Below are 144179 nucleotides of genomic sequence, written 5' to 3'. Positions count from 1 at the left end.
AGAGCATGGAAACCCACTCCAGTATTCTTGCCTGGAGAATCCCATGGACAGAGGAGATTGGCAGGCTACATTTCACAGGGTCGCAAAGACATAGACACAACGAAAGTGACTTAGAACACGTGCATGCACATTTCCTTTCTCTCATGGTGGGCGATATGAAATCAGCAAGGGAAATGGCATGTTACAGCAAAGAACACAAACAGATAGTTCTTAGACCAGAAGAAGAAAAAAACTAGAGCTTAAACACTATAAAAAATCTTCACATGCATTGATTTGGACAATAAACAATATAGAAATACTTCTTCTCTACCCATTATTCTAAATGCTCATTGAGAAGTAACTATGCCTCATGTTGGATTTTGCATTACATTTTTAATCAAACAATAAAACTCTTTATCTTGACAGAGCCCTACACCAATTAAATATACTTTCCTATGACCTTCTCTATCCTAGGAGAGGCCCTGATGAAACCATTGCTATAAGGTTTATACTAGCCTCCAGAGAGAACCAGAAATTCCCTGAACAGTAAAATTCTTCTGTATAGTAAGGTCAGATACAAGGATAATCTGCTTGGCCAGTGCCCTGCTGGCACTGAACACAGCCAGAAATGAGATAAGGCTGTTGAGAAGGCAGATTAGGTTTAATTAGGGACAGAGAAAGCTCTGAATCTACAATGTCTTATCTTCTTGATAATTGAGTCCAAATATCCCTTCATATTGTGCCTTTAGTACATATGTATTTGGGTAAAGTACAGAAGCAAGCAGAACGCTTTTCTTAGCACAATGGAGGTCCTCACAGAAGACTTCCATCAAATTTCAAACTTCCAAGGAGGCTTTACAGTGAAAGTCTAGGTATGTTGAACTTCTAAAAAGGTAGGTCAAATACTAAGGAATTTTAAAATATTGGTGTATATTTTCTTTCCTGTTGTTTGTTTACTTCTATAGTAAAGTCATGTGGATTAATTTCCCAGGGAAGAGTATAGTATATGTCCCTTAGAACGAAGCATAGGGACAGAGTGGTTACTAGATGCTGCTGCTGCTAAGTTGCTTCAGTCATGTCCAACTCTGTGCAACCCCACAGACGGCAGCCCACCAGGCTCCTCCATCCATGGGATTTTCCAGGCAAGAGTACTGGAGTGGGGTGCCATTGCCTTTTCCAGTGGTTACTGGATAGGGAAATGTTTATCAGATACAAAAAAAATAAATAAATAAAATAAAAGCCCTTCCTGCAAGCAGTGATGGTGTGAAGTTTAGTAAGAAATGAAATATGGAAGAAGGTGAAGCCCAGCGCTCTCCTCTTATCTAGTCTTCATTCATGGAGTTGGTGAACATGCTGATAACACCTAAAATATGCAAAGGGAGGCACTAAATATAAATGGTTCAGTTTCAAATAAGAAATTTGAAATAAAATTGATTTGCAGGCAGCATTGTGTTGACCCAGAGCATTGCCTTAGACTATAAGTGGCATGTGGTATGTCTAGCTACAGTATCTGGAAAGGCATCTGCTGAATTTCCAACTTCCATAAGCTGTCCATGTGAAGCAGGGACCCTTATGTGTCTCACTGAAGGTGGTTGAAAAGAGCTGTGAGTACTGCTCTAAACTTGTTAGGTGAGTGCCAAGATGAGAAGAATGGTCTTAAAATCAAGTTCTATTAGCAGTATAATTAATACTGGCCCTTCATTGAAATCATTAGCAAGTCAGTAAAGCTATAAAACCAAGGCAATGAGTGGATTGATGACACTAATGTTTTTGGTGTGTTTTTATACTTAGACAAAAGATACAAGCTACAGAAAATTCAGCAGTGGGTACATTTCAGGATCCAAGAAAGTATAAGCTGTCATGACACTGCTTTATGTTGATTTTTCCTTTCAGTCTAGTGAAATTTTTAGAAGGAAAATGTTTCAATATAAGGATTCAATTTTGAGTTGATTCAGGATACTCATACAAGAATGTTTAAGTTTAACACAGGCTTTCTTTAACTCAAAAGACATGATCTACCCTTAAGCGGGAGATTATGTCCATGGGATTTGCCAGGCAAGAATACATGTAGAAAGCATGGATTAACTTTTACTATCAATACTAATAAAAGTTCTGAACATAAAAGTTACTTATAAAATCAGTACACTGTGTTGGAATATAGTTTTATAACTGTTAGAAACTCCTTTCTTTTCATGATATAAACCCAGAAGTTCTAATTTTAAAAAATACTAAAGATATATGAAAATTCATGTTTGGCTCAAGGCAACACAGATAATATGTTAATTTGAAAGATGTAATTCTCAGATGTAATATATTGCCAACATGTCCATCACATGATGGATTGACTGTCAAAGTATATAAAGTTATTTTTCAAATCAAAATCAACTTAATATGTAAACTGAATAAGAATGGGACTTCTCTGGCAGTCGAGTGGTTATGACTCTGCACTTCCACTACAGGGGGTGTGGGTTCAATCCCCGGTCTGGGAACGAAGATCCCGCAGGCTCCACATCATGGGAAAAAACAAAACATGGGTAATAAAATTAAACACACTGGGTTTAATATAAACAAGGTTGGCTCTTCACCTTCCCCTTTCTCTTTTGTTTCCCTTTCCTTCCCTTCCTTTTATTTCTCATCCTGAATGATTATGTCCTATAATTGTTGGTTGAAGCACAGATGTAGACATCTTCACTGTGTATGGGGTGGGGAGTGGGTATGGCTAATGTGCCTAAAGAGGGTGCTTGGTCCTGACAGTTGTAAGGAGGGTGGTTTGTGAGGGATAGACCAGCATGGGATGTCAGAGCAAGAGAGAATGATAATGATGTTCAGATGCGAGTGGAAGGGAGGGTATCAGCCCAGCAGGAAGTTGGATTCTAAATGTAGTCCAAGTGATGAGCACCAGAGCCTGAGAAAAGTGGGAAGGGTATATACCTGTGAGAGGTGACCCAAAATGAAATGTGGACCTGTGTGAGCTAAGAAGGATGTTCTCACATTGGGACATGTCAGTCTGACACGAAGTGCTGGAACCCAAGTTGGGTGAGGAGTCCTCTGTGTGATAGGGGGAGCCGTACACAGGATGTCAGAGCCCATCTTAAGTGAGGAGGAAATCTGTACTGGAGAAAGTACAGCATTACCAAATATAACTCTCCACTATATACAGTAGTTCAGACTCAGTATTCCACTGTCTGTATTTAATTTGACATGCAGAATACAGTTATAACTATTTTAATATCCATGTCTGCTATTGCTAGTAGTGTGCATGCATGCATGCCCGGTTGCTAAGTCATGTCTGACTCTTTGTGACCCCATGAATTGCAGCCTTCCAGGCTCCTCTGCCCAATGGGATGTTCCAGCCAAGAATACTGGACTGGGGTGCCATTTCCTTCTCCACTTGCTAATAGTATATATCTTTGCATATGTTTAAATGAGATGCAGAGTATGTTGGGGAAGCTTACAATTAGAGTTGACTCATTGGAAAAGACTCTGATGCTGGGAGGGATTGGGGGCAGGAGGAAAAGGGGACGACAGAGGATGAGATGGCTGGATGGCATCACCGACACAATGGACATAAGTTTGAGAGAACTCCAGGAGATGGTGATGAACAGGGACGCCTGGCGTGCTGCGATTCATGGGGTCGCAGAGAGTCGGACACGACTGAGCGACTGACTTGAACTGAACTGAACTGAAGAGAGTCTCACATCTGAGTGCTGTGAGATGCAGTGTGCTGAATGACTGTGTGTGGATAGTGTCTGTGGTATGATTGACGTCCTACTCTCTTATGAACCATGGCTTTCTTCTTCTCTTTTGTAAACATGAGTGACTCTGACACTTCATGTAGTCTTTAAAAATTATATAAAACTTAAACTTCTAAGTCCCTAAGATGTCAACTTCTCTACTAGGGTTCTCTTTATGATAGACTCAGTCCCTGTCTGAAAACATACACTTTGTAGAACACTCTTTACTAAGCATACTAAGAGAGAATGTAGTAGAATGTAGAAGACATCATTGCTAAGAATACACGAATGGGTGACTGACTGTAGGCTGGATGACTGACTGTATAAGTATAGGTCTTGATACATCAATGGATGGAAATGTATACATTGTGATTCATCTTGGGTCTGCTCTTCAAAGATATATTTACATCTATAAAATATAATTTTGTTTGTTTACATCTACATGATTTTAAAACAGCACTATAGTACCAATTTTTCCTGAGGACAAAAACAGAATATTGTTTTATCCCAATCCACCCTGTCTCTCATTTTTTCCAGAAGGAATCCTTCATTAATTTTTTAAAAATTTTGTTTCTGATATTTGGCAAAACTAATACAATTATGTAAAGTTTAAAATAAATAAAATTAAAAAAAATCTCATCTTAAAAACAAAAGAATTAAAAAAAAATTTGTTTCTGGTGTTTTATTTTTGGCTACACTTTTAAATAATATGATTTTATTAAAGAGTGTGTATTGATTTCATATTTTTCCAGATAAGGTCAGTCATATTAGCTCCCTTACATTCTCTCCCATACCCAAATATAATTACCTCGCTATTTTGCTTCTGCTTCCAAATTTAAACAAAACACTTAAATATAACTGCATTTAAGCAATCATATAATCTGTTTCTACTTATTTTTGGAGGATAAACACATAAATATTAATACCATTTCCTCCAGTTATGCCATGTTTAAGATATTTATTGAAATGTGGATATTTATTATTTCCTAATATATGAGGAGGGCATGGCAACCCACTCTATTATTCTTGCCTAGAGAACCCCTACAGACAGAGGAGCCTGGCAGGCTATGGTCCACAGGGTCGCAGAGTCAGACATGACTGAACAACTAAGCACATATGCACAATATATTATATATGTGTTTTAAAATAGAGATATTTCAGGTTTTATTCAAGAAATTATTTTTTAATATCTGATACTATTCTATCACCAATTTAAAAGTAATGACAATACTCATTTTGATGAGTTTATCACTCTCTCATATTTTGAAAAATCAACATATCATTTTAAAAGAACATGTCAAACAACCTAGAAATTAATTGTAAAAATGAACAGTATCACTTGAGGTATCTATTTAAATAGCTTGAGGTTTATGTGGTTTATTGAAATATCTTATGCTTTATTTCTGCAGGTATAATTCAGGAAAAATGTCCAGGTTTCAAGATGCTTGAATATCTTTTTCTGTGTGTGTGGCCATGCTGCATGGCATGTGGGATCCTAATTCTCCCACCAGAGATTACATATGCACCCCTTGCAGTGGACGCATAGAATCTTAACCACTGGACCTCCGGGGGAGTCCTCAGATGCCTGAATATTAATAGGTGTGACATAGATGTGGGGAAAGGGCAGAAACTTCTTTCAGAGTCATCTTAGCCAAAGTAAATATATTCAACATAAGGAGATATATTAAGAAACAGAATCCAAGAATGAAATTTTTCTAAGCATTGGGATAAATATAGAAAATAATATTCTTAATTTTCTTTGCCACTTAATCAATGACTGAAGCTTTCTATACTGAAATAATTCTAGTAGATCTTGCATTTTAATAGTAGTTATTCATTGTCCTAACTCTGAGTAGTTATTCAGATAGAGTTGGAAACATTCTAAGGATCCATTCCTTGATATAAAGATGGCTAGAATTAATGCTACCCCACAAGAGTTAGATGCATTACATTCTATCTTAAAAATCTGTGTTATTCTCCCAGTAGAAACATTTAGAAACTGATTTGGGCTGTGTCCCCAAAAAATATCTTTATGGAGCTTATAAACAGTAGCTGGTTCCAGCCACCCACTCTCCTTTTAACAGGCATCCCTGGACTGGAAACTGTGCAAATATGGATTTATATTCCACTGTGTATCATGTACCTAATTGCCCTCTTAGGAAACAGCACTATCCTCTTCATTATCAAAACCACCTCCAGCCTTCACGAACCTCAGTACATCTTCCTGTCTATGCTGGCAGCCACAGATGTGGGTCTGTCTTTATCAACTCTGCCTACAGTACTCAGCATCTTCCTCCTGAATCACAGAGAGATTGAGTTCCACTCCTGCCTAACGCAGATGTTCTTTATCCACACCTTCTCCTCCATGGAGTCAGCCATCCTGCTGGCCATGGCCTTTGATAGATTTGTTGCTATTTGTAACCCACTGCACTACACAGTAGTCTTAACCCATTCTTGGATTATGGGGATGGGGCTTGCAGCCATGATTAGGGGAGTGGTGTTGATGGTACCTTTGCCAATTCTGCTCAAGCGATTGCCCTTCTGCAAGAATATCATTCTATCACATTGTTATTGCTACCACCCTGATGTTATGAAGCTGGCTTGTGGCCCTATCACAGTCAACATCATTTATGGGTTGTCCTTTGTGCTGTGCTCCTTTGGAGTTGACTCTATGTTCATTGTCATTTCATACAGCCTAATTTTGAAAACAGTGCTGGGTATTGCCTCCAAAGATGGTCAGCTCAGGGCACTTAATACTTGTGTTTCCCACATTTTCACTGCCTGCATCTTTTACGTGCCACTCATTGTGCTGGCTCTAATTCATAGTTTGGTACATTCACATCTCCTCTTCTTCGTGTCACCATGGCCAACCTCTTCCTCTTTCTGACTCCTGTTCTTAAACCCTTGGTTTATAGTCTAAAAACAAAACAAATAAGGTTCTCAGTGCACAAGATATTCAAGAGCAGGAAAAACTTGCTCATGTAATGAAATATGAGTTATATAAAAAAGCTAAACTGATAAAAACAGAGAGTAGAATGGTACTTGGCAGGGACTAGGGAGATGAGGAAATAGGAAAACTTTGGTCAGAGTGCACAAATTTCTAGTTATGAAATGAGTAAATTCTGGTTATCTAATGTATAACATGGTCACTATAGTTAACAATAATGCATTATATACTTGAAAATTGCTTAGAATACATTTTAAGGATTCCCACCACAAAAAAGAAGTGATAATTATGTAACTGTGTAGATCACAGCAAATTGTAGAAAATTCTTCAAGAGATAGGAATACCAGACTACCTGACCTGCCTCCTGAGAAATCTGTATGCAGGTCAAGAAGCAACAGTTAGAAGAGGACATGGAACAAAAGACAGGTTCCAGATTGAGAAAGGAGTACATCAAGGATGTATATTGTCACCCTGCTTATTTAACTTATATGCAGAGTACATCATGGGAAATTCTGGGCTGGATGAAGCACAAGCTGGAATGAAGATCACCGGGAGAAATATCAATGGCCTCAGATATGCAGATGACACCACGCTTATGGCAGAAAGCAAAGAAGAACTAAAGAGCCTCTTGATGAAAGTGAAAGAGGAGAGAGAAAAAGTTGGCTTAAAACTCAACATTCAGAAAACTAAGATCATGGCATCTGATCCCATCACTTCATGGAAAATAGATGGGGAAACAGTGACAGACTTCATTGTTGGGGGCTCCAAAATCACTGCAGAAGGTGGCTGTAGCCATGAAATTAAAAGACACTTGCTCCTTGGAAGAAAAGTTATGACCAACCTAGACAGCATATTAAAAAGGAGAGACATCACTTTGCCAACAAAGGTCCATCTAGTCAAAGCTTTGGTTTATTCAGTAGTCATGTATGGATGGAGAGTTGGACTATAAAGAAAGCTGAGAGCCGAAGAATTTATGCTTTTTGGACTATGGTGTTGGAGAAGACTCTTGAGAGTCCCTTGGACTACAGGGAGACCCAACCAGTCCATCCTAAAGGAAATCAGTCCTGAATATTCATTTGAAGGACTGATGCTGAAACTGAGACTCCAATACTTTGGCCACTTGATGTGAAGAACTGACTCATTTGAAAAGATTCTGATGCTGGGAAAGATTAAAGGCAGAAGGAGAAGAGGACAACAGAGGATGAGATGGTTGGATGGCATCACCGACTCAATGGACACAAGTTTGAGTCAACTCCAGGAGTTGGTGATGGATGGGGAGGCCTGGTATGCTGCAGTCCATGGGGTCACAAAAAGTCGAGCACTACTGGGTGACTGAACTGAACTGACTGAATTATATGACACAATGGCGGTGTTAACTAACTCTACTATGTAATAATTTTGAAATATATATGTGTATCAAATACATACATTATATGCCTTATACTTGCAGAATGTTATATGTCAATTATAGTTCAATAAGACCAGGGAAATTTGTTTTGTGATTTTCAAAAAGAAGAAAAAAATAAGAAGCCTAAATAGAATCAAGGGCACAATTGGCAGACAGCAACAGAGTCATAATAAAGTTCATGCTTCTTCAACCACAAAAATGGATATATTCAAATACAAATTGTATATAAAATAAATTATAAAATACAGATAAAGTCAATGTCCAAATATGAGGCAGACAAAAATATGTCATATTGTTGGAGTGCAAGATAAAGAGATGATTTCACCTGCACTTTAAAAACTTTCCTTCAAATTGCACAGTAATTGTGATATAAGATCCTCATAGGAGATAACTAATCCCTAGATAAATCTGATTTAGCTCTATCTAAAAGTAATAATGATATAAATGTAGAAGTAATCTAGATATTAAAATGGAGCAAAATTCATGATAAAATAGATTAGAATTGACAGATACTGTGAGGTAAGAGCCTTGGAGAAATTCTTGATGAAATAATAATTGTTTGCTAGGCAAGCAAATATGCCTAATTAAGTGCATGCCAAGTCTCTCAGTTGCAATCCTCTGGACTGTAGCCTGCCAGGCTCGTCTGTCCATGGAATTCTCCAGGCAAGAATACTGGAGTGGGTTGCCATGCCCATCTCCAGGGGATCTTCCCAACCCAGGGATTGAACTCCTGTCTCCTGCACTGCAGGCAGATTCTTTACCATAAGCCACCAGGAAAGACCCTAGTTAAGTGATACTTATACTATTCTAAGAAACAACTGGATGTCTTATTGTTTCATGTCAAGAATACTACTCTCTCCACTCCAGTCAGTCATTTACAGGCCAAAAAAAGAAGTAAATGATAATTAAAATATTAAAATGTGAGGCTTTATAAAGATATGCTCAGATTATTACTAAATTCCATTTATTATTATGAGAAGATAAATGCTTCAACACCATGCACACAACCCTGGCCAAATACTGAGATTAGAAGCTTGGTTTTTGTCTTCTGTCTTTAAAAACATTTTTTTTTTTTTTTGTATATGTATGTTGTATTAGTTCTCTTAGATAAAAGTTTTAATTTTAATTGTGCTTACATTTTTCCATTTGAGAAAATGAGAGGCCATGTAATACATATTTTCTCTTGTTTGGTTGGTTTTTTGGGTTTGTGATGATCCAAATATTTCCTCTGTACTTTTTTAATGGAATTTATGAAGAGAATTTTATCTCTTCTCATTCTCCAAATTGCTTTAGCACACAAGAATTGGACCTCCAACTGGAATTTAAGGAGTTATAACTCAAGTCTTTGGTAATATATTGTTTTGTTTATATCTCATTTATGGGGAAAGCAAGATCTTTTGTCCCTTCAAAGCAGACATAAAAACCTATCAACTCCTATCTTCATTTGCTGTTGCAGTAAGGGGTCTGTATTTAAGGGTTACCTCAAATGTTCACTTAGCTTTTTGAAGATATTGAAAACCATGAATTGTAGGCTTTAAAATGACAGTATGGAATATGAATTACATATTTACTCTTTAATTAATATTTATAAATTTTTGAAGAATGCTTAAAACTGTATATGATTGAAACTATAATAAACTAATCTACAAAAGGATCGAGGATGATGCCAAGTGTGATAATAAGTGTGTTAGGAATGTGGAGATTGTAAGTGATTCATACACTTTTAAATGTTCTAGACTTTTAACAAACCTGTTATGTTTGTTCATATTTGCCCATCTAAAATTTTAGTTATGTTATTTATAATAATTTAAATTTTCCATACATTTGCATTTAAAATCTTAAGTTAAAAGTCTGTGAGCAGCCTACAGTGGTGGGAAGAGGTGGGAGGTGCGAGCAGGTTTAAGAGGACAGGGACATATGTGTACCTCTGGCTGACTCATGTATGGCAGAGGCCAATACAATATTCTAAAGCAAGTATCCTTCAATTAAAAATAAATTTACTTTAAAAGTCTGTGAGCCTAGTTTATAAAGATTCTAATAATATCACATAGTAAAAAATGTCACAAGTAACACCTTTATAGTCTTTAACCTATGTCAGGAAATTTTTATTTTTTTGTGTGTGTGTAATAAAGTTTTATTAAAGTATAAAGGAGACAGAGAAAGCTTCTGACATAGGCATTAGAAGGGGGCAGAAAGAGTACCCCCCTGGCTAGTCTTCAACTGGATATATAGTCACTGCTGCTGCTAAGTCGCTTCAGTCGTGTCCAACTCTGTGTGACCCCATAGACGGCAGCCCACCAGGCTCCCCCATCCCTGGGATTCTCCAAGCAAGAACACTGGAGTGGGTTGCCATTTCCTTCTCCAAGGACATTTTTAAATATGAAACAAACTCTGTACTTATTTTAAAGGATTATTGCAAAGGGAGGAAAATTGATCAGTGGAGACAAAATAGCTCAGCTAATCATTTATGAGATATAAAAAAAAAAGGGAATTTAAATGGTGTGTGTATGGCCTTGTCATAGATAAGGAAGAGGGCATCACTAAAGCTCATCTGTGTCATACGGGGAAGGGTGGTTCCTTGCAGTGAGCTGCTTCCTAGACTAAAAAAGTTAGAGAACTCTTAAACCTTGCTGTGTGCAAATTAATCATGGGAAACCTCACAAAAATGCAGTTGGAAAGCCAAAAGGGGCAGCTCTCATGCTTGATGTCAGTACAATCCTGACGTGAAGATAGGCTTTGTGTATCCGGCAGGAAGTAATTTACTATTAGCAGGAGGAAGAAATATTTTCTCCTTGCCTGGCAATCGCACAGTCAATGAAGACTGTTACCACTTAGCCAATAAAAAGCTGCTATACTACAAATTCCATTTCCTCCAATTATTTTTGTTTTTAATACTCCCCAGCCCTGCCCCCAACTTCCCCTTCTCTGTAAAAGTTTCCTCTCTTATGCTTTATGGGGATTGTATGTTGTTTGCCATAATTTCAAGTGTGTGTGTGTGCTCAGTCGTGTGTGTGTCCAGCTCTTTGCAACTCCATGGACTGTAGCCCTCCAGGCTTCTCTGTCCATTGAAATTTCCAGGCAACAGTAAGGGAGCAGGGTGCCATTTCCTACTCCAGGGGATCATCCCAACCCAGGGATCAAACCCATGTTCTTCTGTGTCTATTACATTGGCAGGAGGATTCTTTACCACTGAACCACCTGGGAAGCCCTTAATTCCATGTAACCAAATTGCAATTCTTTGTTGCTTCTGAATACACCTGCTTAGCAGGTAAAACAACTGGTTACTTTATCATTTTAGATTAACAGCTGTATTTCATGGTCAGTGGGCTCAGATAACATGCATGCATGCTCATTCTTATCTGATTTTTTGTGACCCATGGACTACAGCTCACCAGGCTCCTCTGTCTGTGGAACTTTCCAGGCAAGAATACTGGAGTGGATTGTCATTTGCCAAATATACTATACCCTTTATATATAGTAATGCATTACTACTCATAAATATCCATTTTATAGATAAGCAAACAAAGGCACATTTCATTAAAATAATTTGTTAAAGGACACCAAAGTGCCCAAGTTTAATGGAGCTTTGACCCCAGGCAGTTCGGCTACAAAATCTTGGCTTTTATTATTGAACTCAGTGACTCTGTAAACTCAGTTTAAAAACTTGGACTTATATTTTTAAATATACAACAAATAGATTTCATGAGCATGGACACTTTTTTTTTTTTACATTTAGCAAGTTCACAATTTTGTGAGTTTTTATGTTCTTGCTCAGTTGCTCAGTCATGTCTGACTTTTTGCAACCGGATGGATTGCAGCATGCAAGGCTTCCCTGTCCTTCACCATCACCTGGAGCTTACTCAAAACTCACGTCCATTAAGTCGGTGATGCCATCCAACTATCTTATTTTCTTTCATCCACTTCTCCTCCGCATTCAATCTGTCCCCAGATCAGGGGCTTTTCTAACGAATCAGTTCTTATCATCAGGTGGCCAAAAACTGGAGCATTAGCTTCAGCATAAGTCGTTCCAATGTATATTCATGGTTGATTTCCTTTAGGATTGATTGGTGTGTTCTCCTTGCAGTCCAACGGACTCTCAAGAGTCTTCTCCAACACTGAAGTTCAAAAGCATCAATCCATTGTCGATCAGCTTTCTTTATGGTCCAACTCTCACATTCATACATGACTTCTGGAAAAATCAAAGCTTTGACTACATGGACCTTTATTAGCAAAGTAATGTCTGCTTTTTAATATGCTATCTAGGTTGGTCATAGCTTTTTTTCCAAGGAGCAAGTGTCTTTTTATTTTATGGCTGCAATCAACATCTGCAGTGATTTTGGAGCCCCCAAAAATAAAGTCTGTCACTGTTTCGACTGTTTTCCCATCTATTTGCCATGAAGTGATGGGATCAGGTGCCATGATGTTCGTTTTATGAATGTTGAGTTTTAAGCCAGCTTTTTTACTATCCTCTTTTCACTTCCATCAAGAGACTTTTTAGTTTTTCTTCACTTTCTGCCATAAGGGTGGTGTCATCTGCATATCTGAGGTTATTGATATTTCTTCCAGCAATCTTGATTGCAGCTTGTGCTTCATCCAGCCTGGCATTTCACATGATGTACTCTACATATAAGTTAAATAAGCAGGGTGACAATATACATCCTTGACATACTCCTTTTCCAATTTGAAACCAGTCTATTGTTCCATGTCTGGTTGTAACTGTAGCTGTTTGACCTGCATACAGATTTCTTAGGAGGCAAGTAAAGTGGTCTGGTATTCCCATCTCTTGAAGCATTTTCCACAGTTTGTTGTGATCCACACAGTCAAAGGCTGTAGCATAGTCAATGAAGTAGGTATTTTTCTGGAATTCTCTTGCTTTTTCTACGATCCAATGGATGTTGGCAATATGATCTCTGGTTCCTCTGCCTTTTTTAAAGCCAGCTTCAACATCTGGGATTTCTTGGTTCACAAACTGTTGAAGCCTAGCTTGGAGAATTTTGAGCATTACTTTGCTAGTGTGTTCAGTTCAGTTCTGTTCAGTAGCTCAGTCGTGTCCAACTCTTTGCCACCCCATGAATCACAGCACGCCAGGCCTCCCTGTCCATCACCAACTCCAGGAGTTCACTCAGACTCAAGTCCATCCGGTCAGTGATGCCATCCAGCCATCTCATCCTCTGTCATCCCCTTCTCCTCCTGCCCCCAATCCCTCCCAGCATCAGAGTCTTTTCCAATGAGTCAACTCTTCGCATGAGGTGGCCAAAGTCCTGGAGTTTCAGCTTCAGCATCAGTCCTTCCAATGAACAACCAGGACTCATCTCCTTCAGAATGGACTGGTTGGATCTCCTTGCACTCCAAGGGACTTTCAAGAGTCTTCTCCAACACCACAGTTCAAAAGCATCAATTCTTCAGTGCTCAGCTTTCTTCACAGTCCAACTCTCACATCCATACATGGCCACTGGAAAAACCATAGCCTTGACTAGACAGACCTTGGCTAGTGTGTGAGATGAGTGCAATTGTGCAGTAGTTTGAACATCCTTTGGCATTGCCTTTCCTTAGGATTAGAATAAAAACTGACCTTTTCCAGTCCTGTGGCCATCGCTGAGTTTTCCAAATTTTATGGTATGTTGTGTGTAGCACTTTAATAACATCATCTTTTAGAATCTGAAATAGCTCAGCTGGAATCCATCACCTCACTACCTTTGTTCATAGTGATGCTTCCTAATGTTCACTTGACTTCACACTCAAGGATGTCTGACTCTAGGTGAGTGATCACACTACTGTGGTTATCTGGGTAATTAAGATCTGTTTTTGTATAGTTTCTGTGTATTCTTGCCACCTCTTCTTAGTATCTTCGGCTTCTGTTAGGTCCATACCATTTCTGTCCTTTGCATATCTTTGCATAAAATATTCCTTTGGAATCTCTCAGTTTAGTTCAGTCGCTCAGTCGTGTCTGACTCTTTGCGACCCCATGAATCACAGCAAGCCAGGCCTCCCTGTCCATCACCAACTCCTGGAGTTCACTCAGACTCACGTCCATCGAGTCAGTGATGCCATCCAGTCATCTCATCATGTCATCCCCTTCTCTTCCTGCCCCCAATCCCTCCCATCCTCAGAGTCTTTTCCAATGAGTCAACTCTTCGCATGAGGTGGCCAAAGTACTGGAGTTTCAGCTTTAGCATCATTCCTTCCAAAGAAATCCCAGGGCTGATCTCCTTCAGAATGGACTGGTTGGTATCTCTAGTATTCTTGAAGAGAGTTCTAGTCCTTGCCATTCTATTGTTTTCCTCTATGTCTTTGCCTTGTTCATTTTACATTGAAATATAGTTGATTAACAATGTTATGATAGCTTTAGATGTACGGCAAAGTGATTCAGTTATATGTATACATGTATTCATTCTTTTAAAAATTCTTTTCCAATTTGGTTGTTACATAATATCGAGCAGAGTTCCTTGTACTATACTATAGGTCCTTGTTGTTTACCCATTTTAAATATAGCAATGTGTACATGTTGATCCCAAACTCTGTAACTGTCCCTTTGCCCTCCTTCCTAACCCGCATGATCATAAATTCATTCTCTAGTCTGTAAGTCAGTTTCTGTTTTGTGAATAAGTTCATGTGTATCATTTCTTTCTAGATTCTGCACATAAGAATATTATGATATTTCACTTTGATTTACTTCAGTCAGTTTGACAATCTCTATTTCATTCATTTTAATGGCAGAGTAATATTCCACTTTATATATGTACCATATATTTATCCATTCCTCAGGGACTCACATCTATAAATGAGAAATCTATGATAATCTTCCATTCATTTTTGTTCTAACAGTCTATGTGTGTATGGCTCTAAAGGAAAACTCATCAGTAACTGAATTGGTATATTTTTTGTCTGTTTTGGGGGATCTTCTTTCAACAATCTTAAATTCTTTAATCTATCCAAAAGAAAACTAACTAGCATGCTTTAAATTTTTCTGTCAAAACTGATCTGGCTCAACTTGCATTGTCTCAAATGTGTGACAGTGTTTTTCACATTGAGTATAATTGAGATTGATGTTTTTAAAGAAGGTTCTTGAAAAACATATTTTTAACTAAAAATAATAAGTCCTAATCTTTTGATACTATTCCATTCACACAGGCATACACTCTCAGACACATGCACACACTCAGACACAGCACTAAATCTTATTGTGATCTAGCTACTTCCATTATCTCTTCACAGAAACGTTTAGACACTGAAACTGTTTTCTCTGTATAAAGAAAATGAAAGAATATTTTTTTCTGGCCTGATTTCTTTTCACTTTTAGTGCGCCAACCTTATTCTCTGAGGAATTCTGTGATCTCCTAAGACATTGTAGGACCTGGCCATCCTCAAGGGATTTGAAAGGCCAGATGGCTTTTTAACTAAACTTTTCCACCTGGAACATGCCCCAACAGTGCGAAAACACTACGGCATGTGAATAACTGCTCCAACCATTGTCCACAGTTCAGCTACCCTGCCGTAGGTGCTGTGGCCCCAAATGTGACCTAAGACTTTTCTTACTAAACTTTAAGTGTGAAGACCTGAAAGCAGTAATTTATTATAACTCAGAGGAAGTTCACAGGAAAAGGTTGGTTAAAGCTGAAAAGAAAAGTGTTCTCAAAGTGGCTGAATTTAAGGTCTGCTGCTGCTAAGTCGCTTCAGTCGTGTCTGACCCCATAGACAGCAGCCCACCAGGCTTCCCCATCCCTGGGATTCTTCAGGCAAGAACACTGGAGTGGGTTGCCATTTCCTTCTCCAGAATTTAAGGTCAATTAACCATTACATTAATATTGCTTGGGCCCTTAGAGTGCTTCCTCTCATGATTATCATGCTAGACTTTATTTTTCATGTCTTCCCACATCCTGAAGTACTGTTTTGAAGCTGATACCCTTCCTATTTTTTGAATATCTCCATTTCCACAAGCTCCCATTATTCACTTTTTCCTTTTCTCAAATATTTTTATCTTTCCCAGCATTAATTCTCTAGCATGGAAGGAACAGATACAAAGTTATCTAAATGTTAAATGTAACATAAATGATTTATGATGGTACTATCTACCCTCTAGTATGAAAGGGAGGCAGATTCTCACATTCTTTATTTTGTAGGGCTGTTTGAGGATAACATAAAGGGTGAGAGCTACTAGGTAGTTTAGTCTTATTGCTCCTTGTACTGGGTCTATGCAGGCATTTTGCCACTTCCAATAGCAAGTAAAGTCCTTCCTGTCTTCCCGCCCCAGGGCTAGTTCAGAGAGACCAATGCTCCACAGGTCTAAGATGACCTAGAAAAAATACGATTCTATACCTAAGCAGCTTCTTTGTTTCAGGTTCCCCAGGGGAAATTATATGATACACCGTATGTTTTCTGAAAGCATACTTTAGGAGAAAAAGCAAGCCCTCCTGTGTGTGTATCGTGCAGCATGACAAATGACAGAGTTGTGAACTTGAACAGCACAGTCGTTCTTTTGTATTCTACAGTGGAAGGACTTGACAAAACTAGGGCTTTGAAAAGAAGATGTCCTTGCTTTCCAACCCCCCTCTTTCCTGCTAAGCCCTATCCAACCTTCCTTCCTTCTTACAGCTCTCAGCTTCCAACAGTGCACTCTCTGCTTATCTGCTTAGTTTAAAGCCTTACTTTAGTGGCAGTATGATAGGATCCCTGTGGTTCATTTTACAGGGAACAAAATGGTTAAGCTGCTAACCAAGATCACAAATCTAATATATTATAGGGGCGGTGGGAGCAGGAGTCTCAATTGGGGATTTCTGATTCCAGAGCTTAAGCTCTTAAGCCCTATTTCAAATTGTCTTTTTTATTCCTGCTATCTTGCAAAACTGACTCATTGGAAAAGATCCTGATGCTGGGAAAGATTGAAGGCAGGAGGAGAAGGGGATGACAGGGGATGAGATGTTTGGATGGACATGAGTTTGAGCAAGCTCTGGGAATTGGTGATGGACAGGGAAGGCTTCCATGCTGCACTACGTGGGGCTGCAAAGAGTCAGACACGACAGGGTGACTGAACTGAACTGATGTTGCAAAAAGCTAGTACTGTTTTTGCTGTAACTTATATAGTTTACATTTTCCACCTCCAGTTTTGCACTACCCATTCACTTCTAGACACCGCCTCTCATACTTGATTCCTGGTGCTCTAGTCTAAAACCACTTTTACCCACAATCTTTCTAACCATCAGCTACAATACAGGGGATTTTTTTTTTTTTTTTTAAACTTTACAGTATTGTGTTAGTTTTGCCAAATATTGAAATGAATCCACCACAGGTATACATGTGTTCCCCATCCTGAACCCTCCTCCCTCCTCCCTCCCCATACCAGCCCTCTGGGTCGTCCCAGTGCACCAGCCCCAAGCATCCAGTATCGTGCATCAAACCTGGACTGGCGATTCATTTCATATATGATATTATACATGTTTCAATGCCATTCTCCCAAATCATCCCACCCTCTCCCTCTCCCACAGAGTCCATAAGACTGTTCTATACATCAGTTTCTCTTTTGCTGTCTCGTACACAGGGTTATTGTTACCATCTTTCTAAATTCCATATATATGCATTAGTATACTGTATTGGTGTTTTTCTTTCTTGCTTACTTCACTCTGTATAATAGGCTCCAGTTTCATCCACCTCATTAGAACTGATTCAAATGCATTCTTTTTAATGGCTGAGTAATACTCCATTGTGTATATGTACCACAGCTTTCTTTTCCATTCATCTGCTGATGGACATCTAGGTTGCTTCCATGTCCTGGTTATTATAAACAGTGCTGCAATGAACATCAGGGTACACGTGTCTCTTTCCCTTCTGGTTTCCTCGGTGTGTATGCCCAGCAGTGGGATTGTTGGATCATAAGGTAGTTTTATTTCCAGTTTTTTAAGGAATCTCCACACTGTTCTCCACAGTGGCTGTACTAGTTTGCATTCCCACCAACAGTGTAAGAGGGTTCCCTTTTCTCCACACCCTCTCCAGCATTTATTACTTGTAGACTTTTGGATCGCAGCCATTCTGACTGGCGTGAAATAGTTGATTACTATTGCTCTTTTTCCTTCTCCAAATTCCTGAAAACTACATCTACTAACCATTTTTAGACCTAATTCTCTTGACTAGCCTTTCCATTATAGACATCATTTATTCCTAATTTTAGTGCTAGCTCTCAGGGCAGGCCTCCCCAAAATATGGCACAATGGCATATTGATTATTTTGAATTAAAGTTACTTAAGAAACAGCCAGTGTAAGAAAACCTTTCTCTCTGTCCCCGAAAGCAGGAAAGTCTCTCATGTGAAAGGCACCCTTCCCTTACCAAGAGAGATATTCTATCACCAGAGATTGGGATTCAGGGTGAGAAGCCTATGTTAATAAAACTTTCCACTTCCTTTTTAATTTACTATCCCAAACCCAAACTCTGTTTAGATTCTTCACTAATTAAGCAGTCAAGGCTAAATTTCTTTGCCCTGTCAATTCTTCATAGGTATTGTTCCTTTGTTTAAAAAGTATGAAAGCTGCCACCGTGGCCACTTCTTATGCCCCATATCTATTAGACCTGTATGCATACTAAATTAATTTTTTCTTGTTAATCTGACTTGTCAACATTTAATTATTAGAATGGCAAAAAGAACCCAGGAATCAAGGAGGGGGGAAATTTCCACTCCTTGACAATAGCTATGACTTCTGCATGAGCGATGTCCCTTTTTCCATAAACAAGCTCTACCTCTGCCCAGTCCAGTCCTTCTAACTCTCAATAAGGCACTAGAGATAATGCTAGAAAAAAATGATTGATACAATGTTTTTAAAATGGACTTTTTAAATCAAACCCTCTCTCTGAGAAAGTTTAGTTCTTGTTCATGAACTGCCTAAAATGTCTTTTAATGTCATTCTCTAAGCCCAGAAACCAGGCTCAAAATTTTGGTGTAAAATGAGAGACAAGGAACTTCTTCCCCTTTATATTGTCAACTGAATCCTGTTTGTTTTTGTTGCTTGTTTTGTTTTTTCCTCCACTTTTTCCTGTATGTGTCTCTCTCTGCTGGATCAAATACAATTGTGTAGGTTCTTACCACTTGACCTCTTAGTGGGTATAAAAGTAGCCAAGAAGTTTGCAGTAAATCCAAGCTGTCTTGAGCACTGATGATTTTGCATTCTGATACTCAGTAAACCCCTAATTATACCACATCCTCTTTACCCCAACCTATGGCTTCTAACAAGACTCTATACCATCTATTCTATCTTATTATCATTTCTTTTTCAACTCTTCATATCATTCAGAAGCATACTCCTTGTGCCCTGCCCTAATAAGTCTTATTCTGATGTCCATACTTTTGCTATATTTGCTTGTTCATTTTTGCTTTTGTTTATATCTTTGCTCTTATAAGTCAGTGAGCCTGGAATTAGTCAACCTGGAACAAGTGATTTCACTTGTTCTAATTAAAATTTTTCATCACCCAAATACAAGCTCATATTTGATTCTCTCCTTGAATTCTGCTATGACTCTACAACTCCTCATTTAGTACCCTTTCACTGTATACCTACTATTTGTATTTATTTTTTATAACTTAACAAGGGTGTTATTGAAAAAACAGAGTAGTAGGACAGAAAATTTAGGTTATAATACTGACTGACTCAAAGTCACATGGCCTTGGGAATTTGTTTATCCCCTAAGTCCGTTATGGAGAAGGAAATGGCAACTCACTCCAGTATTTTTGCCTGGAGAATCCCATGGACAGAGGAGCCTAGTGGACTACTGTTCATGGGATCACAAAGAGTTGGACACAACTGAATGACTAAGCACACACAAGTCTGTGAAGATTTTAGCTTTTGTTTTCCTTTGTTTTCATTTTTAATTTGGCTTTGAAACAATAAACCCGGCTTCCTCTTTGTTGGAGTGAAGTCATTATCAAATAAAATAATGATTGAGGAAAAACTACTGATTAAAGTTCTTTAAATAACACAGTGAGAGATCATTTTATAATGTCTTTCTTTGTTCCTAGTTTTGAATTGATTCATCTTTTCCCCAGTGTGTAATACTCTGCAAGAGACTTTAGAGAAGGGATCATAAGTTGTATATCATTTGTATCACCTAGAGATCCTGTCAAATAAGTGCTCAACAAATATTTGGTAACTCTGTGTTACTCAGGCTTCTATTGTTCTGTCTCTAATTGTACTTATTTGAAAGGGTTTTGGTCACAAACAGTTGCTAATTTATTTCTCTTTTATCAATTTTGTCTATTCCAATCTTTCTTTATTGTTTCTTTTGTTTATACAATTTGTTTCTCTCTCTTTTCAAGCAAGAACTTTCATATCCCAAGAAGTAGTCATGAGTATTTGTATGATTGGAGACTATTCAATTCAAGTACAGAAAAGACAGTGGAGTAGATAAAAGCTATGATCTGTATTAAGCATACAAATTGAATACATTTGTATTTTTGAGATTTAGGTAGAATGTATGTTATTTGTTAAGTGCTATTATGCAGAACAAATAAGTAATTGATAAGACATAGGCAACATTAATAAGTTATAGTAAATATAGATAGTGGCTAAGTTGTAGGTCATGTTAAGACATGCTAAATACAGAATATATGAAATATATGATAGAACAAACATGCTATTTCTAGATAGAAAATGAGTAGAAAAAAATCAGAAGTATGATAATAGCATGCCTAGAATGACAGTTATTTTATACATAACTAAATCAGTCACCCATTAATAACATCGATTGTGGTTTTGCTCTGGTCGCCATGTTCTCAGCCCAATAAATATGGGAAGAATTTATGCATGTTGGGCAGCCTGATTAGTGAAAAATTAAAGCTGTAGCCATACATACATGCTATGTTGTGCCTGATAGAGTGAGCATGAGTGCTGGCTCCAAGGACTTTTCACTTGTGGGGTTACCTTGCTTAAACCTCACCTTGTCTTTCTAACACCATCAGCAGAGAGACAGGACATATGAATATTGCATAAGCCAGCATTCAGGTACTGCAGGCTTTGCTTCCCATTTGTACACTGTTTTAAACGTGTTAATAAATCCCATCTTTACCCTCATTTCCAATGCATTGTTTTGTTTTATTTTATAAAAGAAATTTTTTGGTGCATACTATTTTTAAAGTCTTTATTGAATTTATTACAATATTACTTCTGTTTGTTTTTGTTTTGTTTTGATTTTTGCCACAAGGCATGTGGGATCCCAGCACCTCAACCAGGGACTGAACCTTCACCCCCTGAGTTAGAAGGCAAAGTCTTAACCACTGAACTGCCAAGAAAGTCCCCCACTGCATGTTTTAAAATGACTAAATTAATCATGTCATTTGTGAATCTTCCATTTGTTCTGTGAGATCTTTCTGTTTAAAATCCTTTGGTATAGTTTACCTGGTAGGGTTTGGATGCTACCAATGCATCAACAAATATACTCACAAAACAGTTACGAATGACCTAAAAATACTACATAGGCTTTTTGAATTAAACTAAATTCAACCCTATTCTTCTCTTCATACAACAGAATTTACCTTCCTCTGTCTCTAAATTCTCTCTTCAACTACGGAATGAAACTGAGTTAACTTTACTGCTTGACTTTCTACACATACTCTCTTTTTTTTAGGTTTCACCATCATGTCCATGCTCAACAGTACCCACCATCAAACACCCTTCTTCCTTCTGTCAGGAATCCCAGGGCTGCAGGCATCTTATTACCAGATCTCCATCCCATTGAGCATCATGTATGTGATTGTCATCCTGGGGAACAGCATCATCATTCACATAGTACATAAGACTCCTAGCCTTCATGAGCCTCAATATGTATTCTTGTCCTTGTTAGCCACCACTGACATAGACATGTCTACACTGCCCATTTGTTCTTAAAGTCTTTATTTTCAACCATCGAGAGATTGAGTTCCATGGTTGCCTGGCTCAGATGTTCTTCATCCACACCTTCTCTTTCATGCAGTCAGCCATGTTGCTGACTATGGCCTTTGACCATTTTGTAGCCATATGCAACCCACTACACTACACCATAGTCCTGACTCCCTCCCGCATTACTCAGATGGGCCTGGCTGCTGTGGCTCGAGGGACAGAACTAATGATCCCCTTGGCCATTCTGCTCCAACAGCTTCCCTTCTGTAGGAATATTGTTCTATCCTACTCATTCTGCTTCTACCCTGGTGTGATGAAGCTGGCATGTGGGTCTATTCATGTGAACATTATCTATGGGCTGGCCTTGGTATTCTGCTCCTTTGGGGTTGATTCTGTCTTTATTGTTCTGTCTTATGCTCTAATCTTGAAGACAGTTCTGGGAAAAGCTTCCAGGGAAGGATGCCTTAACGTGCTCAAAACTTGTGTCTCCCACTTTCTCACTGTCTTCATTTTCTATGTCCCACTTAATGCCATAGCCTTGATCCACAGAATAGGCAGGTACCACTCCATTATCATGTCCAATATTTTCCTTTTTCTCACACCTGTCCTTAACCCATTGGTTTCTAGTGTGAAAACAAAACAGATTAGAAGTGCACTAGGTAGACTGTTCAAATTTAAGACAAGATAGAACAGAGTAGAAGTATTTTGAGTAAACGATCAAAAGGTCAGGGATATTGTAAAAAGAAACAGGATAGACATTTATTTCTTGTGCGTTGAAGTCCGCCCTTTGGTATGTTTCTGTGTGATTTTGCTTCCTAGGTGACTCAAAATGGTAAAGACTCTGCCTGCAAAGCAGGAGACCCAGGTTCAATCCCTGGGCCAGGAAAATCCCTTGGAGAAGGGCATGGCAACCCACTCCAATATCCTTGCATGGAGAATTCCATGGACAGAGGAGCCTGGAAGGCTCCAGTCCATGGGGTCACACATAGTCAGACACAACTGAGGGACTATCACTTTCACTTTGTGTAATTTTACTACAATCTTTTTGGAAGTAGGAGATTCCCTTTTAGTTTTAAATATTACATCAAGGAATATATTTCTAAAGATTCCTTCACCTTCACCTTATGTTTCTCTAAAGTTTATGTATCCCTAAAGTTCACTCACTTATCTAGAAGCCCCATGTCAATCCAAACAGTTTGACAAATATTTTCTGTATGAGAATCCCTTATATATAGTTATATGGCTCAAATTTGGTTAAAAGTAAGATATTTATATTATTATACAGAGAGGTATTATCTTTGGTGGGTTTGAGATATTATAAAGGGAAATAGTTCCATGGGAAAAAAGAGGTTTTATTTTTATATTTTGTGTTGAAATCTATTTTATGATTTTTCCTGAAACCACATTAATCTAAACTTCATCTGATACAAAAATACAATGAGATTAAAGCAAAAATATAACAAAGCTTCTGTACCTAAAATTTGCCATCTATGTAATCATACTTAAATTTCTCAGGTTGTATTAAATTGGATTTCACATTAATTTGAGGATAAGTATGTATCAATTAAAGTAAAATCAGGACTCTGTAATTTATCTGCTATGTATCCCCAGAACATGGTGAATGACCATTAATGTGCCTCAATGGAAAAAGAGTTGATACTGGTATCTATTTTCTAAGAACATTGCAAGAAGAAATGTGCTATGCTACACATAACTTATTGAGTATGCTTACCACAATGTCTGGTATATAATAAAAGTTCAATAAATATTAACTATTATATTACAAGCTAAAAATATGATAAGGACAAGGGTCAATCCAGGATTTAAAGATAAATATAAAAGAATATAGTTTTTATTGCTCAGATGGTGATATCAAAGATGACCAGCAAATAATACAGTTGCTCTAAAGTTCAAAGATATATTTAGAGGTTCATTTTAATATATGTTTCATATGTTGAAATATAAAATGTATGCATTTATAAATGTTTAAAAGAATTCAGACTAGGTTGCCTGTTTTATAACTGTGTATATCATATATTTATCTGCTCAGAATTGTCACCTCAAAGACAAGCATTAAGTTATTTATTTATGCTAATGATGCCTGAAAATTAACTATCACAGAGTAGAGCCAGCTATTATTATTCCATTCACTTTTAATTAATTATGTGGATATTAATTTATGAATCTATGGATTCAATAGTCATGTATAATTGTTTTTACTTATCACCTTCTGTCCTTTGTTTCTTACACTTTCTCATGTTCCCCTTTATTTTGTATCTTTACATAACTATTCTTGTCATCCACTATATGCCACACATTAGGGGACAAATGAATCAGACAAAATGCTCTCATTTAGATTATTAGTACATAGTGAGTGAGACAACACAGGAATAAAAATGTCATACTTTAAGGCAACAACACACCATTAAGACAGAGCATACCATTAATTGCTTAATTATTTAACTTATACATAAAGCAATTCATAAGTAAACTAAAATACCAGAATGGGGCACAGATTAAATTAAAGGATCTTAGGGACCAAGCTTTAGCACTCAATGTCATTATGTCCCTTTTTCTTTCTGAAGCAATCCCTCATATCTGCTTTTATCTTGTTTTACACTCATTTTTTTTTTCCTAATGTAGATAATCACATAACTGGGGAAGATGTTCTGTAAATGGTTTTGTGTCCCTTCACTGTTCAGTAGAAACAGTAATCTTAAGCTCTTTACAGCATACTATGTAAAGGGGGAGAATTTTTTCTTCAGTTTTTAATCTCTGCAGTTGAAAGATCAGGAGAGGGATTTATTAAAATATTGTTATTATTGGTCTCACTCAAGCTATACAGAGAGGTAAGGAGTTCCATCAAAGGAAACTTATCTGCAGTCTTCAAAAAATGGAACAATGCTGAGAAATGATCCCTATTTCCCTATCATCATACTTAAGACTGTCAGAGTTAAAACGCTTTTGAGTGGAAAGACTCAATAAAGAAAAATATACAATCAGATTTTAAAACTTGTAGAAGCATACTAAGAATCAGAATTTCATTTTATGTTTTGAGGGTACTCATGGTATATCTCAAATGACCTCTTAGTAAGATCAAAGATTATACATTTAAATATATTTTACTCCCTCTATTCTGTTAATATATAACAGATTTCAAGTAGATGAATGCTTTTGAAATTGAGATAGATATTAAGCTTCCATGGTCTTTCTTTTCATGATCTTTTTAGTATTTCAGGCAGAAATTTCTAATAAACCTAGTCTTCACTGGCTTACTTTACTCCTAATTTACATAATTTAAACCGAGTCTCCAATTCATTAATTATATTTAGGTGCATGGTCTGCTGCTGTTCCATGATTTTCATTAATAGAATGGAAGCTATATGAATATTATAGTTTTGCCTTCTGTATGACTCTGATGCCTTACTAAATATGCTAGACAAATATGAAAAATATTTTGATTACTTTAGAGATCATTTTGAAATTTACTTAGAACTTCCATAAATTAGTTTGAAATTCTTGCTAAAGCTATTGTATGTTTATTCATTTCCATTAACAAGTAAGTCTTTTATTTGTTTTCTAAGCTAATTCAGCAAGACAAGTCTTCATTTGCTTATGACTAACCTCAAGAGTTGACCCCAAGAGAATAATTCATTTTTCCTCTTGGAAAGTTAGAGAAAGGAGTTAAATCCTTGTTTCAGAAGCCAAAATGCAGCCCTATATATTCTCAGTATGGAGTGGGAAACCAAACAAAATCCAAATAAAGTATGAATTCTGAATGAAGTAGGACGATGAGTAAGAATAACCATTTCTCACATTCTTATATATTATTTATTTTCATACAGCTCCTTTATTTTTGGTTAAAAACCATCAGATTGAGATATCAACTAGTACTCCAACCCTAAGAAATGGTCAAAACTATTAAGCATAGAGTCATAAATTTATCACCAATTTAAACTTTTATAATGCTTCAACTTAAACAACATGTGCAATTAAGAATCAGGTGAAATCTTGTTTTCTCAGTAAGATCAGCCCCTCTTTGGTCTTTGAAAATCCAGCATCATACACTTAAATTTAGCAGTTGTGAATACATGATTTCATGCAACTCATACACCAAAAACACTGAACTTGAGTTTCTGTTGCCATCTCCCCTTAGCACTACCAAACAGTCATCACTCATGATCAGTTAAGATCATTTATTTAAGCCCTCTGCTTCTCTTTCCCTCCATAGTTAGATTAGCTTGAGGGAAATGCCTGAGTCTTTTTATTTTTGAATTCATGGTGCCTAACATACTATTTGGCACATAGCAGATCCTGAACAGCACTTTTTAAATTGGTTGTCTCTTCTGATATAGAGAAAAATGCCATTCTCCAGCAATAACACGTTGAACCCAAAATCGCTTGCGCAGAGCAGCCTGGATCTGCCTGGATTTGAGACTGTAGACAAGAGGGTTGAGCAGTGGTGTCATGAGGAGGTAGGCATTACTCATGCTGGTGAACAGAACTGGGGAAGTGTTCTGGGTGTAGCGATGCAGCACTGCCAAGCTGATGAGGGGCAGGTAAAACACGAATACTGTGCATAGGTGACAGGCACAGGTATGCAGTGATTTCCAGTTTCTGTCTTGATTCCCCAGCTTTATAACAGTGGCCAAGATCTTCACGTATGAAACTAAGATGAAGACAACGTCTACTGCAAATGTGAAGAGTACAAACACCAATCCATAGACACCGTTAAAAGTGACGTCCCCACAGGCCAAGTTCAGCATATCAGGGTAGTAGCAATAAGAGTGTGAGAGGATATTGGCCCCACAAAAAGGAAAGATCCTGAGGAGGAAAGGCAGAGGGGCCAGCAGGCTGGCACCGCGTATGACAGCAGCTCCACTAAGGCGGGCGACGGTAGAGTGCGTCAGGAGCCGGTGTAGTTCAGTGGAGCGCAGACAGCTACCAAGAGGCCAAAAGCCATGGCTACCAGGACACCTGATTCTACTGAGGAGAGGGTGTGGATGAAGAACATCTGGGTTAAGCAGGCATCCAGGCCGATGTAGTGGACATTGAACCAGAAGATAGCCAAGACACTAGGCATTGTAGACAATGAAAGGCCTAGGTCAGTAAGGGCCAGCACAGCCAAAAAACAGAACTGAGGTTCATGAGGATTATGTTCCGCTTTAACCAGGATAAGCAGAAGAACATTTCCCATAAGGGCTAGGAGGTACAGGAGACAGAAGGGAGTGGAAATCCATACTTGGGCAGCCTCCAGACCAGGCATACCAGTGAAGGAGAAGGTGGGCCAATTAGAAGCAGTGTGATTAAAAGACCACATGGAAAGGTGTAGGTCAGACTGAAGTCCAAGATGCTTCTCACCCTATAAAAGAGACATTCTGTGTCAGGAAATCTGATTAAAAGCAAACTGATTGCCTATACATAGAGTTACAAAATTAAGACATGAAGAACTCAAAATTGAGTTTATAACGTCATAATTATTCCTCTTGATGTTACGAATGGCAACTAAGCACATGAAAAAATGTTCAACAGCTTTATGTATTTAGAAAATGTAAATGAGAAGTACAATAAGATACCATTAGAATGGCTAGAATTAAAAATACCTGAAAATACTGTGTTGGTGAGCATATGGAACAACTGAAATTCTGATGGGATACAAACGGTACAGAGCCTCTTTGGATATCAGCTTGGCAGTTTCACATAAGTCACATGCACGCTTATCAAACATTTAACAGTACCCAGCAATTTCACTTCTAAGAATTTTCCCAAGAGAAATAAAAACACATATCCATACAAAGACTTATACATAATCAAATAAGCTTTATTCATGATAGCAAAAAAAAAAAAAAAAAAGGAAAGAAGCCAAACATACACCCAGTGTTGAATGGATGCACATATTGCAAAGGTCCATAAGCTTTAATTTGAAAAGGAAATAATTCCTGATAGAGGCAATAGCTTGAATGGGTCATTTGTGCTCTGTGAAAGAAGGCAAATATGAAACCCCACATACTGTATGATCTCATTTGTATGAAATTTTAGAAAAGCCAAAATCAGTGATAGCTGATCAGTGATCTTAGAGATGAAAAGGGAGTATAAAGAGACTGAGTACAAATAGGCAGGAAATGACATTTTGGAAGATCAAAATGTTCCATATCATGGCTGATGTACTAATCACATGATTTTACATGTTATTTAAAACTTATCGAATTGTAGTTCATTAAAATGTATCTCTTTAGGGATATCTTCCCTACTTCTTTCCTTTCAGTCAATTCAAAAAGGAAATGTCACCATAGTTTGTGAAATAATTTGATCTCCATTACTAGAAATTGATTAATATCTGGGATGGGTATCAGGCTATTTTGTTTTATACATTCACCTATTTGATTCCCTCTAAGTGGTCCACATACTACATAGAAAAACAAATTAACTCTATCCATTTTTGTGAGCAGTGACTTTCATTTTTTCTCCATTTCAAAGGACTCTAAATCTCTATATTTATTTTCTTCCTTAGAAACTTAGAGTATAAGCCAGAAATAAAAAATACCAATACAGTATAGTAGCACATATATATGGAATTTAGAAAGATGGTAACAATAACCCTGTATATGAGACAGCAAAAGAGACACAGATGTATAGAACAGTCTCTTGGACCCTGTGGGAGAGGGAGAGGGTGGGATGATTTGGGAGAATGGCATTGAAACATGTATAATATCATATATGAAATGAGTTGCCAGTCCAGGTTCGATGTACAATACTGGATGCTTGGGGCTGGTGCACTGGGAAGACCCAGAGGGATGGTATGGGGAGGGAGGAGAGAGGAAGGTTCAGGATGGGGAACACATGTATACCTGTGGCGGATTCATTTTGATATATGGCAAAACCAATACAATATTGTAAAGTTAAAAAATTAAATTAACAACAACAAAAAAAGAAACAGAGTACTTCTGTTACTCTTCGGCTTACATTTATGCGTTTTCTCTTATGTTATGGTTCATGTAAAATTTTTGAGCAATTTGAATATTCTAAAGTCTCCAATTAACTTTCAAATTTTCATACTCAATCCAGATACCTTTTCTTAACATGTGTTCAATTGATACAAAGACATATCTAGCCAGTTGCTTCACAGGAAATTCAAATATATACCCTAAGCATAAGAGTTAATTTAACCCTTTCCAACCCATACAAATTTTTCATGTATTTTATTCAAAAATATTATTGATGGACTATGTGCTCAGTCATGTCTGACATTTTTGTGACCTCATGGACTGTAGCTTGTCAGGCTCTTCTATCCATGGAATTTTCCAGGCAAGAATACTGGAGTGAGTTGCCATTTCCTTCTCCAGGGGATCTTCTTAACGGAGGGACAAACCCGCCTCTCTTGTGACTCCTGTATTACAGGTGGATTCTTTACCACTGTGCCACCTGGGAAGCCCTAGTATTGATGAGACTATCGTAAATGTAATGCCAGTTTATTTTACTGTCGGTAATGTAGCTGTGAAAAGCAAAGTCCGGAGCCAGACTGTTGAGTTCAATAGATGGCTCCATTCTAATCAGTCATTTGTCTTTGGCTATTATCTTTCTGTGCTTCCTTCCCTCTTTGTGTAATGAGGATATCAGTATCTACTGTCTGTAAGGTTCTAATGGGAAATGACTAAAAAAAGTGCCTCACTATGTAAAAGAAGCCACTTGCAATGTAGGACACCCAAGTTCCATCCCTGGGTCAGGAAGATCCCCTGGAGGGGGGAAATGGCAACCTACTTCAGTATTCTTGCCTGGAAAATTCCACAGACAGAGGAGCCTGGCAAGCTCCACTCCATGGGGTCACAAAGAGTTGGACATGACTGAGTGAGTAACACTTTCAGTTTTTTCACTTCATATATATAGATCTACATACATATATATGTATACATATAGATATATCTATACATAGGCTTCCCAGGTGGCACAAATGGTAAAGAACCTGCTTAAAAATGCAGGAGACTCAAGAGAGCTGGTTCAATCCCTGGGTCAGGAAGATCCCCTGGATAAGGGCAGGGCAACCAACTCCAGTATTCTTGCCTGAAGAATCTGCTGGACAAGGGAGCCTGGTGGGCTACAATCCATGAGGTCACAGAGAGTCGGACATGACTGAGCATGCACAAGACAGATATAAATGCTGTTTAAAAAGTGAAAGTGAAGTCGCTTAGTCGTGTCTGACTTTTTGTGACCCCACGGACTGCAGCCTGCCAGGCTCCTCCATCCATGGGATTTTCCAGGCAAGAGTATTGGAGTGGGTTGCCATTTCCTTCTCCAGGGGATCTTCCCAACCCAGGTCTCAACTTAAGGCTACTGTTATTAACTCTTAACATTGCTCTTTACCTTAAACAAACTAGTCATTTCTTATCTGAAATCTCTACCCCTAGTATTTCTCCTTTAATACATTGTTCCTACACTTTTCATAGTAAGTTTCTAAAATGTCAACAAGACTACATTGTACCCTTTTAAATATTTTCTCATAAGCAACAAAATAAACTTAATTTCCTTTGCTTCTTTATTATGAGGCACAATAAGTTTACAAAACAGACGTGCATGGTTCTCTAAGTTCATCACTAATATAAATGACATCCCTATGCTCTGTATTTTGTTGCAATAATTCTGCAGGTGCTGGGAGCCCTGCTGCTGCTGCTGCTGCTAAGTCACTTCAGTCGTGTCTGACTCTGTGCGACTCCATAGACTGCAGCCCACCAGGCTCCCCCATCCCTGGGATTCTCCAGGCAAGAACACTGCAGTAGGTTGCCATTTCCTTCTCCAATGTTGGGAGCCCTAGCCTTATACATTATCATTCTGTGTCTTTACACTTTTGCTCAAGACAAGCCCTCTGGCTGGATCACTTGCTCCTCCCTCTCTCTTACATACCCAGGGATTTCTATTTAGACCTGAAAAATTAATCTCAGATACTGTGTCTTCTAGAAAGTATTTCTTATATTTCTGCCCTATTAATTAATCTGCAAGTATTTGAGATCACATGCCTCTTTCTCTAGTGAGATTTTTTTCTGAAAATATTTTATGTATTATGATAAATGTTTTTTAATAAATGAGTGACTTAGCAAAATGACTGATGCAACTTGATTTCAATAATTCCCAGCTTTCTTTGTAATAAATTTGTAATAGAGATGCTATATTAAATGTTGCTATGAGGATTAATTATATAAGACAGAGCAAAAGCACACTGCATATTGCCTAAAAGTAAGTCAGCATTTGTTTTTGAGCTTTTATAGTATTCAGTTCAAAACAAATATATGCGTAAGTAAATTGTAGACATTATAAAATAAAATCCCATGCTGATTTGACAAGAAAATACTAATTGGTAAGACATTGTAGTTTATCAAGCCAATGTTCCAGCTCAATACATAGCAGCTTAAACATGTGTTGGATAAAGTAGAAAAGCAGCAGAAGCAGCAAGAATGGCAGAATAAGACAGTGATACAGGTGGGAAGCAAAACAGAAGAAAAGAATGGAGAGAGGGTGGGAGGAAGGAAAGGAGGTGGGAGGATGAAAGGAGGGAAATTTTTAGAAAAAAATAATTAAGGAACATCTGATGCTCACTGCAGTGCTGAAACCAGAACATATTTCCTAGATCCTAGGACTTGAATTTCTATAAGCAAACAAAGTACTTAATATATATAAAAGAGTGTACATCAAAATACTATATGAATGTTGAGTGTTTTATGTGTGTGTGTTCATTTTTCTCTTCAAAGCCCAACTAGAAGCCAGGTTCTTACACAAAGTTTTAAAAAGTGCCACTTTGATTTTAAACATTCTACCTTATGCAAGTAAAAATGACTAATGCCCAGGTAGAAGCAGGTTAAAATCACATAATGCATCTTGTTATAAAAATATCCTACATTTACACATAAACATATACATAAACACACTCATTCACATACATATGTCATGCATATATCTTTGTTATTAGCATAAAATCTTCTTGCTTTATCATAACCTGAGCTTCAAACAGCTAATAGAATATAATCCTTTTGATTTCAGCTGTTAGTCATGTTTTGTCTTTTTTTTTTTTTTTTTAATTTGTTCTTCATTTATTTTGGTCAAAGAAAAAACTTGGTTCTAAACCCATCTTTATAACAGCTTCTGAAAGGAAAATTCTATTTTGCCTGCTTTCCATTTATATCTTGTTATGTCATGTTGTTATGTTATGTTATACCTCCTTATACCAATCATGCAGTTTTTAATGAGAAGCCCTGCTTGTATCAGGTACTATTCTAAACATTAGAGAGTCAAACATGTGTGAGAAATAAAGCAGTATTATGGAAGAAACTTAACCATTATGATTTAAAAATTGGCTTTATCATTTTTTCCTCATGTGATCCCGAGAGTAATTCAATCTTTCTGAGAACTAATATTACTTGTCAAAATATGTGCAATTATACCTATTTTAATGGGTACTTAGAAAGATTGAACATAAAACAGAAAAGAGCTTATAATAATACCAACACAATTGGAAAACAAAGTTTACATAAAAGTTATTATAATATGTCAAGGTCTGATTTAGTTACACACCAAGTTCACATCTATATCTAGATCACTGTATATATTTTAACTTGGGAATCTAGAGGAAGGCTTTTCTGATAAGTTGTCATATAGGAAGTCTGAAGAAGCATCAGTTGGGATAAAACCAGATATATTGTCTATGTGAAAGAATGACATCATTAAAATTACAGAGATTTTAAAGAAAACTTGGATAAAAAATATTGTGGCTGTAAAATTTTATTACTGTTTCAAAATACTAGCAGAACAGTTCTTCACCTGGGTCAATTCTTTATTTTTTTTAATCTGGAAAATTAAGTTTGATTTTGAATGACTATTTTTTTAAAGCACAAATTCTCATTCAAATATCTTGGACCTTGCTAAAAAAAAGATGACAAATACTTCTAGTGAGCACAAGCTCAATTTAGAGTGGAAAACAAAACAAAACAAAACAAAACTGTTTTGTTTAATGGGGTCAGGTGGAGAGGACAAAGAAAAACCTGCAAAATTTGCAAAAGCATTTATGTTCTTATGGTTCAGCATCTAAAAACAAAACATGCTGATTTAGTTAAATCTAATGCATGTCTGCAAATTATATTTATGAGACTTTGGTCTCAGGACTCAGGGAAAGCTATCAAAACAAGAAACAGTTCTTAAAATTTGGAAATCTAAAAATGTAGCTTATGTAAACACATATGCACACATAGCATTAACAAATATTCTTTAAATTGGTCAGGACTATAGTAATTATTAATTAGGTGAAAACAAAAATAAAATTAAACCAATTATTTAACTTTAAAATATACTGATTATCAAACAAAGGATTCTCCAAACAATTTAATCCTAACTCATCAACACACATCCACACAACTCACTCACACATCCTAACTCATCAACACTAGCCATTCCTGTTGGTCCCTTTATCCTGGAAAGCTGGGTATTATTGTACTAATTTACTTGAATGGACACCCTCAAGTTTATAATTGTAGCTGATATTATTTATGTCTGAAGTACTTTACTTACTGTGAAATGAATGACTTTTTCACTTTTGGATGTACCTGGTGGCAGGACTCCTGGTAAGGCACAGAACCCCAGAGGATGTTCTGTATGAAGAAGGAGAGCCTTCCGTCTAGTACTGGGTTGTTAAACGGCACTTTACAGACCAAGACAGGGTCTCCTAGGTGTCTAAACTGATAAAATTTAAAAAGCCATGGGAGTTCCCAACTTTCTGAGCCAGGGGCTTAAATTTATTTTCACCCCAAGGGATCTTTGAGAAACAAGAGAGCATGTCTTAAATATTATACATCATAGAGCACCTTCTGTACTGGAGAAACCAAAAGCTCTCATTTTATTGGAACCCATTGGGTCTGAGCCATTTCTTTCTATATTGTATAAAAAACAAATTGGAATGACAGCATACAAATAGAACTATATAGTACTGACTGTTTCTGAAACAGTAAGCTCTTTAGTAAATAAAATAATAAATGCCTAAAGAATATGCAATGAGAAAAAGGCAGTCTCTTCAGCAAGTGGTGTTGGGGAAGTTGCACAGCTGCATACAAAGCAATGAAATTAGAACACATTGCCGTATCATACACAAAAATAAATTCAAAATGGATTAGAGACTTAAATATAAGACATGACACCATAAAGCTCCTAGAAAAGAACATAGGCAAAGCATTCTGTGCTGTAAATTGTCCCAATGTTTTCTTAGGACAGTTTCCCATGGCAATAGATATACAAGTAAAAATAAACAAACAGAACCTAATCAAACTTGCAAGTTTTTGTACAGCAAGGAAACCATAGACAAAGTGAAAAGACAACCTATGTACTCGGAGAAAATAGTTGCAAATGATGTGACAAACAAGGGCTTAAATCCCAAAATATAGAAATGGCTCATACAATTCAATAACAAAAAAACAAACAACCCAATAAAAAAATGAGCATAAGATCTAAACAGACATCTGTCCAAAGAAGACATACAGGTGGTCAGTAGGCACATGAAAATATGCTCATCAAATAATTTGTTAAAGTGCAAATCAAAACTAAAATGAAGTACCACCGCACCCCAGTCAGAATGGCCAACATTAAAAAGTCTACAAATAATAAATGCAGGAGAGGATAAAGGGAACCCTCTTACACTGTGGATGAGAATGTAAATTGGTGCAGTCATTATGGAAAACAATATGGAGGTTCCTCAAAAAACTGAAAATAGAGTTGCCATAAATCTAGCAATTCTACTCTTGAGTATATACCCAGACAAAACTATAATTTGAAAAGAAACATGTACCCCTATGTTTATAGCGTCACTATTTACCTAAATGTACATTGATGAATGGATAAAGATGTGATACCCACCCACACACAGAATATTACTCAACTTTAAGAAAGAATAAAATAATGCCATTTGCAGCAACATGGATAGACCTAAAGATTATCATACTAAGCAAAGTAAGTCCGAAAGAGAAATACAAACACCACATGATATCACTTACATATGGAATCTAAAACATGACACAAATAAATATATCTAAGAAACGGAAACAGACTCACAGACACAGAGAACAGACCCGTGGTTGCCAGTGGGGTGGGGTGGAGGAAAAGGATGGGGAGTTTGGGATTCAAAGATGGAAATTATTATATATAGGATGGATATATATATATATATATATATATATATAATAGGATAAACAATAATATCCTACTGTAAAGCACAAGGAGCTATAATCATTATCCTGTGGTAAATCATAATGGAAACAATATTAGTGTATATGTATATATATACATATTTAACTAAATCATTTGACTGTTCAGCAGAAATTAACACAACATTGTAAATCAACTATACTTCAATAATATAAAAAATAATAACTGTCTAAAAGTATTCTGTACAAATATGCACTTGCACATTGTCAAAATTTAAAATATGCAGAGTTGCTTCATGTAAGTTTCGGGCAAAAATACCAATTATTTTCCCCAGAAGTAACAAAACAAAACTCTCTAAATTTATTTTCCTGAGTAGATAATAAAATATATTAAAGTAATTTAGTACAGGACATCAGTTTGTATTCTACTAAACCTTGTTTTTTTCTTCTCTCAAGAACTTATTATAGATGTATTTCCTGACTATAAAAAAGTCCCTGTGAGTTTTAAAAAGATACTAAATATTGAATAACAAGAAAGTAATATAATCCATTAACTATTTTCCTGAATTTTAAATTGTTTCTAGTTCACCAATATGAATAATTATGCCATCTTGGTACATATGATTTGTGTGCACTTTTCGTATGTTTCTATGGGATAAAATGTTCAAATTAAATTGCTGGGCCAAAGTATACGTATTTTATAAATTCAATTCTTGTCAACTTTCCTTTCAAAAATGTTAGCTAATTTTAAAAATGTTAAAATATAGTATGTACAGAAGTATAAATATTTGTCTACTTTCTTTCATATTTGTCAAACCTTTAAATTCTCTATCATGAAAAAACTACAGTGTTATTCCCTTAATTTATATTGTTATATTGATTATTAGTGAAGGTAGGGATGTTTTGTATATATTGCTGGACATTTGTGCATTTTCTTTTGTAAATTGTCTGACCAGGCATTTCAAAAGTTTAAAATGGATGCTTCACCTTAACTCAGGTATACTTTTTAAAATAATTAATTAATTAATTTTTGGCTGTGCTGGGCCTTCGTGGCTGCTTGCAGATTTTCTGTAGCTGCAGCGAGCAGTGGTTACCCTCTTCACTGTGGTGTGTGAGCGTCACATTGAGATGCCTTCTCTTGTTGCAGAGCATGGGCTCCAAGCACACGGCCTTCAGTAGTCGCAGCATGAGAGCTTCAGTAATTGCAGGTCACGGGCTCTCTAGATGGTGGTGGTATACTGGCTTAGATGCTCTGAGGCATACGGAGTCTTCCCAGAACAAGGATTGAACCTGTGTCCCTGCATTGGCAGAGATTCCTCTCCACTGTACCACCAGGGAAGTCTAGGTCTTCTTTTATATTACAAAATAGGGGCATATCAATTATTTTGCAAAAAATGAGTCCATGTACTTATTTGATTAGGAAGCATGCTTAAATCCAGACTTCAAAACCAGGACCCCCTTCATAATATCCCTCACAATCATTTTATATCTTCATATCCTTGTCTTGATTCTGCCTCAGTGGTAACAAAATATTTGCATTTATGACTATCTGGGGAAAACTGTATCTTGATTCTGCCTCAATGGTAACAAAATATTTGCATTTATGACTATCTGGGGAAAACTGTATGATACAACTCATAGTTATTATCTCTTTTAAGAACAGTTTATTGAGATATAAATGTAGTAAATCTCAGTATTTGTAGGTGCACAATTCTGACTCTTAACAAATATGTACACTTTCACATAAACATCATTAAGTTCAAATACATATTTTAATCACACCAAAAATGCCCCATGTGCTGCTTTAAGGAACCCATTCCCCCACAGACTCTTGGCTTTGGAAACTACTTCTTTCATTTCTGTCTCTACAGCTTTAGTGTTTTCAGAATATCATACAATGGAATTCTACAGTATATAGCTATTCTATTTTTATTTCTTCACTTAGCATTATGCTCTTAAAATTCATCCATGTTGTTGCACGTTTAAGAAATTCACTGATTTTTTTTTCCTACCCAATGACATTACAGTATTAGCTACAAAATGATTTGTTTATTCATTTACCATTTGATAGATATTTGTGTTGCTTTGAGTTGGGGCAATTATGAATATTTGAGTAATAGGCGTTTCAATGAATATGATTTGATTTGCTTTGGTTAAATACCAGTGAGTAAGGATACTATTTCTGACATACCATTTTGCATTCTTATCATAGATATGTAAGTGTGAGAGGTGCTCCAAGTTCTTTTGAGATTTTACTTATAAAGTAAATCTGAGCACTGCAAAGAGGTAGTAGTTTTAATTTGTATCTCCTTAATGACTAACAATATTGAGTATCTTTTCATATTTTATTTTCTCTTGGTAACTTTGCTACTGAGCAAAGGGCTAATAGAAGTCAATACTACAGCACCATCTGTTGAGGAAAGAAAATACTTTATTGAGTGGTCAACCCCAAAGGAGACATGAGACAAGACTCCATCAGAAGTCAAACTTTCATGATTTAGGGGAGGAGGATTGGTATGCAGAAGTATTGGCTGAGCAAGTTCTGATTAAGGGCTCTGGGACCTTGCATTTATGGTAAGGGGTGGTAAAGGGACTCTTGCCCAGAATCTTCCTGGACAATGGACCCTTTGCTGCTGGAAGGGTTTCAGTGTTCATATTCAGGCCATGTCGCAGTTCTTTGACTCCTTGCAGAAGAAACTATGGTTCCAGGTGTTTGAGGTCAAAATTTTCTCCTCTTGCTCATCCTATGGCTGCATGACTTAAGGTTTTACTCTGTTGAGTCAGAAAAACAAGTCATCATCTTGTTAGAAACAGGATACGGCCAGCTTGGGGCTTGTTCTGTAGTTACACCTTTTCTTTGGTAAAGTTTTGTTTTTTTGTTTGTTTGTTTTTCCCATTTTATGGTATTTATTTTCTAATTCTTGATTTGTGACATTTTATTACATTGGATTGATCAAAAAGTGCCTTCAGATTTTAAGTAAAAAGACACATTTTTCATTTTCACCAAGAACTTTATTGAACAACGTATTTACTATTTTGTTCTACTACCTTCTGCCATTTTTCAGGCAACTTGATAATTCTATGTTCCCAAAACGTTTTATCTTTTTGAGTAGAGATCTGTTCCAGGTGCCTTTTCTAGTTTCCTGGGATTTGAAATTATTATTATTTTTTTCCACAATGAGAATTTTGTAAAGACCAAAATAAATGGAAATCCAAAGTTGCAATATCTGGTGAATACGAATGAATCAGAACTACCATTGTTTGGTTTTCTGGAAGGAGCTTATAATAGAGGACTCTCTTCCAATTCTGCCATATACACAATTTTACCTTCTTTGTATGAAGACTGGCCTTTGATGTGGTAGATGGTGGTTCATTTTGCTTGTTCCACGATATCTTCTCTTCTACATTATTGTACGTGAACGTGAACGTGAACGTGAAGTCACTCAGTCATGTCTGACTCTTTGCGACCCCATGGACTGTAGCCTACCAGGCTCCTCTGTCCATGGGATTTTCCAGGCAATAGTACTGGAGTGGATTGCCATTTCTTTCTCCAAGGGATCATCCCAACCCAGGGATCGAACCCGGGTCTCCCGCATCGTAGACAGATGCTTTACCATTGTACAATATCTGCCTTTCATCACCCATCACAATTTGTTTTAAAAATGGAACTTTTTTATGTTTAAGTAGAGAATTATATGCAGAAATATGGGCAAGAAGGTTTTCTCCACCTATATGGAACCTAAACATCAAAGTGATGAACAAAACCAAGCTAGAGCAAACAATTTTCTTTTTTCTTTTTTAAAATATTAATTTATTTATTTGGCTGTGTTGGGTCTTAGTTGTAACATATGGAATCTTCCTTGTGTTGCATGGACTCCCTAGTTGTGCTGTGTGGGCTCCAGAGTGAGTGGGTTCAGTGGTTGTGGCTCTTGGGTTTAGTTGCTCTGCAATATGTGGGGTCTTACTTCTCCGGCTAGCGATCAAATCCAGGTTTCCTGCATTGCAAGGTGGATTCTTAACCACTGGACCACCAGGGAAGTCCCCATTTTCTGTATTCTTAATAAAGCAACTTTGCAACAATGGAAAGCATTCTAATTCATTTAAGTATTAAAAGTTTACTTAAAAACAAATGTTCCTCATTTATAATAAAACAAATAATCTCATTATCCAGGAACTAAATGCAAAGAAACTGGACCTGGCACACATGAGATTTAACCTACTATTATATCACGGAGATACCTAAACAAGTGACTCGAGAGTTATGGCTCTTGAACCAGAGTAGGAAGGCAAATATAAATTAGATCCATAATTTGGTAACTGCACTAAGAGGGAACACTTCAAAAAAAACTTATTTATTTTTAATTGAAGGATAATTGCTCTACAGTATTGTGTTGGTTTCTACCAAACATCAATATGTATCAGCCTTAGGTTAACCCATGTCCCCTCCCACCTAAATATCCCTCCCCCTCCCTCCTCATTACACCCCTCTAGCTGGTTACTGAGCCCCAGTTTCAGTAAGGGAACACTTTTTTTAACACAGTTTCATGAGTGTTTTAGAAGAAGGTGGTTCAGATATTTGTAGGGTTTGGAAATCTGGGCTCAAGATCTGAGATATTCCTTTTAATGTGGGAACTAAAAGGCAGTGGATAAAGTTTATGGCATAACAGCTTAGACTTGGTGAATAGGATGTGCTCTGGAAGGTAAAGGTCATCTTGATAAATTAATTAGCTGTTGTCTAAGTGATCTAAGCTGTTTTTCTTTTCTTTTTTTTAAAGCTGTTCTTCTATGTGAGAAATCTATTATTCTCAACTAATTTTCACTTGTCCAGAAAAGCATATTAAGTATTTGAATAATTTTATATTCAGGAATTCAATGAAATGAATGATGATGTTATTTATTGTTTTACATCTTTATCTTTTTGGGCAAGAATTTTCTTGAACAAATAAGAAAGTTGACACAAGTATTCCAAGTTCATAATCTGGATACAATCTATGTGGGTGTGGGTGTACTCAGTTCTGTTTATCATTTCACTGATAGGAACAGAAGTTTTACATTTAGTAGAGATGGAGTTGGATGGTATATGGTGTCTAGTCCAATTCCAAGATTTTGTATATTTTTAGTTATTCTCAACAGTTCCCAAGAGGTTAAATTTATTGATGAATTCTGTAATGCTAATTCATACAGTCACTGTTCACTGCAATGTCTCAAATACAGTCATATCATTAATACACTAAGACACACAAGTGTTCAATACATATTGTGAACAATATATTCCTGAATTTGTAAGTATCAATATAAAATTTAATATCTTCTCTGTGCTAGGCCTTGATATATCTGATAAATGGGCAAATTAATAAAATATAGGAATAAGAAATATTTCTTTTTTTGGAGGTGATCAAACTCTATAAATTTGAACATCTCATCAAGGAATTTGTCCTCGCATTTTAGGAAGAACTTATATGGAAAATCTCTGCCTTGTACCCAGTTTTTTTCTTTAACTTACACTTTTTCCAAAGGTCATGGGTCTTTAACAATTTTGAGTAGAAAGGAAATTACTTATTTATATTACTCTAAGACATGAAGAAAATTTAATGAGTTAAGAGTTTATGAATATAATGCATATTTCAATATGGCTACTTTAATTAGACAAACAGCAACAAAAGTACCTTTAAAAATGGCAAGCTGTTTCTTCTTTTTGGATGATACACATTTCTTAGTGGTTTCGATACTTTATTTTACATACATTGCTGCTGCTGCTGCTGCTGCTAAGTTGCTTCAGTCGTGTCCGACTCTGTGCGACCCCATAGACGGCAGCCCACCAGGCTCCTCTGTCCATGGGATTCTCCAGGCAAGAACACTAGAGTGGGTTGCCATTTCCTCCTCCAATGCATGAAAGTGAAAAGTCAAAGTGAAGTCACTAGTCGTGTCTGACTCTTAGTGACCCCATGGACTGCAGCCTACCAGGCTCCTCCGTCCATGGGATTTTCCAGGCAAGAGTACTGGAGTGGGATGCCATTGCCTTTTCTTTACATACGTTAGTGGCTTCAATTCCACAGTGTTCGTATGGCCATAAAAAGCCTCAGCTTGAGAAGAACCAATGGAGACAACTAATCAGCCTACATTTTCACTGACTTCCTTATAATTATTTCACCTCCACAAAAGAGAAAAATAAATACTCTGCAATCAGGGAGGAAATACTTTACGAATAACATTCAGACCTACACCAATGATAACATCAATGTTATTTTAAAGTGTATTTTGATAGAAGGGAAAAAATGCTCTGGATCATAAATGACCTTTGAAACACAGACTGCCTACATATTTACTGTCTGATATGAGGTAAATAAATTAATTTATTTTAATTTTTGTTTCTTCAAATATAGCAATAATTTGTTTGGTTGATGTGAGGAGAAAGGGTGAATTTATATGTGAAAAAGTAGATGATAAAAAACACATGAAAATAGCTTTTAAATCCTTCGTGTGACTCATCATAAGGAGGGTCTACTGCTATAGTTACAATATTCTTAGCTGAATCCATGAAAATTTAAACACCACTGTCACTGAACTGTGGGTTTTGCTAGCCTAACAGGTTATTTTTATTTTAAACAACATAACAAAACTCCCTTAACATTCAGTTGTGTGTTTGTGCTTGTGAAAAATGAGTTGTGTGTATATGAATAGGGTGTGGAATAATGACAGGAAAGTATATATAGTTTATAATTTCATAAGTCTAAGGCAATTTCTATATATATTCAATTTGGTTTCATATCTTAAAACATAATATGAATTCAAAAATATATGGTGTGCTTAGACTGTAGCCCACCAGGCTCCTCTGTCCATGGGATTTTTCAGGCAAGAATACTGGAGTGGGTTGCCATTTTTCTCCTCTAGGGAATCTTCCTGACTCAGAGATAGAAACTGCATTTCCTGTGTCTCCTGAATTGCAGGGCAATTCTTTACTTGCTATGTTATTGGGGAAAGGAGAGTTCAAATGCCTGTAATTCAGTTACCTTTTGAGAAATCTCAAAATATATGATAGAAAATATTAATAACTCCAAAAAATAGATATTACAATTAAAAAACAACTTTCAGGTAAACTGAGATGACACCAAAACTTAATGAATGATTTTCAATTTACTTGATTTTAAAAACAACCCAGTACTGGGTCCATTTGTGGAACATTCCCTGCTAGCAATGAAAGGTAGACTTTAAATCAAGAAGGGGACTTCCCAGGAGATTACCATCCTCAGGGGATAGCTGCATCGATAATAAAGAAGTTCAAACTGGGTCACAGGGATTCTTGATTTGAATTTGGAAGCGAAAGCTGCCCCTATTGGACAATAGCAAACACCCTGCCTTGAGATGCCAGGTAAGATAGAAAACATTATTTACTTGGATTTGGGGGAAAAAAAAAAAAACAAACCTAAGATTAAAGATATTTTGAATAAATTAGTGAGTAGAGAAAAATCCAGCCTGCTATACAAGGAATTACAAAGGCCTAGAGGTGTTTCTTTCTGTGAAAATATCCCTAAATTATTTCCTTCAAGAACATGAGGTATTAGGACAATAATATTGAACCAAATAAAAGGAAGCAGGTTTAGAGTAGTCCTGAATAGGGGAAGTGCAGAATTATCCAGATCCGTGTCATCAGTGAACCTGGTATTCGGCCTTATCCGGAACACCAACACCCTTCTACTGGAACATCGATCCAAAAAGTGCTTAAAGATTCATGGATAAGAAAAGGCATTGAAAAGACATCTGGCACCAGATCTTTAACACTGGAAAGCACAGTGAGTGATCTGAGCAGAATGTGCTCTTATCTAACAAAGGGTGAGCTTCCTAGAGCCTCTCTCACCTTTTCCACTTATTGCAACAAGTCAAGATTAAAAAAAAAAAAGCTAATAAAGATTTTGAGGTTAATTCTAATTGTCTTATTTTCTAAAGATAAATGTGTAGAATTTTAGTGGATACCTTATTATTTCTGAAAGTCTCATTCAAATTGACTCAGATTGACATTTTTGAAAAAATGACCAGCCTATCAGGTAAGGCAGGGACAGGTAGACAGGACCCTTATGTTTCTTGTCCCCAATATTAGAACAAGCAGTGAGACTTAAACAAACAAACAAAAAAAAGATTTTGTTTTGTTTTATTGTTTTTCCTAAAGATCTTACCCTCACCAAAGATTAGACTTGTGGGGAAATTTCAATAGGAACAGCTGGAAAATACTCAGGTCACCACAGTGAAAGACTGTAAGCTCCATGCTGGGAATAAAGATTTCAAATTGTTTATCCCTACAAAGACTCAGGAGTAATATGAAGAATGACATTAGTGAGGAGAATAGGTGAGACTTGGGACAGTTTGTACACGCAAAATTTGTAAGGTTTATTATTTAATTTCATAAACACAGAATGTGGTGAGGGATGGTCTCAGAAAAATGCATGTACTTTGCTGTCTGTGGGAAGGGCATTCAGTGTGCCCACAGTAGATTTTATCTGGATAAATAAGTTTGGGTAAAATAGACCGTGAAAAAGGTCTCATCTCTGACATATGGCATATTACATTTGAATGTTAAACAGATTTCTTGCTTAATCAATAAACATTACTAATTGTGCTTTATTGTATCTTTGCTATAATCTCAAATAAAGTAGAAAGCCAAGCATGTAGAGAAAAAATCATTACTGAATTTTGGGTAAATAACCATACTCATGTTGAATTGGATCAACAAAATATGCATTCTACACATTCTATAAAATGTATTGGTACTAAAAATGAGCTATTTGCTAACACAAGTATACAATAGCCGTGCAAAATGTCCCTGATGATGTTTAGTCACTATGCCATATTCAACTCTTTGTGACCCCATGGACTGTAGACCACCACGCTCCTAAGTCCATGGAATTTTCCAGTCAAGAATACTGGAGTAGGTTGCCATATCCTTCTCCAGGGTATCTTCCCAACCCAGGGACTGAACTCGAGTCTCATGCATTGCAGGCAGAAGTCCCTAGATCTTATTAATTAAAAGAAAGTTTTTATATCTCTAAAAAGAAGATGAAAATGATTTAAAAAATAATCTGCTAGAGATTTTACCTTCTTTAAACAAACAATTGTTATTCAATATATTAAATTATAATTTTTATGATCAATTGACAAAATGTTTATATTTAACAATAAATTATCATAAAACGGTGATTCATAAACTATGTAAAGAAGGATCATTTTTAAAACTTTTGATTAATCACAAAATAATTTTTAAAATATAACTAAAATATTTAAGAAAAATGAAATAAAAACACACCCAAATATGATAATATTAGTATTATACACTAATAATACTGTACATAATAATAACAACTGTTATTATTGTATACTAAAATAATGTTATTATTAAATTCAAGAAGCAAATTTTGTCAGATTAATGTAAAAGTTTCCAAATGTTCAGCTTAAATCTCAACACTGTTCTCATTGCAGAAGAAATAGGATATAAAATGCATCCATGAACTTCAATTTGACTTGCTGTTGCTTAGTTGCTAACTCCTGTCCAACTCTTTGCAATCCCATGAACTCTAGCCCACCAGGCTTCTCTGGCCATGGGATTTGCCAGGCAAGAATACTGGAGTGGGTTTTCATTTCCTCCTTCAAGAGATCTTCCCAACCCAGGGATTGAACCCACGTGTCCTCCATTGGCAGGTGGATTATTTATCAGTTAGCCACGAGGGAAGCCCCCTGAGTTTGAGTAGCACTATCTAATATGTTGGAGAAGGAAATGGCAGCCCATTCCAGTATTCTTTCCTAGGGAGTCCTGTGGACAGAGGAGTCTGGTGGGCCGCTGTCTATGGGGTCGCACAGAGTCGGACACGACTGAAGCAACTTAGTATGCATGCATGCATTGGAGAAGGAAATGGCAACCCACTCCAGTATTCTTGCCTGGAGAATCCCAGGGACGGAGGAGCCTGGTGGGCTGCCATCTATTAGGTCGCACAGAGTCAGACATGACTGAAGTGACTTAGCAGCAGCAGCAGCATCGAATATGTATCATGGCTGATGAAGGCAGTAAGAAATATCCTAGAATGATATACTACTGTAATTAAAATTACAGGTATGAATTTACATAAAATAAAAGAAATTTATTTAAAGGACATTCTTTTTGACATATCACTTTAAAATGCCATTATATCAATTAAATGGTTTAGGTACATTAAGTATCAAGTGTATTTTTCTCATTTTTATACAATAAATTACAATATCTGTGGAAATTTAATCAAAACAAAGTCTCACTTTCTAGTCCAAAGCCTCAAATGCTCTATCTTGGGAAACATTATTTACTTTCATATTAGACACATATCAGGGCCAGCTTAAAAGAAGCAGTATTATAAATAGTCAAATGCTCAAGTAAAATTTTAACATCTGTGGAGGCAATGCATTTCATTTTAGGAAAGACATGCAGTTCTGGCATCAACCGCACCAGCTCCATATTCTCCACCTTCCTGGTGACAGGCATACCTGGGCTGGAAGCTGTTCACATCTGGATCTCCAAACCTTTCTGTGCCGTGTTCTTGGTAATCCTGGTGGGCAATGTGACCATCATGACAGTTATCTGGAAGGAACATGCCCTCCAAGTGCCTATGTACCGCTTCCTAGTCATGCTAGCTGCCTCCGATCTAGGTCTGTCCCTCTTCACCTTTCACACAATGCTGAGGATCTTCTGGCTGGATGCTAGAGAACTCACCTTATCTGCTTGCTTCACCCAAACGTTTTTTATTCACACTTTGCAGGATTTTGAGTCAGTTAGCATACTGGCAATGGCCTTTGACCACTATGTGGCCATTTCTCATCCATTGCACTATTCTTCCATTCTCACCAGCAGTGTAATTGCCAGGATAGGTTTGGCCATTGAAGGGCGAGCCATGATGCCCAAGTGCCCCTTCCTATCCTCTTGAGCAGGCTGTGCTTCTGTCATTTTAATGTACTTTCTCATTCCTACTGCCTGTATCCTGATATCCTAAAGCTTTCTTGCTCCAGCACTAGGATCAATAACATTGTTGGACTCTTTATGGTGCTTTCCAAAATGGGCATTGATTTTCTCCTTTCTTACATGTTGATTCTGAAAACCACCGAGTATTTTATCCTATGATTGCCACCTCAAAACTCTCAACACCTGTATTTCCCACCTCTCTGCTGTAGCCCTCTTCTTCACACTATGATCTGCTTGTCTATACTTTACCAGTTTGGCCCAAGACTTTCTCAAACATCTTTGTACTCATGGCCAACATGCATTTTCTTATTCCTCCTGTGATGAACCAATTAATTAGGTGAAAATCAAGCAGATCCAAGATAAAATATTAAAACTCTTCATCAAAAAAAGGCCTGAAGAATCCTGAGCAAAATTTATAATATGAATTTTGGAAAAGATATACGAGTAAATAATCATTACCCCAACTCTTCCAGCTGAAGTGACTTTTCTTCATTGCTATATACATAAGGAGGCAAGTAAAAGGCCTGAATGTGTTTTATTTTCACAACTTACACTGGCCATGATTCTCCCTTTCAGCACCAGCCTTTGGTTTAATTTATCATGATAATTTTCTGTGCCCAATTACTTTATGAATTGATGATTACTTTCACTTCAAATTTTGGAAGTTGTTTACAGTTTTTTGTGTGTGTTTTTCTTCAGTTCTATAAAAGACACATTTTTTTCCATTATCCCTTGTCCCATGCTTCTATATCATTATAAGAACAGTTCCATTAAATACTTCAGTCCTTCAGATTTTCTACACATGTAAAATTCTCTCTTTCTTGAATTTTCACTATTCATGATAATTAAGTTTGAGACATTTCATAAAGCAACACTGATTGATTAGATCAGGTAAGTAGAAGCTTAGGATGTAGTGTAGTTATATGAAGTGAAATTGGGATGTTAACTCTGGTGGGGACAAAATGGCAAGGTAAAATTAACACAAGAACTCAAATACCAGAAAATTGTTTCAAAATGATAATAAAGTCAATTACACAAAAATTGTAGTCTCTTTCTTTTTGATCAAAAACAAAAAAAAAATATTCTTGATTGTACAGTAAGATTTGTCGCATTTGATGTGGCCTGATTATTTCCATAGTTGCATCGAGTGTTAATTTATTATATGTATCTTTTAAAACTGCTTTAATGGAAGTTATCAGAAGTAATTTTAGTTTGGACTTTTGAAATCCTCTTTATCTGCTATACTGATGCTAGGAAACCAAGATAAGAATTTGTCATCAGGTTCTACCTACAGTATAAGTAAAATTAGGAAAATTACTCTTTTCTTGCAATACCCCAAATACCCTAAGATTTCAATGTTTGAGAGACAGTAAAATTCCTTAACTCACAGGTTAGGCTAGAAACTCTGTATGTTGAGACACCTGCCAACTAATTTAAGATACCTTAGCAAGCATTGGCTACCTAATGTTATCCTTAGTTTCTTAAAAGCTTCTTTTCATATCTGATTAAATGAGAATCATTTCAAATATGATATTTTAGCAAGGGGGTGATTTCATTACCAATATTTCCAATTCAGTTCAGTTCAGTTCAGTTGCTCAGCCATGTCCGACTCTTTGTGACCCATGAATCACAGCACGCCAGGCCTCCCTGTCCATCACCAACTCCCGGAATCCACCCAAACTCATGTCCACTGAGTCGGTAATACCATCCAACCATTTCATCCTCTGTCACCCCCTTCTCCTTCTGCCCTTAATCTTATATCATAGTAAATAAAAAAGAAGAAGCTAATGGAGGTGATGGAATTCCAGCTGAGCTATTTCAAATTCTAAAAGATGATGTTGTTAAAGTGCTATACTCTATATCTTAGCAGATTTGGAAAACTCAGCAGTGGGTACAGGACTGGAAAAGGTCAGTTTTCATTCCAATTCTAAAGAAAGGCAATACCAAAGAATTTTCAAACTCATTTCTCATGCTAGCAAGGTCATTTTCAAAATTCTCAAGCTAGGCTTCAACAGGACATGAACCGAGAACTTCCAGAAATACAAGCTGGATTTAGAAAAGGCAGAGGAACTAGAGATCAAATTGCTAACATCTGTTGGATCATAGGGGAAAAAAAAAGGAATTACAGAAAAAAAAAAATCTATTATTGTTTCATTGGCTACACAAAAGTCTTGACGGTGTTCAGTTCTGTTCAGTCGCTCAGTCGTGTCCGGCTCTTTGCAACCCCATAAATCGCAGCACACCAGGCCTCCCTGTCCCTCACCAACTCCCAGAGTCCACCCAAACCCATGTCCATTGAGTCGGTGATGCCATCCAGCCGTCTCATCTTCTGTCACCCCCTTCTCCTCCTACCTTCAATCTTTCCCAGCATCAGGGTCTTTTCCTGTGAGTCAGCTCTTCACATGAGGTGGCCAAAGTACTGGAGTTTCAGCTTCAACATCAGTCCTACCAATGAACAACCAGGACTGATCTCCTTTAGGATGGACTGGTTGGATCTCCTTGCAGTCCAAGGGACTCTCAAGAGTCTTCTCCAACACCACAGTTTAAAAGCATCAATTCTTTGGCACTCAGCTTTTTTTATAATCCAACTCTCACATCCATATGTGACCACTGGAAAAACCATACTTTTGACTAGACAGACCTTGTTGACAAAGTAATGTCTCTGCTTTTTAATTTTTTTTATTTTTTAACTTTACAATATTGTATTGGTTTTGCCATATATCAAAATGAATCCGCCACAGGTATACATGTGTTCCCCATCCTGAACCCTCCTCCCTCCTCCCTCCCCATGCCATCCCTCTGGGTCATCCCAGTGCAGCAGCCCCAAGCATCCAGTATCGTGCATCGAACCTGGACTGGCGACTCGTTTCATATATGATATTATACATATTTCAATGCCATTCTCCCAAATCATCCCACCCTCTCCCTCTCCCACAGAGTCCAAAAGACTGTTCTATACATAAGTGTCTCTTTTGCTGTCTCATATACAGGGTTATTGTTACCATCTTTCTAAATTCCATATATATGCATTAGTATACTGTATTGGTGTTTTTCTTTCTGGCTTACTTCACTCTGTATAATAGGCTCCAGTTTCATCCACCTCATTAGAACTGATTCAAATGTATTCTTTTTAATGGCTGAGTAATACTCCATTGTATATATGTACCACAGCTTTCTTTTCCATTCATCTGCTGATGGGCATCTAGGTTGCTTCCATGTCCTGGCTATTATAAACAGTGCTGTGATGAACATTGGGGTACATGTGTCTCTTTCCCTTCTGGTTTTCTCAGTGTGTATGCCCAGCAGTGGGATTGCTGGATCATAAGGCAGTTCTATTTCCAGTTTTTTAAGGAATCTCCAGACTGTTCTCCATAGTGGCTGTCTCTGCTTTTTAATATGCTATCTAGGTTGGTCATAACTTTCCTTCCAAGGAGTAAGCATCTTTTAATTCCATGGCTGCAGTCACCATCTGCAGTGACTTGGAGCCCCCCAAAATAAAGTCTGACACTGGTTTCCACTGTTTCCCCATCTATTTGCCATGAAGTGATGGGACCAGATGCCATGATCTTTGTTTTCTGAATGTTGAGCTTTAAGCCAACTTTTTCACTCTCCTCTTTCACTTTCATCATGAGGCTTTTGAGTTCCTCTTCACTTTCTGCCATAAGGGTGGCATCATCTGCATGTCTGAGGTTATTGATATTTCTCCCAGCAATCTTGATTCCAGCTTGTGCTTCATCCAGCCCAGCATTTCTCATGATGTACTCTGCACATAAGTTAAATAAGCAGGGTGACACTTTACAGCTTTGACGTATTCCTTTTCCTATTTGGAATCAGTCTGTTGTTCCATGTCCAGTTCTAACTGTTGCTTCCTAACCTGCATATAGGTTTCTCAAGAGGCAGGTCAGGTGGTCTGGTATTCCCATCTCTTTAAGAATTTTCCACAGTTTATTGTGATCCACACAAAGGCTTTGGCATAGTCAATAAAGCAGAAATAGATGTTTTTCTGGAACTCTCTTGCTTTTTCGATGATCCAGTGGATGTTGGCAATTTGATCTCTTGTTCCTCTGCTTTTTCTAAAATCAGCTTGAACATCTGAAAGTTCACGGTTCACATTTTGCTGCAGCCTGGTTGGAGAATTTTAAGCATTACATTACTAGCATGTGAGATCACAACAAACTGGAAAATTCTTCAAGAGGTGGGAATTCCAGACTATCCTATCTGTCCCCTGAGAAACCTATATACAGGATAAGAAACAACAGTTAGAACTGGACCCAGAGGGATGGTATGGGGAGGGAGGAGGGAGGAGGGTTCAGGATGGGGAACACATGTATACCTGTGGTGGATTCATTTCTATATTTGGCAAAACCAATACAATATTGTAAAGTTTAAAAATAAAATAAAATTATAAAAAAAATAAAAAGAACTGGACATGGAACAACAGATTGGTTCCAAATTGGAAAAGGAGTACATCAAAGCTATATATTGTCACCCTGATTATTTAATTTCTATGCAGAGTACATCATATGAAATGCTGGGCTGGATGAAGCACAGGCTAGAATCAAGATTGCCGGCAAAGACATCAATAAATCAGACAGGCAGATGACACCACTTTAATGGCAGAAAGTGAAGAGGAACTAAAGAGCCTCTTGTTGAGGGTGAAAGAGGACAGTGAAAAAGCTTGTTCAAAACTTAAAAAAACAGAGGTCAGGGCATCTGGTCCCTTCACGTCATGGCAAACAGATGGGGAAAAAGTGGAAACAGTGATAGATTTTACTTTCTTGGGCTCCAAAATCACTGCAAACTGTGACTACAGCCATGAAATTAAAAAACACTTGCTTTGTGGAAGAAAAGCTATGACAAACCTAGACAGCATATTAAAAAGCAGAGACATCACTTCGCAGACAAAGGTGCATATAGTCAAAGCTATGGTTTTTCCAGTAGTCATGTACAGATGTGAGAGGACTATAAAGAAGGCTGAGCACCAACGAATTGATACTTTTGAACTGTGGTGCTGGAGAAAACTCTTGAAAGTCCCTTGGACTGCAAGGAGATCAAACCAGTCAATCCTAAGGAAATCAGCCATGAATATTCATTGGAAGGACTGATGCTAAAGCTGAGGCTCCAATACTTTAGCCACCTGGTACAAAGAGCTGACTCATTGAAAAAGACCTTGAGGCTGAAACATATTGAGGGCAGGAAGAGAAGGGGGTGACAGAGGATGAGATGGTTGGATGGCATCACCGACTCAAGGACAGGAGTTTGAGCAACTCTGGGAGACAGTGAAGGACAAAGAAGCCTGGTGTGCTGCAGTCCATGGGGTCACAAAGAGTCAGACATGACTTAGCAACTGAACAACAACACAAAGAAGACAGACACCTACCGAACCTGCACAAATAATCACGGCCCTGAAAATAAGATATTCACTGGTCAATATTTGACAAGATTGACTGTTGACTTGTTCTTAGATATCTGTGCTTTCTCAGCAACTCCAACACCTCTCTGTGCTGGTTATTCTCTGGTTTCTCTGGATAAATCTACTTACTGCATTTTCTGGTCAGTCTCCAGATACAAATGTTGCCTTTTTCAATTCCAAGCACCTCTCTCTACTAGGCTACACACAAATTGACACCTGACTTCGGGATAATTATATGTGTCTGCTATGCAGAAATCTTAAATTCCACAAGCCCAAGATAGAATTTATTCTCTGCTGCTCCATCCTCAACTGCTACTTCCTCCTGCTCCAACTTTAGAGTCCTCCATTTAGGTGAATGGCATGTCTCTTCTCTTCTTCACTCCAGTCAAACTATATGAACTATTGGCCCTAGATGATCCTCATTTTCCCATAATTTCCAATCACTTACTAATATTTTAGATTTACTTTCTTAATATTTTTCCATAAATCTTCACTTCTACATTTCCATTGCTCATGCCTCAATTTTGATAGGGAACAGTTGCCTCAATTTAGATATTGAACCATTCCACTGGTTGGTTTCCTTGTCTGCATACTCAAACCACTCCAAACAGAACTGAAAAATCTAAGTATGATTATGCTGCACATGTATTTAAGCTATTCCATCATTCCTCTTCCCTTGCAGGGTTCTCTTTGCTCACAACTACCAGTATTATTCATTGATAATTTTCTAGCTCAAAATGTTCATTTCTGATTATATATTCTATGTTCTGAAATAAATAACCTTCCTATTTACCCTTCTCATGATCTCTAGCAAGTTACTATAATTGTTCCTGCTATACTCTCTTCTTTAAATATGTTCCTTATTATTTAGGGGTCCACAGGGGAGCCTGGTGGGCTGCCATCTATGGGGTCACACAGAGTTGGACACGACTGAAGCAACTTAGCAGTAGCAGCAGCAGCAATAGATAGCATATTCAAAAGCAGGGACATTACTTTGCCAACAAAGGTCCATCTAGTCAAAGCTATGGTTTTTCCAGTGGTCATGTATGGATGTGAGAGTTGGACTGTGAAGAAAGCTGAGTGCCAAACAATTGATACTTTTGAACTGCCGTGTTGGAGAAGACTCTTGAGAGTCCCTTGGACTGCAAGGAGATCCAACTAGTCCATTCTGAAGGAGATCAGCCCTGGGATTTCTTTGGAAGGAATGATGCTAAAGCTGAAACTCCAGGACTTTGGCCACCTCATGCGAAGAGTTGACTCATTGGAAAAGACTCTGATGCTGGGACGGATTAGGGGCAGGAGGAGAAGGGGACGACAGAGGATGAGATGGCTGGTTGGCATCACTGACTCGATGGACGTGAGTCTGAGTGAACTCCGGGAGTTGGTGATGGACAGGGAGGCCTGGTGTGCTGTGATTCATGGGGTCACAAAGAGTCGGACACAACTGAGCGACTGAACTGAACTGAACTGAATAGTATCCATCTAGCTTTGAATTGATGTCATGTTAATTCATAGTCCTTGACCAAACTCGGAGAACTAATCCTCTGAAATGTTCATATAGTTATTGAGTAATACATCATTATCTATGCCCAAAGTAGTAACCCAGGATGCACCAGATTGGCAGCATGTTTAAGATAACATAGAATTTATTATGTGCACTTGTTGCTTAGTGGGGTCATATAACCAGAAACTTGTAAGATATCTCTCACTCCAGGCTTATCTGGATAGAGACATTTCTCATATGTCTCTGAGATTTGCTGCTAGACTGATCCTTCAAAAAACAGGAACACTGAGAAGACTCTTAGGTGACCTCTCTAGGCTTCCCTGGTGGTAGTAGTGATCAAGAAACCACCTTCCAATGCAGGATACATAAGAGATGCAGGTTCAGTCCCTGGGTCAAGAAGATCCCGTGGAGGAGAGCATGGCAATCCACTCCAGTATTCTTGCCTGGAGAATCCCATGGACAGGGTAGCCTGGGAGGCTACAATCCATAGGGTTGCAAAGAGTCAGACAGGACTGAAGCAACTGAGCACTCATGCATGGGACCTTTCTAGCCTTCATCAAAGTATATCTTTTTCCCGCTGTCCTACAGAGTGTCCCTTGCTACATTAAATCTCAGCCACAAGACCAGCTTTATGGTGAGTTACACAAGTGCTTTCAGTGAATCACTGAACTAGGGAGTGGGTGTGGGACTCTTGAGATGGCCCCTTCATATCATGTCCAGTTTGGTCCGTACATTACTTACCAAACCACTTCTATGTAGCTCCACACATTCTGTGATCAGGATCTGTATCTTATATCTCTCTCCTTTAAAACAAAACCCAGACCCCATTTCAAATGCTCCTGGTGAATCCTTTTAATCTCTTCCACCCTCATAATCATTTCTTGGGAAAAATAAAGGACTCACTTTTAGGAAGGAGGGAAGAGGATAGGGAACTCTCAATGGAAAAGTAAACTGTATATTATTGTATCAAAGATCAAGCAGTATTAAATGAATTTATCTTGGAGGATATCTGTTAAGATTACCACTTAAGGAAGTAATGGTCTAGATATTCAACTCTCACCCTTCTGGATATTTATAACTTAAGAAAAGTTATTATCTGGGTTTGGAGGAGGATGGTTGGAGGATATAAAGGATTGTATGTACTACAGATCTAAAATGTATATGCTAAGTCGCTTCAGGAGCATCCAATTCTTGCCCGGACTGTAGCCTGTCAGTCTCCTCTGTCCATGTGATTCTCCAGGCATGAATCCTGGAGGGAGTGGGTTGCCATACCCTCCTCCTCAAGGGGATCTTCCTGACCCATGTATCAAACCCACATTGCTTATATCTCCTGTATTGGCAGGTAGGATCTTTACCACTTGTACCACCTGGATCTAAATATGATGTCAGATATTTCTGGGTCCAGAAATCTACGATCTGTATAATGACTTTCATCTGTATGGAGTTAAGAAAGTAAGCCTGAAGCAGAGCTGGCTGTGTGTTCTAATTTTATACCATACATCCTTTGGAGAGCTGGCAAAGATTCACAAAAATTAGCAATGGACAGTTCCGTCTGCCACATGCACGAGTGATGCTTCTCTGAGAACCTATGCCACAGGGACTGAATGTAAGCCTCCAGAGACAGCCAGAATCAGTGCTTTATAAACCTGCTCACTTGAAACTATGCTCAAGGCAGGAGCCATACAAGGTCCCAGCTGCACTTGATTTGCAGAAGTTGTGTCCCTGCACTGGGGTCAGGTGAGTGATCAATAACTTTGAGCTGCTGCTGCTGCTAAGTCGCTTCAGTTGTGTCTGACTCTGCGTGACCCCATAGATGGCGGCCCACCAGGCTCCCCTGTCCCTGGGATTCTCCAGGCAAGAACACTGGAGTGGGTTGCCATTTCCTTCTCCAAGGCATGAAAGTGAAAAGTGAAAGTAAAGTTGCTCAGTTGTGTCCGACTCTAGCTACCCCATGGACTGTAGCCTACCAGGCTTCTCTGTCCATGGGGTTTTCCAGGCTAGCTTAGCTCAAATCACAGTGTATGCATATTGGGAATGGCAGTCAAGAGAAGTCATGGGCTATCCTAAATATGGTTGCAAACTCGATTGTGAAGATTTCTGAGGCAGGACGGACACTTGTTGGAGGTATAAAACATCTCTTTTTCTCATATATGATACATTCTATATCTTTGGGAAACCATTCCTGGCCCCTCTTTCCTCACTCAATTCTTGACATTTAGTTTAAGATCAACTGCAAGTCCATAATTAATGTAAGGAAAAAGTAATACCTAAAAGAAAAGAAAAGGAAGGCAAGGAGGCAGGGAGGGGGGCTTTCCAGGTCGCTCAGTGAGTAAAGAATCTGCCTGTGATACAGGAGACGCAGAAGATGTAGGTCTGATCCTGAATTGGGAAGATCCCCTGGCAGAGGGCATGGCAACCCATTCCAGTATTTTGCCTGGAGAATCCTCATGGACAGAGGAGCCTGGTGGGCTACAGTCCACAGGGTCCAAAAAGTCAGACATGACTGAAGCTACTGAGCATGCGTGAGGAAGAAGGAAGGAGGCAAAGAAGAAAAACTGGAAATATGTTTTGTAATTCTCACACTACATTGTAATAGAGGCGACACAAAGTATTTATCAATGAAGCCCTCATGATGAAGAGCAATGAAGAGGTCTTCTCTTAAAAGAAATAGTTTAAAGAACTGATAATATTAAATCTATACTATAAGATTTTTTAAAAGCACAATAGCTCTGCATTTATGCTTTGAAGAACTGATATAATTTAGTTTATGTAGCATTTCTCAGGGCAGTGCAAGAAACTCCAGGACTCTGTGCAGCTTTAGTGCTCTGAAGCAGCACTAACACTTTTAAAGATCTGTATAGGCAGAAAGCCACTTCACATATTGGCAATGTAGCAACATTTTTCAAAAAGTTGTACATTCAAAAATAAAAAAAAGACTTTTGAAATTTAACTTACACTATTTTCTGTAACTATTAGACACAGATCAATAAAATGTCATAACCCTTTGGTTTATAATGATGAGATACTTAAAGAAGAAACTATGGGTTATCCAGAGAGAAGCATGCATTGGTTTGTATTTCAAGCTCTGATCTTTGTCCAGATGTGCTCTGTCTTCCATTGCCTGGTAACTCCTATCATTTTAGCATTTCTTTGTGAGAAAGTCCACACATTTTTAGTGTATCTCTCTTCTCCACATGTAAATGAATTCTGAAACGGTATGACTGTTCCTTGTGTGTGTGTGTGTGTGTGTGTGTGTGTGTGTGTGTGTGTATGTGCTCAGTTGCTCGGTTGTGTCTGACTCTTTGGGGCCCCATGGACTATAGACCGCCAGGCTCCTCTGTCCATGAATTTCTCCAGACAAGAATATTGGAATGGGTAGACTATCCCTCCTCCAGTGGATCTTCCCAACCCAGGAATTGAACTGGGGTCTCCTGTGTTGCAGGCAGATTCTTCTCCAGCTGAGCTACCAGGGAAGCCCTTGTATAACTATACTTCCTCAGAATTTGGCTTCATATATAGCACTACCTCTCTGCAAAGCCGAGCTATACAGCAGACCCATAATAATTACTGAATTATGCTGGAAAAAATAGTTCATACCACTAACCAAATGCAGTACCCACTGCTGTTTTCCTTTTATACATTCCCTTCTCTGGTAATTCTCTGCATTCCTAGTGTATCTGTGATTTTAAACACACTGTGATTAAAAGCGTGTGTAGCACAGGGAATTCTACTCAATGCACTGTGGTGTCCTCAATGGGAAGCAAATCCAAAAGGCAGGGAGATATTCGTATATTTATATGTATGGCTTTTTCATTTTGCTATACAGTAGAAGCTAACACAACATTGTAAAGTAACTATAATGAAATAAAATTTAATTAATAATAAAATAAGTAAAATTTGTCAAAGCAGGTGGATGGATACTAAGTCCACTCATTGCCCATCTCTCCCTCTGTAACCACAACTCAGAAAAATTTTATTAGGACAATATAGATAAATCATAGCACTTACCCACCCTCAGATTTAAGTAGTTGACCCATTAAAAAAAAGATTAAAAAAAAAAACAGCTTTCCTTTTCTATTACAGATCCTTTCTCAAATATAATAGCACAACACCTGCCATCTTTGCTTTTCTTACAGGTGTTTCTCCTTCTTCTTCTCTTTCTTTTTCTTCCTCTTCATCCACTACTTGTCCTACCATCAGTGCCAATATGTTTTTACTATTCAATTGCCATGCCTTGTTTTGGTTTTGACAACATTGCTCAGCTTTCACACAATATCTTTTCTGGATTTTCCTTAGACTAAGAGTTAACATGTAAAATGGGGACTGCAGGTATTCTTCATGGCTTTATAGAGCAGCATTATAGTTGGTTTATGAAAAAGAATTAGACTATAATGGAGATTAACTGTTCATAATTGCCACATACATAAGACTGCTCAAGGAAATGTTGACAAAGAGAAGCATCATTCAATGTGAACAAAGTCTCATTTGAACTCCATAAATTGAGATTCCACACTTTATTCTGTTCTTTAATAATTGTCTGTGAGGGAATCAGGATCATTAAAAAGGTGAGTCATGGAGAGCAGGATGCAGATAGAAAGTTGGAATCTTTTATGTGTCTTATAGTAAGTGCCCTCATAAATTAGTTTATGGATGTGTTCTCTGTTGACCCATGGGTTAGAGGACCCTCAAAAACATAAGCTATACATCATCTGTCAGTATATTATTTAAACTGAGTACGTAGCAGGAACTCAGTAATTGTGCATGGCATTGAGATTATACTGTATTTCTAATGACAAATATTATTTAGTTTTGACCTTCCTTCTCCCCCAGATCTGTACCAGATATTCAAATATTTTTCAGAGATCTGTAACTAGGATTAATTAGGGACATAAATCCAGGGAAAATACAGATAAAACTCAAACTCTTCTTGGTATTTGTCAAAGGTATTAGTTCTGATGTCCTGTCAGAGCAAAAGATAGATCTGGTTATATAAGGAGTTCAGAGTTACTGTTAACATCCTTATACACTTTATTTTCTAACTACCAAGAAGTCATTAAATACAATTATCCAAATCTAGGTTTCTCTAGAACCATATTGCTGCTGCTGCTGTTAAGTTGCTTCAGTCGTGTCCGACTCTGTGCAACCCCATAGACGGCAGCCCACCAGGCTCCCCCGTCCCTGGGATTCTCCAGGCAAGAACACTGGAGTGGGTTGCCATTTCCTTCTCCAATGCATGAAAGTGAGAAGTGAAAGTGAAGTCACTCAGTCGTGTCCAACTCTTAGTGACTCCACGGACTGCAGCCTACCAGGCTCCTCCATCCATGGGATTTTCCACGCAAAAGTACTGGAGTGGGGTGCCATTGCTTTCTCCATAGAACCCTATTATTATGGCACAAAAACTTATTTAGATTATGTACAAGGGCACTGTACTCTCAATACAGAGTTTCGCTTTGCCTTTTTTATCCATTAAAATATCTGCATATGAGAAAGAAATTTTCTATAAACAAAAGGCCTAATTTGTTTTTGTAAACTAGTCTCTTTTGACAAACTAGTCTCAAACTCTGTTTTCACAAACCACCCAAAAGAGAGTGTAGCATTATACCCTAGGGTAATGTCTAAAGGAACAGGATTCAGTATTGTGAGGAGAAAAGAAGAGCAATATTTATATGAAGCCATGGGCCAGGGGTGCCATATGGGATGAGATGATAGAGAATGCTATAAAAGAGTAACTTTTTGCTGTCTCCATAACTTCTAAAGGGCAAAAATCTCCCAGAGATATGGCAGTTCCTATCAACAATAGTGCCAGAAGTTTCTTCTTCATACTGATGGATTTCCCAGGACTGGAGATGGCTCATTGCTGGACAGCTATTCCTGTCTGCTTTATCTATGTTCTCTCTCTGCTGGGCAACACTACCATACTGTACATTGTCAAGTCTGTTCCCAGCCTCCACACTCCTATGTACCTCTTCCTCTCCATGCTCTCAGTGGCTGACCTGGGGCTCGCAGTTTCCACACTGCCTTCCATGGCAGCTGTTTTTCTCCTGGACCAGAGGAAGGTGGGAGCTGCAACCTGCTTTGTGCAACTCTTCTTTGTCCACACATGCTCAGTAATTGAGTCAGCTGTGCTGTTGGCCATGGCTTTTGACCGCTGTGTGGCTATCCGAGAGCCCTTACACTATGCCACCATTCTGACAACCAAGTTCATTGGGGCCATTGGGCTGGCCAGTGTGACCCGTAGTGCTGCCCTCCACCTGCCCCTGCCTGTACTCCTTGGAAGACTTCAATTCCCACCTGTGAATGCACTGTCACATTCCTACTGTGTTCACCCTGATGTTCTGAGGCTGGCCAGTTCCAGCACAGTTGTGAACAGTGGCCTTGGGCTCTTTGTGATGCTCTCCACACTGGGGCTGGATGCGGTCCTCATTCTCCTCTCCTACGTGATGATTTTGAAGACAGTATTGAGCATTGCTTCCAATGCTGGATGACTGAAAGCCCTCAATACTTGCATTTCCCACATTTGTGTTGTATTATTATTTTATACCCCACAGGTCAGCCTGTCCATGATCCATCGCTTTGGGAAAAAGAAGCTGCCAGCTCAGATATATATGCTTGTCTCCTATTTGCACTTTCTTGTACCTCCAATGCTCAACCCAATTGTCTAAATTGTCAAAGCCAAAGAGATTCGAGTATGCATTCTGAAGATGTTTCAACACAGAAAGTTTTGAGCCTCAGGGATAAAACACTGGTTATGACAGCCAGCATGCTGACTGAAGATTTCTAAGAGAGGAGGCAGAGAATTCCTTCCATCTGGCCTATCAATTAATTTTTTGAAAAACACTGACTGAAATACATTGTACTGTTTTTCTAGCCATCAAAACAGTGCCTGCTTAATGAAAAAAAAAAATATGCTTCTTGTTTGAGAAAGTCATTACCGGTCTGTTAAAAAACTCCAAAGATTGTTATAGAGGAAATTGACAGCCTCCTGAGAGTATCATTTTCATGTAAAAGTAAGCAAATTAGATAGGATTCAAAAATTGCATCTAATATTTCTTCCAACTAAAAACCTAGAATCGTACAAAATTAAACTCAAGAGGACCTCACTTAGTTTACTATCTAAAAATCTGTCAAAAAAGTGAAATCAAACTGTTTTTTTTATGATCTGCATACTAAATAGAGAGATAAGTTACATTGGAAAGTGTAAATCCAGTGGAATTCTTCAAAAATTAAAGTGTACTTAAGAAATAAATGTGTTCGTTATCATAATAAAGTGAAGTGTGTCACAATGTGAATATTATGCAGCCCAGAATTTCTTTAAACTCCAGGACATCTGAAAAGCAGACACAGCCTCTAATATTTTCCAGCCCTTTGAATGCAGTTAAAGCACTGCACCTCATTTCCTTATGGAGACTTAGGATATTCTGTGCCCTCAGAAACTATCATGTTACAATCTTTGAATGATGAATACCATGTATAAGTGGATTGTCTCTGAATTTTAAGGAAGATTTAAAAAAATAAGCAAAGGTGTCATCCTGTGGGGCCATTTTTATGAGAACTGACTGGATTTTTATAAACAAGTCAAAGCTAGAGGAATTGATTTACTTTGTCAGAGTCTCTTTCTTTCTGTACTAAATCATTAGCTAACTTCTCTGATGGAACTGATCTTTGCCAAAATAAACATTATCAGGTCAAGTAAGTCTGTCACTCACACGCTAATATTTTCCATCAAGTTGTACCATATTGGGGTTTCCCTGATGGCTCAGATGGTAAAGAATCTGCCTGCAATGTGGGAGAACTGGGTTCAGTCCCTGGGTTGGGAAGATCTCCTGGAGAAGGGAATGGCTACTGACTCCAGTATTCTGACCTGGAGAATTCCATGGACAGAAGAAAGTGAAAGTGAAGTCACTCAGTCATGTCTAACTCTTTTCGACCCCATGGACTGCAGCTCACCAGGCTCCTCTGTCCATGGGATTCTCCAGGCAAGAATACTGGAGTGGGTTGCCATTTCCTTCTCCAGGGGATCTTCCCAACCCAGGGATCAAACCCAGGTCTCCTGCATTGCAGGCAGACACTTTAACCTCTGAGCCACCAGGGAAGCCCTCATGGACAGAGGAGCCTGGTATTCTTCAGTTCACAGAGTCACAAAGAGTCGGACACGACTGAGCGACTTTCACTTCATTTCTGTGTACCATATAAATAGTTTCTTATGATGTTGGGATGGAAAGGAGAAAGGACACACATTACCCATATTTTATTTCTCCCTTACAGAGTCATTCATTTAAATTATATTTATTTACCTATGCTGAGCTAATCCCTAGTCAAAGTATAAGGAAACCAAACTGGAATATCACTTTCTCAGTGTGAAAGTTTAAGTCACCAAGGGAAATAATATTGTAAACAAATAATTCTCCAGTAATTTAAGGAGGTTTGGTGGCAGACAGTATAAGTTAGAATGAGGACACACAGAAGGATGGGTCTATGTCCTTATTGGGAGATCAAGAGACACACCTTTGAACACTTACTAAGATTTCCCAAAATCTGGAGGAGTTAGGCGTGGAGAATAAGCTATCATTTACCAATATTGCATTTCAGCTTACAAAAATTGAATCTACTAAGTTAGTGTGACTTTCAGATAGCTTGAGAAGAGAGAAAAGATTTTAGTATATATCCAGAATACCAAATTATGAAACATCAACAATATTTGAAGAAAAATATAAAATCATCCCTCACCAGTGTATTTAGTCCTGTGTAATTAAGTCTCATTCTGCTGGAACTTGGATTGGCAAACTCATGGCTCCATCTGCTCTACGAATGTTCTGGAGATTGTTATTCAGTTCATCAGTAAAATCTCAAAATTGTTTAAGTAATGTCATCAGAACTCTCTACCCAAGAGTTAATAATTGGTACAGTTATTCATGGGCTTCCCAGTTGGCTCAGTTGTAAAGTATTTGCCTCCCAACATAGGAGATAGGGGTTTGATTTCTGGGTCTGGAAGATCCCCTGGAGAAAGAAATGGCAACCCACTCCAGTGTTCTTGCCTGGGGAATTACATGGACAGAAGAACCTGGCAGACTGTGGTCCATGGGGTCACAAAAAGTCAGACACACTGAGTGGCTAAGCGTGCACTCACAGTTATTCGTGGGGGCTCTGAGACAGTCTTTTCTAGTTGAAGAAGAAGCATCTGTCCTGTGGCTGATTTCAAGAGCTCCCAGGGAAGTGCCAGAGTAAAACAACAACCAAAAAAACAAAACCATTTGCAAATAATGAAATACTTAAAATGTCTATGTTCATTTTATTACTGACATTTTTCAAAAGAGAAAGATCAGATAAGAGGTCATGATAAGACAAGGAATGTGTTAGTTCCTGTGGCATTCAAAACAAATATAATAAAGTCAACTTAAGAAAAAAAAAACCCAAACAACGGGTATGAGTTTGAGCAAACTCCAGGAGATAGTGAAGAATAGGGAAGCCTGGCATGCTGCATCCATGGGGTCACAGAGATGGACACGACTTAGAGATTGAACAACAACAAAAAACTAGACAAAATGTCTATATGGATAATAATTTTACCTATTCTCAAAGAAAGTATAATATATAATTTATAAAAATGAATGAATGCAATCTTCACTGAGAAAGAAATCTTGAGCTGTAACAATATTATACTGAGACATAAATATGTATAATTTACAAAAATTTATTAAATACATATCCAAGACATAGAAGTTCAGAGTTACACAATAGCTTTATAGGTACTAAATACCTGCATTTTAATTAAACTGCCAACTGAAAACTATTGCTACATTCAAATTAAAGTAGGTCATGACTACGTAAACATTTTTTTTTTTTAATAAATTAAGTTGCTATTAATACACTGTAGTTTCCTTCTATCAGGCAAAGCACCTTTAGGTTTCTGACAGATATGGATTATGAAGAGCAAGACATTAACAAATCTCTAGGAAATACAATGCAAAGAAAATATAACTTGTGAGATATTTATATTAACAATATTTTAATTGTACCAATTTAACCTAGGGAAAACAGAGCATCTCTTCTAATCTGACAGTTCTTCCTATTGAATCCATCCATCGTAATATACCAAATAAACTTAAATACTTCTAGCACCTCTCTTTTTATAAGGTGAAATAACAAATCTTTGTGATTTTCCAGTGGCCAATGGGAAATCTGAAAGATTGTTTTAAGAGGAAAGATATTCTGAAAAAATTTTTTTGACTGCAGTAAAATTGAAAGCTTTAATTTTATTTTACTTTTAGGATTCAATTTTGGGAAGGCAAAAGTCAAAACTTGTAAAATATTTGTACATTTAACATAGGATCCTAGGTACTTGAGAAACAATACTTGCTTATTTATTTGCAAATGCCAATAAAGTTTTTAAAAAATAGAATGTAACTGACTATAAATAACCTTAGCTGTTTTCTAAATGAGGAATCTTTTCAATAATCAAAAACATAATAAAGTCAACATAACCATAGAAGGTTATTCTGTCGATAAAAAGAATCTTTCCTATATAGGGAGATCATATATGTAAAAAGTATGAACCTTTATACTGCAGGTTAGGTAATGAACATAAAGAAAAAAAAAAAAAAACTCATCAAAATCTATATTTAACCAAAGTGAACTCTCTCAGTCGTGTCTGACTTTTGCGACCCCATGGACTGTAGCCTGCCAGGCTCCTCGGTCCATGAAATTCTCCAGGCAAGAATACTGGAGTGGGTTGCCATTTCTTTCTCCAGGGGATCTTCCCAACCCAGGGATCGAACCTGGGTCTCCCACATGGAAGGCAGATGCTTTATCCTCTGAGCCACCAGGGAACACATATATTTAACCAAATTGAACTATAATTCTGACTAACTTGTATTTCATTATATTTTGTAGTATGTCTCAAAAAGATACATTTCCAGAATATAGAAATATTGAAATCCTAGAATCTTGCCAGAGGGAATATAAAATAGTGCTGCTGCTGCTAAGTTGCTTCAGTCATGTCGGACTCTGTGCGACCCCATAGATGGCAGCCCACCAGGATCCCCCATCCCTGGGATTTTCCAGGCAAGAACACTGGAGTGGGTTGCCATTTCCTTCTCCAATGCATGAAAGTGAAAAGGAAAAGGGAAGTCACTCAGTCGTGTCTGACTCTAGCGACCCCATGGACTGCAGCCTACCAGGCTCCTCCGTCCATGGGATTTTCCAGGCAAAAGTACTGGAGTGGGCAGCTATTGTGAAACAGAGGTCAAAAGTTCCTCAAAAAGTTAAACAGAAGTTCCATGAGATCCAACCATTCCATTCAGGTATATACTTGAAAGAATTTAAAACAAGTATTCAAATGACACTCATATGTGAATGTTCATTGCAGTATCATTCTCAAAGGCCAAATGGTAGAAACATCACAAATGTTCATCAACTGACTAATGTTAAACAAACTGTGGTATACATAAGAAATGGGATGTTATCCAATTAAGAAACGGAATAAAATTCTGTTACATTCTGTAACATGGATGAACCTTGAAAACTTTATGCTGCATGAAATAAGTCAGAGAAGAAATACTGTATGATTGAAACTGAGCAGAACCCTGAGGGAGCCCTCTTGAATTAAAAAAAAAAACAAAAAAAAAACGGCTCCATTTCCTGTTTACAGAAAGAAAAAAAGAAAGAAAGAAAGAAAAATAAAAGACTTAGGCCTTCTCTGATTAGAAGACTCAAGCAGTTACTGATTAGGACAATAGTCACAGGACTCCTAGTTCCTTCTGAAGGGATACAGATAACAATCTGATGCACAACTTTGAGCAGTTCTATAGAAACCAAGGCTTCCCTGGTGGCTCAGCAGTAAAGAATCCACCTGCCAATGCAGGAGACACAGGTTCCATCCCTGGGTCTGGAAGATCCCCTGGAGAAGGAAATGGCAACCCACTTGATTATTCTTGACCCAGACCCGCTTCCCCTGCAGGTGGAAGATGTGACTACATGCTGACCTCTGGGAGCATGATTGGAACCAGAAGTTGATGACTGATATTCCAGAAACAGCATGGTGTTGCTATACCACCAACCAACCAGAAGGTCCATAAGCTGAACACGTATCTTAAGACCTTCTCCCCTACACTTTTTGCCTTTAAAAATCTTGGTCCTGGGCCAGCCAGCAAAGTGGATTTGAGATAAGCCTGTGTTTCCCATGGGCTTCCCTAATAGCTCAGTTGGTAAAGAATCTACCTGCAATGCAGGAGTCCCTGGTCTGTGTGTTTCCCAACTTCAAAGTTGGTGCCTACTTGGCTAATGACTTTGCTCCAGGCTCTGGTGCTGCAGTTTCCTTGGTCTCACTGTGCATCAGGCACACAAACTTAGTTTCAACAACATGATCCAATTTATATTAAATATTTAGAATATGGAAATTTATTAGTTCACATTAGGAATATACTTATTATCACTGAACTGTATACTTAAAGCACTTAAAAATGTGAAATTCTAATTTGAAATGTTTTGAATATGAAGATAGACTATATCTGACTTATAGTGAGAAAATAAGTTCAAATAATCTTCCAAAATAATTTAGGTCTTAGTTAAAAAGTAGATAAAATTCCCTTCTTAGTTACTCACACCATTTGACTATCTCCTTTCACATTTTTGTAAAAAACTGACTCAAAGTCTACATTTATAATGCAACACTTGGGATTTGGGTTTGGTCACTAATCCATCTTAAAGTGTAATCCAAAGAAATCCTCCCAAATTTTTGAATTAATATATAATTTCATAAGTAATTGTACTTTTCAATTTAAATAACTTATGCAATCCCTAATTTTTTATTTCTCTACTTTGCTTAAAATTTTCAATGTCACCAATGTATTACTAAATTCATTATTATCAACATTTGATTACAAGTAAAATATCATCATCATTAAAAATGAGTGTAATCCTCAAATTCAGTGTATCAATCTTCGTTATATTCTATCTTTCAAGCACGTTCACTCCTTGACTTCATAGCATCTGGACTTTACCCTTTTCTCTGGTCCCAGTTTTTTTCATTGTCTTTCATATTCACTCTGGATCACACATACTCCTAAAAAAGCTCCATCAGTATCCTTTTTTTTTTTTTAATGAAGAATTTTATGTATTTTTTAAATTTTATTTTATTTTTAAACTTTACATAATTGTATTAGTTTTGCCAAATATTCTTTCTTGTTTTTTATACTTTGCATTCCTCAACTTTAGAACCATTTTAAATATCTTTATATTTTTGACTCTTAACACCTGTATGTTTTAATTCTAATTAAGAGTAACACTAGATTCTTTCATATTGTAATAGCTACAAATTAATAATATTAAATTTATTTGGCCATTTGGTGCCTTAAATGTATATATTTGAAACCCTCAATGACTTTTTTCATAATCCACAGTTTAATATCAAATGTTAGCAACTCTTCACTTTCACTTGCATAAAAAAGTCTTTATCTAGATATGCCATCAAATTCTTCTTTCCAATATCAAAAAAAAATTGTAATCTCCTATATTCAAAGAATATCAAGCTATCATTAATTTCAAATGTATTTATTTTAATATTATCTGAGATGTTCAATTTTGCCCTCAATCCAATCCTCTTTTTCTCTTGTTTACATAATTATCATTATTATGAGAAAATATTTCAAACATGCAAAAATGCAGAAAATGATACAACAAACCTACATATATTTTTTGACTTGATTCTTCTGAATTATAATTTTTTGCCACAATTGAATCCAAACTTTTAAAATAAAAAGAGTTACAATAAAGGGAAAGGTTTCTTGCTGAATCAGACGTCCAACTCAGTTCCCAAAAGTAACCACACAAATTTCAGTTTGTTGATTATTTTTCCCTTTCTCATTGAAAGTAAAAGTGTTAGTCATTCAGTCATGTCCAACTGATTCTTTGTGACCCCATGGACTATATCCCACCAGGATCCCCTATCCATGGGAGTCTCCTGGCAAGAATCCTGGAGTGGGTTGCCATTTCCTTCTCTAGGGGAGCTTCCCAGCATGGGGATTGAACCCAGGTCTCCTGTATTGAAGGCAAGTTCTTCACCGTCTGAGTCACCTGAAAAGACTATATTTAATGAATATGTATGTGTATATAATAAGCATATGCATTGCATATATAATAAGTATACACATGGTATATAACATTGTTTAAAATCCTTACTGGAAAAGTCACCAAATTTTTTAACATAATTGTCTTTGACATTTGCCAATATTAATATATGCAACTTGAATATTTTCATTATCATAGTTGGAAGCTTTGGTTTGTTATTCAGAATACAAGAAAGCATGCCAGAGATTTAGCTCTTCCAGTTACTCTTGTCTTTATTTACTCCGCATAATACAATTACTAGGATAGAATAGGCTTCTAGAACTCTACATATTCTTTCCATTTCCTTAATACCCTCAGATCAGATGAGATCAGATCAGTCGCTCAGTCCTGTCCAACTCTTTGCGACCCTATGAATCGCAGCACACCAGGCCTCCCTGTCCATCACCAACTCCCTGAGTTCACTCAGACTCACGTCCATTGAGTCAGTGATGCCATTCAGCCATCTCATCCTCTATCGTCCCCTTCTCCTCTTGCCCCCAATCCCTCCCAGCATCAGAGTCTTTTCCAATGAGTTAACTCTCAGCATGAGGTGACTAAAGTACTGGAGTTTCAGCTTTAGCATCATTCCTTCCAAATAAATCCCAGGGCTGATCTCCTTCAGAATGGACTGGTTGGATGTCCTTGCAGTCCAAGGGACTCTCAAGAGTCTTCTCCAACACCACAGTTCAAAAGCATCAATTCTTCGGTGTTCAGCCTTCTTCACAGTCCAAATCTCACATCCATACATGACTTCTGGAAAAACCATAGCCTTGACTAGATGGACGTTTGTTGGCAAAGTAATGTCTCTGCTTTTGAATATGCTATCTAGGTTGGTCATAACTTTCCTTCCAAGGAGTAAGCGTCTTTTAATTTCATGGCTGCAGTCACCATCTGCACTGATTTTGGAGCCCAGAAAAATAAAGTCTGACATTGTTTCCACTGTTTCCCCATCTATTTCCCATGAATTGATGGGACTGGATGCCATGATCTTCGTTTTCAGAATGCTGAGCTTTAAGCCAACTTTTTCACTCTCCACTTTCACTTTCATCAAAACACTCTCTGACATACATCACAGCAGGATCCTCTATGACCCACCTCCCAGAATATTGGAAATAAAAGCAAAAATAAACAAATGGGACCTAATTAACCTTAAAAGCTTCTGCACATCAAAGGAAACTATTAGCAAGGTGAAAAGACAGCCTTCAGAATGGGAGAAGATAATAGCAAATGAAGCAACTGACAAACAACTAATCTCGAGAATATACAAGCAACTCCTACAGCTCAACTCCAGAAAAATAAATGACACAATCAAAAAATGGGCCAAAGAACTAAATAGACATTTCTCCAAAGAAGACATACAGATGGCTAACAAACACATGAAAAGATGCTCAACATCACTCATTATCAGAGAAATGCAAATCAAAACCACTATGAGGTACCATTTCACACCAGTCAGAATGGCTGCGATCCAAAAGTCTACAAGTAATAAATGCTGGAGAGGGTGTGGAGAAAAGGGAACCCTCTTACACTGTTGGTGGGAATGCAAACTAGTGCAGCCACTATGGAGAACAGTGTGGAGATTCCTTAAAAAACTGGAAATAGACATGCCTTATGATCCAGCAATCCCACTGCTGGGCATACACACTGAGGAAACCAGAAGGGAAAGAGACACGAGTACCCCAATGTTCATCGCAGCACTGTTTATAATAGCCAGGACATGGAAGCAACCTAGATGTCCATCAGCAGATGAATGGATAAGAAAGCTGTGGTACATATACACAATGGAGTATTATTCAGCCATTAAAAAGAATACATTTGAATCAGTTCTAATGAGGTGGATGAAACTGGAGCCTATTATACAGAGTGAAGTAAGCCAGAAAGAAAAACACCAATACAGTATACTAACGCATATATATGGAATTTAGAAAGATGGTAACAATAACCCTGTGTACGAGACAGCAAAAGAGACACTGATGTATAGAACAGTCTTATGGACTCTGTGGGAGAGGGAGAGGGTGGGAAGATTTGGGAGAATGGCATTGAAACATGTGTAACATCATGTATGAAATGAGTTGCCAGTCCAGGTTCGATGCACGATACTGGATGCTTGGGGCTGGTGCACTGGGACGACCCAGAGGGATGGAATGGGGAGGGAGGAGGGAGGAGGGTTCAGGATGGGGAACACATGTATACCTGTGGCGGATTCATTTTGATATTTGGCAAATCTAATACAGTTATGTAAAGTTTAAAAATAAAATAAAATTAAAAAAAAAATACCAAAAAAAAAAAAACAAAACAAAAAAAAAAAAAAAAAAAAAAAGAGGCTTTTGAGTTCCTCTTCAGGTTCTGCCATAAGGGTGGTGTCATCTGCATATCTGAGGTTATTGATATTTCTTCCGGCAATTTGATTCCAGCTTGTGTTTCTTCCAGTCCAGCATTTCTCATGATGTACTCTGCATATAAGTTCAATAAACAGGGTGACAATATACAGCCTTGACGAACTCCTTTTGCTATTTGGAACCAGTCTGTTGTTCCATGTCCAGTTCTAACTCTTGCTTCCTGACCTGCATACAAATTTCTCAAGAGGCAGATCAGGTGGTCTGGTATTCCCATCTCTTTCAGAATTTTCCAGTTTATTGTGATCCACACAGTCAAAGGCTTTGGCATAGTCAATAAAGCAGAAATAGATGCTTTTCTGGAACTCTCTTGCTTTTTCCATGATCCAGCAGATGTTGGCAATTTGATCTCTGGTTCCTCTGCCTTTTCTAAAACCAGCTTGAACATCAGGAAGTTCACGGTTCACATATTGCTGAAGCCTGGCTTGGAGAATTTTGAGCATTACTTTACTAGTGTGTGAGATGAGTGCAATTGTGTGGTAGTTTGAGCATTCTTTGGCATTGCCTTTCTTTGGGATTGGAATGAAAACTGACCTTTTCCAGTCCTGTTGCCACTGCTGAGTTTTCCAATTTGCTGGCATATTGAATACAGCACTTTCACAGCATAATCTTTCAGGATTTGGAATAGCTCCACTGGAATTCCATCACCTCCACTAGATTTGTTCATAGTGATGCTTTCTAAGTCCCACTTGACTTCACATTCCAGGATGTCTGGCTCTAGGTCAGTGATCACACCATCGTGATTATCTGGGTCATGAAGATCTTTTTTGGACAGTTCTTCTGTGTATTCTTGCCATCTCTTCTTAATATCTTCTGCTTCTGTTAGGTTCATACCATTTCTGTCCTTTATCAAGCCCATCTTTGCATGAAATATTCCTTTGGTATCTCTGATTTTCTTGAAGAGATCTCTAGTCTTTACCATTCTGTTATTTTCCTCTATTTCTTTGTATTGATCACTGAAGAAGGCTTTCTTATCTCTTCTTGCTATTCTTGCTGACAGAATGTGGTCCACTGGAGAAGGGAATGGCAAACCACTTCAGTATTCTTGCCTTGAGAACCCCATCAACAGTATGAAAAGGCAAAATGATAGGATACTGAAAGGAACTCCCCAGGTCAGTAGTGCCCAATACACAGCTGTGGATGTGACTGGTGATAGAAGCAAGGTCCGGTGCTGTAAAGAGCAATATTGCATAGGAACCTGGAATATCAGGTCCATGAATCAAGGCAAATTGGAAGTGGTCAAACAAGAGATGGCAAGAGTGAATGTCGACATTCTAGGAATCAGCGAACTGAAATGGACTGGAATGGGTGAATTTAACTCAGATGACCATTATATCTACTACTGCAGGCAGGAATCCCTCAGAAGAAATGGAGTAGCTATCATGGTCAACAAAAGAGTCCGAAATGCAGTACTTGGATGCAATCTCAAAAACGACAGAATGATCTCTGTTCATTTCCAAGGCAAACCATTCAATATCACAGTAATCCAAGTCTATGCCCCAACAAGTAACGCTGAAGAAGCTGAAGTTGAATGGTTCTATGAGGACCTACAACACCTGTTAGAACTAACACCCAAAAAAGATGTCCTTTACATTATAGGGGTCTGGAATGCAAAAGTAGGAAGTCAAGAAACACCTGGAGTAACAGGCAAACTTGGCCTTGGTATATGGAATGAAGCAGGACAAAGGCTAATAGAGTTTTGCCAAGAAAATGCACTGGTCATAACAAACACCCTCTTCCAACAACACCAGAGAAGACTCTATACATGGACATCACCAGATGGTCAACACCAAAATCAGATTGATTATATTTTTTGCAGCCAAAGATGGAGAAGCTCTATACAGTCATCAAAAACAAGACCAGGAGCTGACTGTGGCTCAGACCATGAACTCCTTATTGCCAAATTCAGACTTAAATTGAAGAAAGTAGGGAAAACCACTAGACCATTCAGGTATGACCTAAATCAAATCCCTTATGATTATACAGTGGAAGTGAGAAATAGATTTAAGGGACTAGATCTGATAAATAGAGTGCCTGGTGTGCCGAGGTCCAGCCCCGGCTGATCCAGGGTATTCGAAGGGGAGATGGTGTCGGCGACTATTTACATATTCATCAAAGATATAAAGAGTAATAGAATGAGGATAGCTCAGTAGGAAAATTCAGTGGAGAAAAGAGGCTGAGTAGCTTGGTTTACGCGGAAAATCAATATAACCTGTGACACCAGGTTAGCTCTGACCACGGAGGCTGCAGGCACCCTCTCAAATAGCGGAAGATGCCCCACCTTAGACACCTTCTCGAGTGGGTCTTAGAAGCCCAGACAAATAAATGGTCGCAGAGGACCTCCGCGTTCCAGATGGAGACTCAGCTGGAAACTGAGGAGAAGAATGACATGGGGAGACCAAGCTTTGGTGAGCAAGGCCCATAGCTTTATTTTCAACAGGGGCTTTTATACCCTAAATTACACATAATGGATAATAGGGGATGCAAAGTCAGCAGTCTTTGATCCTTATCAAAAACCAGGGTTTCTTTCCTGCAAATTTATCGTATACAAACGGTTTAGGTGATTTACATCATCTTCTGGCCAGAAGGCCTATTAACATTTTATGACTCTTGACAAAAGTTTGTCAACCATAAGACTTATTTTCTCTAAGAGTAATTATTTTAAGGTTTGGCACCATCTTCCGAAGGTGTTAGATAAAATTGCATTCCTATAGGGCAGAGGCGTAATGGGTTTACAACAAAGGAAAGAATTTATTACCTTAAGGGTCTAAAGTTGCTAACACCAAGGCCACTACTTATTTTTTCTACATACCAACTATATTAATTAATACACATTCAAGGATACAATACAGGGGATGTGGAAACTTGGCAGCAAGCATTGGCTCATCAATGAAATCTTTTACTAGTTTTATTCTGACAGTTTCTAACTCTCTGAGAGGCTCTAAGCTATTTGAATATCTTAAGCTTCCCATGCTTCTCAAGGCTGGGAGACTGTAAACAATTCTATGCATAGCTGTAGGAGTCCAGGTAAACTTGTCAGGAGAGTTAGAGAGCTATCTGAAGGGTTGGGATTTAAACACTCCTAATGCCCAGGAACTTTATTAATTGGAGCTGTAAGTTAACTCTTTGTCAGAGAGAGTGAGATGGTGGTGGGGGACAGCCCCCGGTAAAGTCAGAGGTGAGAGCACAAAGTAATAAAGTAGGCAGACTCTGGTTTTCTGGGGGTAGATGCTTGAGAATATCCAGGGGGACTCCCGAGGCTCAATCCCACCTTTGCGTCTGCCGAGCCTCCTTCCTCATGACCTTTGTCACAAGTGGAGTGCCTCTCGCTGGCTCCCGACACTGGTGAACTATAGAATGAGGCTCGTGACATTGTACAGGGGACAGGGATCAAGACATTCACATGGAAAAGAAATGCAAAAAAGCAAAATGGCTGTCTGGGGAGGCCTTACAAATAGCTGTAAAAAGAAGAGAAGCGAAAAGCAAAGGAGAAAAGGAAAGATATAATCATCTGAATGCAGAGTTCCAAAGAATAGCAAGAAGAGATAAGAAAGCCTTCTTCAGGGATCAATATCCTCAGACCCAAACACAATCTCTGCATGGGAACTTCTGGAGTAATTTCATTATACCTGCTACCCTTATATGTATGAGGCTCTCATATCATCTCTTGATTTTAATTCTCATATGGCAGCAAAAAATTCCTTTTTAAATTGTTTTTACCTTTTTTGTGAGATTCAAAGAATAGGAAGAAGAGATAAGAAAGCCTTCTTCAGCGATCAATGCAAAGAAATAGAGGAAAACAACAGAATGGGGAAGACTAGGGATCTCTTCAAGAAAATCACAGATGCCAAGCGAACATTTCATGCAAAGATTAGCTCGATAAAGGACAGAAATGGTATGGACCTAACAGAAGCAGAAGATATTAAGAAGAGATGGCAAGAATACACAGAAGAACTATACAAAAAAGATCTTCACGACCCAGATAATCACGATGGTGTGATCACTGACCTAGAGCCAGACATCCTGGAATGTGAAGTCAAGTGGGCCTTAGAATGCATCACTACGAACAAAGCTAGTGGAGGTGATGGAATTCCAGTGGAGCTATTCCAAATCCTGAAAGATGATGCTGTGAAAGTGCTGCACTCAATATGCCAGCAAATTGGAAAACTCAGCAGTGGCCATAGGACTGGAAAAGGTCAGTTTTCATTCCAATCCCAAAGAAAGGCAATGCCAAAGAATGCTCAAACTACCACACAATTGCACTCATCTCACACACTAGTAAAGTAATGCTCAAAATTCTCCAAGCCAGGCTTCAGCAATATGTGAACCGTGAACTTCCTGATGTTCAAGCTGGTTTTAGAAAAGGCAGAGGAACCAGAGATCAAATTGCCAACATCTGCTGGATCATGGAAAAAGCAAGAGAGTTCCAGAAAAGCATCTATTTCTGCTTTCTTGACTATGCCAAAGCCTTTGACTGTGTTGATCACAATAAACTGGAAAATTCTGAAAGAGATGGGAGTACCAGACCACCTGATTTGCCTCTTGAGAAATTTGTATGCAGGTCAGGAAGCAAGAGTTAGAACTGGACATGGAACAACAGACTGGTTCCAAATAGCAAAAGGAGTTCGTCAAGGCTGTATATTGTCACCCTGTTTATTGAACTTATATGCAGAGTACATCATGAGAAATGCTGGACTGGAAGAAAAACAAGCTGGAATCAAATTGCCGGAAGAAATATCAATAACCTCAGATATGCAGATGACACCACCCTTATGGCAGAACCTGAAGAGGAACTCAAAAGCCTCTTGATGAAAGTGAAAGTGGAGAGTGAAAAAGTTGGCTTAAAGCTCAGCATTCTGAAAACGAAGATCATGGCATCCAGTCCCATCAATTCATGGGAAATAGATGGGGAAACAGTGGAAACAATGTCAGACTTTATTTTTCTGGGCTCCAAAATCAGTGCAGATGGTGACTGCAGCCATGAAATTAAAAGATGCTCACTCCTTGGAAGGAAAGTTATGATGCTGAAGCTGAAACTCCAGTACTCTGGCCACCTCATGCGAAGAGTTGACTCATTGGAAAAGACTCTGATGCCAGGAGGGATTGGGGGTAGGAGGAGAAGGGGACGAAAGAGGATGAGATGGCTGGATGGCATCACTGACTTGTTGGACGTGAGTCTGAGTGAACTCCGGAGTTGGTGATGGACAGGGAGGCCTGGCGTGCTGCGACTCATGGGATCGCAAAGAGTTGGACACAACTGAGTGACTGGTCTGATCTGGTCTGATCTGATCCAATTCAGTTCAGTCCAGTCACTCAGTAGAGTCCGACTCTATGCGACCCCATGAGTCACAGCACGCCAGGCCGCCCTGTCTATCAACAACTCCCGGAGTTCACCCAGACTCACGTCCATTGAGTCAGTGATGCCATCCAGCCATCTCATCCTCTGTGGTCCCCTTCTCCTCCTGCCCCCAATCCTTTCCAGCATCAGAGTCTTTTCCAGTGAGTCAACTCTTCACATGAGGTGGTCAAAGTACTGGAGTTTCAGCTTTAGCATCATTCCTTCCAAAGAATTCCCAGGGCTGATCTCCTTCAGAATGGACTGGTTTGATCTCCTTTCAGTCCAAGCGACTCTCAAGAGTCTTCTCCAACACCACAGTTCAAAAGCATCAATTCTTCGGCGCTCAGCCTTCTTCACAGTCCAACTGTCACATCCATACATGACTTCTGGAAAAACCATAGATATCCTTGACTAGACGAAACCATAGATAGCCTTGACTAGACGGACCTTTGTTGGCAAAGTAATGCCTCTGCTTTTCAATATGCTATCTAGGTTAGTAATAACTTTTCTTCCAAGGAGTAAGTGTCTTTTAATTTCATGGCTGCAGTCACCATCTGCACTGATTTTGGAGCCCCCCAAAATAGTCTGACAGTGTTTCCACTGTTTCTCCATCTATTTCCCATGAAGTGATGGGACCAGATGCCATGATCTTCGTTTTCTGAATGTTGAGTTTTAAGCCAACTTTTTCACTCTCCTCTTTCACCTTCACCAAGAGGCTTTTTAGTTCCTGTTCACTTTCTGCCCTAAGGGTGGTGTCATCTGCATATCTGAGGTTATTGATATTTCTCCCAGCAATCTTGAATCCAGCTTGTGCTTCTTCCACCCAGCATTTCTCATGATGTATTACGGTATAGCCAATTACAAATAATATTGTGATAGTTTCAGGTGAACAGCAAAGGGACTCAGACATATATATATACATGTATGTATTCTCCCCTAGACTCCTCTCTCATTCAGGCTGCCATATAACATTGAGTAGAGCTCCCTGTGCTATACCGTAGGTCCTTGTTGGTTATCCATTTTAAATACAGTGGTGCGTACATGTCCATCCCAAACTCCCTAACTATCCCTTCCTCTCATCCTTCCCCCTGGCAACCATAAATTCATTCTCCAAGTCTGTGAGTCTCTTTCTCTTTTGTCAGTTCAATTGCATCAATTCTTTTTAGATTCCACATATAAGGGATGTCATACGATGAGAGTTGAACCAAAAAGAAAGCTAAGTGCAAAGAATAGAATGATTTTGAATTGTTCTGTTGGAGAAGACTCTTGAGAGACCCTTGGACTGCAAGTAAATCAAACCAGTCAATCCTAAAGGAAATCAATCCTGAATATTCACTGGAAAGACTGATGCTAAAGCTGAAGCTTCAATACTTTGGCCACCAGATGGGAAGAGTCTACTCATTGGAAAAGACCCTGATGTTGGGAAAGATTGAAGGCAGGAGGAGAAGGTGATGACAGAGGACAAGATGGTTGGATGGCATCACCAATTTGATGGACATGAGTTTGAGCAAGCTCTGGGAGATACTGAAGGACAGGGAAACCTGGAGTGCTGCAATTCATGGGATCGCAAAGAGTCCGGCATGATTGAGTGACTGAACAGATATGATATTTCTCCTTCTCTGTCTGATTTACTGCACTCAGTGCATAAAATTCCTTTTTACCTATATTCTGGTGTTTCAACCAAATTTTTACTCTCACTCTATGTTTTTTCTCCTCAAACAGTAGGCTGAATTCTGGCTCATCAAATATCTGTACATTTAACCTGTGAATGAATATATTACCTTATGTGGCAAAAGGAACATTGCAGATGTAATTAAACTAAGGATCTTGCGATGAGGACATCATCCTGAATTTTCTGAGTGGGACTGAGGCAATAACAAGATTTTTGTAAGGGGGAGACAGGCTGTCAGAAGAGAAGACACTATATTGATGGCTTTGAAGGTAGAGGAATGAGGCCATAAGCCAAGGAATGCAAATATCTGCTAGGTTCTGAGAAAGGTAAGACAACAGATTCCTCTCCATATCCTTCAGAAAGAACTTGCCCAGCAGATACCTTGATTTTAGCCCAGGAAGATTCATTTTGGATGTTTTCATTTCCAGATAGAAACATTGTACTATTTTAAGCCATGAGTTTGTGGTGATTTGATTTAGCAGCAATAGGAAATGAACACATCTACCTTACCAAGCATGAGTATCCTGTGCTGCTTTAACTAGAAATAACTATCTCCAGAGACTGCTTTTCCACTAGCTGCTCAGCAACAGTTTTAAAATACATTATTAAGACTCTCCATCAGATATGGCTATCACTCGGTACCTAATCTAAATATTCCCTCTGGCTCAAAATTAAGCTACTTGAAGAAAAATGCATAAATGGTCTTAATAGTCTTATTCTTCTCAAATTATTTTAAAATACAGTTTGTTCAGTAAATGAACAGTTTAGCAAATTTTTGTAAAATTGGGCATCCACACAAATATCACCTAAATAAAGAAATAACACCCAGATTTCCTCTGCAGTCTTTCCTGAACATAACCTTACCACTGTCACCATGTTAAATCACTATTCTGACTTTTATAGCATTCAGTTCATTATTTTTCTTTTTATTGTGATTATATAAGTGTGCATCCCCAAACAGCATAGTTTATTTGTATTTAAACTGAAGTAAAAATCATTTTATCAACTCCATTTGCAATCAAATTTTGTCTCTATTGCTCCATTGACACTTCTTGGGCAAAGGTCCCCAATGAACTCTAAATTATTAATACCAAATCAAATAACCTATTTCAAATCCTGTCTCCTCACCCCTGGACCGCTGGTCAATATTTGATACTATCAACTGCTGACTTCTTAGATATCTGTGCTTCCTCAGCTCTTCCAGCACCTCTCTATTCTGGTTATTCACTGGTCTCTCTGGATAATTCTGCTCACTGCATTTTCTGGCCAGTCTCTGAGTACAAATGTTGCCCTCCTCAATCCCAAAGTCATCCCATGGCCAGGGAGGGGGTGAAGAGGCAATACAAAGAAATTATTGTAACAAAGATAAATTTGTGCAAAACCAATTTATCTTGGAGGAAATCTATTAACATTATCAATCATGGAAATAATGCTCTAGAGATTCAACTCTCAATATATTTACAACCAAGATATTTAAATTTAAGGAAATGATCCTCTGGATTTGGAGAAGAGTTGGAAGATATATATATTTCTGCTTTATTGACTATGCCACAGCCTTTGACTGTGTGGATGACAATAAACTGTGGAAAATTCTGAAAGAGATGGGAATACCAGACCACCTGACCTACCTCTTGAGAAACCTATATGTAGGTCAGTAAGCAACAATTAGAACTGGACATGGAACAACAGACTGGTTCCAAATAGGAAAAGGAATATGTCAAGGCTATATATTGTCACCCTGCTTATTTAACTTCTATGCAGAAACACCGGGCTGGAAGAAGCACAAGCTGGAATCAAGATTGCTGGGAGAAATGTCAATAACCTCAGATATGCAGATGACACTACCTTATGGCAGAAAGTGAAGAGGAACTAAAAACTCTCTTGATGAAAGTGAAAGAGGAGAGTGAAAAAGTTGGCTTAAAACTCAACATTCAGAAAACGAAGATCATGGCATCTGGTCCCATCAATTCATGGGAAATAGATGGGGAAACAGTGGAAACAGTGGCTGACTTTATATTTTTGGGCTCCAAAATCACTGCAGATGGTCACTGCAGCCATGAAATTAAAAGACACTTACTTCTTGGAAGGAAAGTTATGACCAACCTAGACAGCATATTCAAAAGCAGAAACATTACTTTGCCAACAAAGGTCCGTCTAGTCAAGGCTATGGTTTTTCCAGAAGTCATGTATGGATGTGAGAGTTGGACTGTGAAGAAAGCTAAGCACCAAAGAGTTGATGCTTTTGAATTGTCTTGTTGGAGAAGACTCTTTTTTTTTTTAATTTAAATTTATTTATTTTAATTAGAGGCTAATTACTTTACAATATTGTATTGGTTTTGCCAAGTCCCTTGGACTGGAAGGAGGTCCAAAAAGTCCATCCTAAAGGAGATCAGTCCTGGGTGTTCACTGAAAGGACTGATGGTGAAGCTGAAACTCCAATACTTTGGCCACCTCATGCGAAGAATTGACTCATTGGAAAAGACCCTGATGCTGGGAGAGATTGGGGACAGGAGGAGAAGGGGACAACAGAGGATGAGATGGCTGGATGGCATCACCAATTCGATGGAAATGAGTTTTTAAACTCCAAACTGGTGATGGACAGGGAGGCCTGCCGTGCAGTGATTCATGGGGTCGTGAAGAATCAGACACAACTGAGTGATTGAACTGAACTGAACTGAACTGGAGGATATAAAGGATTGTATGTCCTGGGTATCTAGATACAATGCAAGATGTTTTCTGGGGACAGAATATTTTGATCAGTGTGATGATTTTGATCTCTATGGACTTAAGAGCTTAGGCTAGAAACAGAAGAAAGGAAGCCTGAAGCAGAACTGGCTGTGTGTTCTAAGCTTATATGATAGATCATTTGGAGATCTGGTAAAGATCCACAAAAATTAGCAATGGACAGCTCTGTCTGGTATATGTACACCTGATGCTTCTTTGAGACCCTGTACCATAGGGATTGGACATAAGCCTCCAGGGAGAGCCAGAACCAGTGCTTTTTAAACCTGCTCACTTGGTACTATGATCAAGACAGGGAGCCTCAGGAGGCTCCAGCTGCACCATGATCCACAGAGTTTATGTCCCTACCTCGGGGTCTGGTGAGTGATCGAAACACCTTGGGCGAGGTTAATGCAAAGCACGCTGTTTGTATACTTGGGATGGAAGTCAAGAGAAGTCATGAGCTATGCTAGATCTGGTTGCAAACTTGACTGTGAGAATTTCTGAGGCGGGGTGGACATTTGTTGGAGGTATCCGATGGCACCTCACTCCAGTACTCTTGCCTGGAAAATCCCATGGACGTAGGAGCCTGGTAGGCTGCAGTCCATGGGGTCGCGAAGAGTTGGACATGACTGAGCAACTTCCCTTTCACTTTTCACTTTCATGCATTGGAGAAGGAAATGGCAACCCACTCCAGTGTTCTTGCCTGGAGAATCCCAGGGGCAGGAGAGCCTGGTGGGCTGCTGTCTATGGGGTCGCACAGAATTGGACACGACTGAAGTGACTTAGCAGCAGCAGCAGTATCTCTTATCCTCTCATATGATACATTGTATAGTTTTGGGAAACCATCCCTGACTCCTCTTTCCTCATCCAAATATCAGTCAATTTTTTAAGATTAACTGCAAAATAAATTTCATTTATGTAAAACATACATTAGATAATTGATAATAATTAATGTAAGAAAGAAAAGAAAGAAATAATGAAAACAGAAAGAAAGGCAAGAAGGCTGGGAAGCAGGGAAGGAAGAAAGAGGGAGAGAATAAAAACTGGAAATACGGTTTATCACACTGCATTGTAACAGAGGTGATACCAAGTATTTACCAGTGAAGCTCTTACAATGAAGAAATAGTATGCAAAGAAATGATATAAGGGACTGATAATATTAAATCTATAGGATTTTTGAAAAGCATAATAGCTCTGTATTTATACTTTGAAGAACTGAAATGATTTAGTTTATATAGCGTTCCTCAAGTCAGTGCAAGTAACTCCAGGACTCTGTGCAACTTAGTGTTCTAAAGCAGCATTAACACCTTTAAAGATCTGTATTGCCACAGAGCCACCTAGCATCTGGACAATATAGAAATGTTTCTCAGAAAGTTGTACGTTTTTGAAAAAATAATTTTAAAAATTCATATTTCCATAATCTCCTATAAATATTAGAAAATGTTCAACAAAATGTCATAACCACTTTATAACAATGAGACAGTAAAGATGAAACTGTTGAGGGAAACATTATCCAGAGAGAAGCAAGTATTGCCTTAAGCTGCAAGCTCTGGCCATTGTCCAGAGGTGTTCTCTTCCATTCTGTGTTATCTCCTGTCATTTGAGCATTTCTTTGTGAACAAATCCAGACATTTTGCAATGTGTGTCTCTTCTCTATGTATACATGTGTCAAAAATGTATAGCTGCTCCTTACTAAATGTTAACATTCAAAAATCCTTTAAGGCTGTGGAGAGAAGGAAATATCCAGGTGTCTCATTTTATCAGACAAGAATGCAGACTGGAATATTTAAACACAGGGAAAATCTAGACTCAGTTATTTAGTGAGGGCTTGGAACCCATCTCCTTCATGCATCAGAACCAATACAGGAAGGTACATTTCCATAATTACTTAAGTATCACAATAAAATGAATTTGCTTTCTGAGACACAAAGTTTTACATTCCTTTTAGCCATGTTGCAGAATCTATTTTATTCATTTGTTGTTGTTGTTACTGTAGTCTCTAAATCGTGTCTGACATTTTGTGACCCCCTGCGTTGTACCCTGCAAGGCTCCTCTGTCCATGGGAGTTCCCAGACAAAAATACTGGAGGGGATTGGCATTTCCTTCTCCAAGGGATCTTCTGATTCAAGGATCAAACCCACATGTCCTGTTTTGCAGGCAGTTTCTTTAGCACTGAGCCACATGGGAAGCCTATGTTGAATTCACATTACAGTTCCATCTTTATCTGTCTCATCATTATAAAGTGGTTATGACATTTTGTTGAATAGTTTCTAATATTTATAGGAGGTTATGGAAGCCTGAATAAAATATTCTCCCACAAATAATAATGCTGAATTTCAGTTGATTTTTTTTAACTTTTATTATCTATACTTATAGGAATTTCATTTTATTACATTTTGAGGGGGGTGCTTTTCCTCTCTGTTGAAAATATACTGTGATTAACAGTGTATAAATACAATTTGTTAGGGGCAGTTTGATGGATACAAAGAATACTCACTGCCACCTCTCTCTGGAACTACAACTCAGAGAGTTTTTTTAGAACAATATAGATGATTCCTAGGACTCATCCGCCCTCATATCTCAAATTAGTGTACTCACATAAAATTCCAGTATTATTCTTTGGATCAGAGGTCCATCTCAAATATGATAGGCCTGCTTCTGCTTTCTTCTGTCTTTACAGATAGCTCTTCTCCATTTCCTTCTTTTTCTTCTACTTCTTAATATTCATCATCCTCCTTCACTGCTGCTGCTGCTAAGTCACTTCAGTCGTGTCCGACTCTGTGCGACCTCATAGACGGCAGCCCACCAGGCTCCCCTGTCCCTGGGATTCTCCAGGCAAGAGCACTGGAGTGGGTTGTCATTTCCTTTCCAATGCATGAAAGTGAAAAGCTGTCACTGTCTCCTTCACTACTTGTCCTATAATTGCTGCCAATATTTACTATTAAATTACCCAACTTGTTTTGGTTCTGACCATTGTTGCTCACCCTCCATAGAAATTCTTCTTTAGTTTCTCTTTAAACTAACAGATAACATGTGGAATGGGGATTGTAGGTGTCTTTTATTACTTTATCTGGCAACATTACAGTCAGTTTATGAAAAAGAATTAGAATATCATGAAGATTCATTAGGGCTTCCCTGGTGGCTCAGACGGTGAATAATCTGCTGGTAATGAAGGAGACTCGGGTTCAATTCCTGGGTGGGAAGATTCTCCTGGAGAAAGGAATGGCTATTCTTGCCTGGACAGAGGAGCTGTGTGGGCTACAGTCCATGGGGTCACAAAAACTGGTCGTAACTGCCACGTACATGACTGCCCAAGAGGATGTTAACAAAGAGACTCACCATTCAATGTCAACAAAGTTTCTTTAGAACTCCATGAACTCAGATTTTTCACTTTAGTCCTTTCTTTAATAATTGTCCTCAAGGGACCCAGAATCATTAAAAAGGTGGGTCATGGAAAGCAGGATGCAGGTTCACAGTTGGGATTCTTTATCTGTCTCATGGTCAGTGCCCTCATGAACTAGTTTGTGAACGTGTTCTCTGGTGACCCGTGGGTTACAGGACCTTCAAAAACACAATTACATATCATATATCAGTATATTACTTAAATTGAGTACACAGCAGGAACTCAGTAATTGTGTAAGACTGCTGAGAACATATTGTATCTCCAACAAATACGATCTAGTCTTTAGCTTCTTCTTCTCACATGTGTGTACCACCTATTCAGATATTTTTAGAGAGCTAGAAGTAGGATTGAGAAGAGACTTAAGTCCTGTAAACAAATACATCAAGCTCAAACCCTTCCTGGTGTCTTCCTGTCACAGATATTACTTTTGATGTCCTGACTGCCAAAGCAAAATATACATCTGGTAATATCAGGAGTTCAGAGTTAATATTAACATTTTTATATACATTATTTCCTAACCCCTGAGCATTCATTAGATACAATTATCTGAATCTTGGTTTCCTTACAACCCTATTATATTATAAAAACTGTTTTAGATAATGCACATGGACTCTGCTCTCAATACAAAGTTCCCCTTTGCATTTTTTATACCTTGAAACATCTTCATGTGAGGAATGAATTTTCTGTATGTGAAGGGCCAAATTTGATTCTGATAACTAGGACAAACCACCAAGAAGAGAGCACAGCATTATTCCCCCGGCAGAGGTCAACAGCCTTTTTGGCATCAAGAATGGTTTGCCTGGAAGACAATTTTTTGCCTCCAAGACCAGGACGGTGGGTAGGTGGTTTAGGGATGACTCAAGTGCATTACATTTATTGAGAACTTTATTTCCAATACTATTACATCACTTCCACCTCAGAAGATCAGGCATTAGAACCCTGAGATTGGGGGAACCCTGTCCTAGGGAAATTTCTACAGGAATATGATTCAGTATTGTGACCAGAGCAGTATTACTGTAGGCATGGGCCAGGGGTACCACATGGGATGAGATGATAGAAAATGCTGTGAAAGAATAATATTTTCTTGCTTCCACAATTTTTAAAGGGCAAAATTCTCTCAGAGTTATGGCAATTCCTATCAACAACAATGCCAGCAGTTTCTTCTTCATACTGATGGATTTCCCAGGACTGGAGACTGCTCATTGCTGGACAGCTATTCCTGTCTGCTTCATCTATGTTCTCTCCTTGCTGGGCAACACCACCATACTGTACATTGTCAAGTCTGTTCCCAGCCTCCACACTCCCATGTACCTCTTCCTCTCCATGCTCTCAGTGGCTGACCTGGGGCTCGCAGTTTCCACACTGCCTTCCATGGCAGCTGTTTTTCTCCTGGGCCAGAGGAAGGTGGGAGCTGCAACCTGCTTTGTGCAGCTCTTCTTCATCCACACATGCTCAGTAATTGAGTCAGCTGTGCTGTTGGCCATGGCTTTTGACCGCTGTGTGGCTATCCGAGAGCCCTTACACTATGCCACCATCCTGACAGCCAAGTTCATTGGGGCCATTGGGCTGGCCAGTGTGACCCGTAGTGCTGCCCTCCACCTGCCCCTGCCTGTACTCCTTGGAAGACTTCAATTCCCACCTGTGAATGCACTGTCACATTCCTACTGTGTTCACCCTGATGTTCTGAGGCTGGCCAGTTCCAGCACAGTTGTGAACAGTGGCCTTGGGCTCTTTGTGATGCTCTCCACACTGGGGCTGGATGCGGTCCTCATTCTCCTCTCCTATGTGATGATTTTGAAGACAGTATTGAGCATTGCTTCCAATGCTGGATGACTGAAAGCCCTCAATACTTGCATTTCCCATATTTGTGCTGTACTATTATTTTATACCCCACTGGTCAGCCTGTCTGTGATCCATCGCTTTGGGAAAAAGAAGCTGCCAGCTCAGATATACATGCTTCTCTCCTATTTGCACTTTCTTGTACCTCCAATGCTGAACCCGATTGGCTACACTGCCAAAACCAAAGAGATTCGAGCACGCATTCTGAAGATGCTCCAACCCAGTAAACTCTGAGCCTCAGGGTTGAAGTCCTGGTTATGATTACCAGCTTGCTGACTGAAGATTTCTCAGAGAGGAGGCAGAGAATTCTTTTCATACAATCTATCAATTAATTAGTCAGAAACACTGACCAAAATACTTTACGGTGTTTTTCCAGCCTGCTTAACAGTGCCTGCTTAACAAAAAACAAACTAACCAACAAATGTGTTTCTTATTTGACAAAGTCATTATCAGTCTGCAGACTACTCAGATTATTGTAGAGGAAACCGACAGCCTCCTGAGAATATCATTTTCATGTAAAAGCAAGCAAATTAGAAGAGTAGGATTCCAAATGACATCTAATGATGCCTTCCAACTAAAAACCTAGAACCACACAAAATTAAGCTCAAGAGAGCCTCGCTTTGTTGTACTGTCTGAGAATTTGACAAATATGTGAAATCAAAATATGTTTTTCTTATGATTTGCATACTAACTCGAGATGTGGGTTACACTGGTTAATGTAAACCAAGTAGAATATTTCAAAAAATTGAAGTGCATTTTGAGTAAATAAATACATTAATTATCATAATAAAATGAAATGTATTACAATGTGAATATTATGCAGATAAGTGTTTCTTTAAGCTTCATGAGGTATAAAAAGCAGATACAGACTCCAATATTCTTCAGCCCTCTGAATGTACTTAAAGCACTGCTCCTCACTTTTTAATAAAGACATGGGATATTCTGAGACTTCATAAGCTATTATGTTATAGTCTTTGAATGATGAATACCATGTACAACTGAATTTTCTCTGAATTTTAAGGAGGATTTAAAAGGTAAGCAGAGTTGTCATCCTGCAAGGCCATTTTTATGAGCATTGACTAGGCTTTCATACACAAGTCAAAGCTAGAGAAACTGATTTGCTCTGGAGTCATGGTTTCTTTCTTTCAAAAGTAAATCTTGAATTAACTTCTTTGATAGAACTGCTCTATTACAAACATAATCTGTACTCGTGATATAGGGAAGAGCAAATTTTGACTCTATATTGCATCTGTTTCTTTCATTTTAATCTTTGCTTACCATTGCTTTTGTTCAGTAAAATGATATTGTCTATACATAATGGTCTGCCATAGGGAACCCTGCCCCTCTATCTGAATGTTAAACCAAAATGCCTTTGTTCAGGACCCTGTCCAATGTAGATATCTACAGGAAGGAAGACATTAACACATCACTTCCCTGAGACTGGCCATTCCAGCAGATATTTGTAAGATTAATGACCTTCTCCTTTTACTTCCTCACCTTCCCCCTCCCACGTCTGTGTTATATGAAAGAATCTGGCATCCAGACCCCAATAAGATGTTATTTTTAGACAGTAGTCTGCCATCTTCTACAGTAGCCAGCTTCCTATATAAGGTCATATTCCTTGCCTTAACACCTAGTCTCTTGGATTTATTGATTCTTTATGTGGTGAGCTTCCCTGATAGCTTAGTTGGTAAAGAATCCGACTGCAATTCAGGAGACCCTGGTTCAATCCATGGGTTGGGAAGATCCCCTGGAGAAGGGATAGGCTACCCACTTCAGTATTCTTGGGCTTCCCTTGTGGCTCAGCTGGTAAAGAATACACCTGCAATGCAGGAGATCTTGGTTCATCCCTGGGTTGGGAAGATCCCCTGGAGAAGGGAAAGGGTACCCACTCTAGTAATCTGGCCCAGAGAATTCCATGGACTGACTGTATAGTCCATGGGGTCCCAAAGAGTTGGACAAGATTGAGCAACTTTCACTTTCATATGTGGTAAGCAGAGGGAGCTTGGATTTGGTAACACTAGGTAACATTATGTCAAGTAAGTCTGTCACTCACAGGCTAATACTTTCCTCCATTAGGAAGAGAACTGCTCTAAATTTGCATTCAATTTCCCCATCTGAGCTTGTAAAATACAGTCAGGCAGAAAGCCCAGATGGATATGAATTTCACATCTTGTTTCTTTTATCACAAGAAATCAAAGATCTTCCTGCTTGTTTTTCAAGGTTTGGTATATTTTACATATCTTGCCCAGAGTTAGAGTTATTTATTTATTAGTTGGAATATGTTTAATACCTATTATTTCTTTATAACATATAACATGAAGGTGGAAATTTAAGTGGAAAATTTTTCAAGCCTCTATTTTTCTGCATTCATACTCAGGGATTTGACAAGTAAGTGTGTCTACAAAAATTAAGCTTTCATTTTATTTTGCTTATACAGTGAAACAAAGAACTTTACAAAACATGATTTCATAGTAGCATTAATTGTCTTGGTTTTCAATGCTGTGGCTAAATTTCTAATTTCTATTTAACTATAGAGACATGTCCTCAAAGTTGGAAAGTCTTTCATTTTATTGAACTTTAAAATTTCTGTGGCAACAATAGAAAGTTTCTTTGCTGCATTTGTATGACCATCATTAGCATATAATTTATTTAATATGTGCTTTTTTAAATAAATTATTTAATATGTGCTTTTAAAATAACTTACTAGTGATTTGTATATGTTATAATATTAAAAACTCATTATACTATTATAAAATAATAATCATATTAAAATAACAGATAATTATTAGAATATTTGAATAACAACAAGCGTTGTTTTAAATTTTTTAATGGAGTACCTGGTTTAATCCTCAAAACTATGGTGAATTAGCTCTTTTCACTATTCTAATTTCATGGATAAGGAAACTGAGTCAATGAGAGATTAAGTAACATACCCAAATATTCTGAGCTATTAAGCGACAGAGTTGAGATTCAATCCTAGACAGTTTAACCCTAGGGCCATTGATGTTAATCATATATCCGTTACTTCCCAGTGGTAGTAGTATTATATTTTAGGGACATGAGAAATGAGGCCCAAAAGAGCCTGCACATTAGACAATTACCAGTAAAGACTTTTTTCAACTCAGGCCTTTCTGATGTTGAAGCTTGTACTCTCAAAAAGGCCAATTGCTTTTTAATTGGAATATACAGGGACTCAGTAACTGAAAGATTCAGCCTTGGCAGGTCCAAAGAACTTCCAATCACAACAGAGTCTTTGGCCCATTGCAAAACTTGTTTGGCAGTGACATGGTTAAAGGTAGCTGCTTCCCCAAAGCCCAGAGTGTTCAGCAAGGGAGAAAATTCAGGAATGTACCCAGGAGAGGGGTGGGAAAAGTTCTCAGATCTTATCTCCTTCTGGGTAAGTAAACAATCTGTGAGGTTTGGAGGGGAAAGAAGGAGGAAAACCAATTTGCCAAGTTTCCTTATTAGTGCTAGTTTAAGGACTTGTTAATATGTTTTGAATTAAGACCCTGAAAAAGGATATTATACTGAAGATTTAGAGGAAGAAAAGGGGCTCTTCATCTTCAGATATGATCTAAGAGCTATTGGATATGTTTTCTAAAGAATTTCTCAAAAGTGTTGTCATAACAGATAGAACTAATTAAATGGCAAGTAGGACCTGGCAACTTATTTTCAAAAGCCCCCACTGTCTTAAATACAGCTTGATATGTGTATACCTGAATTTCCAGGCAGATGGATTCTATACTTAAGGTAGATAAGCTCAAGTGAGGAAAAGTTTAAGGAACAGAATGGTATGGGGATTGCTGGTTTGTGAAGACAGTTTGAAAAGACGGTCTGTTTCTCCTTGCAAGATGGAAGTGAACAAAAAGATGTGAATTGATAGGTCTAAGGTGATCAAGATTAATTGCAATTTTGTCTAAATCTCTGAAGAATCAGCATTGAAAAAGTGCCTTGGATTTTGAGTATGGTAAGTAAATTTTCTAAATTAAAGGATGGACAAATATTCACAGTTATTATTTACTTTCTAAATACTTTATAGAATACTAGGAACTCTTCTATCCACTGTCTTAGTTTATCTTTAAGTAAAACTATCAGATTGACGAAGTGAAATTAGCATAGTATGTGTGAGTGTGTGTATGCAGTGTGAGAGGAGAATCCTTTATGAACATGAAGCCTATTCTCTGATTATTTCCTATTACTATCATGGCAGAATATTCTCTCTCAATGCTGTTGATCTGAATCCTAATGTGCCTAAGGATTCTATGGTCATTCCCTGTGCCTCAGCTGGTAAAGAATCTACCTGCGATACAGGAGACCCCGTCCCTGGGATGGGAAAAATCCCCTGGAGAAGGGAGAGGCTACCCACTCCAGTATTCTGGCCTGGAGAATTCCATGAACTGTATAGTCCATGGGGTCGCAAAGAGTCAGGCATGACTGAGCAAGACGTTCACTTTAATGTGCCTGTAGTTAGAAAATCCAGTGTGGCTTCCCACTTTGCACCTTGATTGCACAGGTTTTCTCCTAGTTGCAAATCTGTGGACAAAACAAAAGGAGGAATTCCTATGAGGAAGAAGCTCACAGTGCATCCTTAACTCCTGTGGAAACAGCTCTTGTTTAAGTTCAAGTTTTGTCCAAGTTGCTTTGTTTGTTTATTTATTTAGTATTTTATTGCTGGAGCCTGAACCAGAGGCAGGTATCCAGACTTTTATTCTGCTTCTTACAATGAAATCCCTTCACTCAGAAAATACTTTTTTAAAAAATATTAAAACAAGAAAAATCATCACATACACGTAAAACAAAACTTTCCCTCTCCTAGGCAGTCAGTTTCATACAAAACATAAAAAATAACAATACACACTACATATATGAACATCTCAATGTCTTCTTTCAGAACTCCATTTTCTCAAAGACTAAGTAAGTAAAATAATGCGAGGAACCCTGAATCTGCTTTTAGAGGCATTCATTGTACTTTTACCTATACATGTAAAACCTGTGAGTGAAGCAAAGGGTCTTTCAGTCTGTTAAAGAAATGTTAAAGATTCTTCTCTAACTTTGAAGAAACCCCGGGGTGAAGATAAGATGAGAATTCAGTAATTGTCTAGAAATTTCATAAATCTGTATGTAAAAAGGATAAAAAAGCATGTCCAACTTCCTACGGCACCAGAATTTAGTGGACAGATTACTTTATTAACAATGTGATAGTTTTCAAACAGATTCTTTACCCAGTGAGCCATCAGGGAAGTCCTGAAAAAAAATTTTTTTTTCAAATAGTATCCTTATTTATTATAATCTCTACAGGTTTCTTTAATCTTTAATGATTTATGGTAAACTCATTTGGTAGAAAGAAAGTGAAAGTGAAGTTGCTCAGTCGTGTCTGACTCTTTGTGACCCCATGGACTGTAGCCTACCAGGTTCCCATCCATGGGATTTTCCAGGCAAGAATACTGGAGTGGGTTGCCATTTCCTTCTCCAGGAGATCTTCCTGACCCAGGGATTGAACCCCAGTCTCCCACATGGTAGGCATTGTAGGCAGATGCTTTATGGTCTGAGCCACCAGGGAAGATCCAAACTCATTTGGTACATCCTACTAAAACACTCTGTTTGTGACTGTCTTTGTTGATCCCATCTCAGAATTTAGCACTAAGATGCAAGGTTTCTTTCTTTGTCTTAGAGTGTTCCTTTTCTCTTAACTCATGACTTTTGATTCTCCCCCACTTTTTTGTTTTAGTGAGACTTCAAGAGCACTGCACTCATCTATTTACTAAGCAATACTATTCCTAAGAATGTACCACAGTGACTCTCAGACTTCAGTTTGCATCAGAATTCCCTGGAGAATTGGTTAAAGCCCCTTAAGTCTGGGCTTCTTCCTGAGAAACCATCATTCAGTAGGCTAGGGTGGGACCTAATAATTTGTACTTATTACAATTTCTCATGCTGCTGATACCACTAGCCCAGGGTCCACACTTTCAGAGCCACTTGCTATATATTCAGCGCAGAAGAGAATACCACCCTGACCCCTGAAGCCCCAGCAAATGGAATATAGTTTTCTTAAGTGATGGTATTGGTTCTAGAAGGTTCGCCTAATTCTCTTATTTCTTATTGCAATTATATCTATTGTAGATATCTACCTCTATTCCTTGATACATCTGTATAGGACAAGAAAGACTGGCATGCTGCAATCCACGGGGCCACAAAGAGTAGGACATGACTGACTGACTGAACAACAACAACAAAAACCCAACGACTTAATCACATACACAAAAATCTCCAACTTTCTTGTTCCTTTTCATCCTTCTGCTTTCTTCAATTGCCCCCTCCTCAGAGAACTTTGACCTAAACTGGCAGTCTAAAATAACACCCCCTTCTCTTTCCACATTGTTTTATTTTCTTCACATATTTGAAATAATATTGACTCATGCATCTCTTTTTATTGAGATCTTATTATTTTTTTTCATCATTCTATTTCCTGAATCTTGAACATTGCCTCAGACAGTTTAATTACTGACTGAAAATGCAGACATCTAATCTGATGGTAAGAAAGTAGATTACAATAGACAAACCTGAAGGGGCCATTATGAAGGAATTTAAAAAAAAAAAAAAAAAAACAGGAATTCATGAGAATTTTTAGTTTACTTTGATTTAAAGATAAGGTTTGTGAGTACCTCAAGTCTGTTTGACTGGCATATGTCTTCCAAGCAAAAATATTCAGAGTAAAAAGCACTGAGTCAGAGAGGATCACTTCCAGTCCTGGATCCTCCTTTCACTTATTTATTTTTAAAATAATTCTTTTTGTTGTTGTTGTTGTTGGAAAATACTTTTTTTTTAATTTTATTTTATTTTTCAACTTTACAATATTGTATTGGTTTTGCCATATATCAAAATGAATCCGCCACAGGTATACATGTGTTCCCCATCCTGAACCCTCCTCCCTCCTCCCTCCCCATACCATCCCTCTGAGTCCTCCCATTGCACCAGCCCCAAGCATCCAGTATCATGCATCGAACCTGGACTGGCGATTCGTTTCATATTTATTCCTTTATGGCTGTGTTGGGCCTTTGTTGCTGCATGGGCTTTCTCTAGTTGCAGCAAACTGGGGCTACTCTCCAGTTGCAGTGTGCAGGCTTCTCACCACAGCAACTTCTCTTGTTGTAGAGCATGGGCTCTAGAGCAGGCTGGCTTCAGCAGCTGCAGTATGTGGGCTCAGTAATTGTGACTCCTGGTCTCTAGAGTACAGGCTCAGTAGTTGTGGTGCACGGGCTTAGTTGCTCCATAGCATGTGGGAACTTCCTGGACCAGGAATCAAACCCATGTCCCCTGCATTAGCAGACAGACTCTTTACCCCTGAGCCATGAGGAAAGCCTCCCTCCTTTTATTATCTATGTAAACTTAGGAAAGTTAAGTATTTGAATTCTTCATGATTAAGTTGCTTTGTCTGGAAAAACTGATTTGCTACATTCTGAAGTTTGAATTGCTTTAAAATGGTATATATGAAAATGTTCTATAAAGTACTTTAAGTGAAATAAAAAGGTAATGAACTATACATTTTTATCTGCAGAAGAAAAAGTGAATGAATTCACAAATATGCAGACCTCCTTTTCAAAGAGAGAGTAATACTGGATTGCATTTCCCCTGGCATATAAAATGAAATGTGATAAAGAAAAAAATATCAATACCATCCGAAATAAAGTCTCTGAGTATAAGATTTAGTAAGATTCCTCAAAATTAAATTACCGTTTTCATTGTGATTCTTTATTTTTTTTATTTTATTTTTAAATTTTACATAATTGTGTTAGTTTTGCCAAATATCAAAATGAATCCGCCACATTGTGATTCTTTAATGTTTTGTATTTCTGGAAAATTGCAGTAATCTCCCTTTGTTTATGATTAGGAAGGAAAGTGAAAAAACTTTCAAATTGAGCTCTCTTTCACTGTATTCTCAAAAATGGAACTCATAATGGGCAAAGTATTGGAAGGTGGTTGAGATGGCATGGAGTGACACAGTGGCCAAAATTCAAGGCAGAGAACACAGAGAAAACAAAAGACCTACTCTCAGATTTTTATCCTCCTCCAGAAATTATTTTTTAAGTGCAGCTAAATCCTGATTCCTTGGCAAACAAATGTCTTTCTAGTATCTATAATTTCATAAATATAATGCTGAATAGTTACTGATGATCTTTAAAGTGTCTGTTCAATATGCAATGAGTTAGGAATCATTCTATTTATATGTTAGGCATGTGCATATAAGACATTGAATCATAGACATTAGACAATGAATCATATTTGGATAAATGTCCATAGCTTGGCATTTTAGATTGCATGTAGAAAGGCTTCATTTGTATGCTCACACGGGTGTGTTAATGTGTTAAAGGGAACCATGTTTTAGTATGTATGAAGGTATCTCTCTGCAAAATTCTCATGTTCACCTTATTAAAGAAGTACTTACTGAAAAGTATGTGAAGGAGATCCTGACAGGGAGTGAGGAAAACTGAACTCTGCTTTTAGATCAGACACACTGACTACACTGGAACCTGGATTTAATTTCTCAGTATGTATAATGTAGAGTTAGAATCAGTATGGTCTCACTCCCTTTCAAGAACCATGATTCAAACTCTGATTTAGGGTTAAATTTTGTTGTGTGGCTCCAGAGCCAATGTTACTACATATGCATGATTTCTTCAAATAATTCAAACTCACTTTTTTTTTTTTTTTAAGGGTTTCTGATCTATGAACTAGGGGGAATACTTGGAAAAATTAAAAGGCTGTAATTATCAGAGAATCATTTTGGAGTGTCTTTTCAATGTATTAATTTATAGAACAGGTTCTGACCCAGTAATCTTTTAATTCTAGGGCGTGTGATTGTACTTTTGGAGTTCCACCCCTCAGGTCACCATGGCAGACTCCAACCACACTGGCACCTCCTTCTTCCTCACAGGCCTGCCAGGCCTTGAGGCTGTGCACACGTGGCTCTCCATTCCTCTGTGTGCCATGTATGTGGCTGCTCTGGCAGGAAACAGCCTGATCCTGTGGGTGGTGAGGTCAGAGCCCTCCCTGCACCAGCCCATGTACTACTTCCTGTCCATGTTGGCTGTGACCGACCTGGGGCTGTCTGCCTCCACCCTGCCCACCATGCTCTCCATCTACATGCTGGGAGTCAGGGAGGTGGCCCTGGATGTGTGTCTGGCCCAGCTCTTCTTCATCCACACCTTCTCAATCATGGAGTCCTCTGTGCTGCTGGCCATGGCTTTTGACTGTTTTGTAGCCATCAGCAAGCCCCTGCACTACGGTACCATCCTCATGAGTCCCAGGATTGCCAGGCTGGGCCTGGTCATTGTGGTACGCAGCATCGGTCTTCACATCCCAGCCCCCATCATGCTGAAGCAGCTGCCTTACTGCAGGACTCGCCTGCTGTCCCACTCCTACTGCCTGCACCCAGACGTCATGAAGCTGGCCTGTGCTGACACCCACATCAACAGCATCTATGGTCTCTTTGTAGTACTGTCCACACTGGGGGTGGACTCTGTGCTCATTGTCCTGTCCTATGGGCTCATCCTCCAGACAGTGCTATCCATTGCATCCAAGGCTGAGCGCCTCAAAGCCCTCAACACTTGTGTCTCCCACATCTGTGCTGTGCTGCTCTTCTACACACCTATGATTGGCCTGTCCATGATCCACAGATTTGGCAGACGAGCTTCCCCTTCCAGCCATGTGATGCTCTCTTACCTGCACTTTCTCACACCTCCATTGCTCAACCCAGTGGTTTATACCATTAAGACCAGGCAGATCCGACTGAGGATGCTGCACCTTTTCCACTCAGATAGGACTGACATCAGAGATGCTCAGGATTGTTAAGTCTTTGGTAGAGAGAGAAAAAGCATGCAAGACTCCATCATAGTTTTCTAATGAGCCACTGAACATAAAGTAAGTCCCATAATGACGAGAAGAAGACAGGGATGAGACACACAACATCTTCCACAGAAAGTTCTCAGTCATGGGAAGAAATAACCACATCAGTGACTTATTTTTCATTAAACAAAGTTCAGCCTCTGTTTTAGAAGAAAAGTTCATAAAATTTAAGGCTCAAGGGGAGAATCGCCATTCTAAATGGAAAAGGAACTCTAAAGAATTACTTGCAAACTTTACAAATGTATTTAAAAAAAAAAAAAGGACATAAAAGAAGCTTTTCCTGGGAGTTTAGGAGAATTTGGGGCAAATAGGGTTATCGGTATGTTTGGAATTCAGTGATAATAGAAGTAGTTTGGAAAATCTCCATTAAATATAATCTTCATGAAGAAATGAATTTTTTATCTATTGTTGACAATTACATCCCCTTTCTTTAACACAGCACTTGCTATTTATTAGGTGTTTGGCTGTATTTATTGAATTAAAGGATAAATGAATGCCTGGGTTATATTTTTGAGGAAGACTGGCAAGAATGAAGTATTCATAAGGCAATAAATGTAATTCTAGATACGTGAAAATCAAGCATAGGAGTACTTCTTAGTTTTCCTTTTAGGGCATTTCAGGATTTTGCTGTTTCCCTCTATTTTTCATTATTAATTTCAAAGATGGTCTCAATATTCTGCTTTTAAACAGCAAATATGTTTGGCCAGAGTTATAATCCCATTTTTTGAATAACGAGAATGAAAGCAAGAAGATTGTTCCTTCAGAAGGCTCATAACATATAATTTTAATAAGCTTTGATCAAACATTTTAAAAGCAAAAGTATTCATAGTAATGATTATATGATAAATGTTGCTATGGTACTTTATCCTAAAGTGTTTTTTGGTGCTTTTAGGACCTCATTAATCATCTAATAGGTAAATATCCTCTTAATCATGAAAAAAATATTCTCAGAAACTAGTTTTTTATGATCAATAAATTAGGGAATGAGGGAGACCAGGAGAACATTCATGGTTCAAATTGTTGCTAATTATAACTGCAAATCATCTAATAATAAAGGTATTTTCATGTCATGAACTGTGAAATTTCAGCTTATTAGTCACTATTTGAACTGAAAATGGGAAGCAGAGAAGTGAGATTCACCTGAGAAGTGGTATTACTTTGCCACTTTTTATGATATACTGTGATAATAGTCATTCTGTAATTGATGTACACAATACACTCACTGCACTCAATATGCCAGAAAATTTGGAAAACTCAGCAGTGGCCACAGGACTGGAAAAGGTCAGTTTTTATTCCAATCCCAAAGAATGGCAATGACAAAGAATGTTCTAACTACTGCACCGTTGCACTCATCTCACATGCTAGCAAAGTAATGCTCAAAATTCTCCAACCCAGGCTTCAACAGTACATGAACCAAGAACTCCCAGATGTTCAAGCTGGATTTAGAAAGGGCAGAGGGACCAGAGATCAAATTTTCAACATCCATTAAATCACAGAAAATAAGAGAATTCCAGAAAAATATCTACTTTTGCTTCATTGACTACACTAAAGCCTTTGACAGTGTTGATCACAGCAAACTGTGGAAAATTCTTAAGGAGATGAAAATACTAGGCCACCTTACCTGCCTCCTGAGAAACTTGTATGCAGGTCAAGAAGAAACAATTAGAAACCGACATGAAACAACAGACTGGCTCCAAATTGGGAAAGGAGTACTTCAAAGCTCTATATTGTCACCTTGTTTATTTAACTTACATGCAGAGTATATCATGTGAAATGCCAGGCTGGATGAAGCACAAGCCACAATCAAGACTGCTGGGAGAAATATCAATAACCTCAGATATGCAGATGATACCATCCTTATGGCAGAAAGTGAAGAGGAATTAAAAAGCCTTTTGATGAAAATGAAAAAGGAGAGTGAAAAGCTGGGTTAAAACTCAACATTCAAAAAATGAAGATCATGGCATCTGGTCCCATCAATTCGTGGCAAAAATAGATGGGGAAACAATGGAAACAGTGACAGACTTTACTTTCTTGGGCTCCAAAATCACTGCAGATGACTACAGCCATGAAATTAAAAGACACTTGCTCCTTGGAAGAAAAGCTATGACTAACCTAGACAGCATATTAAAAAGCAGAAGCATTACTTTGCCAACAAATGTCCATATAGCCTAAGCTATGGTTTTTCCAGTAGTCATGTATGGATGTAAGAGTTGGACCACAAAGAAAGCTGAGCACCAAAGAATTGATGTTTTTGAACTGTGGTGTTGGAGAAGACTCTTGAGAGTCCCTTGGACTGCAAAGGGATCAAAACAGTCAATCCTAAAGGAAATCAGTCCTGAATATTCATTGGAAGGACTGATGCTGAAGCTGAAGCTCCGATACTTTGGCCACTTGATGTGAAGAACTGATTCATTGGAAAAGACCCTGATGCTGGGAGGGATTGAAAGCAGGAGGAGAAGGGAATGACAGAGGATAGATGGTTAGATGTATCCCCAACTCTATGGACATAAGTTTGAGCAAGATCTGGGAGTTGGTGATGGATCTGAAGCCTGGTGTCCTGCAGTCCATGGGGTCACAACAGGTCAGAGACAACTGAGTGACTGAACTGAACTGAATTGATGTACTCAGGCTTCCCAGATGGCACAGTGGTAAAGAATCTGCCTGCCAATCCAAGACATGCAAGAGACATGGGTTCGATCCCTGGGTTGGGAAGATCTCCTGGAGTAGGAAATGGCAATCCACTACAGCATTCTTGCCTGGAAAATCCCATGGATTTAGAAACCTGGTGGACTGTAGTCCATGGGGTTGCAAAGAGTTGGCCATGACAGGATGCATGCAACTGATTTACTAGAGTATGCAAATTATTAATTCTATACCCACATCTAAATAACAAAAACAGTAGGTGTATATGATACAGATATTTAGATTCCCTTCAAACATACTTTTGCAAAAAAATTTTAGTCAGTTCTCTCCAGGTGGAATAAGACATAGTATATATTCTCAGGATTTCCAAATGCAAAATCAAAGGAGCAAAGGGAACTCAAGACACATTGACAAGAGCTGCCCAAGCTAAACTGTAAGGAATTAGCCAATGTGTTTTAAGCTATCCTTTGAGAAGCTGCGACACAGAGCACTCTTCGTAGGAAATCGTATAGAGGAAGAGAGTAGGAAGGAGCTGTAGGGGAGCCCTTGACAGAGGATTTATCTCTTTAACATTTATCTCTCCTCAGTATGAGACAAACTCTCTATCTTCCCAATATACAAAATATTTTCTCTGCAACTTTTTTATGCTTTTTTTTTTCCAGGTGCCATAGGCACAAGGCAGGTCTGAAATTTCATCTTGTAAGATCCATTGGTTATTCTTATTCATAAACTATTAGAAGTTTGAGAATAATAACTATACGAAGGAGAAAGAAGGTATATAAGATGATTGTAAAAAATACATGTTTGTTGGAAAAATTAAGAAGCTATATTTTAAACCTCAGCTAGGAATTTTCTAAGTCCTAATTACCCCCAATTGTGCTTAAATGGACAGAGAAAGCATTTAACATAAATTAAAAAAAAATTTTTTTAATTACCGTGGCTTTATCTTTAAGCCACAGAAAGGTATGAGAGAAACTGAAGTGTATGTGGGAATGGAAGAAGTCAATATTAAAAGGCTGTAATACTGTATGATTCCAACCAACTACATGACATTTGGGAAACAAAAAGCTATAGACACAGAAAAAGATCAGTGGTTGTCAGAAGGGTTAGAGGGAAGGTGAAATAAATAGTTGGAATACAGGGAATCTGTAGAATTAAACTATTGTGTATGATGCTGTAATGGTAGATGCATGCCATTTGTCAAAGCTCAAAAGATGTACAATAAAAGACTGAAGTCCTAAACTATGGACTGTACTTAATAAAGTGCCAATATTGCCTCTTCAATTGTAACAAATATATTACACTAACGCAAAAGGTTAATATTAAGACAAAATTGGGTGGGTAGGGTTAAGGGGATATATAAACTCTGTACCTTCTCATTTTTTCTTTAAATATAATTCTGCTCTATAATGTGAAAGTGAAGTAGCTCAGTCGTGTCCAACTCTTTGCAACCCTGTGGACTATAGCCTACCAGGCTCCTCCCTCCATGGGATTCTCCAGGCAAGAATACTGGAGTGGGTTGCCATTTCCTTCTCCAGGGGAACTTCCCAACCCAGGGATCGAACCCCGGTCTCCTGCATTGCAGGCAGATGCTTTAACCACTGAGCCACCTGGGAAGCCCAGTCTATAATGCAATATATGTTAATTTTTAAAAGCTTCATTTCAAAAGTGAGAGTCCTCCAAATATTATCACATTTTTCTCTCATTGAAACTTTAACATATTTCAATAAAGGACAATTGGTAATATGCTGACATACTTTAAAATAGACTCAATAGTTTGTCACAATAGATGGTCATGGTGAAAAGAAGTCGCAATATAGGAAAATTCTTTATATTTTATAGTATGGGCTTCCCTGGTGGCTCAGATGGTAAAGAATCTGCCTGCAATGCAAGAGACCTAGGTTTTATCCCTGGGTCAGAAAGATCCCCTGGAGAAGGGAATAGCTACCTACTCCAGTATTCTTGCCTGGAATACTCCATGGACAGAGGAGCCTGGGAGACTACAGTCCATGTGGTCACAAAGAGAAGGACGTGACTGACTAACACTAACAAGTTTGCATAATGAGCTGGAAAAAAAGTGCAGAATTGTTGCTAACAAGCTGTTCTGGGATGGAAAACTATCAAATGAAATTTAAAACTGGAAAATCCAATTATGAAATAAGAAAGATAAATTTAGTCAGCTAATCCAAATGTTGACTGCTCTCTGTTATAAAAGCAGTTGCTCAGCATGCAAAATACCCAAAAGACTTTTCAGCCCAGAGGTTATTCCTTGGGCTGTTTTTCATGGACATTTGTGTACAATACAGATGCATCTATAAACATATATCTTTCTACACCCCTATTAACTAGACATGACTTTTTGCCTATAACCTGGGAACATCACTGTGGGAATTCAAGATCTTCCTTTTTAGAGTCTAAGGGTTTAGAAAAACCATGCATCTAAAAGGTAAATTAGAACAGTTTCAAGCTTATAACTGTGGGTTCTGCAGGCCTGAATTTTAAAGCAGGCTTCCCATACTCATCATGTATGTAATGTGACCTTGAGAAAGTCCTTCAAAGACTAAATTCCTTTCTATGTTAAACGGTTATGCTAAAATGACTACTTTATATGGTAGTTGTGACTGTTAAATTGGATAATTCATCTAAAGTGGTTAGAATAGAATTTAGGAAAATGCTGAGCACATTTTAAGGACTGATAAACACTTGCAATTATTATTTTTACCATTACTATTTTATTGTCCATTTCTGTGCTGATATCTGATATGTCTTCCATGTAAACCCGCTGACATTTTCCATGTGCCTGCTGTACAGCAAAGCCAGGCCATACTTGGGGACATTCAGATAAATGAAACAAGACTTCAGTTTAGCAACATTAATAATATTGTGGCTATACCTCCATATTTTTAATGCACAGACATTCAAAAACCTCTCCGAGTTTTCAGTAAAAGTACTTTTACTTATTCTATGGGTTTGCTTCTTGATGAGGAATTTTGTTTTTTTCTTCCTACTGGAATTTCATGAAAGGGGTGGGAGAGAGAGAGAGAAGGATCAATTTGTGTTGATAATTTGGTAATGTGCCTTAATTCTTTGATAAGTATTGGGATAATTTGAAAAGTACTTCAGTTAACTTAAGGGAGTACAGCTAGATATCTTGAAATGCAGAGTAGTTTTCCATTTGCTAGACGGTGTGACAATCTCACATGAAAAGTAAAGATTGTGAATTCCAAAATTTGTATTGTTCTTTTTAGATGAAATAATATTTATTATTCATAACTTTGAAACATGCTAAGTTTCAGCAAATATTGTGAATTTATATATATGATGCCTTTACCAAAAATATTAATTTTGACTGCAAACATGACTGACTAAATTTATGTTTTAAATGGGCTTGAAACATGGATAATTTTTAATTTGAGGGTTTTTTTTTCAGAAAATATTTTATAATTTTTGATATATTGAAAAGAATTGCTGCTATTGAGAAAAAGTTGCTGAAATTTGATATTATTATTTTGTTAGTGAATATAAAAATTGCATTCACTCTGTTCTTTCAAAAATTTTTTCAGTAATAGATAGTGAATAACATTGGGCCTTGACATTTTTCAGTGACTTTCTTGTTCTGAATGAGAACATTCTGTAATCTGAATTTTGTGTTCATTGATTCTATTTCATGATCCCTGAGAATTAGTCTTAAATGATGATATGTTTAATATTATAATTTTTGTACAACAGTTTAAATGTCATGTTAATTTGAACATTGTCTTCAAGAGTTTAGATCAGGGACAGATGAGTAAAATTTTTTTTCTTTATTGTAACAAAATTTAGACCAAAGAAAATATCTTACCCCCTCAGGATTGAAAGAAGAATTCAACCTTTTATGCTGCCTCCAATTCTATGTCAGACCACCATTCCATCTCCTCCCAGTCAATCTGTCCACTGAACAATGGAATATTAATTCTCTCCAATCTTCATTTCTACCAAAACAAAGGAGAGAGGAAAATTACCTTTTCAGTTTTAAAAATTTATTAGTAAATTAGAGAGAAACACTATATACATAGAACTCTTAAAGGTTCAAAAGACATGTACATAAATCATATAGTTATAACCACTGGCATTACAAAAAATAAAAATTTTACCTCAACATTTCTGATTCACAAATTTTTCAGAGATAAAAAGATTTCCCATAAAAAGGGAGCACTTTGCCAATGATCATTCAGTTATTCAGTAACTTTTCTTAGACCACATTCTTCTACTTTACAATACTAAAATTAGTACTTAAGACTTGACTTAGTTGAAGGAAAAAGTGCTCTTTTTTACTGTTATTTACTCTGGCTCTTTTCCTTGTTTTTCACGTAATAGATTTTGGCCACTTCTTTAGAACAACATCAAACTATACATCCACTCCCTTCACTGCCTTCTTGTTGACTGGTGTCCCAGGATTAGAAGACTTCCAAATTTGGATTTCCATCCCTTTCAACTTCATGTACTTTTTGGCTGTAACAGGCAATGGCCTGGTTATGGCAATGGTGATCTGGGACAGAAGCCTCCATGAACCCATGTATCTCTTCTTGGCCATGCTAGCTCTCAATGATGTTCTACTTTGTACTGTCACGGTGCCCAAAATGCTTCTTATCTTTTGGCAGGGCCCTTCCATATCAACATTCTCTGCCTGTCTCACACAGATGTTTTTCATTCATGCTCTGTTTCTCTCTGAATCTGCTGTCCTACTGGCCATGGCTTTTGACTGCTATGTGGCTATCTGTGCACCACTCCATTATACTACCCTACTTACAGGCTCTCTCATTAGAAAACTGGTCCAGGCTCTGGTAGCTCGATGTGTGGTTGTGGTCACCCCTGGTGTCCTACTTATTCTCCACCTGCACTTCTGCCAGAGCAACATCATTCACCATACTTACTGTGAGAACATGGGCATTGCCAAATTGGCTTGCAATAGCATTGTCCCTAATAGCATTTATGGGCTCACTGCTGCTCTCCTCACCACAGGACTGGACTTTGTCCTTTTCCCCCTGTCCTACTGGTTAATCTTGAGAATAGTCTTCCGACTGCCTTCTAGGGAAGCCCGGACAAAGGCCTTTGGAACTTGTGGAGCCCATACATGTGTCATCCTGATATTCTACACTCTGGCCTTCTTTTCCTTATTTACTCATCCCTTTGGACACCATGTACCCAGGCATGTCCTTATCCTCCTGGCAAATCTGTACTTACTGGTGCCGCCTACCATGAACCCCATTGTTTATGGGGTAAAGACAAAAGAGATAAGGATGTGAGTGCTAGGACTCTGTGCCCAACCTAAATGATCCAAGAGTAATAAAGCAACAAGGAACAGGGGAGTCCAGGACTGAGAATCAGGGTTAAATATCAAGTCTAAATAAATCTGGACATATTTACTCCTGCAACATCTATGCAATGAATAAATCTTTAAAAATTTGTATTTCTAAATGTTATCTTCCTAATATTGGGTAAAAAGGAAGCTAACAAGGTACTGCTCAAGTACCACCAAGAATTATCTGAACATATTAAGGTAACATGCCACTGTAGCTACATACATGTAAATATCCTTTGGATAACAAATAATGCCTCTTCTACTTCAATTTGCTATGGATAGGACAAGATGTAAACTCTATATATTCACGAATTTTTTTGTTTTGATTCTGTTCTTACCATAACATCCACAGGGCCCAGAATATACACATAATTAATAAACATTTGTTGAATGGATAAGTATCTTAATTAATAAAAATGCTAATGATTTTATGTAACAAACCCCCAATATACCTTATGCAGTATATATGACCTACAATTTAAATATTTCATTTCCTTTCCTATCAAAAAACTTTCCTTTTGCTTCCACAAAATATGAATTTCTTATCTCTTTCAATACCTTAGTGTATTAAAGATTCTTTTGGTGACAAACAATAGAAATTACCTTTGGTTAGATAAAACAAAAAGCAGGACATTTCATGGTAACATTCTGTGGACGTCATGACAGCCAAGGATAATTTGAATATCTATATCTCAGGTAGGATTAAAGTCAGCCTTCTATAATACCTCACCAGCAGGAATGGATGACGTCTTTATTGAATCTGGTGACACTATCTGGTCTTAGCTACAATAACTGTGGGATAAGATGCATAATTTACCTATATTGGGTCAGATTATTCAACCTGGACCAAACAGTTATAGCCCTATTCTGATTTAATTTGGATGAAATTGTGTCAGGGCAATTCTGAAGAAAAGGAAAGTATGATAAGTGGTCTGGATTCTGTTCACTGGATTCATGTGGTGTGTTTATATTTAGCACATGCAATTGTCCTAGTTTAGCTCTTCCTACACTAAATATTTTTGCTAGTTGCATTCCATAGTACTAGGACAAACTTTATCATCTATGAACTCTCATAACATAATTACTGCAAAGTAACTCCTTATCTCTACTAGAAAATATTCATTTCTTGATTTATACAGGAGCTAAAGTATTTCTCTGGCATCAAATAGTAAAAAAGTGCATCATGAACATAATAGAAATATATACATGGTCAAGTGGTTGAAGCATTTTGACTGTCTTGAAAATATTTATATTGTTATAATTCTTTTTATAAATATATATGGCTGTTTCTAGGTATTCTGTGTAATCACATACTTATCCATGTTATAGGTTTTTTTTTTAAGTAAATTATGTTTTAATATTTATTCAATTGAATGAGTGAATGACTAAGCATGCTAATGAAATATTTTGCAGCAACATTTTATATAGGAAAAAAAGCTAAATACTTAGATGGTAAACTGGATACTGACATCCTCTGCTCTGATTTTTTGCTTGCTCTCATGTTTTGCTACAAAAGGCTTTCTGCACCATAAAGATGATCAATGCATAGTCCAAAGATTAACATTTGACACAATGAAAACAATATCATTGCATTTTTGCCTAATGATGGGGGATTGGAACACAATGATAAATTATTATTTGGCCTTCTAGATATCTTATAGATTCTTCAGGTAGGCAGAGAATGTTTTTAGAAGGCAAATAAATACTCATGACTTTATCAAACAATAAAAAGCAAAGACATCACTTTGCCAACAAAGGTCCATATAATCAAAGCCATGGTTTTTCCAGTAGTCATGTATGGATGTAAGAGTTGGACCTTAAAGAAGACTGAACACTGAAGAATTGATCTTTTCAAATTTGGTGCTGGAGAAGATTCTTGAGAATCCCTTGGGAAGAAAGGAGATCAAATCAGTCAATCCTAAGGGAAATCAACCCTGAATAACTCATTGGAAGGACTGATACTGAAGCTGAAGCTCCAATACATTGGCCACCTGATTTAACAGCCAACTCATTGGAAGAGACCCTGATGCTAGGAATGATTGAAATCAGGAGAAAAGAACAGCAGAGGATGAGATGGTTGGATGTTTTCACCTTTTCAATGGACATGAACTTGGGCAAACTCTGGGAGATGGTGAGGAACAGGAAGGCCTGGCGTGCTGTAGTCCATGGGGTCACAAAGAGTCAGATACAACTTAGCGACTGAACATTACTATATATTACAATATGAGTAAGAGTGTCTCAATTTATAAACCCATGTACAAATAAGATAGATGCTTAGATCATATTATTGTGAATTTAGGGAAGAACAAGAGGCCTTCCTCTTTCAATAGCACTATCTATTTTCTGGGAATTCAGCTTTCATTAAATTTTTAAAAACAAGATAGTATTTCTGTTCTCAATTCATTATACAAACTTGCAATCATAGCATAATAAAAAATGCTATTCATTCATTTATTCAATTACTCATGTCTTCACTGACTATATTTCGCTAGAAGAGTTATCTTAATTTTGAGACTATGTGTTTTCTGAATGTTTTTAGTAAAGTGTATTTTATGAATATAATGTAACTCATAATACATCTTAATAAACATTAGAGGATAATAATACATAAAGTCAAAAGTTGGCTTGCATATTTAGATATTCATTTATATATTTTTCTTTGTGAATGAAATGAAAAGTCTAACATTCAATAGTTTAAATATATTTCTGTTAGCCAAAAAAATGATAAATTTTTTTCATTTTTTGGAGCAGAAGCATTATAATAGGTGTGTTCAGCAAGAAGACACTAAAAATATATTTTGAATTTGAAGGTTTTATAGAATGGCTATAGTTAAATGCTATTTATATGACATACAGCAGATGATAATATTCACATTTTCTTCTAAAATTTATTTCTATTAATTTTATTTTTCTTATCTACCTCAGGAAATATTAACTAAGTCTGATGTTCATATATCTTGCTTTATTTTTACTTGATATCCCTTTGGTCAAAGTGAATATGCTGAAGGAGAAGGGTAATTAGAAATAGAATTAAGAAATAGGATAAGGAGGGATGGGAACACACATAATTGAATTTAAACTAGGCAAAAGAAATAAGTCATGTGAAGACGTCCGTCACATGCTTGACATTTGAAATATAATTTTAAGTTAATAATACCTCTTTTGTTATATGAAATGTGGGCTCATGACAGGTGAAATCTTTCTCTCCAAGACTATTTTAAAAATCCAAAAGAACTAGTTCTTCTATATCCAATGATTGATTCATTAATCAATTATGCATTCAATGATTATTAAGTGCATAATTTAACCAACCTGGTGTTCATTCTCACAAGTAGCAAGCTGCATGAGACACAGTTCCTACAGTAGATAGAGTAAGATCTGAGAAAACATATTACTTATTATTAAAACCAATATACATACTGAAAGTTATAAAGCATTCTTAAATCTTTTTTTTTCCTGCTTAATTTACTTGTCTTTGAAAAAGTGTAGACATGTGAATTAAGAAATTTCAATGAGAAGTATAAGTTTTTTATACAACTCTATGCATACATGAAACTAGATCATTTGAGTTATATGAAAAGAGTTTGTGTGCTAAAAGAGTCCTGGATAAAAAGATTTATATTTTGTTTCTTGCTATCACAAATGTAAGTGGTTATACCTTAGTGACTTAGAATTTTTCATTTGAATATTATATCCTAAATTATTATTAGATACATTTAATCCAATGGATTATAAACACTGACTTCACAAGACATTATCTCAGGGATTTCAAAAGGTTCTGAGTTGCAGCTTTCTGATAGATTAAAATTATTTCTGAAAATTAAGTAAAAACAAACAGACTATGAAGGTTGACTGTTTCTATTCCTGGTGAAACTAAATTTCCTCAGAAAAGACTGAACACGTGTATAAAATTTTAAAATATGCTACTAATGCACCATGAAGATAGATAAAATGCTGTGAGCTCTAATAAGCTCTTATATCAACATATGATTTTTTCAATCTTTAATATAGGAAACTTCAGCAGATTTATAAACACACTTATGAGAAAGGTAATATAATAATTGTGGGCAAATACAGTATGTCAAGAAGCAAAAAAAAAAAAAAAAAAAAAGATTTAGAATACTCAGGGAAAATGTCATGGATGGGTAACCTTGAATCACAGTTAGGATTAGAAATGAGAGACAATAGATGGAAATGATTTCCAAAACTTCACTCCAACAATTTCATACTTAAAGGAGATTTATGAAGCACATGCCAAGTCAGGCTTTATAATTCCAGTGGACATCAATTCTCTCCTTTAGATCAACGGTCAGTTCTATTTCTCTTTATAAAGTAATCTTTTATTGGTAACTCTGGTGCCAACGTGGAGTGTAGACATTCACTATATATTTTCACACTTAAGGTTGATGCCATCATTGACTTGAGGACATGTCTACATCACAGAAGAACTGATTCTTAGGGGGGAAAGCAGGTGGAGAATTCCTTGGAGGATCTGCTTGGTCTTCACACTATAGATGACTGGGTTGAGCACAGGTGGAACTAGCAGGTAGATATGAGCCATGAAGATGTGGATAAGGGGGGATGAATGTTTAGCAAAACGATGGACAATAGAGAGCCCAATCATAGGCACATAAAGAATAAGTACAGCACAGATGTGGGATGCACATGTGTTGAGGGCCTTAAATCTCCCCTCCTGAGATGAAATTTTTAATACTGAGTGAAGGATGAAAACATAAGACACAAAAATGCCCAGAGAGTCCATTCCCCACAGCAAAGTGATCAGAACTAACCCATAAATAACATTAAACTTAGTGTCAGCACAAGCAAGGCGGATCATGTCCTGATGTAGACAGTAAGAATGAGAAAGGACATGAGAGTGGCAGAAGGGAAAGAAAGCCAGCCGGGCTAGAAGTGGAATCATGGCAAAGGCACTTCTAAGCAGGGCTGCAATTCCAATTTTAGTGATGAGTGTAGGAGTGAGAATGGTGGCATATCTTAGTGGGTGGCAGATGGCCACATATCGGTCAAGGGCCATGGCCAAGAGCACAGATGATTCAGTGAAGGAGAAAGTGTGAATGAAAAACATTTGGACTACACAGGTATTGAACTGGATCTCCCTGGATATGGACCACAGCACCCTGAACAGTGATATCATTGTGGGCAAGGACATGCCCATGTCAGTGAGAGAAAGCATGGCCAAGAAGTAGTACATGGGCTCATGGAGCCTGGGGTCTGTCCGGACAATATGTAGGATAGTACAGTTGCCCATGATTCCAACAAGGTAGAGGAGACAGAATGGAATGGAAATCCAGTGGTGAAATTCTTCATATCCAGGGATACCTGTGAGATAGAAGGTGGAGGAGAGGATATTGCTGGAGTTTACAATTGCCATAGGGCTTACTGTTAAACCACAATCCAGATTCACAGTCACACTCCAGAGGGGGAACAAATGAGAAGATCAGCACCTGTGTCACAAAAACAAAACAAAACTTCAGTCTGTCCTATAATCTCTCCTAGATTCACCCTCACAGTTTTGCTTTGTTTTTCTTCATTTCACTGCTGAGTGTCATCAATTACGGAAAACATTCAGTTTTATAACCATAAGGACTTTCCCTTCTCCTCAGATGAAGAACTATTAACAAGCTGTCTAAACAATTTCCTTCTAAAGACATTGCCCCCAGAGCAGCACACACAAAACCATTGTAGATTACATTATTAATTTTATACTTTTCTTTAGAACAATCTTGGCCAGAGTTACTGGTCTTATGTGCTATGCTGTGCTTAGTCACTCAGTCGTATCTGACTCTGGGACTGCATGGACTATAGCCCTCCAGGCTCCTCTATCCACAGGGATTCTCCAGGCAAGAATACTAGAGTGGGTTACAATGCCAGAAGGGATCTTTCCAACCCAGGGATCAAACCCAAGTCCCCCACATAGCAGACAGATTCTTTACCATCTGAGCCACCAGGGAAGTCCACTGGTGTTATTTTAGCTGTGTAAAAAAAAAAATAATAATAACTTTCTTCAATATTCCAGTATTCTTGCCTGGAGAATCCTGTGGACAGAGGAGCCTGGCAGGCTACAGTCCATGGGGTCACAAGAGTCAGACATGACTTAAAGACTAAAGAGAGAGAGAGAGAGAGCGAGAGAGAGACAATGACTTGTATAAATGTCTTCGTCTGAGCTTGAAGGATTTTTCAGCAATACTTAAATATGCAAGGCATCATTACAGTATTCAGGCAAGATTTTGTCAGGATGGTTCTTATTCTTACTAAACATAAGTTTGACTACATGATTGATACCACAGGGACAGTATCCACATATGCATGCTAAGTGGCTTTAGTCAGGTCCAACTTTTTGAGGCCCTACAGACTAGGACCAGGCAGGCTCCTCTGTCCATGGGATTTTCCAGCCAAGAATACTGGAGACAGTTGTCATTTCCTGCCCAGGGGATCTTCTTTACCCAGATATAGAACCCACCTCTCTTAAGTCTCCTGCATTGGCCGATGGGTTCTTTATCACTAGTGCCACCTAGGGAATATATCTACATAGAGTCAACTCTAACATCAATATGTTCTGGGGTGAGCATCCCCCTGAGGTAAATACAGGTTAAGATGATTTAGAAGAATATGTGGATTTTAAAACTTTTAATTATAAAATATATAATATATGGAATGTTAAGCAAACTATAATTGATTTTGAATCTGATTTGAAAGATTCTGAACGTTCTTCCTCTTATGTTACAGAACTGATTAATCATTTAGAAACTGGTTTTTTTCCTATACAAAATTACAAAACAATAGTTATAGGGATTGTTGAGAGATTGGAAACTTATCCATCAAATCAAAAATAAGAGAAAACAACAACAACAAAAGTAAAATGCACAAAAAAATGCCTACTGGCATCTGACTTTCATACTAAAACTTTTATGCTTAAATGAGAAAATATATCTTCCCCAACTAGATTCCAGGATTTCTTCTGTGGTCAAGGAAGAAATCTCTGTATCGAGAAAGGTGAGCCACTTCTCAAAACCCACTTGCTCATCAACTGCCCAGCCTCCATGCTCACCAAAATATTGGTTTAAGAATTTAAAGTCTATGGGACAAATTACCTTTCACTGTAAACTAATAAATCAGCATTTTCTGTCTTGGAAAGTCTTCTTTGATGTTCTGGGAAATGAAATCCCCTCAGTCTCCTCTAGTTCCATGTAAATAACTTTGATTACAGAAGATATTTCCCCAAATTGTTTAATAATTTTCTAAGAAATGCAAGATCCATAATCAAGACATCAGATAAGTAAATTCTATAAACAAATTCAATCTTCCTGACTGTTCATATTGCACTTAAGTTCTACCCACTTACTGTACAACTGATACTTCTTAAGGCCCTGCTATTTAACTTCTCAAATTCCTGTCTATCTCCTCACCTTCCTGTCTAAAATTGCACTGGTTATTACTTTCAATGCTCAGATTTTCCAATATTATCCCTTCTTTTTGTTGATTCTTTTCCAATTTCTATTCTATAATCAAAATTTTAAAATCTGGTTTTCATCTCACTGCTTAGTCAATTCAGACCATTTTTTCTTATTTTATAAATGTTCTCTCCCATTGACACAAAGTAGTAAACATGAAGTTTCACTGAAAACTGGAAGATACTTGATCTAGAGGTCATCTTTCATCATATCACTGACTTTTTTCTGAGGTTTTAAAGAGACAGAGAGCTAACATCTCCCTTATGTAGAGTCTGTTTCTCTGGTTCTGCAATCACATTAACTTAAGTTATATTCTGGTTTCAAAGCTTACTCATTTTAATTTAGACAAAATGACTCTTTTTCCTCTGTACCAAAGTTGCCTCCTCTGTAAACTGAAGATACTAATAGTTTGATGGGATGTGCTAAGGTGAAGGAGATATTGTGTGTGAAATACTTGGAACAGAGCCTTTTCTGTGATGATGATAGTGATGAAAATGAGAACAATGATGATGAAAACATCAACAATGATGATGATAACAATAACACCAACAACGACTGAAGTATAATGAGAGGGGGAAGACAAGGGGAGACTATTAATTACTCTCCTCTAGAGGAAACACCATGAGTGGCCATCTTACAAGTGACCTAGATGCTCTGAGAAGTAGAAAATGAACTGTATCAGTTTAATCTCCTTTTCCTCCACTAAAATTTCAGTATAGCAAGAAATATGAATTGCTCCTTAGTATTTTTTTCTACCCAGAAATTCCTCTGATCATAATGATGAAACTACATATATACATTTCATTTTAATCAGTGCCAATATTTGGGGGTGGTAAGAAGAGTCCAAAATAGAATGAGAAATCTCACCAAGAGTAAGAATGAGATTTTGGGGACTTCAGTGACCTGGACCCTGGGTGAACTGGAATCTTCAGTGAACTGGAATATGAGCAGTCACATTAGCATTCTGTTACCACAACATAAATATTCATTACTCTCCATATTCACTATTATCTGGCCCATCTATTATTTAACAGCTCCCATGTTTTAGCTCCCGTTTGATTTGATAATCCAATACCTCTTTGTCCTGATACTGCAATTTCAAAATCATTCACATAGCTTTTGATATCTTCCACATGCCCAGAGAAGGAGGTCAGTGGAGTTAGGTAATAAATTTAAAAATCTGTTAAGTCTTGATGTTTAGAACATAATTAATAGAGTGAGTGAAGTCGCTCAGTCATGTCCGACTCTTTGCGACCCCATGGACTGTAGCCTACCACGCTCCTCTGTCCATGGGGTTTTCCAGGCAAGAGTACTGGAGTGGGTTGCCATTTCCTTCTTCAGAGTATCTTCTCGACCCAGGGATCGAACCTGGGTCTCCCGCATTGTAGGCAGACGCTTTACTGTCTGAGCCACCAGGGAAGTTCTTAATTAAAAATTTTTTTTTAATTTAAAGTTTTTAATTAATAGTTAATATCATGTTAAAAATCACTGACACATGGTATTAGAAGGGACCTGAAATGTTATCTGCTGTAATCCCACTCTTATTCTGGATTCGTCTTCTGTTATGTCTGGTAATATTCCTTTATGCTGTGTAAACAGTCATGTGCACTGACAGACAGGGGACTACTTGCCATGAAAGTCTAGGGTATCTTCAGTTCAGTTCAGTAGCTCAGTAGTGTCCGACTCTTTGCGACCCCATGAATTGCAGCTCGCCAGGCCGCCCTGTCCATCACCAACTCCCGGAGTTCACTCAGACTCAGGCAAGTTCTATCTGAAAAACCTATGTCTGGCTTGAATCCTCTGTCTATGGGTATGGACAATAAAGATTTGGAGAAAGTATGCACTCTCATAACCTGAGAACCTCTTCCTTCTCAAACCATTCCCCTGGTCCTTCTTCTCACACTTGGGGTGTCTGCCTGGCTCTCTTTGATCTCTCAAGCCCCCTCTGTATTTTCCTATTACATCCCAGTTTTACTTTCCCCAGTCATTACCTACTTGGTAGAATAGTTGCTCTTGTCATGAGTGACTGCTCTAATTCTCAAGGAAAGAAGGATGAGTTAATAAGTGTTCCTCCAGTCCTTAGGGATGTGAGTCCCCATGAGAAATTCAAGACTGCACCTGTAACCCTGTTTGTGCCACCCTTGTAGTTTTTGGCCCTTCTCTAAATCCTCTGTTTTCCATTCCCTAAATCAGTCCTGAATATTCATTGGAAGGATTGATGCTGAAGCTGAAGCTGCAATACTTTGGCCACCTGATGTGAAGAACTGACTCATTGGAAAAGACCCTATGATAGGAAAGATTGAAGGCAGGAGGAGAAGGGGATGGTAAAGGATGAGATGGCTTGATGCCATCACCAACTCGATGGACATGAATTTGAGCAAGCTCCAGGAGTTGCTGATGGACAGGGAAGCCTGGTGTGCACAGTTCATGGGAATGCAAAGAGTTGGACATGACTGAGCAACTAACACACACATAGCCTTCTTGACTTTGCATTCCCAAGCTGCATTATCAGTTCAGTTCACTTGCTCAGTCATGTCCTACTCTTTGTGACCCCTGGGACTGTAGCCTGACAGGCTTCTCTGGCCATGGAATTCTATAGGCAAGAATACTGAAGTAGATCACCAGTCCCTTCTCCAGAGGAACTTCCCAACCCAGGAATAGAACCCTGGTATCCTGCATCACAGGCAGATTCTTTACCATTTGAGCTACAGGCAAAGAACCATGAAGGCTATAGAGAGTCTCAAATATTTATCACCCTGATATCTGGAACAAATGTGATAGTGCAACATGTGATGAAATAGTAGCTTGTATCCAGAATATGGCTGGCTAACAAAGATGTTGGGCTTTCCAGGTGACTCAGTGGTAAAGAATCCACTGGCCAATACAAGAGATGCAGGTTTGATTTCTGGGTTGGGGAGATCCCCTGGAGTAGGAAATGACAACCCACTTGTATTCTTGCCTGGAAAATTCCATGGACAGAGGAGCCTGGAGGGCTACAGCACATAGAATCACAAAGAGTCGGATAAAATGAGTCACTGACAGGCACGTATGCATATGATAAAGAACATTAGCTACAGAGTAGCCAATGAGAAGGACTTATTAAGGACTTAAACTGTTGAGGGACATAGAGTTTACAATTTAAAGGCTTGGGAATGACTCTAATTCAGTTCTGTTACCAAATACTAGATAAAAATGAAACACTTATGTGAGTCAACTCCCTCAAAGCTATTACAATACAAAATATGTGAGAAATGTCTATTAACCTCCACTCAATTTTGCTGTACTCTTAAAATTACAATAAAAAATAAAGTGTATTTGAAAGATCATAAACAATAAACTCAATGTGATCACTCAAATCTTGCCTCTCTGGAGTGGTACTTTCTTCACTGTGTCATTGAGTTCTTCCTGCTGAATAGATTATATACTTTGGATCAGACTATGAAGAGAAGCTTTCACTCAATGAATAAGATTCCCTATGTCTGTCAACAATATTGACTTCTAAATGTCTATTGGTAATTATACCATGAAGCAAGGTTTGCATGTGGACTACTCAGGGTGAATAAAACTGTGTCCACCAACAATACTGACTTTTTTTTCTTTTTTTAGGAACTCTTTTAAAAATGTGTACTACTGTTAATCTTGGCAATTCTGGTCTTGGGACTGGTAATATTGGTTTAATTATAAGTCTTAATACTATTACTGATTCACTCAACTAAGATATTGTAGATTGCACATATGTCATGGCTTAGTAATCTTCCAGTATTTAAGATACCCATTGAGAACTGGCTGTTTCAGGAATTGAAAATAAAAGTAATTATGTCAATAGAAGCAATAGCTCTCATAATGAAAAATTACTTATTAAGAAATTCACCATCTACTAATAGTCTATGAAAATACTGGCTATTTCTATCATATCACTAGAAACCCTTTGCAACTCCAAATTAACACATCTCTTTTTGAAACTACCAGAAAACAATTTGAATTTACTTGATTTCATTGGCACCAGATGCCTTATACTTTTCCTTATACTTGCTTTTTAAATATGAACTTAAATCACTTTGACATCATCTAAGCTTGATATGATCAAAGATCCCAAATTCAGAGGATTATTAGTCAGTGCAACCATATTACTTTATCATGAGGTCTATATATTTCTCATGTATAAAATAGAGGGAAATAAAAAAGCAATTTCAACCTCTCATTGCTGAATTCTTCGGCAACCTAGTTATAAGCTCAATTATGAATAATTCATTCTGATGATGAGAAGGTAATGGGCAAATGTTCACATTAACATGTATATAGAGAGCACTACCTAGACCACAAAGCCCGAGAGTAGATACAACTATGAAAGGAAGACTGGTTGCTCTGACTACAGGAAGAAGGGCATCCTTAAGCTGTTTTCCAGATCTGCTATGTTCTGTCTCCTGACCACAGTGAGCTGCCTCAACAGGCCATTTTGCCCTCTGACTTCTGGTTTGATTTGATCAACAATGGAAATGGCACAAAACAGGAATACAGAAAAACATACAGCTGGAGGGTTTACTCCCTTGATTCCCCACCAACCCTCACTGTGGCTTCCTCATGGTGGCTGCATCTCTCTACAGAAAGGGAAAACTCATGCTGAGTGTCCTTCTCTATATCCTTCCTGTCCCTTTCATATTTTAGTAAATAAGACATACAAATAAATATTTCTTTTTGGTTTTCATAAATCCTGCACACATATTTTAAATAACCCCCTGATGCCTTTATCAAAGTCCTTATGCAGTTTGAGAATGACTTTTCCTCGCCTAATATAACCTTAATTAATACAAAGGAGAAATTTCTGCCTTATATATATGTGTACACATTCTGTCAATTTCTATCTCTGTCTCTGGTTTATCATCATGACTATCTACAAGCTTATTATATAGTCAAGATTTAATATGTGCAATTATCATTTTTTAATAAGAAGCTTAATGTTCATTTCTTGGTTAATCAGACTAAAAAGTTGCTTTTTCTTCCAAAATGGGGGGATTCAACTCAAGAACATCAGTTTCCCAAGTGGAAGAGAGAAAGCTTCAGATAAATCTTTGCATATTTAATTTTTCTACATATAACAAGGAGAAAAAAACTGTGACTAATGAAGAGTAAGGAGAGGACAGAGTGAAAGTAAGCCTAGATATGAAGGAGAAAAGAAGACTCTTTTAGAAAGGGATGTTAAACAAATTCTTTAATAGACAAAGAAAATACGACAGGTTTGCCCTGGAGCTCAGCCTGCACATAGCTAGGATGAAGAAATAATGCTACCATCATGTGTAAATCTTAATAGCACATTTTTTAAAAAATTCTTTTTGGTGTTCTCCAGCATTCAGTGACTCATTTTGGTAAAAATTCTGTCTTCTTATCTGATTTAATTTTAAGGTATATTTTGGCAGATTTTTTTCTGTTTTCAATTCATTTGGAACTGCAGAGTTTGTTGTCTACTGTAATTCTCTTTCCTGAGTTTACGTTACTTTTTAAAAGAATTTTTGAAAACTATGGTTCTGTATAGTTTTATTTTTAAAGTTACTTTCTGTATTTTTCTGCTTTTCAATTATCTAGCCATTGTTGTTCAGTCTCTCAGTTGTGTTCAACTCTTTTTGACCCCATGGATGGCAGGCTTCCCTGGCCTTCACTATCTCTTGCAATTTGCTCAAACTCATGTCCATTGAGTTGGTGATGCCATCCAACCATGTCATCCTTTGTCATCCCCTTCTCCTCCTATCTTCAATTATTCCCAGCATCAGGGTCTTTTCTAATGAGTCAGTTTTTTGCATCAGGTGGCCAAAAGTATTGGAGCTTCAGCTTCAGCATCAGTTCTTCCAATGAATATTCCAGCCATACCCTTGTATAAAATATTTACTTTTTTTTTTTTGCTTTTCATAATTTAACAAAGCAGGGGTGTTGGGGTGATTTAAAATAGTGTTTGTACAAAAATTATTAGTTAGCATTCTCTTAAAAATTATCTAATTGTCTTAGATCCATTTTGATTCTTTCGTTAAAATGTGTACTTTAAGCTTAGCTGTTGAAAGTGTCTTTCTTCTTATTTTCTAGGGAATTGTGAGAGACAGCAAGGGTGGTGGGCAGTTACAATTAATGGTGAACTGGAGGGAATCTCTCTTGGTTTATTTTTGTTCAAAGTTCTGCAAATGTTCAGTTCATTTCAGTTGCTCAGTCGTGTCTGAATCTTTGCGACCCCATGAACCACAGCACGCCAGGACTCCCTGTCCATCACCAACGCCCGGAGTCCTCCTAAACCCATGTCTATCGAGTTGGTGATGCCATCCAACCATTTCATCCTCTGTTGTCCCTTTCTCCTCCTGCCCTCAATCTTTCCCAGAATCAGGGTCTTTTCCAATGAGTCAGCTCTTCACATCAGGTGGCCAAAGTATTGGAGTTTCAGCTTCAACATCAGTCCTGCCAATGAACACCCAGGACTGATCTCCTTTAGGATGGACTGGTTGGATTTCCTTGCAGGCCAAGGGACTCTCAAGAGTCTTTTCCAACACCACAGTTCAAAAGCATCAATTCTTCGGTGCTCAGCTTTCTTTACAGTCCAACTCTCACATCCATACATGATCACTGGAAAAACCATAGGCTTGACTAGATGGACCTTTGTTGACAAAGTAATGTCTCTACTTTTTAATATGCTGTCTAGGTTGGTCATAATGTTCCTTCCAAGGAGTAAGCGTTTTGTTTGTTTGTTTTAATTTCGTGGCTGCAATCACCATCTGCAGTGATTTTGGAGCCCCTCAAAAGAAAGTCAGCCACTGTTTCCAGTGTTTCTCCATCTATTTCCCATGAAGTGATGGGACCAGATGCCATGATCTTAGTTTTCTGAATGTTGGGCTTTAAGCCAACTTTTTCACTCTCCACTTTCACTTTCATCAAGAGGCTCTTTAGTTCTTCTTCACTTTCTGCCATATGGGTGCTGTCATCTGCATATCTGAGGTTACTGATATTTCTCTTGGCAATCTTGATTCCAGTTTGTGCTTCCTCCAGACCAGCGTTTCTCATGATGTACTCTGCATATAAGTTAAATAAGCAGGGCGACAATATACAGCCTTGACGTACTCCTTTTCCTATTTGGAACCAGCCTGCACATGTTATATTAGACTTAATAGGAGTGTACATTAACCAAAGGATTTTTACTTTTTTTCTACCCCATTTCATGAGTAGAGAGCCCCTTTTGTGTGAAGTCTGGATTTATCTTGTGAGTTTTCTCCACTGATGAAAAATATGTCTATGCATCTACTGTCTAGCTTTTTTTCTGACAATCATTTGAGTAGATGTAAAGGACATAAATGCAATATTTTCATTTATCCCATCTCTAAAATCAAACATTCATTTGATTATTATGTGACTTAAAATATGGAGAATGAAGTCTAATTTGCCTCAATGGAAACAAAATGTACCTAGCTATCAACACCAACTCTACTATATATTATCTCTTTTTCCTTTGAATAGTTAACTTCTCTATCTTAGTTTTAACATGGAAACTTGATTTTATCTTAAAATCTAAATGGAAAATATCACCATAAAATAGCTGAATGAAATAAATTCCATCTTACTAAATCTTCTGACACAAAGATTTTGAAATGATATAAAGCAAGGAAGTAATGATAGAAATAAGTACAACTATTTGTCTTGAGGTGACATGTAGAATTTATTGACTATCATGGAACTATATGTACAAAATGTGTCCAAGAATTTCTGACAGGTTATCTTCAGGATGAAGAAAATGAATGTAAAGGTTGAAAGGGGATCATATATCTTCTAAGTGTGAGCAAGCCTGATCCTTTTGGATAATAATATCCCTAGGAAGCCTTGGTGAATCTGCTTTGTCTTGATGCTATAAATAATTGGGTTGAGAACTGGTGGCACTAACAGGTAAATATCTGCCATGGTAATATGAATAATGAGAGAGGAATGTTCTACAAAACGATGCACTAAGGACAACCCTATCATTGGCACATATAGAATGAGCACAGCACAAATATGGGAGACACATGTACTGAGGGCTTTGAGTTTCCCTCCCCGGGATGCAATGTGCAACACAGAGCAGAGGATGAGAGCATAAGATAAAAAGATTCCTAGAGAATCTACACCCCAATAAAATGCAACAACAAACAAGCCATACAAAACATTGAATGAGATGTCAGAACAGGCCAATTGGATGACATCTTGATGTAAGCAGAAGGAGTGGGAGAGAACATGGGAGTGACAGAAAGAAAATGTGGGGATATGAACAAGAACAACAGGGAGGAGAGTGGAGCATCTGATTACAATGAAGACCCCTATGTAGACAATGCGTTGTGGGGTAAGGTTGCTGGAATACCTCAAAGGATCACAGATGGCAACATAGCAGTCAAAAGCCATGGCCAGGAGCACAGTTGATTCCATTAGAGAAAAAGTGTGAATAAAATACATCTGGGCTACACAAGTATTCATCTCAATCTCCTTAGCATCAAACCAGAAGGTTCTCAGTACTGTGGGCAGGGTGGAGATGGACATGCCCGTGTCTGTGAGGGACAGCATGGCCAGGAAGTAGTACATGGGCTCATGGAGACTCTTGTCAGTGTGGATGATGTGAAGAACTGTACAGTTGCCCACTATTCCAATCAGATACAACACACAAAAGGGGATGGAAATAAAGTGTTGAACATCCTCGCAGCCAGGAATCCCAGAGAGGTAGAATGAAGCCAACTGTTCAATACTAGAATTAGAGCTTGTCATGAGACTGTCCTATGGAGCCATTTTTCTACCACAAAAATGTGAACTCCTAAAAGGAATAACACACAACCCTAACGCATTCATTTTCTCTAACAATGATACTAGGTGGAAACATTTTATAATGTATGGCAGAAAAACTTAAAGAAATGAATGCATGGATTTATTTTAACCAATAGATAAAGCCCACAAGAATAATCAAGTAACATTATAAGATATGAACTGTGCAGCAAGTGTGCATAGATGAAAGAGGCACACAGACAGGCACTCAAACTGGTTTAAATGGGAATCAGACCCAAAATCATCCAAGGGTAAATAGGGCTGACCTAATTTACAGTCTCAGAGAAGGCAATGGCACCCCACTCCAGTACTCTTGCCTGGAAAATCCCATGGATGGAGGAGCCTGGTGGACTGCAGTCCATGGGGTTGCGAAGAGTCGGACACGACTGAGCGAATTCACTTTCACTTTTCACTTTCATGCATTGGAGAAGGAAATGGCAACCCACTCCAGTGTTCTTGCCTGGAGAATCCCAGGGACGGGGGAGCCTGGTGGGCTGCCATCTATGTGATTGCACAGAGTCGGACACGACTGAAGCGACTTAGCAACAGCAGCAGCAATTTACAGTCCAGAGTATTTGGAATTTGGTTTCTCTTTCATATTCTCCACCAAAGTTTCTTTATGTACTTACCCTGAAATTATTACTCAGGTGGTAAAGAACCTGCCTGCAGTGTGGGAGACCCTGGTTCAATCCCTGGGTCAGGATATCAGGAAAATCCCTTGGAGAATGGAATGGCAAGCACTCCAGTATTCTTGCCTGGAGAATTCCATGGACAGTCCATTGGGTTGCAAAGACTAACAGTAATACCCTGCAATGACGCAAGAGTTTTATTTATGTGAATTTCTATTATTTGTTCCACTGATAATAATTGATATGAGACTTTTGTCAGTTTGTTGATAGATCCCTTTTATTGTCACTGGAACTCACAAGTTTTCTGATGTTGCCATCTATGGACACGGCCTTTGGCCATCTCTGACAACTACAAGAAAAATATCAATCATCACAATCTCATCATCCCTAGATATTAGAATGAAATTAACTCACCCACAGACTGCGATTCAGTGGTCCACTATAGTTGCAATAACATAGTGCCACTCTCTTGATATTTTTGTTTTGCTCCTCTGCTCATTGTTTTAATGTATTTCATTGACAGAGATAACAAGCCTTGTCCCACAATACTGTATAGACAATTAAATTATTTATAAAAATGCTTACCACATTTTGAATTTTTTCACTTTGATAATCATATTTGTACCATAAAGTATCTCAGTGATGTGAACAGATGGAAATATTATATATATGTAAATGGAGGCTTAGAGACTTGAATGGTTTGCCCAATACTCCATAAGTACAATAATAGCTTTAATGAATATCAGTTTTAGGGTTCTGCTCATGTGGATGGTGATTTCCCAGAACAGTGGCTAACCCATCTACATGGCTGCTGCAGTTATGAGACTGGCTTGGTCAATGTTTGAAGATTCAGTTATATGCCTGACATCATGTGCTATTCCTAATTCACAATGATATTAAAAAAAAAAGAAAAAAATCAGTTCCCTCAGACATTTAAATACATCAGTACTTAACTAGTCTATATGTTTACTGCCAGGCTGTCTGTCACAACAGCCATATAACATCTTAGGTCTATTATCAAATCCTCTGAAATTTAATCATCTGGGCTCTTTTATGCATGATTCAATGACTCTTTCATGAGTAGTTCAGTTCAGTTCAGTTCAGTCACTTAGTCGGGTCCAACTCTTTGTGACCTCATGGACTGCAGTGTGTCAGTCAGGCTTCCCTGTCCATCACCAACTTCTGGAGCCTACTCAAACTCATGTCCATTGAGTCGGTGATGCCATCTGACCATCTCATGCTCTGTCGTCCCTTTCTCCTTCTGCCTTCAATCTTTCCCAGCATCAGGATCTTTTCCAAAGAGTCAGTTCTTCACATCAGGTGGCCAAAGTATTGGAGTTTCAGCATAAGTCCTTCCAATGGATACTCAGGATGATTGCCTTTAGGATGGACTGGTTGGATCTCCTTGCTGTCCAAGGGACTCTCAAGAGTCTTCTCCAACACCGCAGTTCAAAAGCATCGATTCTTTGGCATTCAGCTTCCTTTATAGTCCAAATCTCACATCCATACATGACTACTGGAAAAACACAACTTTGACTAGATGGACCTCTGTTGGCAAAGTAATGTCTCTGGTTTTGATATGCTGTCTAGTTTGGTCATCACTTTTCTTCCAAGGAAAAAGTGTCTTTTAATTTCATGAGTAGGGATCTCTCTTATTAACACAGATCTTTTCATAGCTTAAAGAAAGACCATGAGAAAATACTTGAGGAGATAATCATTGAAAACTTCCCTAAAATGGGGAAGGAAATAATCACCCAAGTCCAAGAAACCCAGAGAGTCCCAAACAGGATAAACCCAAGGCGAAACACCCCAAGACACATATTAATCAAATTAACAAAGATCAAACACAAAGAACAAATATTAAAAGCAGCAAGGGAAAAACAACAAATAACACACAAGGGAATTCCCATAAGGATAACAGCTGATCTTTCAATAGAAACTCTTCAAGCCAGGAGGGAATGGCAAGACATACTTAAAATGATGAAAGAAAATAACCTACAGCCCAGATTACTGTACCCAGCAAGGATCTCATTCAAATATGAAGGAGAAATCAAAAGCTTTACAGACAAGCAAAAGCTGAGAGAATTCAGCACCACCAAACCAGCTCTCCAACAAATGCTAAAGGATCTTCTCTAGACAGGAAACACAAAAAGGGTGTATAAACTCGAGCCCAAAACAATAAAGTAAATGGCAACGGGATCATACTTATCAATAATTACCTTAAACGTAAATGGGTTGAATGCCCCAACCAAAAGACAAAGACTGGCTGAATGGATAAAAAAAAAAAAAAAAAAAAGCAAGCTCCCTATATATGTTGTCTACAAGAGACCCACCTCAAAACAGGGGACACATACAGACTGAAAGTGAAGGGCTTTAAAAAGATATTCCATGAAAATAGACATCAAAAGAAAGCAGGAATAGCAATACTCATATCAGATAAAATAGACTTTAAAACAAAGGCTGTGAAAAGAGACAAAGAAGGACACTACATAATGATCAAAGGATCAATCCAAGAAGAAGATATAACAATTATAAATATATATGCACCCAACATAGGAGCACCACAATATGTAAGACAAATGCTAACAAGTATGAAAGGGGAAATTAACAATAACACAACAATAGTGGGAGACTTTAATACCCCACTCACACCTATGGATACATCAACTAAACAGAAAATTAACAAGGAAACACAAACCTTAAATGATACAATAGACCAGTTAGACCTAATTGATATCTATAGGACATTTCACCCCAAAACAATAAATTTCACCTTTTTCTCAAAACACACGGAACCTTCCCAGGATAGATCACATCGTGGGCCATAAACCTAGCCTTGGTAAAATCAAAAAAATTGAAATCATCCCAAGCATCTTTTCTGACCACAATGCAGTAAGATTAGATCTCAATTACAGGAGAAAAACTATTAAAAATTCCAACATATGGAGGCTGAACAACACGCTGCTGAATAACCAACAAATCACAGAAGAAATCAAAAAAGAAATAAAAATATGCAAAGAAACGAATGAAAATGAAAACAAAACAACCCAAAAACTGTGGGACACTATAAAAGCAATGTTAAGGGGAAAGTTAAGAGCAATACAGACATACCTCAAGAAACAAGGAAAAAAGTCAAATAAATAACCTAACTCTACACCTAAAGCTACTAGAAAAGGAAGAAATGAAGAACCCCAGGGTTAGCAGAAGGAAAGTAATCTTAAAAATTAGGGCAGAAATAAATGCAAAAGAAACAAAAGAGCCCATAGCAAAAATCAACAAGGCCAAAAGCTGGTTCTTTGAAAGGATAAATAAAATTGACAAACCATTAGCCAGACTCATCAAGAAACAAAGGGAGAAAAATCAAATCAATAAAATTAGAAATAAAAATGGAGAGATCACAACAGACAACACAGAAATACAAAGGATCATAAGAGACTACTATCAGCAATTATATGTCAATAAGATGGACAACGTGGAAGAAATGGACAAATTCTTAGAAAAGTACAAATTTCCAAAACTGGACCAGGAAGAAATAGAAAATCTTAACAGACCCATCACAAGCATGGAAATTGAAACTGTAATCAGAAATCTTCCAGCAAACAAAAGCCCAGGTCCAGACGGCTTCACAGCTGAATTCTACCAAAAATTTAGAGAAGAGCTAACAACTATCCTGCTCAAACTCTTCCAGAAAATTGCAGAGGAAGGTAAACTTCCAAACTCATTCTATGAGGCCACCATCACCCTAATACCAAAACCTGACAAAGATCCCACAAAAAAAGAAAACTACAGGCCAATATCACTGCTGAATATAGATGCAAAAATCCTTAACAAAATTCTAGCAATCAGAATCCAACAACACATTAAAAAAGATCATACACCATGACCAAGTGGGCTTTATCCCAGGGATGCAAGGATTCTTCAATATCCGCAAATCAATCAATGTAATACACCACATTAACAAATTGAAAAAGAAAAGCCATATGATTATCTCAATAGATGCAGAGGAAGCCTTTGACAAAATTCAACATCCATTTATGATAAAAACTCTCCAGAAAGCAGGAATAGAAGGAACATACCTGAACATAATAAAAGCTATATATGACAAACCCACAGCAAACATTATTCTAAATGGTGAAAAATTGAAAGCATTTCCCCTAAAGTCAGGAACAAGACAAGGGTGTCCACTCTCATCACTACTATTCAACATAGTTTTGGAAGTTTTGGCCACAGCAATCAGAGTAGAAAAATAAATAAACGGAATCCAAATTGGAAAAGAAGAAGTAAAACACTCACTGTTTGCGGAGGACATGATCCTCTACATAGAAAACCCTAAAGACTCCACCAGAAAATTACTAGAGCTAATCAATGAATATAGTAGAGTTGCAGGATATAAAATCAACACACAGAAATCCCTTGCATTCCTATACACTAACAATGAGAAAATAGAGAAATTAAGGAAACAATTCCATTCACCATTGCAACGAAAAGAATAAAATACTTAGGAATATATCTACCTAAAGAAACTAAAGACCTATATATAGAAACTACAAAACACTGGTGAAAGAAATCAAAGAGGGCACTAATAGATGGAGAAATATATCATGCTCATGGATTGGAAGAATCAATATAGTGAAAATGAGTATACTACCCAAAGCAATCTATAGATTCAATGCAATCCCTATCAAGCTACCAATGGTATTTTTTCACAGAGCTAGAACAAATAATTTCACAATTTGTATGGAAATACAAAAAACCTTGAATAGCCAAATCTGTCTTGAGAAATAAGAATGGAAATGGAGGAATCAACCTGCCTGACTTCAGGCTTTACTACAAAGCCACAGACATCGAGACAGTATGGTACTGGCACAAAGACAGAAATATGGATCAATGGAGCAAAATAGAAAGCCCAGAGATGAACCCACGCACCTATGGACACCTCATCTTTGACAAAGGAGGCAAGAATATACAATGGATAAAAGACAATCTCTTGAACAAGTGGTGCTGGGAAAACTGGTCAACCACTTGGAAAAGAATGAAACTAGAGCACTTTCTAACACCATATACAAAAATAAACTCAAAATGGATTAAAGATCTCAACATAAGACCAGAAACTATAAAACTCCTAGAGGAGAACATAGGCAAAACACACTCTGACGTAAATCACAGCAGGATTGTCTATGACCCACCTCCCAGAATATTGGAAATAAAAGTAAAAATAAACAAATGGGACCTAATTAAGCTTAAAAGCTTCTGCAAAACAAAGGAAACTATAAGCAAGGTGAAAACAAAGCCTTCAGAATGGGAGAAAATAATAGCGAATGAAGCAACTGACAAACAACAAATCTCAAAAATATACAAGCAACTCCTACAGCTCAATTCCAGAAAAATAAACACCCAATCAAAAAATGGGCCAAAGAACTAAATAGAAATTTCTCCAAAGAAGACATACAGATGGCTAACAAACACATGAAAAGATGCTCAACATCACTCATTATTAGAGAAAGGCAAATCAAAACCACAATGAGGTACCATTTCACGCCAGTCAGAATGGCTGTGATCCAAAAGTCTACAATCAATAAATGCTGGAGAGGGTGTGGAGAAAAGGGAACTCTCTTACACTGTTGGTGGGAATGCAAACTAGTACAGCCACTATGGAGAACAGTGTGGAGATTCCTTAAAAAACTGGAAATAGAACTGCCTTATGACCCAGAACATGTATGGATGTGAGAGTTGGACTGTGAAGAAGGCTGAGTGCTGAAGAATTGATGCTTTTAAACTGTGGTGTGGGAGAAGACTCTTTAGAGTCCCTTGGACTGCAAGGAGATCCAACCAGTCCATTTTGAAGGAGATCAGCCCTGGGATTTCTTTGGAAGGAATGATGCTAAAGCTGAAACTCCAGTCCTTTGGCCACCTCATGCGAAGAGTTGACTCATTGGAAAAGACTCTGATGCTGGGAGGGATTGGGGGCAGGAGGAGAAGGGGACAACAGAGGATGAGATGGCTGGATGGCATCACTGACTCGATGGAGGTGAGTCTGAGTGAACTCTGGGAGTTGGTGATGGACAAGGAGGCCTGGCGTATTGCGATTCATGGGGTCGCAAAGAGTCGGACACGACTGAGTTACTGATCTGATCTGATCTGATGACCCAGAAATCCCACTGTTGGGCATACACAGCAAGGAAACCAGAATTGAAAGAGACACCTGTACCTCAATATTCATCGCAGCACTGTTTACAATAGCCGGGACATGGAAGCAACCTAGATGTCCATCAGCAGACAAATGAATAAGAGAGCTGTGGTACATATACACAATGGAGTATTACTCAGTCATTAAAAAGAATACATTTGTATCAGTTCTAATGAGGTGGATGAAACTGCAGCCTATTATGCAGAGTGAAGTAAGCCAGAAAGAAAAACACCAATACAGTATACTAACGCATATATATGGAATTTAGAATGATGGTAACGATAACCATCAGGAGTACTTCAAAGCTGTATATTGTCACCCTGCTTATTTAACTTATATGCAGAGTACATCATGAGAAACACTTGGCTGGATGAAGCACAAGGTGAAATCAAGATTGACAGGAGAAATATCAATAACCTCAGATATGCAGATGACAACACCCTTATAGCAGAAAGTGAAGAGGAACTCAAAAGCCTCTTGATGAAAGTGAAAGAGGAGAGTGAAAAAGTGGCTTAAAGCTCAACATTCAGAAAACTAAAATCATGGCATCTGGTCCCATCACTTCATGGGAAATAGATGGGGAAACAGTGTCAGACTTCAGTTTTTTGGGCTCCAAAGTCACTGCAGATGGTTACTGCAGCCATGAAATTAAAATAATCTTACTCCTTGGAAGGAAAGTTATGACCAACCTAGATAGCATATTCAAAAGAAGAAACATTACTTTGTCAACAAAGGTCTGTCTAGTCAATGCTATGGTTTTTCCAGTGGTCATGTATGGATGTGAGAGTTGGACTGTGAAGAAAGCTGAGCACCGAAGAATCTATACTTTTGAATTGTGGTGTTGGAGAAGACTCTTGAGAGTCCCTTGGCCTGCAAGGAGATCCAACCAGTCCATTCTAAAGGAGATCAGCTCTGTGTGTCCTTTGGAAGGAATGATGCTAAAGCTGAAACTCCAGTCCTTTGGCCACCTCATGCGAAGAGTTGACTCATTGGAAAAGACTCTGATGTTAGGAGGGATTGGGGGCAAGAGGAAAAGGGGATGACAGAGGATGAGATGGCTGGATGGCATCACTGCCTCGATGGATGTGACTCTCAGTGAACTCCAGGAGTTGATGATGGACAGGGAGGCCTGACGTGCTGCAACTCATGGGGTCGCAAAGAGTCGGACACGACTGAGCCACTGAACTGAACTGAACGATAAGCCTGTAAGCTAGATAACAAAAGAGACAGAGATGTATAAAACAGTCTTTTGGACTCTGTGTGAGAGGGCGAGGGTGGGATGATTTTGGAGAATGGCATTGAAACGTGTATATTATCATATATGAAACGGATTTCCAGTCCAGGTCTGATGCATGATACAGGATGCTCGGGGCTGGTACACTGGGATGATCCAGAGGGATGGTATGGGGAGGGAGGTGGGAGGCGGGGTTCAGGATGGGTAACATGATGGCAAAACAATATTGTAAAGTAATTAGCCTCCAATTAAAATAAATAAATTTATATTAAATTTTTTAAATAAAATAATTGTGAATAAACATACCAAAAAAAGTATGATTTCAATATTCAAGAAGAAACAGGAATATTTTTTAAAAATTCAAATGAAAAATATATAATTGAAAATTAAAAGCACAATACAATACAAAAGTACAATACAATATTGTAAAGTAATTAGCCTCCAATTAAAATAAATAAATTTATATTAAATTTTTTAAATAAAATAATTGTGAATAAACATACCAAAAAAAGTATGATTTCAATATTCAGGAAGAAACGGGAATATTTTTTAAAAATTCAAATGAAAAATATATAATTGAAAATTAAAAGCACAGATTAACAAATGAAGTCTTCAATGCTATCAATGCTATGAGGGACCTATAAAATTGAAAAGGTAAGTAAATGCCCAAATCACAGATTCTTATGTGTAAATTCTAGATTTAAGTTCAGTATGTTAATGTCTAGATTTGGTGTTCAGGATGAGACAGCGGGATTTTCCACAGGAACTGAAGAACACCTAACAGAGACAAAAGTGGACAAATTAAAGGAAATCCTGATCCTACCTCTTCTGGATGCTGAGTTTAGATATACAATGGGAGACAGGAGGGTTCCAACTGAATAAATACTTGGTGGAATAAAAGAACTATGAATACTAAGACTATAAAATAAAATAAGGGGACTACAGAACTAAAAAATAGACACAGAATTGGGAAGGTCCTAGGGATTATGCCGGTCCTAGAGAATACCTGCTTCCAATGCAGGAGACACAGGAGATGCGGGTTCAATCCCTTGGTCGGGAAGATTACCTGGAGAAGGGAATGATAACCCACTCCAGTATTTTTGCCTGAGAAATGTCATGGATAGAGGAGACTGGAAGGCTACAGTCCATGAAGTTGCAAAGAATTGGGCATGACTGAGTAGGCAGGCATGTATGTCAACTATATCGCAAAATAACTAGAAGGAAAAAACTTTGCTATTATGTGTCATTTGAGATCCATACATGAGGGAACACTGCCATCTTGTGCTTGTAAGCACGAAGGAACTCTTAAAATTTTGCAATTATCAAACCAGTACCCCTTTATCACTATGTAAACCAATGGAAATTATTCCGTTCCCTTTCTAAGTGAGGTATTTATGCAAGAACGGTTATTACTCTTCTCTGACTTAGATGACACCTGAAAGGGAAAGTGTTAGTTGTTCGGTTGTGTCTGACTCTTTGTTACACCATGAACAGTAGGATTTCCCAGGCAAGACTACTGGAGTAGGTTGCCATTTCCTCCTCCAGGAGATCTTCCCAACCTCGGGGATCCTTTTGTTTAAAATCACTATTAAGATAACATCTCTATAACATCTCTTAACTTTCTTCTTTCAATTTTATACATTCATATATGATACTTGATTACATCTTAGTGCATTAGCATCTTATGTTATTATCATTTGTGTATTAATCATTATACTAGTACTTATCATACCCATTCTGTTTCCTTATTTGTTTAGCACTAGATATTTTTGGATAGCTACTATCTAGTAGCTTTCTACTTTGCAAATTGTGTAAGTGAAACACAATTTTATTGTCAATAATGACAACATTGATTATATATTTCCTCTGTCTTCTACACTAAGTTTTAAAACTGCTTTATTGAGATTGATTATATTTTGCACTCCAAGATTTAGAAGCTCTATCAGTTCAGTTCAGTTGCTCAGTCTTGTCCGACTCTTTGCGACCCCATGAATTGCAGCATGCCAGGCCTCCCTGTCCATCACCAACTCCCGGAGTTCACTCAGACTCATGTCCATCGAGTCAGTGATGCCATCCAGCCATCTCATCCTCTGTCATCCCCTTCTCCTCTTGCCCCCAATCCCTCCCAGCATCAGAGTCTTTTCCAATGAGTCAACTCTTCGCATGAGGTGGCCAAAGGACTGGAGTTTCAGCTTTAGCATCATTCCTTCCAAAGAAATCCCAGGGCTGATCTCCTTCAGAATGGACTGGTTGGATCTCCTTGCAGTCCAAGGGACTCTCAAGAGTCTTCTCCAACACCACAGTTCAAAAGCATCAATTCTTCAGCACTCAGCTTTCTTACAGTCCAACTAGGAAAAGGAGTACGTCAAGGTTGTATATTGTCACCCTGCTTATTTAACTTATGTGCAGAGTACATCATGAGAAATGCTGGGCTGGAAGAAGCACAAGCTGGAATCAAGATTGCTGGGAGAAATATCAATAACCTCAGATATGCAGATGACACCACCCTTATGGCAGAAATTGAAGAGGAACTAAAAAGCCTCTTGATGAAGGTGAAAGAAGAGAAGCTCTATATAGCCAGCAAAAACAAGACCTGGAGCTGACTGTGGCTTAGATCATCAGCTACTTATTGCAAAAATCAGGCTTAAATTGAAGAAGGTAGAGAAAACTACGAGGTCATTCAGGTATGACCTATATAAAATCCTTTATGATTATACAGTAGAAGTGATGAGTAGATTTAAAGGATTAGATCTGGTAGACAGAGTGCCTGAAGAACAATGGACAGCAGTTCAAAGCACTGTATAGGAGGCAGTGATCAAAAGCACATGAAATAAAAAAAAAATGCAAGATGGCAAAATGATTTTCTGAGAAGGTTTTACAAACGGTTGAGAAAAGAGAAGTGAAAAGCAGGGAAGAAAGAGAAAGATACACCCAAATGAATGCAGAGTTACAGAGAATAGAAAGAAGAGAGGCCTTCTTAGAAGGCCTTCTTAAGTTAACAATGCAAAGAAATAGAGTAAAACAATAGAATAGTAAAGACTAGAGATCTCCTCAAGAAAACTGGGGATATTAAAGGAAAATTTCATGCAAGGATGGACATGATAAAGATTATGGCATCTGGTCCCATCACTTCATGGCAAATAGAAGGGGAAAAAGTGGAAGTTGTACAGATTTTACTTTGGGGGGCTCCAAAATCACTGTGGACAGTGAGTATAGCTATTATATTGAAAGACACTTGCTCCTTCTATAACATCACTGACTCAATGGACATGAATCTGAGAAAACTCCAAGAGACAGTGGAGGACAGAGGAGCCTGGCAACCCTCATGGGATCGAAAAAGTCAGACACTACTGGACAACAAGGTTAGTCAGGGAGGGTCTCTCAGATGTATGATGGAACAGACCACCATGTATCATTATGTCTGGCATATGAAAGGAAATTTTAAAGTTGGTGAAAGAAATGAAAGAAATGAGGGAAGTGAAGGAGGAAGGGAGGAAGAAAAGTAGTGTCTGTAGATGAAAATGCAGCCCAGCAGACACACTGACAGCAGCCTTAGAGATTCTGAGTAGAGAACCCAGCTAAGAGTATCTGCAATCCTCAAAATGATGGATCTGGATGAACTTGATATTCAGAATCATCTCAGAAACAAGCACATCTGAGTTGGTTTGTAGACAAGACCACATTGTATATAGTTCCAAGGGTCTGCTGCTAAGTCGCCTCAGTCGTGTCCAACTCTGTGTGACCCCATGGACGGCAGCCCACCAGGCTCCCCCGTCCCTGGGATTCTCCAGGCAAGAACACTGGAGTGGGTTGCCATTTCCTTCTCCAATGCATGAAAGTGAAAAGTGAAAAGTGAAAGTGAAGTCGCTCAGTCGTGTCCGACTCTTCGCAACCCCATGGACTGCAGCCCACCAGGCTCCTCCACCCATGGGATTTTCCAGGCAAAAGTACTAAGGTGGGGTGCCATCACCTTCTCCTAGGGTCAAGTCTCAGATATTTGTGAGTTGAAAAGATATCTTAGAGAGGCTGAAACTAACCAACTGCCCAGCCAATTACTTTCTCATAATAGATAAAATCCAGGCTTCTGTTGTCCTCACTTACCGGCCTAGCTGACATTATATTACCTAGCTGCAAGGATTAACAAATCCGTGGATTAAAAACATGGCTTGCTAGGATATTAAGGATAATAACAAAAAAACAAAGTTATATTTTGTTAACAAATTACAATACATCTGCATACTTTGCTAAATGTTTCACATTTGTCATATTGTGAGTATAGACCCAAAGTGGGTATGGTTTATTATACCCCATTTACAGAAGATAAAATTAAGCCTCAGAGGACTATCCATTCTCAGACCTAGAGCTATGATTAGAGTACTTGCCTCTTACATTCTTGGAGAAGGAAATGGCAACTCACTCCAGTATTCTCACCAGGAAAGTCCCATGGACAGAGGGGCCTGGTGGGCTACAGTCCACAGGGTCACAAAGAGTAGGACACAACTGAGCACACACACACACTCTTTCATTCCAAAACATAATCTCTTCATAGAACACCATGAGGAAACAGGCTGAAACTAATAATGAAACTTCTATTAAAGTGCAATAAGTTGAGATCAGTTCCCAAACCAGATAGGTGCAATCTCTCCTTTCCTACTTATCTATCTACAAAGGAAATTCCTTACACAATATTTTTTAAAGAAATGAAGACAAGATATTTTTCTCTAGATAAATGGATAAATTGTGGTATACCGATACAATAGAATGTCATTCAGGAATAAAAATAAGTGAGTTAATCAAGCCATAAAAGGTATGGGAGAAACTTAAGTGTATATTGCTAAGTGAAAGAAGCCTATATGAAAAGCCTACAGTACAATATGATTCCAATCAACTACAGGACATTGTGGGGGGAAAAAAAGCTATAGAGAATGAAAATGATCAGTGGCTGTCAGAGGGGTTAAAGGGAAGGAAGGATAAATAGATAGAACACAGGGGATCCGTAGGGCAGTGAAACTATTTTGTATGATGCTGTAATGGCAGACACATGTCATTATACATTTGTCAAGACTCATAGAATATATAACACAAAGAGTGAATCCTAATGTATAAACTATGGATTGTAGTTAATAAAGTGTCTATATTGGCTCTTCAATTGTAACAAATGTATCACACTAATGTAAGAGGTTAAGATTAAGACAGAGCTGGGTGGATGGGGTATGGGGGACATACATAAACTCTGCAGCTTCTCATATTTTCTGAAAATCTAAAACTGCTCTATAAGGTAATATATGTCAATTTTCAAAAGCCTCATTTGAAAAGTGAGAGTTCTTCAAATATTCTATCATACTTTGACCTCAGTGCAATGTTAACACATACTGATAAAGAACAAATGGTAATGTACAGACACATATTTTGTCTTTGTTATGAAAGTGAAAGTCGTTCAGTCCTATCCGACTCTTTGTAACCCCACAGACTATATATAATCCATGAAACTTTCCAGGCCAGAATACTGGAGTGGGTAGCCATTCTCTTCTCCAGGGGTCTTCCCAATCCAGGGATCAAACCCAGGTCTCCCACATTGCAGGAGGATGCTTTACCAGCTGAGCCACCAGAGAAACCCTCGCGCCTAACTTTTTGCAACTCCATGGACAATACCATGGAATTCTCCAGGCCAGAATACTGGAGTGGGTAGCCATTTCTTTCTCCAGGGGATCTTCCCAACCCAGGGATTGAATCCAGATCTCCTGCATTGAAGGCGGATTCTTTACCAGCTGAGCCACCAGGGAAGCCCCAGGGAAGCTTAGGTCGCAGAGAAGTCAAGCAATAGGAAACCCTCTGTGTGTGTGTGTGTGTGTGTGTGTGTGTGTGTGTGTGTTTTGTATTATTTCAGGCTTGCATATTAAGCTGGAAAAATGGCAGAGCTGTTGCTCAGAAGTGGCTCTGGGGTGAAAATTATCAAATGCAGTTTAAAACTGGAAAACCTAATTTCCCAAGTATGAAAGGAAAACTTAGTCAGCTAATCCAAATACTGACTGTGGGTTTCAGTTATAAAAGGAGTCACTCCGCATGTAAAATACCCAAAAGACTTCTAAGCCCAGACGTTATTCCCTGGTCTGTTTTCATGGATATCTATGCACAATATAGATAAACTACAAATATATTTATTTTTCTTTATCCATATAAGCTAGACATTTCTTTTTGTCTATGACCTGGCAATATCACTGTGAATATACAAAGAGGAAATTTAAGACTGTCTTTTCTTATGTTCCAATCATTTAGAAAAAACATGCATCTACAAGGTAAATTAGAACAGTTTCGTGGTTATAACTGTGAATTCTGTCATTAGGATCCCTGGATTTTAAAGCAGGCTTTACATACTCATTAGTGATGTGACCTTGAGAAAGTCTTCCAATGTCTGAGTTCCATTCCATGTAAAACTGGGATACCAATAATAACTAGTTTATCAGGTATTTGTGACCATTAAATTAGATAAGCCATGTAAAGTGGTTAGAACAGATTTTAGGGAACACTTAGCACATAATAAGGCTTGATACAAATTTGAAATTATTATTTTTACCAGTTCTGTTGCACTGTCCATTCCTATGCTCGTATCTGATATGTCTTCCATGTAAACACGCTGGTATTTTCTGTGTGTGTTATACAGCAAAGCCAGGCACTACTAGGACATAGCCACAAAAATGAAGGAAACCTTCAGTCTAGTGAAGTTAATAAAATTATGGATATACATTCACAGTTTTAATGAAACAACCATTCAAAATATCCTTTCTTGGAGTTTTCATTCAAAGTTCCTTTACCTAATCTGTGTGTTTGCCTATTGATGAGAAGTTTTATTTTTTCTTCCTCACCTGAATTTCATGAAAGGAGGGAGAGAAAGAGAGAGAGAGGAGGATAAATTTATGTTGATAATTTGGTAACGTGCCCTATGTCCTTCATAAGGATTGGGGTAATGTGAAAAGGGGAGAAGGCAATGGCACCCCACTCCAGTACTCTTGCCTGGAAAATCCCATGGTCGGAGGAGCCTGGTAGACTGCAGTCCATGGGGTCGCGAAGAGTCAGACATGACTGAGCAACTTCACTTTTACTTTTCACTTTCATGCACTGGAGAAGGAAATGACAACCCACTCCAGTGTTCTTGCCTGGAGAATCCCAGGGACGGCAGAGCCTGGTGGGCTGCCGTCTATGGGGTCGCACAGAGTCGGACATGACTGAAGTGACTTAGCAGTAGCAGTAGGAATGTGAAAAGGATTTCAGTTAACTCAAGAGAGGATTGTCAGGTATCTTGAAATGCAGGGTAGTTTTCCATCTGCTAAATGGTGTGACAGCCTCACATGAGAGTGAAGCATGGGCAGATTCCAGACTGTTGTTGTTCTTCTTTTTAGATGAAATATTGTTTATTATTCATCACTTTAAACATGCTAAGAGTTTCAGTCAGGAAATGTTGATTTATGTATATGATGCTTTTACCAAATGTACCACTTTGGGCTACAAACATGACCAACTGAATTTATGTTCCATGGGTCTGAATAATGGATAATTTCAAATGAGGGATTTTTGAAAATCTACTTTATAACTTTTGATATATAACTTGCTCTTAATAGAGCAAGAACTGCTGCTACTAAAGAAAAGTAGCTGAAATTATTTCTTAATCTTTTATTGTGAATAAAAGATTGCAGTCACTCTACTCTTTGGAAATTTCTTTCAATAATGCCGCTACTACTGCTAAGTCGCTTCAGTCATGTCCGACTCTGTGCGACCTCATAGACGGCAGCCCACCAGGCTCCCCCGTCCCTGGAATTCTCCAGGCAAGAACATTGGAGTGCGTGATGCACTTCTCCAATGCATGAAAGTGAAAAGTGAAAGTGAATTAGCTCAGTCGTGTCCGACTCTTCGCGATCCCATGGACTGCAGCCTACCAGGCTCCTCCTTCCATGGGATTTTCCAGGCAAGAGTACTGGAGTGGGGTGCCACTGCCTTCTAAGTCCTGAATAACAGTGGGCTTTGACTTTTTTCAGTGATCTACTTGCTCTAGTAAGATCATTTAGTACTCTGAGTTTTGTTTGTGTTCTCTGATTCCATTTCTTGATTCTTGAGAGCTAGTGTTATGATGGTATGGATAACACTACAATTTTTGCACAGCAGTTTAAATGGCATGTTAATATGAACATTATCTTCAAGAGTTTAGATGAAGGACAGATGAGTAAATCATTTTTTTTTTTTTTTTTTTTATTGTGGGAAAACTTAAACCAAGGGAAATATCTCATACCCTCAGGATGGAAAACAAGAATTCAACCTTTCACGCTCCCTTCAATTCTTTATCAGTCTACCATCCAATCCACCTCCTCCCATTAAATTTGTCCACTGAAGAATAGAATATTAATTCTCTCCAATCTTCTATTCAGTGTCACTAAGACAAAGGAGAGAGAAAAACTACCTTTTCAGTATTTAAGAATTTATTACCAAATTAAAGGGAAACATTATATACACAGAACTGTAAAAGGTTCAAAAGACATGCATAAACTGTATAGTTATAACAACTGGCATTACAAGAATTCAACTCAACTCTTTTTTGATTCACAAATTTTTTTCACAGAGAAAAAATGTTCCATAAAAAGGAACTGATTTGCCCATGATCATTCATTTTTTTTGGATTACTTTGCTTTTGTCCATTATCATGCCAAAATTAATGGTTCAGATTTGACTAAGCTGAAGGAATAAATGCTCTTTTTTGCTGTTATTTACTCTGGCTCTTTTCCTTCTATTTTTCACATAAAAGACTTAGGCCACTTCTCTACAACAACATCAAACTATACATCCACTCCCTTCATTGCCTTCTTGCTGACTGGTGTCCCAGGATTAGAAGACTTCCAAATTTGGATTTCCATCCCTTTCAACTTCATGTACTTTTTGGCTGTAACAGACAATGGCCTGGTTATGGTGATGGTGATCTGTGACCGAAGCCTCCATGAACCCATGTATCTTTTCCTGGCCATGCTAGCTCTCAATGTTGTTCTACTTTGTACTATCACGGTGCCCAAAATGCTTCTTATCTTTTGGCAGGGCCCTTCCATATCAACATTCCCTGCCTGTCTCACACAGATGTTTTTCATTCATGCTCTGTTTCTTTCTGAATCTGCTGTCCTACTGGCCATGGCTTTTGACCGCTATGTGGCTATCTGTGCACCACTCCATTATACTATCCTACTTATAGGCTCTCTCATTAGAAAAATGGTCCTGGCTCTGGTGGCTCAAAGTGTGGCTGTGGTCACCCCTGGCATCCTACTCACTCTCCAACTGCACTTCTGCCAGAGCAATGTCATTCACCATACTTACTGTGAGAACATGGGCATTGCCAAATTGGCTTGCAATAGCATTGTCCCTAATAGCATTTATGGGCTCACTGCTGCTCTCCTCACCACAGGACTGGACTTTTTCCTTATCTCCCTGTCCTACTGGTTAATCTTGAGAACAGTCTTCCAACTGCCTTCTAGGGAAGCCTGGACAAAGGCCTTTGGAAATTGTGGAGCCCATACATGTGTCATCCTGATATTCTACACTCTGGCCTTCTTTTCCTTCTTTACCCATTGCTTTGGACACCATGTACCCAGGCATGTCCTTATCCTCCTGGCAAATCTGTACTTACTGGTGCCGCCTACCATGAACCCCATTGTTTATGGGGTATAGACAAAAGAGATAAGGATGCAAGTGCTAGGACTCTGTGCCCAACCTAAATGATCCAAGAGTGATAAAGCAACAAGGAACAGGGGAGTCCAGGACTGAGAATCAGGGTTAAATATCAAGTCTAAATAAATCTGGACAGATTTATTCCTGCAACATCTATGCAATGAATAAAGCTTTAAAAATTTGTATTCTAAATGTTATCTTCCTGATATTGGGTAAAAAGGAAGCTAACAAGGAACTGCTCAAGTACCACTGAGAATTATTTCAACATACTAAGGTAATGTGCCACTGTAGTTGCATATGGCATTTAAATATCCATTTGGTAATAAACCATGCCTGTTCTACTTCAATGTGCTATATAAAGGACAATATATAAACTGTTTGTACTCAGAAACTAGTTCTGATTCCACTCTACCATAACATCTACAGGGCCCAAAATACGAAAGAAAGAAAGTGAAAATGGCTCAGTCATGTCCGACTTTTTGCGATCCCGTGGACTATACAGTCTATGGAATTCTCCAGGCCAGAATACTTGAATGGGTAGCCTTTCCCTTCTCCAGAGTATCTTCCCTACCTAGGGATTGAAACCAGGTCTCCCACATTGCAGGAAGATTCTTTACCAGCTGAGCCACAAGGGAAGACCCCCAAATATACAAATAATTGATAAATATTTGTTGAATGGATAAATATCTCAATTAATTAAAAATAAATTCTAGTGATTTTATTTAACAACCCCCAATATACCTTTATGTATTATGTATGACCTACAATTAAAACATTCATTTCCTTTCCTCTCAAAAAACTTTCCCTTAGCATCCACAAGTATGACTTTCTAATCTCTTCAGTACCTTAGTGTATTAAAGATTCTTTTTGTGACAAACAATAGAAATTATCTTTGGTTAGATAAAGGAATCAAAAAGCAGGATATTTCATGGTAACATTCTGTGGGATGTTATGACAGCCAAGGATAACTGAATTTCTATTTCTCAGGTAGGACTAAAGTCAGGCTGCTATTAGACCTCACCAGCAGGAATGGATAGCTTCTTAATTGAATTTGGGCTTCCCTGGTACCTTAGCTGGTAAATAATCCTCCTGCAATACAGGATAACCCATTTGATTCCTGGGTTGGGAAGATTCCCTGAAGGAGGACATGGAAACCCACTCCAGTATTCTTGCCTGGACAATCCCCATGGACAGAGGAGCAAAGAGGCCTACAGTCCATGGGGTTGCAAGGGGTCGGACATGACTGAGCAAATAAGCACACATACCTGGTCTTCGTTACAATGACTGTGGGACAAAACATATGATTTCTGTATATAGGATCAATTGCTAAACCTGGATCAAACTGTTGTATTTCTTATTCTGATTTAATGGGGGTGAAATTGTGTCAGGGTAATTCTGAAAAAAAGGGAAGTATAAGTGGTCTGGATTCTGTCACTGGATTCATTTGGCGTGTTTATATTAGCACAGGCATCATCGTAGTTTAGCTCTTTCTACACTAAACATTCTATTGTATTCCATAGTACTGGGACAAACTTTATCATCTATGAACTCTCATACCATAATTATTGCAATGCAATTCCTTATCTCCCCTAAGAAATATTCACCACTTGATTTACAAAGGAGCTAAAATACTTCTCTGGCATCAAACAGTAAAGAAGTGCATCATGAACATAACAGAAACATATACATGGTCAAGTGGTTGAAGTAATTTGACTGTCTTGAAAATATTTATATTGTTATAATTCTTTTTATAAATACATAAATCTGTTTATAGAAGCTTTTTATAAGTTATCTATATAATCATGTAATTATCCATATTGTAGGTTTTTTAAAAGGAAATTATGTTTTAATAGTTATTCAATTGAATGATTAAATGACTAAGTGTGCTAATGAAGTATTTTACAGCAATATTTTATATAGATGAAAATGCTAAACACTTAGATAGTGAAATGGATACTGACCTCCTCTGCTCTGATTTTTTGCTTGCTATCATGTTTTGCCACAAAGTGTTTTCTGCAGCACGTTGTTGTTCAGTCACTCAGTCGTGTCTGACTCTTTGCAACTCCTTGTACTGCAGTATGCCAGGTTTCCCTGTCCTTCACCACCTTCTGAATTTGCTCGATCTCATGTCCATTGAGTCAGTGATGCCATCCAACCATCTCATCCTCTGTTGTCCCCTTCTCCTGCCTTCAATCTTTCCCAGCACCAGAGTCTTTTCCAATGAGTCAGCTCTTTACATCAGGTGGCCAAAGTATCGGAGCTTCAGCTTCAGCATCAGTCCTTCCAATGAATATTCAGGGATGATTTCCTTTAGGATGGACTGGTTGGATCTCCTTGCAGTCCAAGGGACTCTCAAGAGTCTTCCCAACACCACAGTTTGGAAGCATCAATTCTTTACTACTCAGCCTTCTTTATGGCAAGAATACACAGAAGGACTATACAATAAAGATCTTAATAACCCAGATAACCATAATGGTGTGATCACTCAGCATAAAGATGACCAATGCATAGCACAAAGGTTAATGTTTGATATAATGAAAATAATTGCATTGCATTTTTGCTTAATAATAGGGGATTGGAACACAAAGATGAATTATTATTTGGCCTTCTGGATATATATACATTCTTCAGGTAGGCAGAGAAGGCTTTAGGAAGGCAAATAAATAATCATGACTTCATCAAACAACATAAAAAGCAAAGCCATCACTTTGCTGATAAAGGTTCATGAGATGTGATGGTTGGATAGCATCACCCATTCAATGGACATGAACTTAGATCAACCCCAGGAGATGGTGAGGCACAGGGAGGCCTGGTGTGCTGCAGTTCATGGGGTCACAAAGAGTCAGACAAGACTTAGTGACTGAACATTACTATATATCACAATATGAGTAAGAGTGTCTCTTAATTTATAAGTTCAAGCACAAATGAGATAGATGCTTAAATCATATTATTGTGAATTTGGGGAAGGACAAGAGGCCTTCCTCTTTCAATAACACTATCTACTTGCTGGGACTCTAGCTTTTGTTAACTTTTTTAAAACAAGATAGTGCTTCTGTTCTCACTTCATAATACAAACTTGATATCCATTCATTTGTATATTCAATCACTCACGTCTTCAATGACTATATTTTATAGGGAGACCTATCTTAATCTTTTTTTTTTTTTTAATTTTTAAACCTGAAACACTGTATTAGTTTTGCCAAACATCAAAATGAATCCGCCACAGGTATACATGTGCTCCCCATCTTGAACCCTCCTCCCTCCTCCCTCCCCACACCATCCCTCTGGGTCATCCCAGTGCACCAGCCCCAAGCATCCAGTATCGTGCATCGAACCTGGACTGGCAACTCGTCTCATACATGATATTACACATGTTTCAATGCCATTCTCCCAAATCTTCCCACCCTCTCCCTCTCCCACAGAGTCCATAAGACTGTTCTATACATCAGTGTCTCTTTTGCTGTCTCGTACACAGGGTTATTGTTACCATCTTTCTAAATTCCATATATATGCGTTAGTATACTGTATTGGTGTTTTTCTTTCTGGCTTACTTCACTCTGTATAATGGGCTCCAGTTTCATCCACCTCATTAGAACTGATTCAAATCTTGATAATATGTGTTTTTTTAGTGTGTTTAGTAAAGGATACTTTATGAATATGTGTGTCGACTGCTCAGTCATTTCTGACTCTTTGGAACCCCATGGACTATAGCCTTTCAGGATCCTCTGTCCATGGTATTTTGCTGGCAAGAATACTGGAGTGGGTTGCCATTCCCTTTTCTAGGGGATCTTCCCAACCCAGGGATCAAACCTGGATCTCCTGCATTGAAGGCAGATTCTTTACCATCTGAGCTACAAGGGAAGCCCCGTTTATGAATATAAAGTACCTCTAATAATATATCTTAAGAAATATATAGAAGATAACAATTTGTAAACTCAAAAGTTGGCCTGTATATTTACATACTCATTTGTATATTTTTGTATTTGCGTGCAATGCAAAATCTAAGATTCAGTGGTTTAAATATATTTGTTAGCTAAAAAAATGATAAAACTTTTCATTTTTCAGAGCAGAAGCATTATGATAGATGTATTCAGCAAGCAGACACTAAAAATATATTTTGAATTTGAAGGTTTTATAGAATGGCTATAGTTAAATGAAGTTGCTCAGTCATGTCCGACTCTTTGTGACCCTGTGGACTGTAGCCTATCGGGCTCCTCTGTACATGGGATTCTCCAGGCAAGGATACTGGAGTGGGTTGCCATTTCCTTCTCCAGGGATCTTCCTGACCCAGGGATAGAACCCTGGTCTCTTGTGTTGCAGGTAGAGACTTTACCGTCTGAGCCACCAGGGAAGCCCAATATACTTATATGGCATACAGCAAATGATAATGTTCACATTGTCTTCCAATATTTATTTCTATTAATTTTATTTTATTTATTTACTGTAGGAAATATTATCTAAATTTGATGTTCATATATCTTGCTTTATTTTTACTTGATATCTGAAAGTGCTGAAGGAGAAGAGTATTTAGAAGTAGAGCCAAGAAATAGGATAAGAGGGATGGGAACAGATATAACTGAATTAAAACTAGGGAACAGAAATAAGTCGTGGAAAGTCTTAGATGTCCTTCACAGGTTTGACATTTGAAATGGTAATTTTAAGTTAATAATACCTTTTTTGTCATGTGAAATGTGGGCTTATGACAGGTGAAATCTCTTTCTCCAAGATTTTTTTTTAATCCAATAAAACTAGTCATTCTTTATCCAATGACTGATTCATTTCTTTTCACTTATGCACTCAATAATTATTAAGTGCATAATTTAAATAAAGATAGTGTTGGTTCTCACAGGTAGCAAGCTGCATGAGACACAGTTCCTAGTGTAGATAGAATAAGATTTGTGAAAACTTATTATGTATTATTAAGATCAGTATACATAAAGTTATAAAGCATCCTTAAAGGCTTTATTCTCCTTCATTTATTTGTCTTTGAACAAGTGTAGACATGTGAATTAAGAAATTTCAACTAGAATTGCAAGTTTCTTATACAACTCTATGCATAGTCATGCACTAGATCATTTGAATAATATGAAAAGACAGCTTATATGCCAAAAGAATTGTAGAAAAAGTAAGATTTATATTTTATGATGCTTACTGTCACAAACATAAGTAGCTACACTTCAGTCAGTTAGATTTTTTATGTTTGAATACTATATCCTAAATTATTGTTAGATACACTTAATCCAGTGAATTATAATTACTGACTTCATAAGACATCTCAGGGATTTCAAAAACTACTGAGTTTCAGCTTTCTGTAAGATTAAAATTATTTCAGAAAATTAAGTAAAAAATGATGGTTGCCCATTTCTATACCTCGAGAAATTCAATATCCTGAGAAAATACAGAGCATGTGTATAAAATTTTAAAAGATGCTTCTGATGCACCATGAAGATAGATAGAATGCTGTGAGCTCTAATATACTTTTATATCAAGATATGATCATTACCATCTTTAATAAGAGTAACTTCAGCAGACTTACACACTTATAACAAGAAAGGTAATGTAAGATTCCCAGACAAATGCAGTATGTCAAGAAGCACAGAAATATGGGTTTAGAATGATCAAGGAAAACTTTATGGACAGGAAACCATGAATCAGGGTTAGGATTAGAAACGAGAGACAATAGATTTAAATGGTATCTAACATATTGCATTCCAACATATTCATGCCTAGAGGAGATTTAGGAAACACATGTTAAGTCAGTCTGTATAATCCCAGTGGACACCAACTCTCTAATTTAGGACAACTGCAGGATGTAATGTCAATTTTATTTGTGTCCTTTTCAGTAATATTTTATTGGCAATTCTGGTGCCAACATAGCATGTAGAAAAATCACTATATATTTACAAACTTAATATTTATGCCATCATTGTCTTGAGGACAAACCTACATCACAGAAGAACTGACTTTTAGGGGGAAAAGAAGGCAGAGAACTCCTTGGCAGATCTGCTTTGTCTTCACACTATAGATGACTGGGTTGAGCACAGGTGGAACTAGCAGGTAGATATGAGCCATGAAGATGTGGATGAGTGTTTGGCAAAACGATGGACAAGAGAGAGCCTAATCATAGGCACATAAAGAATAAGTACAGCACAGATGTGGGATGCACATGTGTTGAGGGCCTTAAATCTCCCCTCCTGAGATGAAATTTTTAATACTGAGTGAAGGATGAAAACATAAGACACAAAAATACCCAGAGAGTCCATTCCCCACAGCAAAGTGATCAGAACTAACCCATAAATAACATTAAACTTAGTGTCAGCACAAACAAGGTGGATCACGTCCTGGTGCAGACAGTAAGAATGAGAAAGGACGTGAGAGTGGCAGAAGGGAAAGAAGGCCAGCCGGGCCACATTTGGAATCACAGGAAGGGCACTTCTAAGCAGGGCTGCAATTCCAATTTTAGTAACAAGTGTAGGAGTGAGAATGATGGCATATCTTAGTGGGTGGCAGACGGCCACATATCGGTCAAGGGCCATGGCCAAGAGCACAGATGACTCAGTGAAGGAGAAAGTGTGAATGAAAAACATTTGGACTACACAAGTATTGATCTGGATCTCCCTGGATATGGACCACAGCACCCTGAACAGTGATATCATTGTGGGCAAGGACATGCCCATGTCAGTGAGAGAAAGCATGGCCAAGAAGTAGTACATGGGCTCATGGAGCCTGGGGTCTGTCCGGACAATATGTAGGATAGTACAGTTGCCCATGATTCCAACAAGGTAGAGGAGACAGAATGGGATGGAAATCCAGTGATGAAATTCCTCATATCCAGGGATACCTGTGAGATAGAAGGTGGAGGACAGGATATTGCTAGAATTTGCAGTTTCCATAGGGCTTACTGTTAAACCACAATCCAGATTTACAATCACTCCAGAGGGGGAACAAATGATAAGATCAGTACCTGTATCACAAAAAAAAAAACAAAACAAAACAAAACAAAAAAACACCAAAACTTCAGTCTGTCCTATAATCACTCCTAGATTTACCCTCACAGTTTTGCTTTGTCATTCTTCATTTCTTTGCTGAGTGTTGTCCGTTAAGTAAAACATCCAGTTTTATAACCATAACAACTTTCCCTTCTTCTCAGATGCAGAACTATTAACATGCTGTTTGAACATGCACAAACTCCTTCTAAAAACACTACCCCCCAGAGCAGCACACACAGAACCACTGTAGATTACATTATTAATTAATAATTTTCTTTAGAACAATCTTGACCAGAGTTACTGGTCTTATATTAGTCTGCTTTGAAAAAAAGAAAAAAAAGACTCCTACAATGACATATGAATGTCTTTGTCTGAGCTTGATAGCTTTTTCAGCAATACTAGAATATCATGCAAGGCATCTCTACAGTATTCAGGCAAGATTTGGTCAGGATGTTTTTTATTCTTATTAAACTTATCTCCAACTATATAACTGATACCACAGTGATGGCATCCACATATGCATGCTAAGTTGTTTCTGGCATGTCCTACTTTTGTGACCCTATGGACTGGGACCTGCCAGTCTCATCTGTCCAGGTGATTTTCCAGGCAAGAGTACTGGAGTGGGTTGTCATATCCTCTTCCAGAAGATCTTCTTGACCCAGAGATCAAACCCAGACTCCTAGGTCTCCTAATTTGGCAGGCAGGTTCTGTAACACTAGCGCCACCTAGGTGATTGATAACAAGGGAATGGTAGCCACACAGAATGAACTCTGATATCAATATGTTCCTGGATTAGCATCTCCTTGAGGCAAATAT

General features: G+C 38.0%; 5 protein-coding genes, 1 long non-coding RNA gene and 6 pseudogenes across 6 annotated transcripts; 7 read left to right on the top strand and 5 right to left on the bottom strand.

Annotated features, from left to right (window-relative positions):
* The first annotated feature begins 5745 nt into the window (after positions 1–5745).
* LOC123329640 lies at positions 5746–6698 on the top strand (annotated as a pseudogene).
* Positions 6699–21682: 14984 nt separating this feature from the next.
* LOC112579347 lies at positions 21683–22610 on the top strand (annotated as a pseudogene).
* Positions 22611–25772: 3162 nt separating this feature from the next.
* On the bottom strand, positions 25773–27347 carry LOC123329603 (annotated as a pseudogene).
* Positions 27348–58757: 31410 nt separating this feature from the next.
* Positions 58758–59705, top strand: LOC102403260 (annotated as a pseudogene).
* A 22903-nt stretch (positions 59706–82608) lies between these two features.
* Positions 82609–101000, bottom strand: LOC123329758. The gene is made up of 2 exons (XR_006545315.2): positions 100846–101000; positions 82609–82774 (listed from the first exon to the last, which is right to left on the bottom strand). It is a non-coding gene; the product is annotated as an uncharacterized LOC123329758 (long non-coding RNA).
* LOC123329757 lies at positions 83689–84689 on the top strand (annotated as a pseudogene).
* On the top strand, positions 93253–95202 carry LOC102402819 (olfactory receptor 51G2-like). The gene has a single exon (XM_045162928.1). It carries the CDS (start codon positions 93348–93350, stop codon positions 94305–94307), a length of 960 nt encoding a protein of 319 aa, XP_045018863.1. The 5' UTR covers positions 93253–93347; the 3' UTR covers positions 94308–95202.
* A 524-nt stretch (positions 101001–101524) lies between the features above and the next one.
* Positions 101525–102571, top strand: LOC102403155 (olfactory receptor 52B2-like). The gene has a single exon (XM_044929017.2). It carries the CDS (start codon positions 101525–101527, stop codon positions 102287–102289), a length of 765 nt encoding a protein of 254 aa, XP_044784952.2. The 3' UTR covers positions 102290–102571.
* Positions 102572–106777: 4206 nt separating this feature from the next.
* LOC123329756 (olfactory receptor 51G2-like) lies at positions 106778–107737 on the bottom strand. Its single transcript, XM_044929435.2, has one exon. The coding sequence runs from the start codon at positions 107735–107737 to the stop codon at positions 106778–106780; it is 960 nt and encodes a 319-aa protein (XP_044785370.2).
* Positions 107738–115172: 7435 nt separating this feature from the next.
* Positions 115173–118571, bottom strand: LOC123329639 (olfactory receptor 51G1-like). Its single transcript, XM_045162861.1, has 2 exons — positions 117672–118571; positions 115173–115217 (listed from the first exon to the last, which is right to left on the bottom strand). The coding sequence occupies exons 1-2, from the start codon at positions 118569–118571 to the stop codon at positions 115173–115175; spliced, it is 945 nt and encodes a 314-aa protein (XP_045018796.1).
* Positions 118572–135588: 17017 nt separating this feature from the next.
* Positions 135589–136374, top strand: LOC123329638 (olfactory receptor 52B2-like). The gene has a single exon (XM_045162860.1). It carries the CDS (start codon positions 135589–135591, stop codon positions 136372–136374), a length of 786 nt encoding a protein of 261 aa, XP_045018795.1.
* Positions 136375–142317: 5943 nt separating this feature from the next.
* Positions 142318–143285, bottom strand: LOC123329755 (annotated as a pseudogene).
* Between the last annotated feature and the right edge of the window lie 894 nt (positions 143286–144179).

This window comes from Bubalus bubalis, chromosome 16 (assembly GCF_019923935.1).
Source record: "Bubalus bubalis isolate 160015118507 breed Murrah chromosome 16, NDDB_SH_1, whole genome shotgun sequence".
Taxonomy (NCBI): domain Eukaryota; kingdom Metazoa; phylum Chordata; class Mammalia; order Artiodactyla; family Bovidae; genus Bubalus; species Bubalus bubalis.
This window is presented reverse-complemented; position numbering and strand designations above follow the sequence as displayed.

Bases quoted from the DNA above. Each gene is read 5' to 3' on its own strand.
- LOC102402819 (XM_045162928.1), top strand. From the start codon at position 93,348: ATGGCAGACTCCAACCACACTGGCACCTCCTTCTTCCTCACAGGCCTG.
- LOC102403155 (XM_044929017.2), top strand. From the start codon at position 101,525: ATGGTGATCTGGGACAGAAGCCTCCATGAACCCATGTATCTCTTCTTG.
- LOC123329756 (XM_044929435.2), bottom strand. From the start codon at position 107,737: ATGGCAATTGTAAACTCCAGCAATATCCTCTCCTCCACCTTCTATCTC.
- LOC123329639 (XM_045162861.1), bottom strand. From the start codon at position 118,571: ATGACAAGCTCTAATTCTAGTATTGAACAGTTGGCTTCATTCTACCTC. The intron at 115,218-117,671 runs ATTCACCAAGGC...GCCAAAATATAC, and splicing joins ATAGCATCAAGACAAAGCAG to CTTAAAATTAAATCAGATAA.
- LOC123329638 (XM_045162860.1), top strand. From the start codon at position 135,589: ATGTACTTTTTGGCTGTAACAGACAATGGCCTGGTTATGGTGATGGTG.